The sequence below is a fragment of the Camelus ferus genome, chromosome 21 (genome assembly GCF_009834535.1).
Source record: "Camelus ferus isolate YT-003-E chromosome 21, BCGSAC_Cfer_1.0, whole genome shotgun sequence".
Taxonomy (NCBI): Eukaryota; Metazoa; Chordata; class Mammalia; order Artiodactyla; family Camelidae; genus Camelus; species Camelus ferus.
In genome coordinates, this window is record NC_045716.1 from 19,882,030 (window position 1) to 20,007,553 (window position 125,524).

General features: G+C 41.1%; 7 protein-coding genes, 1 long non-coding RNA gene and 1 other non-coding gene across 9 annotated transcripts; 3 read left to right on the forward strand and 6 right to left on the reverse strand.

Annotated features, from left to right (window-relative positions):
• Window positions 1-3,772: 3,772 nt before the first annotated feature.
• On the reverse strand, window positions 3,773-5,018 carry LOC102515961 (olfactory receptor 10K1). Its single transcript, XM_006172464.2, has one exon. It carries the CDS (start codon window positions 4,712-4,714, stop codon window positions 3,773-3,775), a length of 942 nt encoding a protein of 313 aa, XP_006172526.1. The 5' UTR covers window positions 4,715-5,018.
• Window positions 5,019-16,103: 11,085 nt separating this feature from the next.
• On the forward strand, window positions 16,104-17,082 carry LOC102516219 (olfactory receptor 10T2). The gene has a single exon (XM_006172465.2). It carries the CDS (start codon window positions 16,138-16,140, stop codon window positions 17,080-17,082), a length of 945 nt encoding a protein of 314 aa, XP_006172527.2. The 5' UTR covers window positions 16,104-16,137.
• Window positions 17,083-28,320: 11,238 nt separating this feature from the next.
• LOC102516472 (olfactory receptor 10T2) lies at window positions 28,321-29,268 on the forward strand. The gene has a single exon (XM_006172466.1). It carries the CDS (start codon window positions 28,321-28,323, stop codon window positions 29,266-29,268), a length of 948 nt encoding a protein of 315 aa, XP_006172528.1.
• Window positions 29,269-37,581: 8,313 nt separating this feature from the next.
• CD1E (CD1e molecule) lies at window positions 37,582-41,185 on the reverse strand. Its single transcript, XM_006172467.3, is given in 7 exon segments — window positions 37,582-38,321; window positions 38,457-38,565; window positions 38,955-39,027; window positions 39,029-39,234; window positions 39,477-39,755; window positions 40,365-40,661; window positions 40,950-41,185. Coding segments are annotated over 7 exon segments (1,194 nt in total). The 5' UTR covers window positions 41,011-41,185; the 3' UTR covers window positions 37,582-38,152.
• An 11,966-nt stretch (window positions 41,186-53,151) lies between these two features.
• LOC102516974 (T-cell surface glycoprotein CD1b-1) lies at window positions 53,152-57,649 on the reverse strand. The gene is given in 7 exon segments (XM_006172468.3): window positions 53,152-54,020; window positions 54,661-54,754; window positions 55,150-55,390; window positions 55,392-55,429; window positions 56,031-56,309; window positions 56,987-57,253; window positions 57,497-57,649. Coding segments are annotated over 7 exon segments (1,104 nt in total). The 5' UTR covers window positions 57,558-57,649; the 3' UTR covers window positions 53,152-53,896.
• Window positions 57,650-70,811: 13,162 nt separating this feature from the next.
• On the reverse strand, window positions 70,812-78,678 carry LOC102517723 (T-cell surface glycoprotein CD1a). The gene is given in 8 exon segments (XM_014551954.2): window positions 70,812-71,379; window positions 71,552-71,642; window positions 71,964-72,242; window positions 72,448-72,511; window positions 72,513-72,727; window positions 73,359-73,625; window positions 73,937-74,013; window positions 78,550-78,678. Coding segments are annotated over 7 exon segments (1,020 nt in total). The 5' UTR covers window positions 73,998-74,013; window positions 78,550-78,678; the 3' UTR covers window positions 70,812-71,336.
• A 15,339-nt stretch (window positions 78,679-94,017) lies between these two features.
• LOC102517964 (antigen-presenting glycoprotein CD1d) lies at window positions 94,018-99,696 on the reverse strand. The gene is given in 7 exon segments (XM_032463961.1): window positions 94,018-96,206; window positions 96,303-96,402; window positions 97,149-97,427; window positions 97,950-98,046; window positions 98,048-98,229; window positions 98,724-98,990; window positions 99,307-99,696. Coding segments are annotated over 7 exon segments (1,008 nt in total). The 5' UTR covers window positions 99,368-99,696; the 3' UTR covers window positions 94,018-96,184.
• Window positions 99,697-118,033: 18,337 nt separating this feature from the next.
• LOC116658695 lies at window positions 118,034-122,673 on the reverse strand. The gene is made up of 2 exons (XR_004313960.1): window positions 121,958-122,673; window positions 118,034-121,629 (listed from the first exon to the last, which is right to left on the reverse strand). It is a non-coding gene; the product is annotated as an uncharacterized LOC116658695 (long non-coding RNA).
• A 2,286-nt stretch (window positions 122,674-124,959) lies between these two features.
• TRNAG-ACC lies at window positions 124,960-125,031 on the forward strand. The gene has a single exon. It is a non-coding gene; the product is annotated as a tRNA-Gly (tRNA).
• Window positions 125,032-125,524: the final 493 nt, after the last annotated feature.

The following is a 125,524-nucleotide window of genomic DNA, read 5'->3' on the forward strand; positions in this document are numbered from 1 at the left end:
ACCATAATGATGCTATGCCTTAAAAAACTAGCAGCCTTCACTTCCTGAATTTTAGAATATTTATTCTAAAGTTACCATACTGTGATAATTTCCGCACAAATATTACTACATTTTCATGTGTACTTTCAGGTGTTCTATTTAGCCAGGTAGAGCAGTCCTTTATTCAAAGACAGCTAAGAAACATTTATCAGTGATCTACCACATGCTGCATACTGTACCAAGAAAAACAAGTACCACATGATTCTACTTACATGTGGAATCTAAAACAAAACAAAACAAGCAAACAAAACAAAGAAGAAAGAGGCTCATTGATACAGAGAACAAACTGGTGGTTTCCAAAAGGAAAGGGAGGTGGAAGGGCAGACAAAAAAAGGGATTAAGTAAGGTACACATTTTTCAGCTATAAAATAAATGTCGCAGGAGTGACGCGCACACATAAGGAATATACTCACTAACAGTGTAACAACTTTATATGGTGATGGGTGGTAAATGGACTTTTATTATGATGATAACTCCTAATATATTAATTTTAATCACATTAGAAAATTTGAGTATATCAAACCTTGGAATTAAATGATAGCAATGCAAAGAATTAACTAGTATATATGTTTAAAAGGAAGTCAATTTGAACAAAAATATTAGATGAATAAAAATTAATTTAAAATGTTTATAAAAGATAAGACAACATAGTTATGTAAGTTATTATAACAAATATGACAGGTGAGGTTCAGACAGGGTATACTACTCGCCCCGGGACAGACAGCTTTCAGGACAACAATAAATAAATTTTCAAACTTTCAGTTTTATAGTGTCTGAAATAGAAACATGCCAGTCTCTTACTTTACAGGAATCTAAATGCAAAGTTTATTGAGTGAAGAGTTAGTATTAAGAATGAATTTATGCAGATTCCTGCATGCTACCTCACTCCCTCCCTTGATGAACAAAGCATTATTTGGTTATATGACTGGACAGATTTGGTTAAGGAAAACACATCTATCTAACAGAAGCTGTTACTGTGAGGCAAATAAAATAGTTAGGCATGTTTCTGGGTTTGATTCCCCTTGGGCCTGAGGGAAAAATTTCTTTAGATCTCAGAGCAGTTGCAATGAAACAGTAGAGGAGAAAACCAAAGTCCACTCCACAGAGAAGAGTTCCAGGACTGACATTCTGGCCGTTGCAATGAAGCCTCCAAGCCAGCATTAGTCCCTACAAGTGGCCCTACGTTCGTCTTGTAAAATGGTGTCTGGAAAGCCTCTTGTAGCTCTGACCTTCCACCATGTTCAGAGAACTACATTTCAACTAGCTCGAGAAGAAGGGGGTCACGGCCTCACAAGGTGGGAGGAGAGCCAGACTGAGAAGAATAAGAGACCTGGGCTAATTCCTGCTGTTCTGCTACTGCTGTTCTGAAGTTCTCACAATGATTCAAAGGAGACAGGATGAGACTGCAGAAATGGAGAAGGAGTAAATACGATGGAAAAACTCATAACCCACGGAATTTGTAGGACTCAGTAACTGAGTCACTGTGTGGTGTAGGGAAGAAAAAAGTAAGAGAGAGGCGACGCCACCTTCAGGTGCTTGGCCACCGCAGCGGACAGAGTCGCCCTTCACCAAGACGGGACACGAAGGTAGCTAAGCGAGCTTGGCAGCAGAAAATGGCAGAATAGGCAACGCTATTCTTAACACAATCATCTCTGTTGTTCCAAGCACTTTACAAGAAACAGGATCCAGAAGGCTATGTTTAATAAAAAATTTAGGAAATTTAAATTCATTGTAGGGAGAGACAAAAAACTGTATGCTGGCCTTCTTTGCTTAACTCCAACTCACCTAGCTTTCTTGCTTCAGGGCTTTTGTACGTGCTGCTCCTTCTGTCTAAAAGAATCTCACCAAACAATCCCCTTTACCTAATGACTCCTACTTACTCTTCAGTTTATGGGTTCTACATCAATTTCCTAGGGATGTCAGCTCCACACTATTCAATCTGAATTAGATTTCTCCCCTTGTATTTCCTCCCCTAGTACCTACATATGCTTTTCCTTTAAAAACCTCTGGTAAATTATTTTTCCCTGAGTTTACCTCTTTACTGAAACTGTCCTCAAAGCAGACATAGTTCTAGAGGGCAAAGACCACACATGTTTTTTACCATTGATACCTATAGTAGTATCTGGTACATATTAAGCAATGAATGAACATTTGTTGAAATAATAAAACATATAATAAAAATAGATCATGATGGCTATAAGAACACAAAAAGCGCAGAGCCTACTAGCATGGGCAGGTTCTAATAAGGAGACAAAAGAGGTTTTAGAGGGAAAGTGAGAGAGTAGCTTAGGAAATCTTGAAACATGCAATTTAAATAGAGGACAAGAGCTATTCCGCAGAGAAGAGGGAGAACATGACAAACAGCAGAATATAGAGGGAGTACCACTTTGAGTACCAGCAAACAGTCGATTAGCTTCAGAGTGCACAACTAGGCACAGATGAGAAATGGGTAATAATAATCTTAGAAATAATAACGTCAGAGAGGTAGGCAGAGACTAGATGATAAATTCTTGCTAACAGAAGATCCTTAGCTCTATTTTGTAGGGCAAGGGAAGTCATTCAGGGTTTAATCGTGGATTTTCTGGTCATTAGGGAATTCTTGCTCTCTCTGTCATTAATATTGACTCAATACTTTGGTTTAGATTACCTGAGTTACTTCAGCAATTGTGCAATTAGTAGCTTCTGGAAGAGAATCAATAAGTATGACGTGCAGGGAACGGATGTGGGGCTAAGACAGGAGACCATGGGGAAGACACGAATATATATATGAAGGAGACTCCATAATGAGGTTCCAATCTCAGACAAAGGAAGGACAAAATAATCCCAAAGAAAGGAAAAGATATTCCAATATGTAGGTTGAGGATGGTGGATCAGGGACAAACAACAGCCTCTAAGCTTAGCTGCAGAATGGAGGGTACCAAGGTTGCCTGTTGTCGTCATGAAAGGAAGAACTGCTAGAAGGAGGGGTAAGAACAGATAGTCAGATTACCCTCTACTATTCCATGGAACTAGACAGTGATGTTCTAAAACATGAAACAGCCAGTTCTTTTACCAGCATAATGGGTTTACTTGACAATAGCAGAAAACTGCAATCTGGGACAAGCGTGCCACAGCAAACACTATAGGCAAGTTTCTAACAAGCCAATAAGAGAAACAGTACTTTGTAGAGAAAAGAGTGAAAGTTGGGAGGGGTTATTTTGAACAAAATTCCATTAGCGGGAAGCGGGAGTTTAGATTGGGGCAGTACTTCCCATTGGCTGGGCTTGTTGCTGGGCAAGGAGAATTCCTCCTCTTGAGGTTTGTAATTGATTTCTTTCTTTATACAGGTCTGTAATTGATGTCGAGGTGTATCGTGTGAAGGCCCTTCTGGCCTTCTGAACTCCATTTTAAATGAGATTTCCTTTATTCTGTTTCACAACACCTTAGATATGCATTTGCACTCATCTGTTGACACATTTGTTTTTGAATAATCAACCTTTACAGCAGTGAAACACGATAAAATTTGTTCTAGAAATGAGTAATTCTTTCCGACATCTATATAGATTTCTTAGAGTTTCTCTGATGGTATAAAGCCAAAATATCTTAACTTCTTTGAGTCTCATTCTCCTCATATGTTAAAGATCCTTATGTTACAGTGTGTGTTCGACATGTAAATGAGAAAACGTGTGAAAGCACACATGCTCCCTGGCACATAACAGGCATACAGTTAACTGAATAGTTAAAAATTGGCTCTTTAATTAACAGGATGTGAAGTCTGGATGATTGCTCTTCGAAGGGCTGATTTGAATTCCTTATTTCTTAGACTGTAAATCATCGGATTGAACAGAGGAGTGAGGATGGTGTAGGACACTGATATTAGAGTGTCTTGACTTGAAGAGTAATTAGATTTGGGCCTTAAGTAAATGAAAGAGGCACAACCATAATGAACAGTTACCACAATGAGATGGGAGGCACAGGTAGAGAAGGCTTTGTATCTTCCAACGGTAGAAGGAATTTTTAGAATGGCAGAGATGATGCGGACATAGGAGACCATGATAAGTAACAGTGGAATAACCAAGACAAACACACCGAGCATGAATATGACCAACTGACTGAGGCGAGAACGATGAGATGCCAGCTTGAGGACAGGAGAGATGTCACAGAAGAAGTGATGGAGCTGGTTGGAGGAGTGGAAGGGCAGGCGAAATACCAGCGAGGTGGTGACCAACGAGACAGTGAAGCCACAGAAACAGGCAGCAGCCACTAGTCCCACACACACCCCATGCCCCATGAGCACCGTGTAGCGCAGAGGGTTACAGATGGCCACGTAGCGATCATAACCCATGGCTGCCAGCAGGAAGGAGTGGGAGCAGCCTAGGAAGAGGAAGGTGAACATCTGGATGGCACAGCCCAGGAAGGAGATGGTCTTCTTCTGGGCCAGCAGGTCCACCAGCATCTTGGGTACAATGACGAAGGTGTAGCAAGTCTCAGAGCAGGAGAGTACAGCAAGGAAGAAGTACATGGGGGTGTGCAGGGCTCTGTCCAGCACAATGGTGGAAATGATGACGGCGTTGGTGCCCAGAGTGAACAGGTAGACGAGCAGGAAGACAACAAAGAGCAGCCGCTGCAGCCCGGCTAGAGAGGAGAAGCCGAGGAAGACAAACTCTCTCACCAGCGTCTCATTGACCCACTCCATGGTCACTGCTGCACAGGAGAGCCAGAGCCAGAGCCAGAGGCCCGGCTCCAGGGAGGGAGAAATGCACGGGAAACTCAGCACAAAGTCTGCAGCTGGCAGGCATTTCTAAACGTTTGGTGGAACTCATTCATTCCCTCCAAGAAACATCTGCTGAAATAAGAATTAAGGCTAAACACAGAATAGGATAACTGGCGACCAGTTAGGAGGCTTTGTCTGAGCCTCAGAAAATGTTCTCTCTCTAGCAGAGGATTAAGCACTTGGCTATTAGGTTTCCCTTGTATCTTACTTATGAATTATCTAATGAATTATTGTGTTTTTCTTGCTCACTACAAGCCCAAGGCAACTAGCTCTCCAAAACTGAGAATAATGGTTAACTTCAGCTATCTGAACTTGATCAGAGCGTGGAATAAAAGAAATGAGTAGTGCTCAGACACAGCATGTGAACTTCAGATTATCAACCAGAAAATGAGAAGGGAGAGGAAGAATTAGATAAACTCTAAGCAAAAGTGTAAGAGGATTTGTGTTTATTGGCAGCTTATTATATGCTAAGATATGTGGTGAGAATATCACATACATCATGTCAATTGTTCATTACAACAATTTTAAGTCAATACCCAAAACAATAAGAAAAAAGGAAAAAACCTTTACTGTTATTTCTAACAAAACGACAACAACAGACTAATCAGAAACACTTCTGGAGGGTCCACAAAGTAGAGCACTAAGCCAAGGATAGAACAGAAGATAACATTAGTTTAAACAAATATTCTCCTCTTTCAGGAACTAAGAGTCACTAAGGTAGATTTAAAAAAAAAAAAAGACATTAACTTTAGGTCATTTTGTACCACCCTTCACTTTTCCCATTTTAGCTGCCTCAGAGAAACTTGGAAAAATAGTTTTCACAAAAATGGCCAAGTTTGTCACAGAAAGTGAGAGAGAATGGGACAATTGGGCAGTTTTCCAGATTCCAACTCCTAATATAAATCATAGGCTTTATATATTTTATATCTTGCTGTATCAGTAAGATTCCTTTTGGAGATTCTGCTACTAAACACAGTTTGCAAACTGCTAGAAAGGAGTATTTCTAAAGTCATTTTTAGGCCTTATATGAGACAATTTTTTCATGTGTGTGTTTCCCAACTGACCAAGCCTAAGAAGGAAAAACTCTCTGGATGAAAAATCACCTAACACGTATTGGTCACATCCAATTATTGTTTATACACTTCTTAATATATTTGTATACTTTTATATCACTCTGTGTTGAAGAATCATTTGCACCTGCTACCAGAATTTTTTTTTTTTCATTTTTCTAGTCAATAGCCAACCTTAGCTTTCTAGACCTTAAGGTAAATGACTGGAAGTTTCTGAAACTCATTTTATCTATTCCTATAATTTAGAGGTGGTAATTTTTCGCTTTTTCTTAATTACTAGAAACTAGTCCTAAACTTAGTAGGTATAATTATTCATTTATTTGAAGTTAGTGTTAGGAAACTCACATACACTGGTTTTAAAGCTCTTTAAACGAACAGTAGAAATTTTTCATTCTGTAACTATAAAGATATGTCTGTTACATATAAATACACAGAATGTATATACTGTGTGTATCCCCATTATATATATATACACAGACACATATATACATACATATATATACATACACATGTATATTAGTTATATATTTTCTATATCAAGAATGGTGAACTGATGAGACACTTTCTTTATAAGACCTCCACCTAGACAAATGAATTTCCATCTATTTCAAGACATCGAGGGAAACCTAAATTCATGGTCATTGCTTAACACTGTCTTATCACTTTCCCAAGCCTTTTCCAGCTCTCCTTTCAACTAACCCATGTCTAATCCCCACTATATCCTCACTCCACTGAGTATGATTTGTAGTCTAGACCACAGAAGCCAGGATTACCTGATTCTGAAGGAGTACCTGTATCTCCCCAATGCCATAACAAACAAACAAAAACTATTTGGATTACTTGTCACTCAGACCCATGAGAGCAGATGATTTCAGTTAAGTGGATTTTTTTTATATACTATTAATATAACTCCACAGTCTAAATGAGATGTGATTGATATATTTGCCCTTTTCATGGTGTATGGAAACCCAGCGGCACAATTTATCTGAGAAGGCAGCCCCCATCAGCTCAAGAACATATCAAAGACCACCACAATGTGTTATGTCAGTACTACAGATAGAAAGATGTAAGAGCAGAAGGATAAAATCTTCCAGCCAAATACCCACAGGCTATGAAACTAAGGGAAACGCTCACTCAGTTTGGAATGAGAATATCTATATTTTAGGTTGAGCTCCGTGCAACTTCAGGTAAGGTACTTAATGTGGATATTCAGACTCCTTATTTTAAAATTAAAGAGGACAGGACAATAACTAATAAACGGTAAGGATGCATGGAAGGCACTTAAGCAGAGGCTCCTTGCACAGTTTCATGCAGAAGGAGACTTGACTTAGAGCATTAGCTGAGGGCTGCCCCTAAGAGCCTCCTCAATTCATGGAGTCCAAGGTTCTCTAGTTAGATGTCCCCTGAAGTCCCCTTATGATATTTTAGAGCCCGTGGATGGAATTCAGGTTATGATCCTTAGAGATGACACTCTCTAACTTTTTTTTCTAACTTCTTAGATACTCCACAGGGATTTTATGTAATTTAGATTTATATAGTGACTAAACACTTGAGGGTACAGTGTATCTTAAAAGGGGGGCAAATCTATATGTTTTTCAGGTATAAAACTTGAGATATTCAAATATTCATCTTAGGAACAGTATCAATCAAATAGCTGGGAGAAATTATGCAGGCAGCCTCAGATATAAAGAAGTGGAATTTTTATATTCTTAGGTATACATGAACACTCTGAATCTGCTTTATTAAAATGGAGTGTAAGTGTCAGTTTTCAATTATGGCTTAAATCATACATCCTTGAGTAGACAGCAGAAAGAGAAGCAGAGATTTGATAAATACTTGTTTCATTTAATCATGAGTTAAATCTTGAAGAAAAAGAAAGAAGGAAGGAGTGAAGGGAGGGAGGAAGAGAGGGAGAGAGAGAGACTAAGGAAGGAAGGAAGGGAGGAAGGAAGGAAGGAGGGAAGGAAGGAAGGAGGGAAGAAAGGAAGGAAGGGTCTAGATGGGAGGGAAATGATCCAGTATAATTATCAAGAAAAATTCAGAGAAGTATACGGACCACAACAAATCACTTTTAGTGCTTGGAGTTAAAAGCAGCCCCTGGTTCTCCTTCTTAACCCTGCCACTATCCAGAATTGCACTAGGTGGAGGTGTCCATAAGCACTACCCCTCACTGAGGTCTAGACCCCACAAAGCCCCAGACTAGATCAATATTCCCCCTGCTCAGTAAGTACCTACATTGCTCTTCTCCTTGCAATTAAGACAGAAGCAGCTATTCAGTATCTGCAACTCCTTAGGAAAGTAGATTTAAGCCAAAAAACAGAAACTGAGGAAGTAACAGAAGAGAGTGAATCTGCCTTGAGACAGGGGCTCTCATCTGCATCAATAAAAACAGCCTCCCCTATTCATCAGGAAGCTCAGCTTGTCCAGCCAAAATCACTGTCTTGAGAAGCTGCAGTTCATGCAGTTCTTAGAATCACACGGGAAGTGGTTACTAGATGCACATACTGTGATCACTGGACTCCTGAGGCTTCATCTGCTGCCCTGAACACTTTGTCTTGACGTTAATTAGAAGTCAAGTTTATTTTGGAAAAACAATGTCGCCAGTTTCTCAAAGGTAGTCTTAGTTGAGGAACCTGGGGAGCAGGAGCCATGAGCATAATTAGCCTATGTCTGAACTGGAAATGGAGTCCCTCTGTGATGGATTCTGAAAAACAAATCACCACGGTTTACGCTGTAATGCAGGAAACCAAGTGGAAATTTTTCATTGAATTTTAGGTCAGGAAATTGGGGTATTTATCCAGTAATTCTCAACTTTAGCGATTAGAAGAATCAAAAGGGATCTTAATTACAAATTCATCTTCCCAGATTCTTGTCCATAGAAATTCTAATCAGGAATATCTGGTGGTCTGCAAAAAAGCCTAAATTTTTAACAAGTAATTTTAAGTCTAGCTGAGCATTTTCATTAAATTGCTTATTTTACAAATAAAGTTTAAAATTTAAAATAAATGAGGTAATTAATTAAATGAGATTGTAAATCAAAAAATAATTGTTTTAAACTTTTGGAGGCTTAAATTAAATACTATAAAATGTTCCTAATTTTTTTGTATATATATATATATATTTTTTATTGAAGTATGATCAGTTTACAATGTTATGTCAGTTTCTGGTGTACAGCACAATACTTCAGTCATACATGAACAATACATATATTTGCTTTCATATTCTTCTTCTCCATAAGTACTACAAGACACTGAATATAGTTCCCTGTGCTATATGGTATAAACTTGTTTATCTATTCTATATGTATCAGTTAGTATCCTCAAATCTCTAACTCCCAATTTATCCCCTCCCACCACCCTCCCCCACCAGTAACCACAAGTTTGTTCTCTATGTCTGAGAGTCTATTTCTGTTTTGCAAATAAGTTCATTTGTCTTTTTTTTTTTTAGATTCCACATATAAGTGGTATCATATGGTATTTTTCTTTTTCTGGCTTATTTCACTTAGAATGACAATCTCCAGGTCCATCCATGTTGCTGCAAATGGCATTATTAATTTTTATGGCTCAGTAGTATTCCATTATATAAATATACCACAACTTCTTTAAAATGTTCTTCACTTAAATGTACAGTTTGAAATGTGACAATGAATATATGTATGTTCATGTATAACTGAAAAATTGTGCTCTACACTGGAATTTGACACAACATTGTAAAATGACTATAACTCAATAAAAAAATGTTAAATAAATAAATAAATGTACAGTTTGGTGAGTTTTGACAAATACATACATCCAAGCAATAATCACCCAATCAAGTTATGGAACATTTCTACAACCCTAAAAGTTTCCTTCTGTCCTTTGTGGTCAGTCCTACCCAGCCCTGGCCCAAAAGAAATACTAATCTTGCTTTCTGTTGATATGGTTTGCCCTTTTCCAGAATTTAATATAAATAGAATCAAACAGTATATAAATTTTTGTGTCATTTCTTTCACTTATCATAATGTTTTTGAGACTCATTCATATTGTTGAATTTATTAGTTAATTTTTTACTGCTTAAGGGTATCCCATTTACTAATCATCACAATTTATTCATCTCATGAACTACTGAGGACATTTAGATTATTTCCAGCTTAAAGCTAGTAAGAATAAAATTCTTAACGAATATTAGTTTCTAAGTCATTATGTAGACATATATGTTCATTTATCTTTGTGGTTTATCATTTATCTTTGTGAGTACCTAGGAGTAGAATGGCTGTTTGATTATTTATAAACTGCCAAACCATTTTTCAAAGAGGCTGTATCACAATTAATCCCCATCAGCAATGTATGAATGTACCAGTGCTTTCACATCCTAGCCAACTCTTGGTGTGCTCATTATTTTAAATTTCTTAAATGTATAGGGACACTTTGCTGGACTTTCATGAGGTATTCTCTTGAAAATTAATCATGTTGATCATTTTTCATGTGCTCTTGGCGATTGGTACATCTTGTTTTGTGATGTTTTAATTAGTTTGTCTTTTTTTTCCTTTGTAAAAGTTATTTTTGTAATCTGAATACAACTCATTTATCAGATATATATTTTTCAAATATGTACTCCTACTATGTGGTTTATTTTTCCATTTTATTAATCATGCTTTTTAATAATAGTTTTAATAAAATAGAATTTTCATACCATAGAATATACACTTTTGAAGTGTACAGTTCAGTAAGTAATATACTCACAGAACTGTGCAACCATCAACATTATCTAATTGTACATTAGCAGAAGTTTTTAATTTCATATAGTTCAATTTACTATCTTTTTCTCTTTAATATTTATGTTTTCCTTTTACTATCTAATAAATACATATCTATTCCAAGCTGCATATTTTCTCTTATGTTTTATTTTGAAATGTGTACAGTTTTGACTTTTTTTAGTTAAATTGTTCATATGAGAATAGGTAAGAGTCAAGGTTTATACTGTTTAATATGTATATCCAATATTTCCATCAGAATATGCTGAAACGACGATTCTTTCTTCATTGAAATACCTAGGCAACTTTGTTGAAAATCTATTGACCTTACATGCATGGTAGTACTTCTATATTGTGCATTCTGTTATGTTGATTCATGTACCTACTCTTTTTTTAATTTTTAATATCTACTTTCTAATTATAAGCAATACATGTTCATTACAGACAACTAGAAATACATAAAAGCATAAATTAAAAATGAACAATCACCCATGATCCCCACCTCCCCGGAGATAACCATTATTAGCATTTGGATGCATTTATTCCCAGTGTCTACATATTTTTAATTGAAGTATAAATGAACTACTGTTAGTTCCAGATGCACAACATAGTGAGTTGATATTTCTTTCCATTACAAAACAATCACCACATTATGTCTAGTTACCATCTGTCACTGTACAAAGGTATTACAACGTAACTGACTACATTCGCACATTCCCCATTCTGTACATTTCTTCCCCGTGACTCACTTATTTCGTTACTGGAAGTTGGTACCTCTCCATCTCTCATTTATTTATGCCTATTCTTATGCCAATGCCACCTGGTCAATGTTGTGCTATATAGTATGTCTTGAAATCAGGATCATCTTGCCAACTTGTGCTCCTCTATTTTAAATGTTTTCATCTATTTCTTAATTGTTTTGGTTATTCTGTGTGCTTTGCATATCCATATAAATTTCAGAATCAATCTTTCAATTTTTAGAGAAGACTATGCTTTGTATCTGTATTGTACTTGTGCTTGACAATAAATCAGATTAAGGATAATTGCCATGTTAACTATTTTGAGTTTCTCAATCTATTGGCATGCTATAACTTTGTATTTTTTTTAGGTCTTCTTTGGTTTTTCTTTTCTTTTCTTTTTTTCTTTTTAGCTTTCAGTATATAAAACTATTTTATAGTTTTGACAGCATTTTACATTGCTTTTGTGTATCAGTTTCACATTTTTGTTGGTATTGTAAAGAAATACAGTTCTGTTTTTTACATCAACTTATGACCTTTTATTCTTTGTACGTCATACTACTTTGCTAAATTCACTTACCAGACTTTTTTTATTAAAAAAGTTTTATCAGCTTTTTACTTTGCAGGAATTTCTATATAAATAATCACATTTTCTGTGAGTATAGTTTCAGTTATTTTCCACTACAGTTACCTTTTATTTCCTTGCCTTGCCTCATGGCATGGGCTAGTACTTTCAGTACAACATTGACTTAAAGCAGTCAAAATAGATAGCTTCCACTGATTCTGAGTCTAGAAATCACCTAACACATCTTTAATGGCCCAGGATGTGGTCTACCTTTTCAAATTGGCTAAGTGCATTTGATGAAAAATAATTTTCTGCTATCGTTGAGTGTGGTATTTTTTTAAATATTAATTATGTCAAGATTGGCATTATTTTTAAGGAATGGACATATAATTTTTTATTAACTTATTTTCTACTTGTTTTATCAATTACAGAAAGAGAATATTGAAATCTTCACCGACATTTTGGAATTGCCTGCTTTTGTTTTATCTTGTCACTTTTTCCTTCCCAGTTTTTGAACTTATAAAATGAATATTCATTTTTGATCATCAGATTTTTTACTCAATTTTTTTCATCTTTAAAAATGTTCACCTTTACTTTTGTTAATATTCTTTATGCTGAAGTCCATTTTGTCTGATGTTAAAATAGTCACTCTGGCTTTCTAATGATAAAAAGGTTGTGCTTTTTTATCCTAAATTCTTACTGTTATCTGAAAATTCATATTTAAAAAATTAGCTTCTTGTAGAAAACATATAATTGGAGTCTTACTTTTTATCAAAGTCTGACCAGCTCTGTCTTTTAATTGATGTGTTTAGACAGCAATTAAAATTTATAGTTGAAGTGTTTCCTTTCATTGGTGGGTTTAAGTCTATGATCTTGCATTCTGATATCTGCTCCATCAGATCTTTGTTCCTGTTTCCCCATTTTTTTGACTTCCATTGGTTATAATCCATTCCTCCTTCATTCTCAGTTTATAGGTAATCATTGATCTGCTTTCTCTTACTACAATTTAGTTTGAAATTTTCTAGAATTGTATATAAACTGAATAATACAGTATTCAAAGTTGTCTAGTTTCTTTTATTCAGCACAATAATTTTGGATTTTATCCATATTTTATTGTGTATCGGTAGTTGTTCATTTTTATTTCTCAATGAATTTGTCTGGAAATACCATGTTTTGTTTTTCTTTACTTTTACTGTTCTAGAAATTTGTGCCACTATATGTAAAACTTCTATAAATATTTGTGTATAAGTATCTATGTGGACATGAGTTTAAAGTACCTTGGGTGTGGAAGTGCCTGGTCACTTGGTAGGTGAATGTTTAACTTTTTAAGAAACTATCAAAATGGTCTGCAAAATGTTGCAATTTTACATCCTCATGAGTAGTTTAAGAAGATTCCAGTTGTCCCACATTCTTGTATAGTATATGGTATTTCTGTACTTTAAGTTCAAAGGAGTCCCTCCATTCAAGGCCTCAATCTCCTGGAGTACACTAACTCTATAAGACCCAGGGTTTGCTGTAGCATCTGCCTTCAGGGACACAGAGCTGCTAAGGTTGCATCTGTCCACTTAGATCCAGCCCAGCCAGTGAACAGAGCTTTCTCTCATCTGGAAGGGCTAATCTTACCTCCTAGATTTTCCCCAATCAATTCTGGAAAAAAAAATACTGCCTGATGTTCTTCCAAATTTGCCCATTTCTCTCTTTCTTTATACTTTGATGGGACACAGGATAAAGAAACCTGGGATTGTGCCAGAACGCTGCTCATAAAGTAAGTGCTTCCTTTGTGTTATATTTCACCAACTCTTTTCTCTTAGCAACACCACCTGTCAGTCCACCCTACAAATATGTTGGGTACTAAAGAAAGATTCAAAAGCAGAACTGGTGGAAACCATACACAGGTGAAGTGGGTCATAGCACCAGGGTTCAGGGGGGCAACACATAGACAGAGACAATATGGTGAAGGCAGAGATCCAGCTGGACAAAGTCCAACCATCTGAATACAGAGGGAGATTAGAGTTAAAGAAGGACTAAGAGAGTGTAAAACAGAAAAATATTCCTAAAATGACTTAAAGTAGGAAAAATAATAGGAACCACCTGGACAGCAGGACAGATGTGTACTTTAGCAGAAGAAAAAAATGTACCTAATGTATTGCAGATGGAAGAATAAGTTAGGAGCAGCTAGAAGTGTGAAGTATACTGTCTGTGTGAAAATCAGAAGACCCTGATCTATTTCCTAAGCCACTGGTTTATAAGCACACAGTACAAAGGAAATATTAAAAATAAAACCCTGGTTAATTAGAATACATAGTCCTGCAGTGAGCAGTTCAGGATATTTGGGGTATAGTCTCACCTCTGCTTTAAGTAGCTACACAACCTAGATCTTTACCTTTTACTTTTTTGGGCCTCAGTTTCTTTGTCTATAACATGAAGGGGTTGAACTAAGAGCTAACACTTACTGAAAACTTACTATGACTTAGGAACATAATTGTGAGCACTTGGTACTCACTAAAATGGTTTCTTTCTATTATCATTATTATTATTATTGCCATTTCAGATGAAAACTAGATGCACATGGAAGTGATTTCTATAGGATCATAAAGCTAGTCAGTGGCAGACATGGTCCCAGCCTAGCCAGCCTAGCTCTAGAGCCCACATCCTTCTGGCCACACTATGCTTTCATGCCAACAAATGATCCCAGAACAAACTGACAGAGAAGTAAATGCACACAGTAGTCAAAGTCTCAGAACTACACAGGGAATCCTTTTAGGAGATAAATATTAATCTGGGGTTTTGAAGGATGGATACATATTAATTGTGAATAGTAAAGAATAGTAGGAAAAGAAATGTAATGTTACTGGTAAAGATAGAGAGACAGAAATTAATGATGTGCGATGGCAGTGGACCAGACAGTTTGTCTTACAATTGAGGAGTGAAAGTATGATTTAATGGCCTGAGATAGTGATTAGAACAGAGAATTCCAGATAATCATGGAGAAATAATTGAGAGAACTAAGAACACTAGGAGGAAAATAAGGCCCATAAATACACATGATCATTTTATTCCAATTAACTAAAAGGCTGTCATTTATAGAAAAGAATTAATATTCTCATGAGTATTTGCAGAGAATAAATCAAGAACGAAGAGTGGATGTTTCAAGGAGGCATGGTTCCTCTCAGAATAAGAAGGTTTAGCCAGTTAAGCCACCCAGGAAGACAGCAGTCTGTTTTGTGAGATAATGGGTTCCTTACAACTGGAACCTGACTACAGTGATTGGACAATACTTTCCAAATTTATATTAAAAGGCTCACAGAATTAGGTGCAGATTAAGTTAGAAGATTCCTGAGCTTTGTTCTAATATGAAGATTGTATGATTTTCTAAGGTTAGTGTAAAGGTTTTAGAATTACGTCATCTCTGAATCAAACTCCAGGTCTTCCCACAGATAATGGTGAGAGCTGCTCTGAGAACTTTATGGAAGCAACAGAGGTTAAGGCAGAGGTAGAGGCCAAAAGGGATGAAGGTGTCAGCCCAAGCCTTGTCATGCTCTGAGCATTATTTGACCTTTAGTTAGATTCTTAATCCCAAATTCCCTGCACTCATGACAAGGGAAACCCCAATATGTGGGGTCATTCTAAGCCCATCTCCAAGGCTTCACAATTGATCATGGGTAAATAAACCTAAACACCTTTAAATAAATGAAAATACTTCATTACACATAAACAAGTAGGATTTGTGTCAAGTGTATGAGGGATTGGATAGATGACTTTTCAATTCCTTTTTTTTTTTCTAATTTATATTTTCATAAAATGGCTTTGAAGATAGGTGATTTCTCAGGACTCTCATGCTCATGTGGGTTAAACAAATGATTTAACCTTTTGAGCCTCAGTTTCAATAAAATGGCAGGATTAGATGGGAAGAGCTCTAAATCACCTCTCGATTTAGCGCACTATGTATGGACCTTCTGTGCAAAAAGGAATACAAAGAAATGGAAGCAACTCATAAACATATAAATAAATTTCTTCAGATATCGTTGAATTGGGAATTTACTTACGTCACTGCTCCTCATGCCTCCTGCTTTCCCCTCACTCCCCGGTCATGTGCTTAACCTGTTTGTTACTCACTTTGTCAGACCAGTATCATCAACTTTGTACAGAAACACAAACGTGGTTTCTTTGGGGGCATTCGCTTTTATCAAATCCTTTTTGTTGTCAGTTTCAGGACGTCTGAATCTGATTCCTGGTGATCGATGAAGAGACAGAACCAGAGCATGATCACCGAGTTCATACTTATAGGCTTCTCAAACCTGGGGGATCTGCAGATCCTTCTCTTCTTTGTCTTCCTACTGGTCTACCTGACCACACTGATGGCCAATACCACCATCATGACTGTCATTTGTCTGGATCGGACTTTGCACACCCCTATGTACTTCTTTCTCTTTGTCCTCTCCTGCTCTGAAACCTGCTACACCTTGGTCATCGTACCAAACATGCTGACCAACCTGCTGTCCACAAGTCCGACTATTTCTGTCCCCGCTTGTGCTGCCCAGCTCTATTTCTTTGTGGGCTTGGCTTGTACCAACTGTTTTCTAATTGCTGTGATGGGCTATGACCGCTACGCTGCCATCTGTAACCCTCTCAACTACACACTCATTGTCAACAGAGCCACCTGCACACAGCTGGTTTTAGCCTCAAGCTTCTGTGGTTTCCTGGTCTCTGTGGTTGTCAACATCCTGGTGTTTAGTGTACCTTTCTGTGCCTCCAATCGGATCAACAACTTTTTCTGTGACATTTCCCCTGTCATAAAACTGGGCTGCACAGACACCAACTTGAAGGAGATGGTTATCTTTTTCCTCAGCATCCTGGTGTTGCTGGTTCCCTTTGTGTTGATCTTCACCTCCTATGTCTTCATTGTCTCCACCATCCTTAAGATCTCCTCAGTGGAGGGACAGCGTAAGGCCTTCGCCACCTGTGCCTCCCACCTCACAGTGGTCATTGTCCACTATGGTTGCGCTTCCTTTATCTACTTGAGGCCCACATCCCTTTACTCCTCAGACAAGGACCGGCTTGTGGCAGTGACCTATATGGTGATCACCCCACTACTCAACCCCCTTGTCTACACACTGAGAAATAAAGAAGTGAAGACAGCTCTGAGAAGGGTTCTCAGTAGGTACTCACCTCCCAAAACTGTGTGAGTGAGTTGATAGGTCATGAAAGTTATATTCATGAAAATGTCCTGGATGGAACTTTAATAAACATACCTATCCTTTTTTTGCCAAAAAGAAAAAGAAAAAAGAGAGAAGGACCTTCCTGTTTTCAACTTTTTTATTGGAAAGTCCTTCTTTGTGTTTAGCCTGTATTCACTGTAAAGGCTGTGCCATTTGGTCTCCATAAAGCTGAATGAATGTGGCAACTTTCAAGGCTCAAGCCATGTTATTTTTGTACATTCTGTACATTTTCTCAGGTCAACACTACAAATGCTGCATTAATTCTGAGAATGCCCAGCCTGTTCATACTCTTCCTACACTGAAGGAAACAGTGGAGAATGTTATTTAAGTCTCCAAGTGCTTCTATATATTTTTGAGGTTAAGAAGTAATATTTATAATAAATAACTTATTTATAGACAGAAAGAATATTCACTTACAAGATAGATGAGGGGAGAACTGAAGTTCTATGAGGCTGATAGTAGAGTAGAAAATACAGACTTTGAAATCATAAAAACCTAAGTCTGAATACTGATTTGGATCATTTTTGATTTGGATCATTTTCCAGCCAAATGGCATGGGCCAAACTTAACCTCTCTTGTAGTCAGTTGTTGCCTATGTAACATGAGACCTTCAATACCTTCTCAGCGGGGCACTGTAAGAACTAAAGGAATTAATAGATGTAGAGGAATTTGGTCCTCTTCTGAGAGAAGGCATTAAAAAAATTTTAGTTCTCGTCCACCTCCCTTCATTTTCCTATCTTCACTCCATAAACTAGGATTGCACTTAATGTCAGATACAATGTGAAAGTAGGTTGACCATGCAAGAGTTCTGTTTATGCATCTGCTACTATGTGCAAGGCATTAAATTAGGTATTATAGGCAAAGAGTAATGAAGTACTGTTTCCTCTTTCCTTCATGTCTCACTGTAAGAAATAACCAAATTTCAGTCACCTATATAGGTGGATTATATTTCTTTGGCTGAGTTTTGTTTTTATTCTGGGTTTTGTTAAAGGCGTATTTCAATAAAACAGAATTTTATATGAAACTGGTTTCATAAATGTTCATTCTCAGCCTTCCACTTGAGCAGCATGTAGTTTAGGAGCTCCCGCTTGGGGGGCTGGTGCTGGGGGCAGAGACTGGGGGTCACATAACATAGATTTTAAAATAAGCTTCCTCAGATACTTCCTGTGCGAGTGGGTAACAATAATTACAATTCTACAAAACGGGAATAATTAAACCATGGTTGTTATAAAGATTAAATGAGGAAATGCCTAACAGTATATCTAGCTTGTCTTTTTATGACTGGTTTATTTCACTTAGGAAAAGGGGAGTTGTTATTCAATGGTTATGGAGTTTCAGATTTGCCAGGTGAAAAAGTTCTGGAGATCTGTTTTACAGCAATGTGAATATACTTACTACTACTGAACTGCACACTTAAAAATGGCTAAGACAGTAAATTTTATGTTTTTTGCCACAATAAAAAATGTCTTGCTACGTGTCGGCAGGTTGCATTAGTGTTGGCTGATCTCAGCTGAGCTCAGTGTGATGACTCTGCCTCAAGTTTCATGCCTCCTGGGTCTGATCCCTTTGGCTAGGCTGGGACCAGATCTGCACCAGCTATTTTCATTCTAGAGCCCAGGTTTAAAGGGACATGGTGGGAGGAGAAAACCTGCAGTGCTTCTTTTGGCCAAAGCTTGAAACTGGCAAACTGTACCTTCTGCCCATATTTCATTGGCCATTGTAAATCCCAGTATCAAGCCCAAATTTCTGTGGTGGAGAATTATACTCTGCATCTAATAGGATGAACTGCAAAGTGACAGGGCAGAGGACATAGAAAAGGATAAAGAGCTACAGCTGCAAATTCAACAAACAATAGTAAGCTATGACCCAGCAATTCCACTGCTGGTATAGACTAGATCAAAAAGAGTCATATGTTACCAAACCTTCTGGGGATTCTTATATACTGTCTATAAAATTATGCAGATTCCAAGAGACCCAAAATGCCACCAAGATCTACAGGCCAGAGTGGGGACCTACAGAGGTTAGATATTAGAGTCTTGGCACAGGTCTGCCAGGGTTTGAGGCTATTTCAAACTAGGCTCCAGCTCCTGGGAAGGCTGGCTAGTCAATTTCTTATTTAGTCCTCCTCCTATTATTTTCCATTTTGGGATCTCACCCCAAAGCCTGGGAAGTTCACCAGTCCATTCTTTGATGGTTCACAAACTGTAATTTTTGTCTTTTAGTACCATGCCTCTCAATCTCTCTACTTTTTGGTAGTCTCTTCCAGAATTGACAGATTCTCCTTAGGAGGTAAATGCCTCTCAAATATCAGAACACTTTCTCCAAGTGTCTTGCTTTTAATCCAAACTTTAATCCTTTGTTAGAGTCCTGACATCTTCAAACCAATCTTTTCCCAAAATTTTTGTACCATTTCTAGTTGTTCCTAGTGGCTGAGTTGATCTGAAATATTCTGGTCCATTCCCCAAAGAGGGAAATCCTATTCTGCATATTTTAATTCTAGTAAATATATTACTTAAAGTAAAATATACAAACTGAAAAGTATGCAAATCCTAAGTGTATAACTTGATTGATTTTTACAAATTAAACTTAGCAAGTAAATAAATTTTTGAGAACTCCAAAAGGCTCCACTGTGCCTCTTCCCAGGTATTGTTGCCCCGAACATAATCTCTACCCCAACTTCTCTCACCTCATTTCTCCACGTATAATGTCAGTGAGAATTTGATGTTTTTCTTTTTTTCTCTAGAAAAATTGCAGAAAACTGCACAGAAAATACCAAGAGTACCACACAGACACAGTACCTCCTATTAAGACCATCTTAGATTACTGTGCTACATTTGTTAGATTTATTGAACCAATATTGATATATTGATGTTATCAAAGTCCATCGTTTACCTTGGAGCTCACTCTTTGTATTGTACAGTTCCACAGATTTTCACAAATGCATAATGTTATATATTCACCATTATAGTATCATACAGAATGGATTTACCACTCTAAACATGCCCTAAGTTCCTCCTTCTCCTCCTCCCCTAATCCCCTGGCAGCCAGTGATCTTTTCCTGTCTCAATAGTTTTTTTTTTTCCAAAACGTCATATAGTTGGACTCATACAACATATACACCCTTTTCAGACTGGCCTTCTTTCATTTAGCAACATGCAGTGAAGGTTACTCAGTGCCTTTCCATGGCAGGACAGCTCATTTCTCTTTCTATTCTCTATTATTTCAGCAAAGCCATACTCTCTTGAATTACCATAGCTTTACAGTAAATCTTGAAGTCAGGTAGTATCAGTTTTCTAATTTTATTCCTCTCTCAATATGTTTTAAAATGTAGATTTAACTGTTTTTCAGATATGGTAAGGCTGACTTATCAGGAAACAATTCCCATTGAAAAGAAAGTTTATTACACACAGTTCCTAAGAGGAGGTGGGGATACCATGCCTAGGACAGGAGGATACTGTAGGAACATGAAAAACTAGACAAGCAGGGGCTATGGGCTCTGGACTGATTAGTTTGCGTATGAAAGACATTCTCTAAGGAAAGTCCTCTGTTATCTCCAGGAATTGGAAAACTCTAACCCTAGTTAGAAGGAGCAGTCCCTCCCTGGTTATCAAGGTCCCAAAGGGTCATCTAGGCCCATCAAAGGGATCAAAGCACCTACAAAATGTGGTTAATATGCAATATTGTGTTAATAATACTCTAGGTCTTTTACCTTTGCATATAAGCTTTACAATCAGTTTCTTGCTACCCCACAAAATAACTTGCTGGAATTGTGGTTGAGACTGCATTGAATCTATAAGAAGAACCGACATCTTAACAAAATTGAGTCTTCCTATCCACAGACATAGAATATTTCTCCATTTATTGAGATCTTCAATATCTTTCATCAGTATTTTATAATTTTCCTCATATAGATCTTGTACATATTTTGTTAGACTTATACCTATTTCTTTTTTCTTTTCTTTTTCTTTTTTGTTTTGGTTTTTTTTTTTTTTTTTTTGCTGCTAATGTAAATGATATGTGCTTTTCATTTCAAATTCCAATTGTCCATTGCTGGTATATAGGGGAAAAAAACAGGCTTTTGTGTATTAATTATATGTCTTACAATCTCGCTATAATCACTTTTTAGTTTCAGAAGGATTTTGTTGTTTTGTTTTTGCCTACTCTTTGGAATTTTCTACATAGGCAATCATATTATCTATGAAGAGAGACAGCTTTATTTCTTCCTTCTTTTGATGTTTTTCTTCTTGTTTTTATTTTTATAATTTGTATTTTGTTCATTTCCAGAAGCTGAATAAAGTTTTCTTCACCAGATAAAATCTGCATTTGTGTCTGGCAGATCCTCAGAGGCACCAGTTTAGACTGACTGTAAATTAAATCCAGAGCTTGAGGTTTCTTGAGCCAAGTGGTGATGCAAATTTGTGATGCAAATCAGAATGAGGGCCTACCGATTACAACCTCTCACGAATGGACCTATTTTCCCCACCGCTGACCCACGTCTCTGGTCAGCCTCCAAGCGAATTTTCCCACCTGGACCCCCCAACAGTGGGCTGAAAGATGGGCTTAGTTCTGCTTCATGTTTATCTCAAGGTGTCCTCCTTCAGACTCCAGCTCAAACAGATCTATTTTTTGACTCCTGTTTTGGTGGGCCCTGGATTTTAATTTCTGTCAGCCTCATCCCGTGATTCCCACATATCAGTAGCTGGGGTTGTAATTCTAACCAGATAAGCCAATGTCTTCGTGAATTCTTGCTTTCTCTCACATTTTGACCTGGAAATCCCTGCTCTACTTTCAGCTGGTAAATATATACTAAGAAAAATTTTAAATATTCCCCAGCAACTTCAGTTGTTTTCAAAGAGCATTTGTTCAAATAGCCAGAGCAGCCACTAGCAAAAACAGAAATTCTCAGTCATCCTCTTCACTCTTTCTCCTTTGAATATCCTAGGCACAAACATTCAGTAGTTTCTACTTAGTTTTCTTATCCCCAGTGTTTTAGTTCATAAAGTCATTGGCCAAATCTCAGCCCTGACTGTGTTCAAGAGGGTCTTCACTGTGAGGCACTCGTCTTTCTAGCCGTCCCGTTCTCTCCACTGGCACATGCCTCCGTGTGTCTCTTATTACACGTGGTTATGACTCCCTGCCAGATCAGGTGGATTCATGGAACTTACTTATCTATGTGTCACTGTAGTACCCAATACAGTGCTTTCCAAGGCACAGCACTCGATGAACGGTTGCTGAATAAAAGTCGTTCCCTTAAAGGAACTAATAAATCCAGTTGTTTGACATTTTATTCAGGCTTCGTGTATAGAAGCAGAACAGAGACTACCAGGGTAATCCCCCAAAGTGCCAAGCACACCTACATTCAACAACCCCTGCTTTCATCTCTTATGCTTTATCAAATCAGTCTTCATGTAAGTCTCCACGTTCGAGAACTTGGTTTCTCTTGGTATCTCAGTGTTTTGTAATCTTTTGGCTAAAAGCAACTAAACTCCCTCATGCTAAAAGAATTCTTATTTACTATTTTTAGTGCTTTACAGAGGTAGGAAGTTTTCTTTTCTTTTCTTTTTTTTTTTTTTTTTGCAATATGAATTATTCTCTTCTGGTATTAAATAAGATGTCCTTGACCAAGTTTAGTCATTTATTTTATCTTTTGCTTTAACTCTCCTTGTCTCAGAGGGCCCTAGTCCTTAGAATCCCAGAAGGCTATAAATACTCTCCAGCCTAATTATAGAATCTGAATAATTGACGTATGATTATAGATTGGGCTAATTTCAGCCTCTTATTTAAGACTTAAAAAGGTTTAGACATCTAATTGTCCAAATAAACCCTTTATGAAATGTTTCAGGGCATTTTTTTTTTCAATCATTTTATCTTTCAGGACAGATGTCATTGCTTTTACAAGTAACCTTCTACTACTGTCTCTTTCCACATTCAAAAAACCAACAAGACTATGAGTCCTCAAACTCAAAGTCATGTCAACTTCTTTGATCATTTGAATATAAGTAGGTAAGTGTATTCTCTTTGTCAGTTACTACCTGGAGAAAGAAACATTTTCTACCAAGGATTTCAGGTTTAAAAGCATTTGCATAATAGTTTTTAGTATTATGAAAAAGATTCTATATCAAAGTAAATTTGATTGTGCTATTTTTCTTGAAATAAAAGAAACTTTTACTCCTATTGAATGTGCATACCCACACAAATGGAAACATTTATACACATATACCACACCTTATATGAAATTGAAATGCTGAGAAATCAAGTACTAAAAGTAACTGGAGGGGAGGGCAGGAAAGCTCATCAGCATAGATTTCTTTTTGTAAAAAAGATGATTTTGAGAATTATTTTAAAATTATGTATGATATGAATTATAGTCAAAGAGTAGAGAGCACATTCTAGGGGGAAAAAATCATAGTATATGAAAAAACTAAAGGAGAATTAAAGGAGAAACTAAAGGAGAATTAAACCATGCCATCATTTATTATTAAGTTTTGTTTAGAGTCCATTATGTGTCCCATACTGTGGTGGGGGCAGCAGGTCATTTAGAATACCCTGTTATGGTCCCTATCCCAAAGAAATAATCTACAGAGGGATATGATTAGATAGATAGATAGATAGATAAAAGATACAAATTAATTATAAAGTAATATGAGATAGTATCTAACCTATTTACCACACCAGTATGATTTTAAGATCTCTAAGTGTTATGAAGAGGAAGAGCATCTTGTGGGCTCCAGTAGTCAGAGAAGGTGTACTGAAGAACATGGGCCGTGAAGGGGACTTTGACACAGAAAACAGTAGGCTATATAAATACATGAAACAGCACGAGAAAAAGATATAAAAGCAGTACTATGCCTGTGGGCAAGAACAGAGGCTATCTTAGGTATAACTAAATTCTTTTTTGAATCACTGGAAAAGAAGCCAATGATTTAGCAGGAAGTTAAAAACAGTTTGATTCACAAAACTGATGATAAAACTGGTGATAAAATTAAGCAACATTTTCTTGACCCTCCTAATTTTTTTTCGTTAATATTAGTCTTTTTTGATTAAAGTATAGTCAGTTTACAATGTTGTGTCAATTTCTGGTGTACAGCATAATGTTTCAGTTATACATATACATACATATATTCATTTTCATATTCTTTACATTATAGGTTCCTAACCTAAGGCTTAGAGAGAACATATCTCAATTATAAAACCTGATAATTCAAGAACATTGGTGAGGGAGAGTATAGGTCAATGGTAAAGTGCATGCTTAGCATGCACAAGGTCCTGGGTTCAATGCCCAGTACCTCCATTAAACAATAAATAAAAACCTAAATACCTCTTTCCCCAAAAAACAAAACAAAACAAAAAGAGCACTGGATCATTAAAATTGGATTATTCCAGAAAAATCAGAAATGGTAACGTGAGTTTTACTGGAACAAGCAGCATGGACCCATGCTTTGGTCCCTTGGAAAAAGTGTAGGGCAGATACTCTTCTGGAAGGGTAGAAAGTAAGTGGCATAAAATGTGATGGGCAGAAAGTGGGTTAGAAGTTAGAAGGCTTGTACAGTGATACCTGTCAATGATTTCTCAATAAAACTGGAAAAACGGAATTTCGAAAATACATAAGTGTATTAGTGCCCTTGCATTACCTGTAAGGGGACAAAAACATTTGTCCTGTCAACTGGGTTGTGAGGGTCAAAACGAGGTGGCTTACATGAAAGCATCTTGTTTTCTGCAAGAACTGATGCAGAGGAAAAGGGTTATGACAGCAGGGATGTGGAACTACCTAAGTAAAGGAACCACGCAGAGATGATGAAAAGGGAATGTACACCGTGTATCACGCCAAGCAACTCCTTACATTTTATAGCCATTAAAGTAGCCAGCAGATTAGCAGATGCTGAGTGGTGCAGGTTTATACCTGACTTCTCCTGCATTTCTGAACCTGATTCTGAAAGTGGAACTATTAAGGCCCTGGGTGCCTAGACTATAAGATACTGTGAAGTTCCTGAGATAGTCTCTTTTCCTTCACTACAATGCTTTTTAGCTATTAGAGATTAAAGATTAAAGATGCATTCTTCTTGCTCCCTTTCTTTCCTCCATTATTCCAGCTGCAGCCGTCCTTCTCCACTCCTATCCCAAGGGATCATCAATCTATTTTACTCACAGGCAGGAATGTCATAGCCTTGTGGTCCAGATTTTACGCCTGTGTTCCACAACTCCATAGGCATACAGAACAACTGTAGTAGAATTTAAAGATAGAACCCAAAGATTAATGACTTTTTAGATGATAAAGGGTAGATTCATTAAAGAACTGCAAAGATGAGAGCATAGGAGTCAAATGCAAGGGAACTCTGCTGTGATTCAGAGGTCAAGATTCTTCCTCCTGCTCAGTTATCAAAGCTGGGATATATGCCTCTCAGCTCCATGGGTTGTACAACACAGACAAAAACAGGTAACACATGGATTGCAATTGCTGTGTGTTAGGTGCTGTTTAAAGCACTTTACTTATATTACCCAAGTTAATTCTTATAACAATCCTATATAACATGCTCTAGGGTAATTGATGTTTTATGAATGAGGAAACTGAATCACACTGAAGTTCACAGCTCTAAATGGCAGGGGAAGGATTCAAACCTAGCATTTTGGCTCCTGAGTCCATGTTCTAATGCACAGGCTTTAACAACTTTATACTGTAATTATAATTAGCTAATTAAATGAATTGCAATATTAAGGAAAGAAACTGACATATTAAGACAGCATACACATACTTGAATACAAAAAGACATACAGTACAGGGAAAATAATTTAGACATTCTTTTCCTTTGATAAAGATAATGTTTGTTCTTTAAAATTACATTTATGTAAATCATATGGTAAACACCATGAAATAATAATACATGGCAAATGTCATTATAACGATCATTCACTTTATTTCATTCATTTCATTCATCAACAAATAAATATCATTTCAATTGTTCACATCTCACAGGTATGTTTCATCCTTACATTTTGATCTTCATGAAGTAGAATGCTTTGCTCAAATATTCTAAACAAAATATTGGAAGAAACAACAGTTAGAGAAATTTATCCCACTGGGGATCCTAAAGAAATGTGAAGAAGATGAGAGGCACTGATTTCAAAAGTGAAAGAGGACATATTCAAAAAGGGAAAGAAGGGTCTTTGGCAGAAGAAAAACCAATTTACTTTGTGGAATCTGAGAATCAGGAGCCCTTGGAGAATTAGGTAGAAGAGATGGAAGAAACAAGATGAAATGGAAAGACCTAGGAGGGAAGGTTAGAAGTTAAGATTTTCAAATGTGGCATCTAGAATCAGAAACATTTTTATACGCTGTGTACTCAGATAGGTACCATAACATCTCTGCTTCTCAATTTTTTATTTTGTAAGACAAGGACAGTCATACCTACTTCACAGTGTATTAAGTGACTCCACATATTGTCTGTGCTGGCTTGATCATAATGGATATTGAGCCACCAAAGTGGACTAGAAGATAAAAAAAAAATGAGATTCTGGAATATGGAAACTTAGAAAAAGAAACATTTTTTGAAATTATGAGGATAGTAAAGTATCAAGAATAGAAGATGCAGAGGGGAGGGTATAGTTCTGTGGTAGAGTGCATGCCTAGCATGCATGAGGTCCTGGGTTCAATTCTTAGTACCTCCACCTCCATTAAATAAATAAATACATAAGAAGAGGAGATGCAGAAACGAAAAGATACATGTAAAAAGAGCAAATGACATAGGCCTATGGATGAGGGTATCCAGCAAAGTTGCCTAAGAATCTTCTCCGTTATCTCAAAAGCCCAGAGTACCATAATGTCTGACCAGTTTTTTTTTAAAGACAAAATTAAAATAGATTTTGTTATTTTATTATGAAATAGATGATGTATGTTATTTCGTTAACATGTATAGCAATAAAATTGTTTAGACATAATAATCTCTAACTGAAAGCACATATTATCAAATAGCACTGTATAAAATTAAGGGAAGGAAATGTTTAAATTTAGTTCCGGAAATTTTCTGCTTTCAAGAGACAGTTTCAACTGCTCCCTCTCATGTTTTAACTGAGCTATAAACTGGTAGAAAATGTTTCAACGGTGTGATGTGGAGAGAACACTGGGGAGATGGTCCATTTCCAGAGGCAAATCAGGACCCGCGAAGTGGCTGTTCTGTTCTGTCTCTAAAAACAAGTGTCATAAACAGCCCCACTCAAAAAAGAATAATGGAATTGGGTTAACTAATCACAGCATGAGAAATCCTCCTTTTCCCTCAAATCACCACTCCCATCTGGACTTCTCTAAGATGCCTCCTGATGTATGTCAAATGATGAGTTGGACTCTCTTGACTGTTCTCAGCCAGGAATTGTTGTTGAACTTAAAATTAATAATAATAATAATAATAATAGTAGTAGTAGTAGTAGTAGTAGTAGTAGTAGTAGTAGTATAGTAGTAGTAGTAATAGTCGTAATGTTTGCTTTTATTATTGCTGCTGTCCACTGGTTGTTATTTGTTTGCTGATTGACATGTGCTTCCCTTACTTGCCCCCACCCCAGCAGGCCATTCACTGTGACTGCCAGTGGTCAGAGGACAAGTGTGTCAAGCTACCAATAATCATCTGGGCAAACAGATGTTATAAATGGCACACTTAATTTACATATGTGAATATTTTAAAAGCAATTTTTTAAAATAATAGCATTATTTGTAGAAGTAGCAAATTATTCTTGTTTGTGTTTGGATAGCAGCCAAAAAGAGATGGAAATATTCTGACCTATATAAAAATGAAGTATATTTAGGATCATCAAATTTAAAAAGCTTACTGTTAAATATTCAGAAAATACATCAGAAAGCAAACTAAAACCTGCTCTAATCTTATTATAATTATGGCTTTGTGTCTTGCTTTTTCTCTTACAAACTAGGAGAACTTTCTCATGTTTTTACATAATCTTTGAAAATATCAAATGGTTGTCTCTTTTAATCTTTTTGTATTTCTATAATATAGTGAATCATTCTCCTATTACTGGAGATTAATATTTTTTAATTATCAAAAGGAAAATCTATATCCAGATAGACTGAGAGCAAGTGAGAGAGAGAGAGATCAATACTCTGGATCTGAAAATATGACACTTAAAGTGAAGGCATGGGGGAAGTGTTTGTACAAGTATAATCCTCATTTTATCTCTCCAAAGTTATTCACAGAAGTTATCCAGATGCAAGTTTTCAACAGAACCACTGTGGTTACACAGTTCATCCTGGTGGGCTTCTCTAGCCTGCAGGAGCTCCAACTGCTACTTTTTGTCATCTTTCTTTTCCTGTACTTGACAATCCTGATGGCCAATGCAACCATAATGGCTGTTATACGTTACAGCAGGACTCTGCACACTCCCATGTATGGTTTCCTATTCATCCTTTCCCTTTCTGAGTCCTGCTACACTTTTGTCATCATCCCTCAGCTGCTGGTCCACCTGCTCTCAGCCACCAAGACTATTTCCTTCATGGCCTGTGCCACCCAGCTCTTCTTCTTCCTTGGCTTTGCCTGCACCAACTGCTTTCTCATTGCTGTGATGGGATATGATCGCTATGTGGCAATCTGCCACCCCCTGAGATACACACTCATCATGAACAAAAGGCTAGGGTTGGGGCTGGTGTCTCTGTCGGGAGTCACGGGCTTCCTTATTGCTTTGGTGGCCACTAACCTCATCCGCGACATGCCTTTCTGTGGCCCCAACAGGGTCAACCACTATTTCTGTGACATGGCACCTGTTATTAAGTTGGCCTGCACAGACACCCATGTAAAAGAATTGGCTCTATTCAGCCTCAGCATCCTGGTAATCATGGTGCCTTTCCTGTCAATTCTCATATCCTATGGCTTCATCGTTAACACCATCCTGAAGATCCCCTCAGCTGAGGGCAAAAGGAAGGCCTTTGCCACCTGTGCCTCACACCTCACTGTGGTCTTTGTCCACTATGGCTGTGCCTCCATCATCTACCTTCGACCCAAATCCAAGTCTGCCTCAGACAAAGACCAGTTGGTGGCAGTGACCTACACTGTGGTTACCCCCCTACTTAATCCTCTAGTCTACAGTCTCAGGAACCAGGAGGTGAAGACTGCACTGAAAAGAGTTCTGGGAATGCCTATGGCAACCAAGGTGGCCTAACAAATTCTAAAATTAAGTAGGGAAGTCACAGAAGAAGTCAAAGGTTTGACGCTTTCTTTGTCCTTTCATCAGTTCGGTCATGACTTGGACAGTATTTCCAAGGACTAGGACCCTTGTTGCCTTTTTCTTTTCTCCTATTCCAGAAAAAGTGCAAGTCAATCTACATGCTATATTGTCCAATGCCTGGTTAAAAAAAAAAACACTTGGGAAAAAAAAAGAAAGCATAATAGTTGTCTTTAAAGGGAAGACAGAGCACTTAAAATGAAAGGTGGCCAAGGATTGCTTTTCTGGTTGGACAGAGAGGATAAGATCTAAAGTCCTTAGAAGCATCTTATCTAGGACCTGGGCATTCACCTAGTAGTAAACACACTATGTACCAGATTCCATGCAAAGCACAAAAGTTAAGAAGGAATAAATGGATAATTTATGAAGGTGGAAGACTGGGTAGGTAGAAAGACAAACAATGAAAAAAACTATAATAATGCCAGATAATGAGATCTGTTTAAAGGATATGAACAAAGTTATGAGAACCAAAAGAACAAGTATTTATTTCTTCTGAAAAAAAAACTGGAATAAGTGAACTAAGAATAAAGGAAACTTGAACCAGGCCTTAAATGGGGAACAATATTTCAATACTAGGAACTGGGTTTTCTAGTGACAAGAGCATTGGCCAATACTACCAGAGTTGTAGGTTTTCTTCAGAATTTAATACTTGATTTTTATTATGTTAATTATAAATTAAACACATTCCATTTTTTGTTTGTAGGTTTGCTTTGTTTTCATAGTGATTTGTTTAAATTTTTTCTCATATGTTAATAATCATTTGATACATTTAGGTGTGTTGATGTTCAGTAATATTTACAATTGTTATAGTCTTTTGATGAATTGCCCCCTTTATCATTGAATAAAGACCTTCTTTGTCTCTTGTTCCTGTTTTTGACTTAAAGTTAGTTGTTGGTGGGTGAAAACATGTTATTTCAACTTTAGACAAAGCTGTATATCTATTGTTTGTTTCATTTTTTTTCCTCCTTGATTCTGACCTAATGTCTGCACACCTGGCATCTCAGATCATCCTTTCACAGATGTCCTATGTGAAAAAGGACTTGACCGTGATGCTTTTATGAAACTGTGAAATGAAATTATAATCACTCTTACTTCATAAATAATTCTGTTTCACAAATTTATCACTCCTCCAATTCCAAACCATCCCTGAAACCTGCACTTTTTTATTAGTCCATCACCTTGCTGATTTATCTGAGAGAACACTAGAAATTTTTTTTATTTTTTATTTTAATTCTTATTTTTTATTGAAGCATAGTCAATTAACACTAGCGAATTTTGTCATGCGCTTGAAATAAATTTTTCTAAAAATTAAAAAAAAATTTTTAACACACAGCCTTGGATTTCTTCTAGATCACATTTAGATACTGCAGCATGCCATGCAAAGGCCTGTATGTCCAACTCCTTATTTCCAGCCTTTCATATGACCATGCACACCTCTTCATAATTATGCCTGTGAGCTGAAAAACCAATTTTCCTCAAAATGTATTATGCACCAACGATTTTGGAAAAAAAGAAAATGAACTATCTCAAAAACAAAATTTTAAAAAAATACAAGAACTTTTCTTGTATTACAGTTAGATTAACATACATAAAATTACTTGGCTGAATTGCTGTAAAAGCTGCTAAACATTTATTTTCCATTTCCATTCTTGTGACAGACAAGTAACAAATGTTCCCTGGTCTCATCCTGTTCTTTGGCAATGCTTTATGATTCAGGTATTTCCAAATACTTAGAATCCCCACAAAATTCAAAACTAAATATTGTCTATCTCTGTGCCTTCACTCACTGAAGACCTCCCAGAGCAGGCCTGGTGTCCGATCACCTTTGGAACTCCACCTTCAGTGGGATGTCTGAAGCCTTTCTTGCAATCCTCAGGAAGAACTGGCCACTCCTTCCCTTATGCCCTCAGCCTTACCAACAACACAAAACACTGGATTCCAACTATCTATATATATGACTGTCTCCACTACTGTGGAGTTCTCACACTTTTTGTTATTGTTCTCAAATAAGTGTCTTCAGCATGGATACATCTCAATTCTAGACCTAAACTTAGTGGCCTGTTTGACCTCTCGGTTCTGAATCTTAACAGGTATTTTAAATTAACATCCAAAATTAAATCCTCCATTTGCCCTCCAGACCTGTTCCTTCCATAATTTTATCCATCTTAGCTTATTATAATTCCAAATGGAATTCAGCTTCGAACAAAAACCTGGAGTCATTCCTGACTTATTTTTTTTTAAACAACAGAATCTATCAACAAGTCCTGTTGGCTTAATTTTCACAGCACACACAGTTTCAAGTCTCTTTTCACCACCCCCACTTCTAGCACTGAGATTTCATACTATCGTCTTCTTGAATTACTCCAGTAGGCCTGTCGTTGGTCCTGCTGCTTCCACCCTGTCCCTGTCCCCAAGTCTATTATCAACAGTCAGAATGATCCTTTGAAAAGCAAGTCAGATCATGTATCTGCTCAGACCAAAACCTCCAAATGGTTCCCACCCTATTCAGAGAAAAGGAGTGAGTCTCAAGAGTGACCTACAAGACCAGACGCTACCTGAAGGCTCACTTCTCTAAGACCTCATTTCTGATCATTTCTCCAGGCAGATGTTTGCAGGGAGAAGAGGACAGTGAAAAGATGGCTTTGCATTTGTTTCTTGCCTACTTCCTTGGACTGAATTTGAATTTAAAATTTGAATATATTTTTATTGTCCATTTAGGCTTTTGTTAGTGGATGGGAAAACTCAATAAAATTTGGACTGCCGTAAAGCCATTTCAGTAACAAGTTGAATATATCAAACTGTATTCCTTCAAACATTAAACACTCACAATTCCTCTATATATTTATGCATTAAATACACAACTAATCATAAAGCCTAGAATATATGAAATTGGTAAAAATTAATGAAACACAAGGCAGGCAAATCCTAAAGGAAACTATACTAGGAATTTATGTAAATTATGTGTGCATGTATTTCTATGAAATAAAATGGTAGCATTTTAATTTTTATGTATATTTTCTACTATAATAAAAAGAAGTAGAAAATGACTAAGAATAAAAATATGAGTAAGGATATGAATTAAAGTAATGAAGATTCAGCTGAGTGTATTTGAAAATGTAAGCAGATAAGGTAGAAGGTCCCCAGAGAAAGAAAACCAGGCATGGCTTTCTTGACGTAAGGGAGGCCACTTTTGGCCTAAGCCAGCCTAAGCCATTTTGTGATCTAAACTTGGCCACAATGCTTGCCCTTGAACAGGTCTCAGTAATAATGATCTTAAGGGAACAAAAAACAAATTGTTCTCAGGCAAGAGAAGTAATAATAGCAAAGATAACAAATCAATCATAAAGACTCCCTGTTTACTTGTTCCACTCATACTTTGTTGTATTCCTCGTCTCTGTAAAAGGGCCACTGAGACTCTTCTAAAACCCCTTAAGACTTGGCATGATCATGCTTGCTCCTTCTATCGGAAGAATCCCCAGACAATGTCCCGATTCAGTAGGAAGCAGAAAGAGGAGATGGGTGCCCGTTTCCCTTTTTCCACAGAAACGGAAGGAATGAACTGACAGCGGGGATTCGAAAGAGAAGAAAACTGACAAGATGGCTACTGAGTGGTTCAGGCCTGTACTTCCAGCTAAACTGACCTCATGACTAACACGCTCCCCTCCCTGTGAGCTCTTTTCTTAGAATAACTTACCCTTTTACACTAGGGGTCTTGAAAGAAGGTCATGGACTGAACCTCAAGAAAACAGGCAGACCCTCCTAAATTCCTCCATAACAGCAGCGAGTTCTTATCAAGACGAAAGGAATGTAGCCCCTGCTCACACCCTGATTGCTATCACCCTCCTGTTCCCATTTTTCTATAAAACCCCAGGACCCTGCCCCCAAGGCAGGCTCACAGTCTTTAGGGCATCAGCCTGCAGTGACTCCCTTTGCCTGGCAAAGCAATAAAGCCGTTCTTATCTAATGCCCCCAAAACTCTGCCTCTGACTCCCAATTTGGCTATCGGGGTACAGAGGCCGGTTTTTTAGAAACACTTACTATATAGATGATTATTGCTGGTAAAAATCTTTCCTATATTTGATTCAGTGTATTTTTTCTGTGATTACTTAGCTTATTATCTCCTCTGTCTAGTCTTGCCCGCTTACACAAACAGCCACGCATGCATGAAAGTATAATTAATAGAATGTGTGTATGTAACACTCCTACTTATTAAAAATCAATAAAAAATTAAACACATACTGTAACATTCACATATCTTTTGCTTTGTAACTAAATACTTGTAGACTGAAATAAATGCGCAGCCTAAAAGTTGAGTTATGTTTTATTTGGCGGGAGGACTCCAGCCAGGATGACCACCTCTCAGATGGCTCTGAGGGATTCCTCCGAAGAGGTAGGGAGGAGCTAGGATATATAGGAGCTTTACAACCAAGACCAGGTAGCTGGAACATTAAAAGATTACTTGTTATCTAAAGAAAACCAGGCATCTCAGGTTAAAGAATTTAGTGCCTTTCTATTTATGGGAGGAAGCAAACATTTGGGCTCATTGAATTCATTCCTTTGACAAGCACCTAGCTATCTAGGGCCAGTATCCTGTCCTTTCTTATTCTGAGTCCCCTCAGGGTGCACCACTGTGAGTGGCTGCAGAGGCTGGGCTGCAGGCTTGTCTTCACTGGGGGGTGGCGCCAGCCGCTGATGGCTTGATGGTTTCAGCGTTCTTTGTTTACTGATACAGTTTGCAGTATTTTTCGTTCACATAGTTTATTTCACATTTTAAGAACCACTATTGTTCTTCATTTGAAGACTATTGGTAGCCTAGATTTTTCTTGACACAAAATGGAAGCAACTACCTCCCCTAGAGGAATTTATACACTGACAGCTACATTTAAAGGAATTTGTATAAATGTAAACTCTCAGTTCTGCGGCACATATAAAACTTAGGGGTAAGCACATGTGCTTCTAGTGTTTTGGGGACACTTTAAATAATGACAGAGATTGAAAATACTTTTTAGATCTTTTAACATGTTCGGTTCAAACTGAGTCTATGTGAATCCTTTACAACCTATATGATTTCATTTGCTGCTATGACTTAACTAGATAATTTGGCCAGCCAACTGAAACTGAAGGAAAAGTTGTTAAGAGATCCTTTACTGAATCCCAAGAGATGGGTAAGAGTCAGAGCTGACGTTAGCATACACAAGAGGCTTTAGGAGATTAGACACACACACAGCAGCTCCTGGAACTGGGCATCAAATGAGACAGAGAACTGAGGGGTAAGCCATACCTTGTGCCTCTGTATGGAGCATCCCTTCGAAAGGCACCAGAGGATTGGTCAGATGCTTTGGGAAAGGACACATTGTCACCATGGCAGCAGCGGAAGCTATAAAGCTGCTCTTAGAAATCTTGTGAGCAGCAGACAGTTGGCAAATGGAAGTATAAACTAGAGAGAAAAAACAAAAAGCAAACAAGTCAGATGCCACTTGGCAACCAATGCTGAAAATCTGGTTTGTGAGCATAGGAGAGACATGCTTTTAGCAGGACTAAGTTCATATGCAATAAGCAGATCAGGGTCACTGCAATTTGGGTATAGATGCAATTGTGTCCAATTTTGTAGTCATCCAATGATGAGACCAGGTAAAATTTGTGGTTAAGAATTCATCTCCTTTTACCTAACAACTGCTACACATTCATTCAAAACTCTCCAGTGACTTTCAGTCACTGTGCCACAGCCTGTAAGGCTCCTTTATGATCTGACTCCAACTCTATGGCCTCATCTCCTACCATTCCTCGTCACTTACTCCAATGCAGCTGTGCTGGAGTTCTTACAGATTTCAGAACACACCCAGTCTAATGCTGTTCTTATGTGTAGTTGCTTTGTTTGCGATGCTCTTCCCCTAAATATGGCATGGCTTGTTTCTCGTTCTTGCTTTAGGTCTCTTCTCAAAAGCCATCTTCTTAGAGGGGCCCATTCTGTCCACCATTTTAAAAATAGTGGCCCATTTTTCTCTTTGATCTCCTTTCCCTAATTCATTTCTTAATTACAGCATACATCATCACCTTATGTATAATATTTTTATATACTTTTATATACTTCTAACCAGCCATCCACCATCCTGTAAGTTCTCTGTGTAAGGATACTTTACTCTTGTGCCTCTGTTGTATTTCATTACCTACCATAGCACCTATCCATGGTGGACGTCTAATAATTATTTGTTGTCTGTGTGGTGTCGTGTTTAAAGCATAGATTTTGAAGCAAAACTGCCTACAATACTTAGTTATGTGACTATAATGTCTCCTCATCTGTAAAATGAGAATAATGGTATCCGCCTCAGGATGGTAACCAGAGCTACATGAGTTAATATGTAGGCAAGTTCCAATTAAGTTTTTGTTTTTGTTTTTGTTTTTTTAAGTATCCAATCAGCTTTAACCATAAAATATGTACTTCTCTTACAGGCTATAATAACCGAGCTGATGCTCAATATGAGGTCATTGCATTACAGATACTGGGATCATTGATTTTCATTACATTTTCACCAGTGGTGTTCCCACCTGGATCAGGATGATGGAAAAGAGAATGGAGTGTAAGAGAACTTATAAAGACGGCTTTGGTGACTGGCTACTCAGGAAGAATGATGAAGCAAAGAGAAGAAAATTTCGATCTTGAGGAACTAGGAAAATGATGGGTCTATTTACAGAGGAAAGTATGAATGAGAAAATGGCCAGTGAAGAAAAACTGTAAACTGGTTTTAATTTTTAAGGGTAAAGTCTAAGTCCCAAAGATGGATGGTTACCTTCTGTGGGTAGCCTGAAGAAGCCTTTAACAGTAGCACCTCTCCCCCGCACTCACCGGCCCCAGAGCAGGTGCTGCATAAGTATCTTTCTTCATCTGCAGGTGGTGCGCTTGGAAGCCTGGGTCCCCGTTTCAGTTTATGTCGTTCCACTTAACTCAAGTCTTTCGCATCCTCAGCTTATTTCGTTCATTAGATGGAAGATTTCAGATAAGCATGTTCTAAGTCCAGGGCACATATGGCCGCTGTGCTTTTCTGACTCTGGACTCCAGTATATTCCGATTCCATCAGTTTTCCAACAGTTAAAGCTTTTCCTAGAGAAATTTACCAACAACCAAGAACATCCCCTCCATCTCTTTTGCCAAAGCCCTCACCGACGGCTCTCTCACTCCGCCGCCTCTTTCTGGCGCCGAGTTCCCCGGAGGCCCCCGGGACGCAGCCACAAGGACCCCTCGAGCGGCTGCCCGACGTGCGCCTGATGAGAAACGCCTGCTCGCGGGGAACCAGGCGCGTCGTGGACAGGCTGCCCTCCGAGGCGGCCGCAGCGCCGTCGGCATCTCTTACTGTTTCAACTGCATTTGTGTACACATCAAGATACAGTAAGCTCCATGATTGTCCTGCTAGCAAAGCTGGTTACTTTGTTGGTTTTATAGGTGTCAGGAACGGAAGGTGTTATCCCTGTTTTGTTTTTTAATTGAAGGGTAGTTGGTTTACAATTGTGTCCCTTTCTGGTGTACAGCATCATGTTTCAGTCATACATATACATGCATATGTAAATGATCGTGGAACCCCATCTGTTAACTTGAGAAGGTCCCGTATGACGTATTAAATTCCCACTAAGAAGTCTACACAATCTGCCCAGTTATCTCATCCCAGGGAAGATGTTGCCTGGACATCAATATGAACACTGCACCTTAACAGCTTCCTCCTCTCCAACAGGCTTGATCAAAAGTATCTCAATTAAAGCAATTAGATAATTTTTAAATCCATATTTAAAAGGAGAAAATAAGTTATAATTAACCGTTATAATGATAAATCAAAATAACAAAGAAAGGTAAACACACAACTAAACTGGCATCTGATCAATCTTTTCCTTCTTTGCCTTGGCTTTGCCCATAAAAATTATCCTCATTCTCCATGTTTTCTTCCTAACTTCCCAAAATATGAATTTATCTGCTGAATATGTGCATCCACAAAGACACACATGGTGACACACGATCTCAGAGAAGTTGGGATGTCAGTCTAACCCCACCCTGACTTTGACAGAGACATCTCATGTGTTACTATTTTCTTTAAGTATTTCTGAAGATGCACAAATACCACAATGGCTATGAGTCTGAAGCACTCACTTGCCTCCTTCACCTCTAGTGAGAGACAAAGGGAGAGAGGAAAAGTTTTAATAAGAGCACAGCCAAATGGGGCAAAGATGCCAAAGAGGAAAGGGATTAAGACAACATCACTTTATTTAACAATACATTTATTTCAGTCAGCATTTATTCAGAAGCATCTAATTCCTGCCAAACCAGCTATGTAATTTGTAGGGTCAGTATAAAATGAAAATGCACTATCTCTCCTGCAAAAATGAGTAAGATTTCGAGATGGCAACAGCTGCACAGGTCACATGCCCATGAAGTTAGCCCTGAATCCAGGGAAGACTTTTTGTCATGGGCACAAATATAAACACCTAAATCTTACTTTCAAGCAAATGAGAGAAAAGCTCAGCAACGTAAAAAAGTCACCGTTCAGGGTAGGAAGAGATGAGTGTATTTAGGAAGAACAGTCCAGTGTGGGACATACAGCTTTTAAGTGAGCAATTCAGGGAAGCTCTGAAGAAAAAGGCATTTGAATTAGAGTTTGAAGGATCAGGGATGAACATGTGGCCAAAGCAGAAAAGATATTGCTGGAAGATGGAATTTCCAAAAAAGTCAGAATCTCTACCAGAACAAGCTGTTTTAATAAATCATGCTTTGTTTATAGGTATGAACCATGTTTTTAAACAAGGAGAAAAGGATTTTATATGGAAGGTAAAACTAGCGTCACCAGAGTTGCTTTAAGCTGGCTTTCAGTTTCTTTAAGAGTCTGTTTTTGATCCACGGTTCCCATGCCAAAGAGAGCTGATGTCCCGAACTCTTGGGGTCTTGGGTGTCAGTTCTTGTGGGAAAGGCAGGGTGGGAGACACGGGCAGAGAGGACATTCTGATTTGAGCTGTGGGAGAAGAAGAAGACAATCTTGATCTCAAAAAAAGGGGAAATCAGAGAGAAAGGGGGAAGAAAAAAGAAAACAGAGGAAAGAAGAACGAGTTCATAAGAAGTTGAAGAAACACTGGAAGAAAAGACTCACCTCTGCTTTTTAGAGGATAAGTCAGCGATAACCAAGATGACCAGGGTGACTATCACTGCCAAACAGATCACTGTCAAACAGGCCACTGTCAGGAGGATGGAGTATCCACCTAGTTGGGGATCAAATAAGGAAGTTGGTCTATAAAGTTCTCTCTATTCTGCCGCAGTTAATGCTTCTCATTTCACAGGGGCGGGACTTCCCCAGAGTTTTCATCTGTATTTTCTAGAGCTCTCATTTCACTTCCTCCTGATTCTATGTCCCTGGTCTCCCCCATCCCTCTCTCTTTCACCAAATCCATAGATCCTTCTTCCTTTTCTGTCTAGTATCTCTAACTCCTACTAGCATTTTCCTGAAATTCAACTGCGGTCATCCTCCACCCTTCTCCCACTTTGATCCTCTCAGTGCATGGCATTTCTAGCCATTTCCCGAGCTCTACTCACTAGCCCTTGGATTCTAGGCAGCCTGCTGTCTCCCAGCTGGGCCCCCGTTCTTTCTCACCCCAGTGGATGATGATGTCGTGGCCACCTAGACTGCTGTGTCTCACCCGGCAGCTCAGGCCGGCCGCCTCCCCAGGCCGCCACATCCAGGGTCACTCGGAGGTACCACGTCCCGTCAGCCTGGGGCAGGACGTCACCTCGCCGAGTGCCTGGCTGCTCCTGCTCACCCCGCATCCACATCGCCCACACGGGTTTTGGATGAAAGCCAGAGATGTGGCACACCAGCAGCAGACGGCCGGGCCCAGGGGCGGGGCCGCTGGACACCCAGGCCTCTGGCTTCACTAGAGGGGAGACGATGACAGGAAATGGACTTTAGAAGGGCACCCGAGGCCACAGTGCAGTGACTCAGGTCCTTTAGCAATTTTAGGAATCACTTCTTTTCCTTTTCTAGGAAATAATTCTAAACCCACACATCTCACTTGTTAGCTTCTTACTATGTATTTCAAAAGGATAGTACAGAGTAGAAAACTAAATACAAGAGTTAAAACACTAGGAATAGGAGAGGAGAGAGAGTTGGGCTCACCTTGTCGTTCTAGGTCTGACTTCCCTGCTTTAAGGAGGCCTGCCAGAAACCGAGGGCAGATGTCATCGAGAAGGCTCTGCACGACCTCTTTAATAACTCGGTAGCGGCTGAGCACCCTACAGACGTTCTGAGCTCGACTCCCTGCTCCCGGAGATGGTTTCCAAGAGTTTCCTTGGAAACTCAGGAAATCTGATCCTTGATACGCTGCATATAAGAAGGCTTCCAAGGGCTTTCCAGGATGTATTAAACAGCCAGCTGATACCTGGGCCTCAAAGGGGTCTGGGGGTGAAAAAGGAAGAGAGAATCAACATGGAAAGGATTACAGAAAAGGAGCGTAAGCAACCTAAGAAGTGAAGAGATGCAAGAGAAGGAAAACGTTCTGGGGAATTTCATGGAGGGACTAACAATGGGGCAGGAAAAAAGGAGGGAATTTGTGGGAAGATGTTTTGGAGATGATAAAGGTATTTTCAAATAATTAATGGGGAAGGGCTAGATAGGAGAGTTGTTAGAAAAACAGAAGACGATCTGGAAGAAGTCACTGGGGAGTGGTTAGGCACCAGTGGAACTCTGTGAACACTCAGACCAGGAAGAAAGGAGGGGCAGAATCTCGGTGAAGAAAGGCTGAACCTGAGGCCAGGAGTGGTGGGTAGAAGTTCAAGAGGAGACAGCTGTTCAAGGTTTAGAACATGAGGGAATTTTCAGGGATGGAGAGCTGTATTCATTAAGGCCCGGCTGTGTCTATGGTGGGGCGAGGGGTAGAGTGGGGAAGGTGGTGAAGGGTGAAGCCAAGGAGGGAGGGCGACCAAAAGGGGACAAGGAATAAGATCAGGAAGTTTGGATGAGGGTCAGGACCCGTACACCATCTACCCTTCAGAACAAGAAACTCACATTCGAACTGAAACTGCCTGCTAAAGCTCTGCACCACCCTAGGGAAATCGTGGAAGTACAGCTGCAGTACTGCCTGGATGCTCTTCAGCTCCTCCTTGCTGAAGTTGCCCCGAGACCAGGGCCGCAGAAAGAGGAAGGTATGCGAGACACTGTCCCAGACATGAGTCTGCAGCTCGCCCAGCCAGCCTGAGCCATCGGTGTGCGTCCAGCTGCTGTTGGCAAAGGAAACAGTCTGGAGTACGCGGAAGGAGGGGGGCTCTTCTGCAGCTGGATGATGGGGTCCTAGAACCTGGGGAGCTGAGGGAGGATATAAAAGGATGGAGACAAGGTGGAGAGGAAGGATGGAGATGGTTACACAGTTTGCACACATACCCATCCCCCCTTCCCCATGGTCCAGCTTCTTCTCCCCAAAATCAGAGAGATTAACTGAATTGGGGGCAAGAACACTTCGCCTGGACACTCGCTTGGCACGCAGACTCCAAAGGCATCCTGTAGGAGCCTTATTCCCTTCCCCAGGTCCTCCCCAGAACATCCTCTCCACCCTGCAGTGCCCAACCACAGGCATCTCTCCACCTGGGATCATACCCTCTGCGCTTTCCCCATGGCAGAGAAGTCCCTTGAAAAACAAGGGCAGCAGGAGCAGCATCGAAGCTCTGTCAGGCAAAGGATGCTTCAGCAGGCAAGTGCCCTCAGAACGCAGATATCGGCTCTGCTCTAAGCCCTCTCTCACTCTCCTCTGACTTCCCTTGGCACACAGACAAACCTCTGCCTCTGCCCACTTCCCTGCCAAGAAACCCTTCAGTTTCCCCCAGCCACAGGCCTCCCACACAGTCTTTCATTTCCCCTCCAGTTCTCCCACTGTCTGGCCTCCAGATTTCTTCCTGCTCCTGCCAGCATCCTCCTGATCTCCTCTGTCACCCCAGTTCCTGGTTAATGACGAAGTCTGTAGTCTTGGTGTGGCTGGAAATTTTCATGTCTTTTGGCTTTGGAGAAATCGAGTCCACACTTGGATTCTCAATGTCCTGTTCTGTGAGAAGAAGTGACAGAAGGTGAACGGTCATGCCCCGTGGCCTTTCCAGCAGCGTCCCCATCCCTTTTCTCTCTGTGATGTCCTCTGCTTGTCTGCTGCCTGGCCGCCCTTTCCCTAAATTCTTGGTCTTCCTTGTCTTTCTCTACTTACCCAGTATTTTTTCCTTTAGCGTCTACGTTCACTCTTCTCACTGGTCCTGCCAGTTCTCCCTGTCCCCTCAGTCTCCCCTCTGTCTCTTCACTCTGCTCTTCTCAAAATCATTATCTGAAGGCACTAGGCATTTTGAGGGCAGCTGTATAACCCACAGGAAAATCTGCACAATCCACAGTGGAAAAGGGGCAGCGGTGGTAATACAGGTTATCAGTTAATCTAGGAAAAATACCCTTTTCTCAGTTCCCCCAGTCAGACCAGTTATTGCTGTTGAAGGGGTCTATGACTGGCTTTGACCTGGAAGTGGTGAGCTAGCGGGCAGGTAGAGTTTCAGTCTTGTTGTATGAATGGGGACTATACAGGGATCTTGGATCCCCGCCCTACCACAAATGAGTTGAGTGTGTCTACAGGTGGATGAACAAGCTTGACTCTGGGTGTGATGGGTGGGCAGGCAGCCTTCCCTTCAGAGTTCATGGCCTGGGAGCACTGGTGTCTCCTTGGTGGTGGCCGACTAGAAAAAAGTTGGATTGGAGGCAGGGAGGTTACTCTCTATGGGACTGGAGTGTTCACAGGAGAATCAATTATTGAGTTGAGTCTTTATTTTCTTTCCTTTCACTGACGTTTGCTGTGGCAGCCTGAAGGCAGGTGAAACATCATTTTATGATTGGTTGTCATTTATTCATTCAACTGACATTTGGTTACCACCTACCTGATGCTAAGATATCTGCTAGACACTAAGATTTCAGAGAGAATTTTTTTTGGAGAAAACAATACAAAATCCAACTAAAACCTCTATTTATTTTTTATAGAGAAAGCTTGCAGGATAGTGATCAGAATTGTTGAAAAAGTCCACATTCAGTCTCATCCTGATACTGTTTCTGAATTCCAAGAATTAAAAAACAAAACAAAACAAAAAAACCAGAAGTCAGCTGCTTACAAAGGAGAGACTAGCCCTGGGCTCAGAGACCTTATGTACCATGCTGTGGGGAAATATTTCAGAACTCTGAGGTAATGAGATAATCCTAAATGTTTTTATTCAAGCAAATTATCATTCTCTGATGACAGCAAAATTAATCCATATTGGAACATTAAAAAGTCAAAGAATATGCCACGTAACTCCTTTCACGGAACAAATTATTCAAGTAAAACCAAAAATTAACCTGAATACAGAACTCAAGAAATGATGCAAGAATATATAATTATTTTAAAAATATATAGCTAACTCTAAATAATTGTTTAAAATGAACTTATAAAATTTAACACATTTGTTTAGTATTTCAGAAAAAAGAATCATCATCAAAAAACTAAATTCCATATCAATTCACCAAAACCTGTGAAGGGAGATGAAAAGAAAGGAGAGAAATAAGATTTCTTTCAAATCACATTTTATTGATCATAAGAGCATAATATAAAATAGAATCAATTAGAAAAATTGTTTAAATTATGATGTTTACAGAAAACGAGATTAAATCAAGGTGGCAAAAAACACATTTAGCTCATATCTCTAAAACAATTAAGATGTTTAAAAATGTGTGTTTAAAAAAGATGAATAAATCCATTATCAAGTCAGAAAACAATGAAAGGATCCAACCTCTGTAGAGAAATTCTAAAGTCCTTCAAAAAAGAAAGCAAATAAAATGGCTTCAAAATCCACACCCCAGTACATATGCAAAAGAAAAATGATGCTAATATAAGAGGGTGCCTGCAAATACCATAAACATAAGTGAAAACATATAAAACATGATGGTAATTAAGTAGATAATCATTTATTACCACTGGTTTTACCAAGTTTCTGGCAGCAAGACATTTTGTCATATGACAGTAACCCAAGAACTTCTCCCTTAGCAGAGCCATGTTGGCCTGGGGAGATATTCCAGCCTGAAAACATTGTATTTGCAAGAGAAGCAGATCAGGGACTGAGGTAAATAGACCCCCAACAGCACCTCCTTTGTTCTTGCTACAAACTGAAGAATCAGTTGCATCACCTGCACAGGAAGGCAGAGGGGGGGTGGGGATGTATTTTGAGAAGCAGCCTCTTAGTTCTACAGAAGGTTCAGGTTGATTTGACATATTTATTTTAAACTTTATCTGGAAAAATTAAAGCATAAGGTCCTACATCTTTTAGCTAAAGAGTAATAAAGGGAGCGTTTGCCTTACTACAAAGTAAAGCGTACTAGAAAGTTAGTGTTAAAACAGGCAGAAGATGCATAGAAACTTATCCTAGGAGAGACGTGGGTATTGGAGCTTAGAGATGAGAGAAAAGAAAAGAGACAAAACAGGAGGTGTTGGTAAGCCCTGATTACGTGTGCCATACTGAAGAATTGTCTCATTTTTCAAGCTAATGAAGGAATTTAAACATGAGAGTGATGTGGTTAAGATGGCATTTGGGAAAATCCCCTAAACCCCAGTGAGATTAACTGGAGAATGAATCAGAGAGTAATGAGACCAAGGTGACAGGTGACTTGAGTAACCTGAGCAAAGGTGGTATCGGTGAAGATGGAGTAGGGTGGAGATAACAAAATAGCATGGAGGTCCTCAGGGTTAATCCAACAGAAGTGTGACCCAGAGGAGACAAAGTGATGCTATTCACGAAGGTGGACAGCGTAGGCTTGGGAAGGATGGTAGGCAGACGCACAGTGCAGATTGGGTCAGGTTGAGATGAAGGCTCCAGTCAGAAGTAGTCAGGTGTTTCCCGGCATAAAGGTCATTACAAAGGGGTGTTGATGACACAGAACCTGCCAAACACATGGTACCATGGGAATAAGCGTAGGCATCTGTAAATCTGTCCTTCTTTTTCAAATTATATTTTTAAGTTAAATTTAATAAAGGATATTACTTGTGTCATAGAATATGTTCAAGTCTCTTGAATTTGTTCATTTATTCATTCTTTCCTTCATTCATGACATATTTATTGGGAACTTACTATATGGCAGGCTTTTTACTAAGAGCTGAGAATACAGTGGGAGAGCCAGTGAAGAATAGGGAAGGCGGGATATAGTCTTTGTCCTGGTGAAGTTGAGTGTGAACAAAACCACCCATACAGATGACTGTACAAACACAGGTGTCATAAACACTGAATTTAGAAGTACGCAGTGCTATGATAACCAGTAACAAGAGGAACGGACAAAGTCAGGGGATCAAGGAAGGAGTCCCAGAAAGTGATGAGAGACCTGCGTTCTGAAGGAAGATTAGGAGTTAACCTGGAAAAGAAAACACAATGCATGCAAAGACCAAGTAAATAGAGGAAGTCTATCCCATCTGAGAAACTAAAAAAGTCCACAATTCTCATGTATTTCATAACACGGCATTTCTCAACTATCATTAAAATCTGCTTCTCTGTTTTAAGTATATCGTTTCTTGAAAACCAAACCAAAAAATATGGACGTGATTATGCACCGAACCCCATAGTGTACACTAGTGAAAGCTGTACCATGTTTACATCAAGGTAACACAGTCAGGAGGCTGATCGTCTAATAATGGCGTGCTTCACTCATGACAGCCTGCAGCGTCTGCAAATCTCAAACTCAATAATAAATGTGTCAGAGCCCAGCGCTCCATCAGTTCATTGAAGCAGGGGGTTCCTATGTGCTGGTCGGCCAACGTTTTCAGAACGACAGCATTTTGTGCAACATCTGGGTACCACAGGGTCTTCCTCCCCCATCCCCATTGTGTTAGGCAGACGTGAGCTGAAGCTTGACTACTTCACTTATGCTACACCCACCACCGCTCTGTAGACCTCGAAGGCCCTTTTAAACATTGAATCAGGCCTCTGTTGAAGTTTTTGTTTCTGTGCGTGACACCGAGCCCTTAGGTACGTGAGACTATTCAGAGCGCATCCTAACACCATGCAGACTAAGAGATGCTGCTGCAATTCCGACCCCCTCATTTCTCTAGGATGGGGAACTTCCAGAATGGTGGAGTGTGGAGCATAGCTAATCCTCTCCCCCAAAACAATGACAAAATTGGACGGTATTTTCAAAAACAATCATATCAAGATTCTGGAAATGGATCAAAGGTATACAACAAGTTGAGAAGTGTTTATTCTACAAAAACTGCTGAACCTGGGCTAAGCACAGCCGTGGCTCTAACCCAGGCTGCTCCATCTTTTTCCCATGCCCCGGCTCTTCAGTGCAGTCCTACCAGGGCAGGGAAAGCCATGAAAATCAGAAGCTTCCCTGCTGAAGGTGGCTCACGTGACTTAGAGAGAGGGGAAAACAGCCAAACCCAAGGGCATCTTTGAAAACAATAGCAAATTCAAAGGCAAACAAATGGAAAAGGTTAATTTCTCAGTTAGCATGAGGATTTAACACTGGGTGGAGCAACATACCTGCAAACTAGTCAGAAAATTTAGAGAGAGATCCTGTGACTATGATGGCTGTGGGGATATGGATAATCTATCACTTATTCCTGGAAGTCTGGAAAGATGCACACAAGAGCAGGGCTGCATACACGTTCAAAAGATACCAGAAACAACCCACCTCAGCTTTCTGCAGGTCCCTGGGTGAATATGAGGCTTGCGCACACGCTGTGAGGAGAGGCACAAGATAGTGGAGGGGAAAATAAAAATCATGGCTGACTTGCAAACTTCCTGATCTTTGAACGCTCTTTCCAACTCAAACAAAGATCCATTGGCAAAGGGTAGGAGACTTGTCAGCTCAAAGTGCTTGAGCACAACCTTCTAAAGCCATGAGGTTTGCTTTCCTCTACACTTTTTGATTCATTTTATTTTTTTTTTCACTTGCGTCCTGAGTAAATGTCTGAATTATTTATTTTTGATATTTCTTCTTCTCCACAAATACATTTAAAGCTATAAATTACTCTGTAAATCTACCTTGGTTTCATACCATTATGGACTGTAGAGAAGGGTAGATACTGAACAGAATACATACCACCCTATAAAAAACATAATATACAGTCATGAGATTCAAATGGCATAGGACGTACTACAAGCAACTGTACTAATTTGAAGAATTTTAGAATCATTCATAAAATAAAAATAAAGCAAAAATAAGTTAGGGAAGAAAATAATTTCAGTATTCCACAAGAAATTGTGCTGTTAGAAGGGTGAAATAACTACACACCACTTTGCAGTTTTGAGGTTACTGAAAGCCACGAGTCACCACAATGAGCTGAGCAAAGCAGAATGAAATTTCTGATGACAACCTCACAACAGTTAACAAAGTCGCTCATGAGACTACTTCTGAATTAAAATCAAGCAGAAGATGAATTCCGAAGAAAAAACTATTTCATTAACCTTAATTTAGGGGTGCATGATATGGTTTAATTGTTTCCTTCTTGCTTGCTTGCTTGCTGTTTGTGGCCAGGTCTCTTTTAAGAAGAAAGTCCCCCCGATATGCTTTGCTCTGGGGCTGTCCCACAGTCACACTAACAGATCCCCTCTTGTTAACCTGCTTGAAACTGAAAAGTTCGCTGGAGACATACTACAAGATGTGGCTTTATACAAAGAAATCTCCCTAAGTAAGAAAATGATGGGGGGAAATCACCTAGAGTAGTATTTTTGAAAATACATTTGTATAAATGTAAGGAAGTGTTCAATTTGCTGCTGTTGAAAACTGTAATCAGCTGCTGGCCTTCCAGAATTTCCTTCAAAGAAGTCTGATTTACAAAATTTAATGTTAGAATAAACAATGCCAACTTAATAAAATGTTAACAGAGGTATAAAATAACACAAACTCCTATTACATCTATAAGCATTTAATAGCCAACCAACCAACCACTGTACAATAAAATCTCATCTTTCAGTTTGAACGTGTTGCTCTATCTTCACAGGTGCAGGAAAAAGGAGAGAAGTGCCCAGACTGCTCAGTGTGATCGCACAATTGGGCCATTTCTACGCTTCATTTATCTGCTCAGTAACTGCTCAGTCTTCCAACTCTGCCCACACAGCCATCTCCGTCCTATGATTAATTTCCAGGAGGTTTATATATTTCAGGCATTTTCCTCCCAAATCTAATTCTGAAGCCCAGTGGCTTTTTCTTTCTGAGGTCCATTCTTTTTCGAAGAGATTTTCCTTTAGATAAAAATTCCATTCATGTGAATTTATGAAGCCACTCTTGTCCCTGACAACCACAGAGTTGTAACAGAGATCAAAAAGCTCTCTGCGGCAGTACTAACCCGCATCACTCTGATCATTGCCTTTACCTCTTATTGGATTACCTTCAGATTCCCCAAAGTCTTAAATAATTATTTCTTAGAGCACCTTTGTGAGTCTTCCATGAACGTACCAATAGTCCATTTAACCTCCACTTTTTGAAAGCCTGTGTGTAAGTTTCTCAGCCATCTTCCACACCCTCAGCCACTGCATGTCACGGGCCATTATAGTCATGACTATTGACGTGAACTGGGCCCACATGCTCCAGTGTAGTACAGCATATTCTGAAGCCCCCAAAATGCTGGGGAAATCAATGCCTTTCTCCCCACTTTGAGTCATACTTTTATTATGTATCTTAAGGTGTTTTGAGTTATGCTACCCACATCTTGGAGGAGTGCTATCTAACAGAACTGTCTGTGTGATGGATGGGTTCTATTCTGTTGCTATAATGGTATGGTGTTTAATTTAATTTGATTTAATTTTGGAAAGAGCAATCTTAGTGTTTAAACTGAAAACAGTACCTTTCCATTTTTATCCACATCCTTAAGGCTGGATTCCAGTGCGTCCAGCCCACAAATCAGCCAGACCTTCCCTCATGTCTGAATCCTGAAGAAAGACACCACTCAGCCCAGGCGAGGACCCCTGATGCACTTGAGTGGTGATCTCAGTGCTTCATTTAGGGAGGCTGGATGACCCTACTCTTCCCCACCCACACCACCCAGTCCATGGTGTCTTATAGTCTATGGCTAAAGGTAACAGTTTCTTAATTCTTTGTACTGACTAGTGAAGTACAGCAGAAGATGGGAGTCGTCATTGCATAAGGCTGGTTTCTCATTACCCTGAGTGCCTTTTCTCTGATCATCTTCAGCTAGGATAGTTGACACTTCTTAACAGGTTCATGAAGGTTTTTAGTGAAAAGTATTTGAATAAAAGATTTAATACTGAATTTCAACTTTTACATTTTTCATTCTTATTAAATTGACGTGGTGTTCATGCATTTCTAATTTAAATTTTTCTTTCACTGCTCGTTCTCCCAGAAATTTCTTTTTAGTTGTTCGTAGTTTATATCCTAGAGTAAGCACAATTACATGTGACATACTCTTGTGTAGGTCATCTTATCAATTCATAGACTGTATAAACTCTGGCCTACTTTCTAGGGTTGTTTGTTTTTAGACTTTACTAGGACTTTTAAAATTATTTTTTTATTTTGGGAGTAATTTTAGATTTATGGAAAAAAATGCAAGATAATATAGAATGATCTACCCAGTTGGCCCTAAAGTTAACATCTTACATAACTGAGGTAAATTTGCTAGAACTAAGAAATTAACATTGGTACATCATCATTAAAGCCTGGATTTGTTCAGATTTCACTGGTTCTCCCACTAACTTCTGTTTTCTGTCCAAAGTTTCCTTCCAGGGCATCACCCTGCATTTAGTCATCACGTCTCCTTCGTCTTCTCTGATCTGTGACAGCTTCTCCGTCTCCTTGTTTCCATGACCTGAACAGTTCTGAAGAACACTGGCCACAATTTTGTCTAATTTCCCTCACTTCGAGTTTGTCGAATTTTTTTCTCAGGATTAGCTCGGGGTTGTGGGTTTGAGGGAAGAATACCACAGACGTGACATGCCCTTCTCATCAGGGCACATCAGGGCACACGGTGTCAGCATGATTTGCGACTGGGAATGATAATCTGGACCACTTGGCTGAGGTTGCATCTGCCAGGTATTCCCTCTCTGAAGTTACTCTTTTCCTCTCCGTGCTCTGATCACTGGAAGGGAGACGCTAAGTCCAGCCCGCATTTGAGGGCAGAGAATCAAGCTCCACATTCTGGAAGGGAAGCTGCTTCCTCGATAATCTGGAATTCTTCTGTAAGAAAGATTTACTTCTTTTCTCCATTTTTAAGTGTATTCATTTATTATGTTTATTTCATTTATACTTTGGGCTTTACTAGGTTTTTTGAGAACTGCTGTTACTCTTCTCCTAATGTTGTAGTTTTCAGTGGCCTGTAAGTGGGCAGTAAAAGAATTTGCCACAGACAAAGGATGAAGGTAGTAAAGGTGCTTATCAGATACACTGTCACGGCAGCAGTGGGCCAGAGACGAGAGGCATCTGTGTGCCCCGAGGGTCGGTTGCTGAGGTCTTTTATAAGGGAAGGTGATCTTTTACTGCTTGTGCTGGTGTGACATGAGGCACAAAGGGGTCATGGGGTCCGTGGTTGGCTCGTGCACAATTCTCTGATTGTTTGATACTGAGGTAACAGGGAAGAGATGGGGTCCCGAGAGGGTAGGGCTGGGGATTTGGGTAGCGGGTTGTGACCGGTCCTGGTGGCCAGGCTTTCAGTCACTGTAAGGTTGATCATTGTCTAGAGTAGTTAGTTCAGCTAAAGCAGGTGGGTATTAAGAAAGGAATGTTCTTTGTTATCTTTAAAGGGCAGCAACTGGACGCTTGAGGACCCCTGAGACAGGAATCTGCCAGATGTCTGTGGACCCCACACAAACCATGTCGGTGACACCCCTGTCCCTGCCATCCACTTCCCTAACTTTTCCTTATTAATCAGCTAAGTTTAAGCCCACTTTCAAGTTCTAAAGTCACCTGATCCCTGTTCTAATACTATATGAAAAACGTTCTTCTAAATTCTTCTTTTCTCAGAGTCACACAAAAAAAGGAGTTGAAACAAGAGTGTTATTAGGCCGTCTTGCTTTATGTGGCTATAACTTGAAAAAAATCGCACAATTCTGTGTGTTGTGCCAGCCACGTGTGTGAAATGAGGACAACTATATTACCTCCTTCATGGGGTTATTGTGAGGATTAAATGAGGAATGTGTAAGAAAGCATTTAAGAAACATATAAAAAACACTAGCCCATAGTATCTTTAGAACCACCACCACCACCACCATCGCTATCATTATCAACACGAATGATCTCTGTAACTTGAGAAAATAGTAAAGTCTTCCTTCCTTTTTAGCCTTAAAAGCATATATTAGAAAATAATGGCTGAATATAAATTGCTTAAACATCTACATCAAAAAATTAGTAATACAATGTGATTTGTGATTTATGTGATTTATAATTTTAGATTTTTATATATATATATGTTTGGTGTTGGTCCCCATTTCTGGAACAGAGTTCCTAAAATCTTAGAATTTCCCAACTGTTGAAAGCAATCAAAGTGTCTTTTGTTAGTTAATGAAGTGACTTTTGGAAAGCCCAGTAGGTAACCTAAGGATGGGGGCTGATTGCCATTGGAGCCAGTGTGATTGGAGGGTTGGAACTTTCAGTCCCACCCCCTGACATCTCAAGAGGAAAGAGGGACTAGAGGTTGAATTGAACCCTATAGCTAATGATTTAATCAATTTTGCCTATTTTATCAGTGATATAATAAGTAAATGTGTCTCTGAGTTCTGTGAGCCACCCTAGAAAATTAATCAAACATAAGAAACAGATAATGGAAACCTCCAATCTTTCCATGATTAGCAAGTCTGACTGCCCCCCACAGTCTTGTAGGTCTGAACCCCTAACCTGTAGAATCTGATGCCATCTCCAGATAGATAGTATCAGAAATGAGTTGAATTATGGGACACCCAAGCTAGTCTGAAGTGTTGCTTGTTGGATGCATGGGGAAACCCTCTCCCTCACACATTGGAACTGGTGAGCAGAATCCTTATATAACAATAAATTAAATGCAAAGAGAATAAAAGGAAGGAAATAATAAAGAAAATATGATTGTAGAAAAAACCAGCAAAACCAAATCTTAGTTTTTGAAAAATTTATAAAATTGATTATCTCCCTATCAAGATCAGAGAGAGAAAGAACAAAGAAGAGAGAGAACAAATTTCTAAGATCTGGTAAAACATAATTATGAACCCCATAGACATTAACATAATAAAAAGAGGATATTATGCACAAGCCAACAGTAAATTAGAAATTTGAACACCTTTGATAAATCCTTTAAAACCATAACTTACCAAAGCTGACACAAAGAGAAATAGACAATTTGAAAAGAGTTCTTTTAATTTTTTTAATTAGCTGTGAAATTTTAAACTCCCCCCTCAAAAAGAAAAAGATTTCCCAACACAGCGTCTTCACTGCTGAATTTTACCAAGTATTTATGAAAAAATAAATAACAGAAATCTTCCCTGAGAACAGAAACATAGGAAAGATTTCTTGACTCATTCTATGAGACAAAAAAAGCCCCTCAATACCAATACCAGACAAGGAAATTATAAGAATTTAAAAAACATTAAAAACAAAATATTAGCAAACTGAATCCACATAATACATTGCGAACAAGACAGACAAGCTTCAGAAACACAATTTTGTTTTACCACTTGAGAATCAGTAAGTGTGGCTGACAATATTAAAAGGAAAAAAAGATATAAAACATTTTGTCATCTCAAGAAATGCGGAATACGAGGCTAATAAAATTCAACAGCTATCCACTGTAATAATGATAACAACAAGAAACATTTAGCAACTTTGAAAGTGTTCTCAATCTGATAAAAAGTATCTATGACACACTTACAGCAATTATTGTAAGTAGTATAAACTCTTGAATAATTCTTGTCCAATACAGGTAAAAAGATGAGGATGCCAGTTGTCAATTCTATTCGTCAGTGTACGAGTGTTCATAGCCAGTGCAATTGGGCAAGAAAATGCAATAAAAGACAACATGAGACTTGAAAAGAAACAATTCAAATTTCCTAATTTAGAGCTGTCATGAGAGTGTGCATAGAAAATCCAAAAGGATTTACAGATAAAACATTAAACTTAATAAGTTAACTTAACATGGATACTGGAAACAAGGACAAAATATTTTAACCATATTTCTATGTGTTAGCAAAAATCACATGAACACACACACGTGCACACATACTGTCATACAAAAAGTGTTGAAGGGCCCTTGTATTTTAAGACTGAAAGCCTGTTTCTGAAAGTCATTCATCCAGAGGTCACAGTTAAACTCATTAGCTGTGCTGATGGAGAAGGAAGAAAATGATGTTTTCCTGTCATTTCCTACCCTGCTCAAATCCTAAAGTCCGTATTGGCCTAAAATTTCCAGGTGGGAGAAGTACTTCTAATATCCGTGGCTTGTGTGCTCTGCCTTCTCTTCCTAAGTCCTATAAAAAAATATATTCAAATCTCCTCTCCTCCTGCTTCCTGCTGCTTCAATTAAAATGAGTTTGGATTTTTTTTTAGAATGAGGTTTCTAGAAAACTATGGAATAAGTAAAAGAATAAATTAATGTAAACATAAATCAAAAAATATAACTGAATTGATACAGCACAGATATCAAAGTCCAAGAGCAAGAAAAGCCCTCTGGAGTCTTTTGCTTAAACACTTACCAACCCACCTGCACTAGTGCCCCTTACCCATCCCGCCTCTCACTCATTCTCACTGAAAAATGAGGAACAGCTTCCTCATGATGAATCTTTATACATGAACTATCGTTATAGGATGGGCACAAGTGGTTTTCTCCAGAGAAGTTCAGGGCAGAGGCAAGGAAAGCATGGTAATTTTTGCTGTGTGAGAATATTTTAGTAAGAGGAAAATGCAGAATATCAACTAAAGAAACAGAAGGAAGGTGATTTGGGGAGAAAAAAAAGACCATTAATACGGCAGTTATATTAACTCAGATTATTTTTACTAAGTAAATACATGTGCAAGTAAAGAGATCTTGCCAGGGATCCACCTACAGCAAGCCCTCCCTTCTCTCAAGGAATTAATAGTAGAAGGAAAAGGAAAACAAAAATGACTGCAACGTTGCAGGTACCCTGTAAAATGGATCTCAGCACGACACCAGCCAAGGGATGATTTCTTCCACTGTAGCACTAAGGAGGGCTTCCTGGAGGAAGAAGCATGTCAGCTGGGTCTCATGGTTAGAAAAGCATCCAGGTAGAGGCAGAGAAACTAGGTTTAAAATGCTCAGCATCTCTGCAAATACAATTATCTCAGCATAACTATAGTTAGCTGACTTTGACAAATGATATTTCAGCAGAAGGCAAAAAAAAAAAAAAAGTTCTAAAATAAGAAGCCAAAGGGAAATCACCATTAAGCTGTGTACATCATTTCATTTATTCCAAGGTATATTCTTTTTCACATCTCACATCTATGAAATCTGAGTGGATCCTATCTATATAGTCTCATAATAAATGTACAATTTTAAATTATTTTTCTGGCAGTATATGAATTATGATTTATCTTGCAACCTATAGGAGCTCTGATTTGATCAAATCTGATGATTATTTGATGAAACATGATGAGACTGACTTCTGGGCTGACAACTTGAGCCTCTGGGCTTCTGGGTACTTATTCCAAACGGAAAAGGAGACACGGTGAGGGCTCATGAGATATTCTGATACTGGCCTGTTAAGAACACAAGCAAAAAATTGCTCTACATAAGAGATATTTGTACACTCATATTCATAGCAGCATTATTCACAGTAGCCAAAAGGCGGAATCAATACAAGTGTTCATTAACCAATGAATGGTTGAAAAAAAATGTGTTATGCAGCCTCAAAAGTAAAGAAATTTAATGCATGCTATGACATGGGTGAATTATGAGGACTTACGTGCTAAGTGAAAAAGTGAGTCTCAAAAAATGATGACTCCACTTGTACAAGGTACCTAGGGTAGTCAAATTCATAGAGACAGAAAGTAGAATGGGGGGTGCCAGGGCCTGTGGGGCTAGGAATGGGGAGGTGTGGTTTAGTGGGTATCAAGTTTTAGTTTTTCAAAATGGAAAGAGATCTAGAGATCGGTTGTACAAAAATGTGGATGTACTCAATCCTACCAAACAGCACATTTAAAAATGGCAAATGCGGTCAGTTTTATGTCATGGATACTTTACCACAATTAAAAGAAATAGATTTACATAAAGACGGGAGTTGGGAAGGAAGGGGAAAAGGTCTGGTGGAAATATTGAGGCTAAACTGGTGTACAAAATAAAATGGAGGAAAAGAGTGAGACGATGGACAGAAAAGACACATTAAAGATGAAAACTTACCAGCGCCTAAAATGCCATAATGCGAGACAGATCAAAAGGATCAAGGACGGCACCGCTATCGCCAAAATTATCAGGACGATGGAGGTGGGACGTCCTGGCAATTGGGAGAGGACACAGGCATGTCACTTCAAGATGCATTCTCTAATTCTCCTGGCCTTCCTTTGCCCACCTGAGTGTCAGCAACACATTCACCTGCTTCTGATGTGTGGCCATCTCCAGTTCCCTCTTTCAGATGCCCAGACATCATATATTCACAGCCATCCTTTGTCTCTCCCCCTTGCCCTGCTCCCCCAGTCCACAGGTCCTTCACACCTACCTCTTCTGTACCTTAGATCATCTATTTTTATCTCTCTTGGGACTGAAGTCCCAGAAATAAATCTCAATTTCTCTCCTTCTCTCATCCATCAACTCCCTCCCCTTCCCCAGTCCTCCCTCTATACTGGAGGACCAGCTCCTCCCATCCCCAGCTGGGCCCCTGTTCTTTCTCACCCCAGTACAGGACGATGTCCTGGTCTCCAAGACTGCTGTGTCTCACCCGGCAGCTCAGGCCGGCCGCCTCCCCAGCCGCCACATCCAGGGTCACTCGGAGGTACCACGTCCCGTCAGCCTGGGGCAGGACGTCACCTCGCCGAGTGCCTGGCTGCTCCTGCTCACCCCGCATCCACATCGCCCACACGGGTTTTGGATGAAAGCCAGAGATGTGGCACACCAGCAGCAGACGGCCGGGCCCCTGGGGTGGGGCCGCTGGACAGCCAGGCCTCTGGCTTCACTGGGGCAGGAAGGGGCAGGGAGAGTGTAAGGACTCGGAAACCCATGAAGTTTGGACAGCAACCTCTTCTACTTCTTTGGGAACCAAATAATCTGTTGATTAAGCCCCTCTCTTCTTAGTTACCTCCTACTTTTTTTTTTTTCCAGAAGAAAATTTTAATATTTGGAACCTTTGGTATCAGGAAGCTGAAAAACCAAAAAAAAAAAAAAAAAAAAAAAAAACCCAAGAATTTTTTTAAATTACACAAGAATAAAAGTCTGTAGGGACATGTAATGGAAATATAGTTTTAAGGAGAAAAAGAAATGACATAAAATATCTGGTAGTTCTTTTCTCCTATGTGTACCATACAATCTGGTTTCTTTGTATGTCTCATAAATGTTTTTTGTTGTTGTTGAAAACTGCACATTGAAAACAAAATAATGTGGCAAACCTGGAAAAAAATATCTGATAGTTAAAAAGGAACTTGTTCATGTATATTTAGAAATAGATGATGAAGTATCAAATTAGAGCATCAAGATTGTATAGTTACCTCCTACTCTTGAATTTAAAGAAGGCTGTGCAAAGTGAGAGAGAAAAGTGTTGAGGAGAGGACAGGACTAACCTTGCCTCTGCAGTTCCGCCTTCCCCGCATCGAGGACACCCAAGAGATACTGAGGGCAGGTTTCCAAAAGAAGCTTCGCAATAGTGTCGCAGATACCTTGGTACCGAGAGATGAGTGCGCAGAACTGCTGTGCCCGGCTGCCGCCCTCTGGGGCAGGTGCACAGGAGTCAATCTTGATGCTCAGGAAATCCAGTCCTCCTAAAGCTCCCCTCAAGAAGCTAACTGTGGTCTTCCCGGGATGCAGCTCACAGCCTGCTATGCCCTGGATCAGAAAGGGATCTGAATAGAAGGAGAACAAAGAAAAAGTTATTTTAAAGCAAACAAGAAAGAAAGGGATCCGGAAAGGACCTAGGACCTTGGATTTGGGTCAGCAGAAAGGTCTGAGGTGTGAAATGATTACCCCCAAACCAGTTACAGTATTCAGCGACTTCTCAGAAAGAAGAGGCCTGAGGAAAGGTATGTGTGTCAAACGTGGTAGAGATGGGCTGTTGTAAGGATGGAGGGCCGGCAGGAGGGGAGAAGCACACGTGCGATGGAGTCAGTACAGCATCCCAGGGTGACAGGGAGAGTTACACTGAGAGAAGGGATCAGGCAGGAGGTGCTTGAGGAGATGGACTGGAGGAGGCAGAAGTCATACTTCAGTTTACTCAGGCACAGGGTAGGAGAGAAGTGAGGGCTTCTTCCTTGGAGTCTGAGAGAAGCAAGTTAGGCACAAACAAGCCAGAAGATGTTTATAAACGAGGACTGTCATCTATCGGACAAGAGTCCAAGAAACAGGAGGAACCTGGGACACTTTGTGGAGGTAGGGAGTCAGAATTGGTGACCATGCTAGAGAAGTGTGTGCCCACGGCTGGGTAGAGTGGGAAGGAGGGGATCAAGATCAGAGGGAGTAAGAGCCTGAACCGAGAGAGAGAAAAGTCATTGTGAATCTGCCCAGATCAGAAGGCTGTACTCACATTCCATGTGGAATTCACTGGCATGGTCCTGTACTTCCCAAATGAATCCGACAAGGTAGACTCGGAATAGTTCCTCCAGTTCTATCACCTCTTCCTCACTGAAGTTGCCCTTGGACCAGGGCTTCAGGAAGATGGCAGTGCCCGACTCACTGTCCCAGCCATGAATCTGCAAATCATCCAACCAGCCTGAGCCTTGATTTTGCGCCCAGGTGCTGTTGGCAAACTGCGAGATCTGGATGACATGGTAAGAGGTCGGCCCCTGGAAGGCTGTGGGTAGTGACATGATCAGAATTAGGAAAAAGAAGACACAGGATGGAGTGGAAAATAACCCAGAGTCTGAAGAACATAGAGCCTGAGACATTTGCCTGCCCCAAGTCATCTCTGTCCCCAACCTCCCGAATGGGGGAAGAGGGCTGGAGACAGGAGGGCCCAGACCCTTAGCGGCAGGTGCAGCGTGCTTTGATCCAGACCCCCTGCACGTGTGCTGGGAGCTGCCGGAGTAACACTCACCGTCCTCATTGTCACCACCTGGGAAGATAACTGCTAGCAGTAGAAGTGACAGAAGCAGCATTTCACCGGGAAGCAGAACTTCTGACTCTCAAAGCTGGTGTTTGAACTCTAATTTCAGCAAAACTTTTTCTCAGTACTCTATAGTGACTTCCTCTCTCTTCCAACGGACAAATCTCTTCCTCACCCACGTTGCGCATCAAAGGCAAACTGAGCCTCCCACATTCTGGGCTCCCACTCTGCCTCTCATTTCCACACCAGCCTTTGCCTCTGAGATTTTTTTTAAATCTCTTTGACTTCCAGCTGTTCTCCTTGACTTCAGCTTCCTTCATTCTTACTATTTGGAAAGCCCCCAGGTGATGCTGAAAGTTAACTTGACCTCCCTGATCCTTTATTTCCACATCTGTTTAATAAGAGGGTAATATTAAACAATTGCTAAGTGTGTAGTCTGTTTTAATCTAGAAGGATTCCTTTGGTTTATCCACCCAGCTGGACCTTCCTCCCCACTGCCCTCTCTTCCCTGGCAAGCTGTCATTACCTCTGCTCAGCGGTCTCAGTGACCCCTCTTTTTTATCTCATCCCTCTTGTCTATCTTTCTAACCCTACGTTGTCATCTCTGGCTGTTTGTGTGTGTGGGTGTGTGTGTCTTTTGACAATCATTTACATGCAGGAGAAGCATTTAAAACATTGATTTATCATATTTGATTCTGGGACCCAAATCCCAGAATCAAATACAATAAATACTGCAGTTTATAATCTGAGCAAAACTATCATATACCATAGCAGCTGTTGAGGTTGAAAATTACATTTGCTACTGGTATATGACCTTCTTCTTCTTAGTGGCTCTTGATCTTTGGAGCTTTCAGTAACAAATCTTCATGAGACAAGAAGAACTTTAGGGGTCGTTCTATGTGTGGCTTTAGCCCAAGTCAAAGATAATTTTTGTAGAAGGTTCATTGGCAATAGAACCTCCCTGTCCTTTTGTACTATCTCATGACCTTGATCTACATTTTGGTCTTTCTTATCACCAAATAAAGCATTGCCAGGTGAGCAAGGAGCTTGTCATTTTTTCACCTAAAGTTCAGAGATGTTGGTCCTAAGATGCCATCTCTTACCTTCTCTTTGTATGCCCTTGGCAAGTTTTAGCAATATATTTAGCATCCACTGAGCAAAATATCTGGACTCTAATCAACATGTTAGCTTTAAGGATAACTCTTGGATTTTTCTCCACTCAGGAAAAAAATAAACAGATATTTGGCAGAATATCTGGCAGAAATGTGGTAGTAAAACATTTCCAGTGTAAGAGGTTTTCACTAAATGATCCTAATTAAATAGATGAGAAAACGCAAAATAATAATGTAGGCTGTCTTAATTCCTGGAAATAAATCATTCACAATATGAAGACTAGACTTCATCCAAGATTATCACTACCTAATTGTAAAATCCAGAATAACTCTTCAAACTCCAGAGCACATAAATTTGAACAATATCCCCAGAATCCAATACATGATATAATCTAATCCACTTTCTGTGACAAATAACAACAGAGATATAACATTAACTGCCTTTATATCATTACATTCCATCTTTTTTTCTTTTTTGTAAGCCTTGAGTTTAAGGTAGGACACCTGAGATTCAGTTGATACGATGCACCATTGATTCACTGGCAAGAACACATTTTAAGAACTTGACAGGTGTGCAAACAGAATGAGTAGATTAATTCTCCCACACAGCAAATGTACCACTGATAGTGACGTGGGCAGTTAGCCTCAGAAAGAATACCTAACAGATCCAGGTGAGTGCTCACAATACCCTGGTGTACATTCAGAGAGAGGCATGCTCTGAGAATCAAAAAGAAAGGGAGGCTCTGAAAACTCCAGCCCCCATTTCAGGGAGTCAGACAACGGAAAAGTGCACTTGAGCTCCTCGCAACATTGTTGCTATCACTGTCATTGTCCCCTGCTTGTCTGAAACTTGACTAAAGGCACTAAAACATTCACCAGAACGTAAAGATGATGGCCAGAAAGAGGGGCACTCAGAACAATTTTTACACAAGCCACTCCTACGCTAATACCGTAAAGGCTCTTCCCTCAATAGAGGGGAACTTCCAGAACAAAAGCCTGAGTGGAAACAAATATCTTAAAGTCAAGATTACGCCCATCAAGAGGCTCAGAAGACAAGGTCCTGCCTTTATTGGTGAAAAGTGGATGGAGAGAGTAGGAATTAAAGGGTGAAAATTTACCTCTGATTTCCCCAAGTTCCTAACAACAGTAAATACAACAAGGATCCTAAAATCTATCCCAAAAGCAAAGAAGACACACATCTTGGATCCAAAGGTAAGATTTCTGCAGACCTGAGGACAACAGAGGACCTTCCACTGAAGTATATAAGGCAGCTGCCCAAGGGAGTTGGTATCTAGTGACTGCCTGAGGACTGCTCCTGTGTGCAATCCTAGAGGGTCTGAGTCCTGGCCACAGTGCCTAAAGATTATTGAAATTAAATACAAATGGAGACCGGATGTGAGAATTCCCTGAGCAAACAAAAACATTTATAAGCCATGTAAGAATAACTAAATCTAGCATATTTCATGAATGTAAGTGAAACTCAAACTAGGTTATTTTTTGTAAATGGCTCTGACAATTAGGAAAGAAACTTAAGCCATCTTCCCAAAAATGGTAAGAGATAATCACTTTTAACCAATCCCCTGCCATCTGGAAACCCCCTACTGTGACAACCAATCATTGTAAAGATTAATCACTTCCTCATTTTTACTTTGTAAGTCATCCTATAACATCATGCCCCTGAGCTTTGTATCAGCCTTTGACTTTGGGAGCTCCCAGTTTGTGAGCTGTTTTTATATGCACAATAAACTCTAAGTATTCATTTGTTGATGTGGTGGTTTTAATTTTGCTATTTCTGGATTTTTGACAAGATACTAAACCAAACATAGGAGAGTAAAACGCATAAGTAGCCTATGGTATTACTTTATTTTTAATTTTGTGATTTTAATCAAGTAATAAAAGTTAAGGATAAATCCAAAAATGACAAGTATACTTTTGATCTACTTATTTATTTATGCACTCATTCATTTTTTTTCAACAGGTATTTATTGACTGCCCATTGTTTGCACCTATAATAGCTCTACTCTACCTTCTCACCATCCAAATTGTCATCAACCCTCCCACCTTATCCCAAACTTGGAAGTGAGTTCACAGACTCCCTTTTAGCTCAGGAACCTCACTGGGCTTAATCTAGTCCAGGATCCATAGATTCTAAAGTGTTCACGTAAACCTCAAAATTGATCTGTAAGAGACAGCTTTTCAGTGAAAATGTACCTGCTTCCCCAGTTACTTGGACACAGAGAGGTTTAAACTTCTGAGACAGACTGACCAGCAAACCCAATGCATTTTTGCCTTATTGACCCTTCAATTCAAATTGGATGTTTTTGGATTTTGTTTTGTTTGGTTTTGTTTTGTTTTTTACATGATACTGCTCCTGTACGTTTACTTTTCTTTTTGTTGTTGTCTATCTCTTAAGTGAGGTCCATATGATCCTTATAGCTAAGTAACAGATACCCGTGCAGGTAGATCTGGAATTCAAATTCTAGTATCAAATTCTATTTTATTGTTTGCTTGCATCTGCGATTGTTGAGGAAGCTTCTGTCAATTTGTTATTACTTTCTGGGCAATGTTTTCTTTGTAAAGACTTTCCGTTTTTTCCTCCATTCTTCCCTAATGGAACATCTCAGACTCTGGAGTTTCATATTACAGTGTGAGTATCTCATAATTGCTTATTCACTTTTTGCTGAGGTGAAATATAACATAACATTAACCATTTTAATGTGTACGATTCGGTAGCACTTAATACATTGCTACGTTGTGCAACCACCAGCTCCAACAACTTTCAAAACACTTTTTTTCACCCCAAAAGAATATCCCGTACCCATTAAGCTGCCATCCCCTCCCATTTCTCCTCCACCTCAGACTCTTACTTACCAACAATCTTCTTTCTGTCTCTATGGATGTACCTATTCGGAATCCCTCATACAAAGGGAATCATGCACTATGTGCCCTTTTGGGTCTGGCTTCTTTCACTTATTAGCATAATGTTTCTGAGGTGCATCCAGCTTGTATCACACACATTCCTTTCCTTGGCTGAGTCACAATCCATTGTGCGTATATACCACATTCTGCTTATTAATGGGTCGATTAATGGAAGGACGTTTGGCTGTTTCTTTCCATTCACTACTCACTATTCACTATTGTGAATGCTTCTATGTACATCCCTGTACAAATATTTGTTTCAACATATATTTTTAACTGTTATGGATATTACGCCTAGCGTTTGAATTGCTGGGTGAAATGGTTAAATCAGTGTTTAACTCTGAGTAGCTCCCAGTTTTCCATCGCAGCTCTACAACCTTACATTCCTACCAGCACTGTGTGAAGGATGGAATTTTAGCTAGATGATAGTTAGATAGAGAGGTAGAGAGATAGATAGATAGATAGGTAGGTAGATAGATAGATAGACAGTCAGACAGATAGATAGATAGACAATCAGATAGATAGATAGATAGATAGATAGATAGATAGATAGATAGATAGATAGATAGATAGAGAGAAAGATAGATAGATAGACAATCAGATAGATAGATAGATAGATAGATAGATAGATAGATAGATAGATAGATAGATAGATAGATAGATAGTCAAATAGATAGTCAAATAGATAGTCAAATAGATAGATAGGCAGATAGATAGATAGACACTATATTAGAGGTAAAAACTAATATTTTAAATAGTATTATTAACTACTTAAGATAAAAATATACTAATAGTACTAGAGAATGTTTAAAATATTTTTGCAATCCTTTTTAACATCTGACTTATAGAAGACAGCTATATTTTCATACCTGCTTCCAAATACAATGTGATGCAACATTACATGCCATAAATTCTCTGGGAAACAATGTACACTAAAATAACATCGTAGTACTCTGACAAGAATAGTTTTGAACTCATGGACCCTCTGAAAGGGCAGTCAGGAAACCCCCAGGCACCCTGAACACACCCTGAGGACAACTGACCTAGATCCGGCATTTCTCTAGGGGATATGTAAAGGCATCACATCTTCTTTCTAACTTACAATATTTCTTAAAAAAAAAGATATATTCTCCTAAATACCTATCTCATTACCCTGAGATAACCAAAACAGATTAAATAGTTGATTCTTTTCATTTATGTACAAGTTTTCAAGAGAATGAATTGTTTGTATAGCCTCCTAGGTGACCAATGAGTTAGTTTTTGCGTGACTGCATGACTCATGAGATTTCAACACTTTTGAAATGCTTGACTCTTTCCTGGCCATTGTTTTTCTTCAGGCTCACATTGTCCTGTCTGTGACATGGGATTCTTTTCAAGTCAAGCCACTTCTGACCTTTCAACTCGTCTTTATTCCTTAGTTCTCCAGGATTTCCTGGTGTGGCATAGTTGTTCCAGAATCCTGTAGAAATTCTCTTCCCCAAACTTGAAATTAGCCATTTCTCCAAAGTGTTTTAGTTCCTTTTAGTGGGAAAATATGTTGTGGAAGCCATAATCTAAAATCCCAGACTTGGTTTCTGGGCTTTTTCAGTGGCTGGGACCTTTTCTTATTTTTAGGGATAAATACTGTGGTTTCATATTTACACTTTCAATTCAAGTTTAAAACTACAGAGCTTTACTCATCTATCTCACATCAGCTTCTCTTCTCCCACACAGAAAGTCCTGGTTCCCAGTGAGTCAACACAATGATGCTCTCACCCAGCCCCACTGTACACTGTACTCTGGACAGTTCCCCTGTCCTGCTGTGCACTGTATCCCACTAGACTGTACGCTTATGCTGGTCTTAGAATAGCAACAGCTTGACCACCAACAATATAATTTTTCATAATTTACAATTTGTTTTCTGATCCTACAGCTTATCCCCTGGATGTAAGTAAATTGCTGTGTTTTAAAATCACTTGAAATAGTCCCTGATTTGTGTTCTGTCACCAACTTGATAAGTGATTACATGTCTTGTGGCATTTTGCTGCCCATTTTTCGGAACTGAAACTCTTGTTTGTTGTGAAATGTCTGCATGGAGTAGGACATCCTGAATGTCAGGGTAAGGAGCTCAGCAAATCCTTTCTCCAAGTAGCAGTGATAATATGGGACAAAATTTTCAAAATAAGCCATTTCAGAATTCTAGAAATTGACCAAAGCCATACAACAGATTGAGAAGGGCTTATTCAAGAAGAACTACCAGGACCTCAGCAACAGCATTGGGGTCCACTTAACACGGGGCTGCTCCATCCCTTCCCTTGGCTTGGTGATGCTGTAAGCTGAGGACCAGCAGTCTTGCTGCCACCAGAAGGGAACCCCCAACTCGGTGCCCCACAATGGAGCCCCATGCCCTGGGAGATTGTAGAAAACAATAGCAATTGTGGCAAAATTCAAAGGTCAACAGTACAGCTCCTGAGGTTGCAACGCTGGTGAAGGCAAAAAAGAGACCAGCAAAAAGTTAACAAAGACATCTGGGAAATGGCACAGTCATCGTGGACTTTGATATGCTCCCACTTACTCCTGGAGGCTTGAAAGCTGCACACAAACTAAGGAGAGATGGAAAGAGGACCACAGTTACCTACTTCTCCCTGGCCAGACATGACACCTGGCACAGAGAAAAAGTAAAAGCCAGGGCAGATTTGTAAAGTGCTTTAATGGTAAGTGTGTGCTCCAGCCCACACACATCCCCTTAGCAAAAGGTAGACGCCTGACCAGTTTAAAGGGTCAAGGCATTACCTCTGACTAATCGTTGGCTACCACTAAGCTGTGCTGACTTAGGGATGATTCCCAGGAGGCCGGGAAAAAGAAAGAAAGGGAGAGAAAGATTAACAGGAGAGAGGGAGACAAGGAGAAGGAGGAAGAGGAAGAAAGAAGGAAGAAAGAAAAGAGATCTATATTTTTTAAAAATGAGCAGAGACATCAGTGGCTACAAACTGCAAGGCAGCCAGAACCGAAAGAATTTGTCCAGGCAGGTAGCTTAAAAACACACACACACACACACACACACACACACACACACACACAAAAGATAAAACAAACAAAACAATGATGGCTTGATCTGAAGAGCCTCAAACTGGAAATAAACCAAATGACCATCGAAGAGTGGATGGATAAAAAACAAAATACAGTGTATTCATGCATGGAATTCTATCGAATAATTAAAAGGAATAGACTGCTCATAACACTGAGAAGCAACACGGATGACATATAACCATATGCTAGGCAGGAAATAAAAAGCCAAATACAAATAGTACATAGAGGGGAGGAGATGAAGACAGCAGAGAAGGAAGGATGCTGAACTCACCTCCCTGCAAAACCGCATCAAAACTACATCTACATGTGGAGCCAATTTTCATTGAAAACAAATTGGAGGCGACTGGCAGAAAGACTCTTCTCCAACCAAGGCTGTGAAAAGAGATCCACACAGAGTCAGGCAGGAAGAGAAGAGAAGCCATCAGGTCAGGACTTAAGCCCGCAGGAGGAGACACAGAAAAAGAGGGCAATTACATAAGCTCCGAGATCCTCCCTGGGGAGGGAGAGGTTCGAACCACATACTGGGCACCCTGGAGTCCGGCACCAGGAACACGAATCCTCTTAGATGGTATGAAAACCAGTGGATGACTTAGACGATGGCCGTAAGAAACCGAGACTCCCCTCATGAAGAAGAACCCAAATATGCTTGCTTACTCCCAGGAACGGGAGGGAGGAAGCAGACTGACAATTCCCAGGACTCTGGCCAGTTTCCCCTCAACCACCCCACTGCCCACCCCAGCCCCTCAAGACCCAACACAGCTCCCCACTAGGGTGAAAAGCTGTCGTTGCCATTGCTGAGGGGAGAATGCAGTTGGGAGAACAGAGGCGACTCGGACCCAGCACTGCGTCTGCAGGGGCGAGGGCAGCCGTGGCGGGTGCTCACAGATGTGGCGGAACAAGAGCTGTCTCGAGCTCTGGCTGGTGTGCCAGGACCGGCCCAGTGCACGCCCCCGCCCACACCGGTGCACACTCTGGCCCCTCTTGCTCCGGCACCACTCCCCTCGGGGGCAAAGTTGCTGTTGCTGGGAGAGGGGAAAGTGCACACTTAGAGGGAACAGAAGCAGCTCAGACTCTAACCTCAGAACTTCTGCTCCAGCACCTTGGGACCTGATCCCACCCCCAATAGGGAGGTACCAGCCACTGAACATAAGAGAAGCACCCCCCAAATAAAAAACAAAGTAAATTAAATAATAAATAATAATAATAAAAAGAGAAACCCCAGCTCACACCAGGTTCTGGCTCCAGCCGCTCCATCTCCAGCCCAACCTCCCCACAAGGTGAGAGCTGCCAGCATCGCCTGCAGGAAGGTGTGCCCCGTGCTCATTTGACATCCAGCTCTCCCAGCAAAGCCACTGGGCACACACACAGCACAGGGATGCTCCCACACAAGCGTTCTCTTCTGAATTAAACTTACCATCCTAAACTACAGACGTCAACCTTCCATCTTATTTGAAATGAGTGAAAATGTATCATGCTAAAGATTTACTCCAACTTACTCTATTCTAAATTGTAGATTTTTCCTTGCTTTCGCTTTAAGTTACAGCTCTCCTCTAGATTCAATATCGATAGTTTCCCTTTCCTCCTTTGAATTTATCAGAGTGAGATGAATTACAAAATATTTCACTCTACCCTTTCCCCAGAAGTCCACCCTGATTTCTAACATGTTTCTTTTCATAAATACGTTTCAGAATGGCTGGTTGCATTTTCTCACTTGCCTTGGAAAATATACGGATAAAAATGAAATTAAAGACAGATAACATGGGTGTCATTGTCAAAAATTTGATTTAACCTTAGCAAAAAATACATAATCCATATATGTTATTACAGTAAGAAAAGTAAAGAGCTGCAGGTGAACATTTCATAAACCAAAGCTATTAACCTTGGTTGCCAGAGCTCCTTCCATCAGACCCACCTATTAGCTGACAGTAAGGGGAAAGGAAGAAGCTGAGCTCACCCCCGCCCCCACCACGGCTTCACACCCACTTTGCAGAAGCTGTACATTGCACTGGTTAGACCGCAGTCGCAGAACCACAACCAGCTAAACAGAGGCCTAAAAGATGTAGCTTTCACTCTGCCCAGCTAATGACTGAGTGTTGATTTATCCTTGAGGAAGCGCAAAAAAGACTCCAGGAGACAATCAGGGGGCTTTGCTATATAACACCATTTGGCAACCCATCTATCTACTAAGGTACATTAATGTGCAGTTGGTAACTCAAAGAGATCACCTGGAAATACCATGGTTCACAGACCAGGGATGTTTGTCTCAGGACCCTTTCTACCCAAATTAGGGCTCATGCTCATATTAAATATTTCCCTTTCTAAAGTCATATCTGGCATTTTCTCTGCAGTACAACTGGGTGTGCACTGAGGATGGACGGAGTTGTAGGTAGGCCAAGAAGTGCCTCTTTATTATTAAAACAAAACCAAATTATATATCGAGAAGAATCTTGGCCCTCGCTACAGAAACCATCAGCCTCCTGGGAGCAAACCTGAGATTCAGACAGTAAGTCTTTGAGTAGACCTCCAACAGCCACAAAAAATTTTCAAATTGCCTATTCCACCAACAGCTCCACTGATCATTGAAGTTGCTGCTCTGCATTTAAAGATAATACAAAACTGTCGTACGTAAGGTGTATGTTAGAGTACATAACTAGAAGTCTCTGCTGCTAAAAAAAATAATTCAAATTAGTGCAGCATAAACAATATTTATGGGAGACTTAGAGTCTACCCATTCCTGCAGAGTATGTAAGATCTGCCACTGAGTTTGCCAGAACACCAGGAGGCAGCACACGTAGACCAGATCCTGCGTGTTGTGTAGACTTACTTTCTCCATTTTTGATTTTAGGCTGACATGCTCACCTTCCTTTAAGAGACTTTAAACAAACAGGCCTGTGAACCTCGTAACATTTACAGAAAGAATGTTCCTGAGAACACTGTTCACTTCACCAAATAGTTACTTCTCTATGAGAACTGATGGGAGAAATTTCCATGTGGCCCCAGGACCAGGAAGAGTGGTACTTTTCCTTATTTGTCAGTTTCTTCTAGGCACTGTGGATATGTAATTGATCCTGCCTTGGCCATTTTACTGTCCTCTAGTAATTTGTGGCCCACATATACCCTGTGTACAGGGTATCATGACACTTTATTTCTTAATTATGCCATTGTTGGCTTCATCTTACTTACTGTCCTTGGATGCAATTTCTATATTTTTATGATACGTTTTTAATTATATTTTTAATATTATATGCATGTTTTTGTAAGTAACTTTCAATTATTTTTAGAAATAACAATTTACCGTGCTTTTAAGCATGAGTCTGCAAGCTGTTTGATGATTTGCGGGCTTTCGCACTTCCAAGTTGTGAGTAACAAGCATGCTGGAACTGTTTTGAGCTCTACTGCCACCCAGTGGTAAAATAAAGAAGTTTGTCCCAATCTATAGCCTTTGATGATTACAAACACCCTGACATTTTCAATCAGAAGGTTTTAAGGTTGCAGATATCTTGATTCTGTTCTTAGACATCCAAATATTTTATACAATATTATATATTTTTATATTTTTCCCTCAATAGAAACTACTCATGGTGCAACCCATCATCCCAATTCAGTAATCAAACATTTCTCAATTTTTATTTTCTTGTGTATGTTTTGTCTTTGGAGTCTTAAGTGTAGATTGTTGAGTTAATCATCCTCCATTTATAGCTCTGAGGACAATTCCTCTGTAAAACATTTGATTTTTTAATCCCCATAGCTTTTTCTTCCCCACATTCTAATGTATTAATATGTTATCCTCTGTGCATTCTTATAAAATGTGATATTGTTTGATGTACACAGCTTTAATTTTCACAACTGCTACTATCCTGCATATGCATCACTTATTAATATATCTCATTCAGCACTCTTTCAGAGGCCTCCTATATTACTCTGCCTAGTCTGTTGTTTCTACCTGCCGCATAAAATCCCCTAGTGTGTATCTACCTCGTTTTACTTCTGTGTTCCCATTGAGATGAGCATCTGGCATGATTCCAACACCTCACTGCCATAAAAGCTCTATGACAAGCATCCTTGTATGTGGTCCCTCCTGGATCTCGGTCAACATTTTCCATTACACACATTCAGAAGTGGCATTGCAGGGTCAACATGTATATCGTTAGACCAGTTACTACCACAAACTCTCCAGAATTACCTCAAAACCATCAACGTGTGGGGATGTCCATGTGTTTCACATCCCTGCAAACACTGGGCTTCTTCCTTTTTTTTTTAAGCCTAATAGTTTATTTCTTTTTTGATTGAAATACAGTTAGTTTGCAACATTGTGTCAGTTTCTGGTGTACTTTTGCAGCTTTTTAATGTTGGCAGTTTGGTGGTATAAAATGACAACATGCCTTAATTTGTATTTCTTGAATTACCAATGAGTTTGAGGGCAACTTTAATTTCAACAAAAGGTATTCTATGTGTTCTTCATTTATTAATGTACTTCATTCAGAGCTCTTTTCAAGACCTTCCCATATTTCTCTGTGTATATATGTATGAAATATATTTTATATATATGTATGAAATTTATTTTTAAAATTTCAAATACTTCCCTCAAATTTCTACCTGCTAATTTTGTTCAGTTGAAACTTTATTGAAGAGAAAGCCTTAATTTTATGAAGTAAAATACAATTTTCACTTCTAATAATTTTTTTATGCAAAAATCCCAACAATTTTATACAGTTTGTGGTACAGAAGCAACAACAGGGAAAACAATGGAACATCTCACCCGCCCCCAGCCCTCCTGGACATGCCCATTCCTGTCCCCAAGGGGCAGGGAACTCAGGACTTAAGTCTGGCAGGACCTCACTTAGTTACAGGTCCTGGGAGGGACCAAGCCCAAGGGGTCGAGGCTGGGAGAGAGGAACACCAGCACGTTTGGCCCCTCCAGGGCCCACTGGTTAACTGGGACTGTGTAAGTATCTATGGTGGGTGGGGGGTGACTGCGTTTCTCTGCTCTCTGTTGGTATTTGGCTGTTTAGGGAGGCCCTGAAGCAGAGTGCTGAGGTGCTGTCCAGGGTTCCCCACGCTCAGGAAGAATGGGATGTGCCTTACGGAGAAAACACACTTGTAGATGCGCTTTGTTCAGGGGTGAGTCATAGGGTTGCGGACCGTGAGTTCACTGTTAATGAATCAACGGGGCAGGAAACCCAGCAAAAGGAGAGGAAATTCACTGATCTGTGTGTGGAGCCATCCAGAAAGTGATAAGGTCACATCCATAATGCTCTGCTGAAGCTCTGGAAGAGGTGGCAAAGGAGCCAGACTGGTGGCTTCATGAGATGATGACTGGTTTTTGTTCGTTTGTTTTTAAAAGCACAGAGGACAGTGCAGCTGTGGGGCTGAAAGCCAAACACATTTACGATCCTGTTGCCCAGGGTCGGGAACAGGGTGAACACTTCCTGGCAGGTGTTTTATTATTAAAAAATACTGTAAGTAATAAAGTAAACATTTTCAAATACATATAAACAGAAACACACATAAAACAAGGCTATGTGTTCATTAATTGACAAAAATCTGGTGACCAGAAGCTCACTGGAACCTAACCCTGTATGTTCCCTAGGAACAATGACAAGGGTTTCACTAAGTCGGTGTCTCCTGTGGCTTTAGCACCACATCTGTGAGTAGTGAGCATGTGCTGTATGTCATCTCTTGGCCTTGATCTCACTTCAGTGCTGAGCATCAGCACTCTTGTTCTCTTTTATCGCTCATCTTCTTTCAGGGACACACTCACACTACTGCCTCTCAGGCGTCACCCCATCACTGCTTCTCAGATGTTACTGCCTCTATGAAACCCCTGCTGATTTCATAAAATGCAGATTATGGTTTGGTAAGTCTAAGGTGAGGTCCAAGATTCTATATTTCTGAAAAGCTCCCAGGTGATAACTCTGCTCCTTGTCCCTGAGCCACCCTGAATAATAAAGGACTGCATTCTGTCTTCCTCTTTTTCTTTACAATACTTGGAAAAATATTGTCACCTCAATAGTTCTCAAGAGTAAAATAATAAGAACAATCAGAGTCACAACTGTGTTTCTCCTTAGAGAAATCAGTAAGGAACTAGGAAAGTGCCAAGTCTCTTGGCTGAGTGACAACACATTTAACCAGAAGAGGAACAAATGTCTTAACTACTACAAAGATGACAGGAAGGAAAAGAATTTTAAAAGAAAATAAATTCGGCATAAGTGCAGCACAGATTTTAATTGAGAACGTATTAAGTGCAGGGAAGACACATTGCCAAGAATACAAATGGTAAAAAGACTATGCGCTATGCTGTCAAGAAGCTTAAAAATTAGAAGGGGAAAAACAGAACTAAATAGCCACAAAAAAGGGTCTGAAGTGAGGAGATTTAGCAAGGTCCAGTTAAACTGTGATGGGAGTTCAACAAGGTAGAGACTGCCTCCACCTGTGAATCAGGGAAGGCTCTCTGGAGGAAGCGACATCTGAAATATGCCTGATAATCCATTCATGTTTGAATATGTGAGTGTCCGTAGGGTCTCCTGCATTTGGAATTTAAATTTTGAATTTTAAAGCCCATAACCCAAGCTAGAACCACAAAGGCGCAAAATTACACTTCACTCACAGTGACAACTGATCATTAAGCAGAAATAAACAACAACAACAAGAAAAGCTGTTCACGGAGAGTTTAAGGCCAGCATCACCGGGCTGTGTTTAGCTACATCCTGAGCTCCTGAGCTGCTGGGATCTCATTCCAAAGGGAGACGAGAGCTTGCGGGTTGACAGAGTGTCCTGGGAAGAACAGAGATGGAAGTCACTCGACATGGGGTGGAGGGGAGACCTGAGGGGGAAGAGGGAAGGGCGCTGGGGGGAGGAGCACTGAGGAAAGAGAGAGAAAACAAAGATGGGCAGACAAGTGGGGAAGTGGGGCAAAGAGCAGGAAGGATGGACACGAAGAACTCACCAGCGCTTCCGAGCCCAAAACGCAAGACCTGCCAGGAGCAGCAGGGGCACCGTCACTGCCAAGAAGATCCAGCCCACGGAGCTGCGATGCCCTGTGGATCAGGGTGCACACAACGGTGTCATTTCAAACCCACTCTCGGTTTCACTGCATGTCCCTGCTCTTCCTTTGTTCATTCCAGGGTCTGTCTCCCCAGTCTCCTTTCTCCCTATTTCTTCTCTCCTTCTCCCTCAGAGATGATTCCTTCATTAAGTGCAACATCTTCCTATGTCTGTGGGGCTCTCATATTCCTACCTTTCATTTGTATTCCTCTGGGGTCTGGAGTTCCTAAAATTTCAATTTTTCATCTGGCTTTCCTGCTCAGCTCAAGGACCACCTACCCCCATTCCCAGCCGGCGCCCCAGTCCTTGCTCACCCCAGTAGAGGACGATGTCCTGGTCCCCCAGACTGCTGTGTCTCACCCGGCAGCTCAGGCCAGGTGCCTCTCTGGTTTCCACTTCCAAGGACACCCGAAGATACCACGTCCCGTCGGCATGAGGCACGACGTCGCTTCTCTGAGTGCCCTGTTGCTCCCGTTCACCCCGCATCCACGTCACCCAAATAGGCTTTGGGTAGAAGCCAGAGGCGTGACAAACCAGCACCAGGCGGCCAGGACCAGGACTGGGGCCAGGGGACAGCCAGGCCTCTGGTCTTACTGCCGAGGACACGAGAGACACAGATGAGGACTCTGAGGCAGACTCTATGGTCACTTTAGACAGACACCCCTTTCCCACCTCTAGGAACCTGCCACCCATTATCCCCTCTCCCCCTTGCCTCCTTCTTGTCCTAAATTGGAAGGGCATGGTGGGAAGAGGTGGTTTTAGAACAGAAAGTTCTTGGAGGGCAGGTGCAGGACTGACCTTGTCGCTGGAGATGTGCCTTCCCTGCATCAAGAAGACCCAGGTGGAAACGTGGGCAGGTGTCAGGTGAGCAGCCTGTGTACTATTTCTAGGAAGCCTTTGTTCAAATTGAATAGACTGCTGACAAGCTTAGCCCTACCTCCACCCTTTGGAGAGGGCAACCATGAATTGTTCTGGAAGCTCAGGAACTCTGATCCTTGATAAGCAACCTGCATAAAGCCTGCTGAGGCTTCCCCAGAGTGCAGCTCACAGCCTCCTGCTACCTGTATATCAAAAGGATCTGGGGAAGAGGGGCTGTAAATTAGAGGAAAAGAGTGAAAAGATAAAATAAAATTTTAACATCAAAAAATTAAAGAAGCAGAAGGGAGGAGTTTAGAAAATTTGAACAAAAAGCAAAAATGTGTTTGATCAGAGGTTCAGAAAGGAGAACTTGCTGGTAATTAGGGATACAGGAGATGAATGACAAAAAGGATGGCGCAAAGTGTTTGAAGAAGACAATGTAAACGGTGTGAGTGAGAGAATAAGGAAGGGCTCAGTGTGAGAGGGATGGGATTACAATAATCTAGGCTGTTTGGAATGCTCTAGGTTACACTGAATGCATAGACAGAGATTGTTGAAGAGATTAAATGGGGGAGGAAATCACACCTTAAGGCATCAGTCATAGAGTGAGGAAGCTGAGAGTATGTGCTTGGAGACCAGGGAGAGGGGCGGTCACAGGTGAGCACTCAGGGAAGGTGATAAAGCACAAGCCTGCGGTCAATGAGGGAGGTACGCTAGGGAGAGAGAAGGTTCAGAAATGAGTGGAGGCTGTTTCTCAGAGGAATAAGAAACTCATTGAGACACACACACACACACACACACACACACACACACCCCATATCCCCAATCCCCACTGAAGAACCTGAACTTACATTTAAGCTGCCATTGAATGATACGGTTGTGAAATGTCAGTGCAAAGTTAATGAAGAACGTACGAAACAGCGTTTCCAGCTCTGTCAACTCCTCGTTGCTGAAGTTGCCCCTGGACCAAGGCCACAGGTAAATGATAGTGCCAGAGCTGCTATTCCAGCCCTGAGTCTGCAACTCACCCAACCAACCCGAGCCCACATTTTGTTCCCAGGAACGGTTGTAAAAGGATAAGATCCCCATTATGTGGAAGGAGACTGGCTCCTGGAAGCCTGTGGGAAAAGAACAGAGAGATCAAAAAGAGCACTGAGAAGGAGAAAATGGAGAAAGAAAGGTGCCACAAAGGGGAAACTTCGTATCTAAAGAAGAGTGAAACCATAGACATTTGCCTGCCTCAGGGTCCCATCTGGTGTATACAACCTTCAAAAGAGCACAGGGACCTCGAGTCAGGGATGCTGGAGTGAGCACTTACCTGATCCTCTCAATCTCCAGGTTAGGGAAACCATCCCTCACACACATGAGCGGGCACACACACACACACACCCCTTCTTGCACCCAACTGGGCAGTTGCCAGAGCTCTTACCGTCCTCGCTGTCAGCACCTGGGAGGAGAGCCAGCAGCAATGGAAGCTGCAGAAACAGCATTTCATGTGCAGATGTTCTTTCTTTTGCTCAGGAAAATTGGTCTTTGGTTTCTGTTCTGAACAAACCTACCCCACAATACCTCTGTTCTGACTTCCTTCTGCTACCAACAGACAAACCTTCCCTTTAGTCAACGTCTGAAAAAAAAAAAAAAAGAAAGCCTGCTCCTTCCCTAAACCCTGCACCACCTACTCAGATGCTCATTTCTGCTCCTGTCCTGAATCTCCTTTATGGCTTTAAGCTTCTCTTATTGTCATCAGCTTCCATCCTGTTCACCGTCCTCTAATTTAACTGCTATGGACCAAGTCTTAGGTGGTACTGAAAAGTCAATGTACCTTTAAGGCCTCTTTTCTCATTCATACAATACAGGCATGAAACTAAATGTCTCCCCAGCAGCCTGACTAAGGTTCTGAATCCCCTGCTCCTTTCTGTCCCTCTGTCTTTCTCTCTGCCTTTTTGATTATTTCCTCAGATATTCTCTTCCCTTTTCTCACCCCCTCCTCCTCTCATTCATATCTCTTACTCTCTTTTGTTTGCTTTATTAGCTTTTTCAGAATCCCTTATGATCGCCCTGAGAAACAGAATAATCCGTCACATATTCTCCATTAATTTTAGAGAAGGACCAGTAGCCATCACAGAGACCACAGGAACATTGGCACATACACAGGAAAACGCCCTGTCTTTGACTTGCATCGACAGATACTCACTCACCAAACAGCCACTTAGCCTGGACTCAAGCATCTTGTTACACTTGTGAACGTAAAGTGGTTGACAATGCAATCACTTTATTCAAAGAGCTTTTAGTCTACTTGGGAATAAAAACACGTAAAACAAGAAATATAAATCTTAGTGTGCTGAGACTTTTTATAATGTTTAGACTCTAGACGAAAAATAAATAAATAAAAGCTTGCTCGAAACAATATTTTCTGAAGAGGTGACCCTTAACAGTTTTGTTTGCCCACTCAGGATCTTGACTTCAGATGTTGCCTTGGGGTGTTAGATCTATATCCTGTTAACAACAAAAAAAATCAACTGAGAAAACTAGGTGATCTAATTGGCTTTATTCGGGGATTCATGAATTGGGCATCCTATCCACCACACAGAGAAACAGTACAAAATGGAACGTTTTTATGGGACAAAGGAAGTGGAAAAGAAAAGAAAGGATAATTTTTTGGCCAGGACATCTTTTGAGGAGGAAGGGAGCTGGCAAGGACTTTATCATGCAGATTGCTTCTTCTTCCCCTGGGACAGGAGAGGGCCTCCCTGACAGATGACCTCCTTGGTGCTGACCAGAACATCCAAGCTGGTTGATTAAGTTTACATTTCTGGGGAAGGTTGAAACTGCAGTTAAGTCATGTATTGAATCTAGGTTTGGTATCCTGGGCTTTAGCTCAAGTGATGCCATTTTGAGCTTGTGGCTTTCTCATTATTAACAGCCCTTGTTTTACTGGACCCCCAACACCTAACAGAGTACCTAGCAAGTGATATGTGCTCCATGAATATTTTTGAGTAATTGCATAATTCAGTAAAGGCATCCAATATTTTTTAAAATTAGGATGATCTCCAACATAAAAACATTTTAAAGACATCAGAAAGCATTATTTGTAACCTACTTGATAAAATGAGAAACTTATACACTTTTACTCAGGAGAAAGTATATGCTAGTAAGCATGAAGTTTACCCAAAGGGTCCTGCTGTAAATCACCTATTACTGATGTGAAAAATGAATAAACAAAAATCTCAATTAAGTAGAGTTGAGAAACCTGAAGGGAGAGCTCTCGAGCTTTCACGTGGCTCCCCGTGGTTGCAGACCCCAAAATGCAACTCTCTGCTGGTTCTGAATAAACCTGTCTTTGCTGGAGAAATATTTGTCAGTCCATTTGTTTTGGGTCAACGTCTATAGTGAAAAAACACTGATAATTGTAGGAAGTGAAGTTAATAGAATATTTGGAAACCATTTATCCAATATTCTCTTCTTACTGGTCTTGCTTGAAAGTTCCATGTTTGCCTTACCCCAAGCTGGTCTCTCCTGGACATGCTGGCCTTCCTCTTTCATGGTGTTTATAACTATTTAAAGGCTCTTAAATAATCGTTTGTGCTTTTTATCATCTGGATAAATGTATTTTGGCTATTTATTTTGTTATTTCTTGGTTTATAAGTAAAAGGAAATTATCTCATGCTTACTCAAGGAAGAAAACATTTTGGAAAGTTAACATTACAACATAGAAAGCTACAAAGAGCTTCACTTGAATATTTGCAAATTTTACAAGCTGGGTTACCAAAATCACAACTTTCCTCGAACCCATCACAACAACTGAAGTATCAGGGAAACCTAAATAACCCAAAATCTAGGGAAAGACAGACTCCTCCAAGGAAACGGAGGTTACAAACCCTTGCTTACTTGGGACAGATGCTCAATGTTATATAGGCCAGTAAGAATAATTCAGCTAAAACTGTTAACAAATTACTAAAGGAAACATGAGTATATAGAACCCCTGAGAGTCATAGACGCGAGAAACTCACTTGTATCTCTAGGTTTTTTTCCCATGGACCTCACCAGGGGCTCCTGTACAAGACAGAGAAATTCTCACGGCACAAGCGGGAGGTTTGAAAGCAGCTACTGCATGAGACAGGCAGGAAGCACCTACCAGATCTTTCTTCCCATCTCCTACATGGGGAAGACTTAACTTGGAGAGGGAGAGGGCGGGGAGGGGTGCAAGGGTTAAAAGCTCTATTTATTGCCTTCAGGACACAGGTGAAGACACACAGCAGCTGGAGGAAGAAGGTAAAACAGCCTCTCCTCAACTATTAGAGGCTGCACCTCAACTATTAAGGAACACTTAGATGGTCCAAACACCAAAACTCAAAGCCAATGCATCCGCCTAAATGAGACTGACCCAGAATACAGATAATGCTCCTACTCCTTCTCCCGAGCAGGTAGCAGGCATGGAGGAAGTGACCAAAAATTATTAAACACATACACAAAAAAAACAAAGGGAGTGGAGCCACCAGGTGTCCTAAAAGGGTCAACACTTGCCCTATGAGACTCCCTTTGCCCGAGAGAGTGACATTAGCAAAATTAGAACAAATAAACATCTCTGACTAAGACATTGTGCTGTACACCAAAAATTGACACATCGTAACTGACTATACTTCAATTTAAAAAGAAACAAATAAACCAGAAAATTCCACCAGACAGATTGAGAAGAGAGAGGGAGACAGAGAAAGAGAGAGAGGCTAAACTCAAAAAAGAAAAAAAAAAAAAAAAAAGAAAGGTTTCTATTTTAGGTTTGTATTTTAGAATCATTAAAAGCACTTTTTCCTCCTTCATAAGTATGAGGCCCAACATTTATATTTTGCACTGGGTCCCCTAAAATTCTGTAATCACCAGGGCTTATGCCCTTCAGTGTGGACTGGGAAAAGCGAGGAGGAGGCAGTTTGAGTTTGAGTAGGGGGGAGAGGAGAGAGTTAAATGAGGAATGTAGGTCTGGGATCAATGGGTTGGGAGCTGGTCAGAGACACCAAGGGACATAACAGACGGAGGAGGGAGCAGAAGGGGAAGCAAAGAGGAGGAGGAGGGGAAGAGGAACAGGAAGAGGAGGGAGGCAGAGGCGGGAGGGGAGGAGGAAGAGATTGGAAAGAGAAGTAGAGCAGAGCCACAAGCCTCGTGAGCGCAGCGCCTGTGGGCAGAGTTGCTCCCCATCGGGGAGGAGGAAGCAGCTGGTACTCGGGTTGTGGTCCCACTGCGGACCTTCGCTTTCCCAGCCAGCTCCACTCCTGACTGTGCACTCAGCTGTGGTGGATGAGGGCCAGATTCAAAGGAGGAGAAAGGAGAGGGGCTTCCCAGGAACTGGCTGAGGGACACTGAGAACTGGGGTTGCTGAGAAAGGGCAGAACTGGAGGCTAACACTGAGAGATAAAATGGGGGCAGGGGGATGGGGGAGAAAAGTAAAGAATTGAGAGAGATGGAGATGGCTACACAGGTCACTGCTGATGTGTGCTCCCTGGACCAGAAAACCCCAGAGGAGAAGACTGGGATGGGTGGGACACACCCTGATTAGAACTCAGGCAGGCAGGCCATCTCAGCTATTCCCAGGAGTCCAGCTTTCCTCCCTGTGTTGCCAGACCTCCCTGGGGTCTTTCTTCTCCATTCACTGGTGCTCAGGCCACCAGCATGCTCTTGTTCTCTCTCACAGCTCTTACTTGATACTCCTCCAAACACCCTCACAGCTCTTGAATTCCTCCCTCCCCTGGAAAGCCCTTCTCAGGACCCAGATGTGAGCGCCCCTCCCCACAGGGTCTGACACACTCACCAGACATCCCCCTTCCCCACCCACAGAAACCTCACCTCCCCTGCTGGAGAAATCCACTCTCTTCTACCGTCTGCCTTGCACAGACCTCGTTTCCCTACCACTCTGTGTCGAGCGTGTCTCTCACCTCTCAGGCCTCCAGCAGCAATTCCTGCATCTAGTCTGTGCTTCTCTCACTCCCAGCAAATCTTTTCCACTAAAAAGAGCTCCTGACTGGGAGTTAAGGTGAACCCCCGGATGGATACAATGAATTGGAGAAATCACATCAGCATTCTGGCTTCAGTTTCCTTATCTGGAAAACGGCTGGGTTGAAGAACTGAATATTTTCCAATATGACTTTTGGCTCCAGCATTCTTGTGTCTCACTGTCCTGCGGCTCCTTCCCCCCCCGTGTGCTCTCCTCTTCCCCCACCCTGCTTCTCCCTCCTTCTTTCTCACTCCTCCATGTCTTCCCAGTCATCTCCACTTAGCCTCTATCTCAGCCCTCGGGACCTCCTCTCCGTCTTCTCATGGTCCCTACCCACTCAATCTAATCTCAGTCCTTCCTTTCTGACTCACTTGCGAACCTAAAGCATGGTCTTCTCATGCGATGCTTGAATTTCCGTGTGCAAATATATAAAACACAGTTACAGATGCTATTTCTGGCTAGATGGCACACTGCGTAACTTGAAAAGACATGTAATACGAAGACCCCAAAATGCAAGATTTAAGATGCCTTTCAACTCTTTTTTGAATACAGAGCTGCACTCATGATGAAATAAGGGGAACCCCCTAGGGAACCAAAGACGAAACAGGAAGCCAGAGAGGGAGACAGAAACTGACACTTGGGCACACACAGCGTTGTGTGGGTTTCCTAGGGGTCTGGTTATTGTGGTCACTTAGATCAAGAGATAAGGCCTTGAGACCAGGCAAACAAAGGGAAATTTGCAGCCAAGGTTTTTGTTATACTCTCATCTCAGTGACAAGATGGACTAGAAAAAAATCCACCTAATTGTACATGGAAAGAAGTGCGCCTGTCTCTGTATTCGCTGAATATTGGCTTGTTTGTTTGTTTGTTTCTCATTCGAAGAATTACTCACAATTAATCACAAGTCTGAGATTGGAGCTCAAAAATATTCTACTTGTGTGATCCTGGAATACACAATCCAATAAGTTAAAGTAAAAGGTGATTCCAAGTTTGTGATATCTCTGTGACACTTGGTGAAGTTTAAAGCAAAGAGAACCACCTCCAACACAAGCTGCAAAGGATTCCCACACAGAAAGTCTTTCCTAATATGAGGCCACAGTCCAAAATTAGAGAACACAGAAATGATTCATCATGAACGGAAGGAGGCAGGCAAACAAACGATAGCTTAGCTCTCTCAAGAAATCACACATAGAGGAAACGATATCTTAAAAGCTTAAAGATACAAAAAGAAGTAACACCAGAAGAGAAAGAGACATTATCAAAACTACCAGGCAGATGAAGCCTCTAGAAATAAATATTCTACATACTGTAATTAAAAACTCAATGCGTGGATTAAGCAACCAAACGAGATAGCAATTTTAAAATATATCTAAATTGGGAGATCTGAAGAATTTCCTATAGTGCAATTCAGAGCTACAGAGCTGTTGGATATGAAAAAAAGAAGTTGAGAAATGTGACGGCTAAAATGAAATCCAAAAGAAGCCTAATAAGAATTTCATTAGAAGACAAAATACATAGTGAGACGAGGAAGTATTTGAAGAAGTAATGGCTGAGAATTTTCCAGAATTAATGAAAGCCATTAATCTTTAGGTTCAGGAAAGACAAAATCTCCAAAGAAAATTAATGAATTTGAGAAATAATCGTCATTCTTCACAGCAAAGAAAGCAGCTCAAAGATGCAGGTAACTTAGAATATAAATCAATTCTCTTAGATTTCAGTTCTCTCTTAATCATTCAATCAGTATTGAATAAATACCGAGGGGCATGCTAAATACTAAGATGAGAAAGAGTAGAAGACAAAAGCTCACACTCTAGAGAAAGAAACTTGTAAATCAACTGTAAATGTAGAGCATGATAATTCTCTTGGGAGAGAAACTACAGGGGCTCTGTGCCTCCTTAAATCTATTTTACCTGTATTCGCGCTGCTCACATGGCCCTGCTCACTTGGAGCTCCAAAATGTAGGCTGCAGTTCATGCAGGACTGAGGCAGTGAGACTGTGTACATCCAGGAGAAGACCTCATGTGGTTTTTAATTCGGAAATTTGTAAAGGTATCAAGAAGGTTTGAAATGGAACCTACGTGATGAGCCCCACACAGAACACGTTGTGTGTTAGATATCAGCTTCTAGCTCCTCTGTGAGATGCTGATGAGACTCCTGGGCAATCAGAGACCGTTTTCTTGGCCGTACTGCTTCATGGTTCTCACCTGTTTCAGGAATCACTAGGCAATAAGGATAATAGTTTACACATCAGTTAGGTGCCTCTTCTTTTACCAATTGCATTTAATACCCTTTTAACCTCAGTTTATTTTGTGAGGACCCTTATAATCAGGTAAAAAGTAGGCAAAGACATTCTTTGCTCTATGTTTACTCAAGGTTCTCCTTAAAAGCATCCCTTACGAAAACCATTTTAAGAGGACTTTGATTTTTCCCTATTATGTTCTGAAATGCTGCCTCAAAGTTTAATTACTATCCTGCACTGCTTTTGCCCTTGTTTACTTTGTTACCTTTGCCATCTAAAAATTGGCACTATTGCCATCTGCCTCTACAAGGGTTGAAGGACTGAATCACGTTGGCAATTGCCGTCTACCTCCGCTTGGATTAAATCACGAGCCACAGCAGCCGCTGACCTCCATCCCTCCCTGCAAGGCGCTCAGGGTGGAGATCAGGAATGAGGCGCTCTGTGCTCTGGCAAAACTGGCAGAACAGGCCCTCAGATAGTTAGATATTTTCAGGGGAAGATTTTATGAGCCCTAATTCTTGCACCTCTTCATATCTAAAAAAGCACTAAAATCATTAATAGTGACATCTGTTCCTCGTGACTAGCAGCAAGCCTCTGCCTCAATGTGTGCTTGACTGCACGTATCTCCTTCACTAAAATCGTATATAATACTGAGTTCCCACCTGCCTCTGGAAGCAGTTCCTCAGAGCTATCTGAGATGCTGTCTCCCGGCTCTAGTCTTCATTCTGTCCCAAGTAAAACTTAACTCACAGCTCTCACGGTGTGTGATTTTATTTCAGTCGACATCTTGCTTATTGATGAATCTTTCAGAAGAAAACTTTGCCAACACCAGATGTATTAGTTTGCTAGTGTTGCTGTAACAAGTACCACAGATGGAGAGACTCAAGCGACAAAAATTTACACAGTTCTAGAGGCCAGAAGTCCAAGATCCTTATAAGGATATCATTCAGATTAGATTAGGAGCCAGTCTAACAGCTTCATTTTAATTTAATTACCTTTTTAAAGGCCCTATCTCTAAATTCAGTTGCGTTCTGAGACACTGGGCATTAGGGCTTCAACATATGAATTTCATGGAGACACAATTCATCCCATAACACTGGAAATACTCCCTTTTCAAAATCTTCTTCATTTTACCTCTTTTACTTTTCAAAGTCTTACTGACTTTCAAATGTGTGTTCTTAACAGAGGACTTATAAATATCTAGACTTCAGAGACTCTTGCTATGGCTTATCAAAGTAACCTTTAACTTCCCAAAAGTCTATAATTCTGTACTGTTTTCTTATTAATGATCGTTGCCCCAGCGTATACATTTCAATAGACATCTCTGTTTTCTAAAATGTATAAATAATTCTGACCTTTCTTTATGAAGCCCAAAGATAAACATGTTTTTCCTCTTCTTTCACAGGATGCACTTAAAGAAGAAGAAGAAAGTGGTAAGAGTCACTTTAGTGGGTATCAAGATTTATTACAAACCTACAATAATTCAGATTACTTTGGTACATCGATTAGGCACAAAGATAGACTTACAGAAGAAAGGGTCAGGATAAGTACTCCAGAAACAGATCCATCCATATATATATATATACATGGACACTTAAATTACAACATAATTAGTACTGCATATCAGTGTTATTAATCGATTAATTAACATTGGAAAGATAAAATTTTACCCCTTTTTCACACCATGCACAAAAATCAAGTCCAGGTAGATATAAATTTTGCAAGTAAAATAGTTAAGCTTCTCAAAGGAAAAACAGGACAACGGTTTATAAACTGTGATCCCCAGATTAGCAGCATCAGCACCATCTGGAAGTTGTAAGAAATGCAAATTCTTGGGCTTCTTCCCTGACCTAAATAATTAGAAAGCCTGGAGGTTTGTGTACCAACAGCAAGTGCTTTAAAAAGCCTTCCAGATGATTCTAATGCCCGCTCAAGTTTGAGAATCAAGGAATAAGGAGAAAATCTCATGACTTTGGGGCAGGGGTAAATAATTTACAAGAGTATATAATAGTAGTCATAATGAGAAAATAATCAATAAACTGTATCCCATTAACAACAAATTCTTTGCATCAAAATGCCACTTTACGAGAGTGAAAAGTAAACCAAATACTGGTAGGAAATGTCCACAACGCATATCCAACAAGGGACTAGTGTATAGAAATTACAAAGGACTTCAGTTCAGTAAGAAAAAGACTGATCTCCCCTCCCTACCACAAACATACACCCACAAATAGCTAAAATCTTAAACTGGTACTACACAAAAGAGTGTATGTAAACGGCTAATAAGCACACAAAAGTATGTTAAGTATCATTAGTCAACAGAGAAACCCAAACCAAAATAACACTTGGATACACCACACCTCCGCCAGAATGGTTAAAATTAAAAGGGTTATAATATCAAACATGAGTAAGGATGTGGAGAAGATGTAAGGTAAACTGGTACAAATACTATGATAACTTATTTGACAGCATCTATTAAATGTAAAAAATATGTATAACCTGTGACCTGACAATTTCACTTATATGTATATTCCCAAGAGAAATGAGGGTTTATGTTCACAAAAGACATGCACAAAAAAATGTTCTAAACAGCATTATTAGGGGAGAAGGTATAGCTCAAGTGGTAAAGTATATGCTTAGCATGCACAAGGACCTGGGTTCAATCCCCAGGGCTTCCTCTAAAAATAAATAAACCTAATTACCTCCCCCACAAACAAACAAACAAACAAAAACTAAACAGCATTATTCAACATAGGTAAAACCTGGAAATAATTCCAATGTCCATCCACCATAGAATGGATAAGCTGTGATATATTCATACAGTGGAATGCTACATGGCAATGAAAAATAATAAATTACTGCTACATGCCATAACATGAATAACACTCACAGAAATAATGTTGAGTGAAAGAAGGCAGACACAAAATTAGGTCTTATTGTATGATTCTAGTTACATAAAATTCAAAAACAGAATCAAAACTAAACTGATATATAAACAGTTCATACAACTTAATAACAACAAAAAAAATAACCCAATCCAAAAATAGGCAGAAGACCTAATCAAGCACTTTCCCAATGAAGACGTACAAATGGCCAACAGGCACATGAAAAATGCTCAGTATCACTAATTATCAGAGAAATGCAAATCAAAACTACAGTGAAGTATCACCTCACACCAGTCAGAATGGCCATCATTTAAAAGTCCACAAACAAACAAACAACCAAAAAGTCCACAAACAATACATGCTGCAGAGGGTGTGGAGAAAAGGGAACCCTCTTACACTGCTGGTTGGAATGTAATTTGGTTCAGCCAGTATGGAAAACAGTATGGAGAGTCACCAAAAAACTAAAAATAGACTTACCCTATGATTCAGCAATCCCAGTCCTGGGCATCTATCCAGAGGGCAACTCTGATTCAAAAAGATACATGCACCTCAATGTTCATAGCAGCACTATTTACAACAGCCAAGACATGGAAGCAACCTAAATGTCCACTAACAGATGACTGGATAAAGAAGTTATGGTATATATATAAAACTGAATACTAGTCAGCAATAAAAAAGAATATAATAATGCCATTTGCATCAATGTGAATGGACCTGGAGATCATCATTCTAAGGGAAGTAAGCCAGAAAGAAAGAAAAATACTCATATGATATTACTCATATGTGGAACCTAAAAAAAAAAAAGACACATGAACTTATTTACAAAACAGAAACAAACTCACAGACACAGAAAACAAACTTATGGTTACAACAGGGGAAGATGGGTGGGAAGGAATAAATTGGGGTTTCGAGATTTGCAGGTACTAACTATTCTATATAAAATAGATAAACAAGTGTCTACCATATAGCACAGGGAACTATATTCAATATCTTGTAGTAACCTTTAGTGAAAAATTATATGCAAAGGAATATATGTATGTATATGCATGACTGAAACATTATGCTGTACACCAGGAATTCACACAACACTGTAAACTGACTGTAATTTAAAAAAAAAAAAAACCTGAACTCTGGTCACAGAGATCAGAATATTTGTTGTCTTTAAAAGGACAGACTGAGAAGTGGAGCTGTGAAGGAGACTTCTGGGTGCTGGAAATATTCTTTATCAGGGTTGTGGGTTATTCTTAGCTTCCTTCCAGAAAGCAGATCTAAAATAGGAAAGGAGAGAAAGTCAAAGCAAACTCTGACAAGGGGAGATTTATAGGTACGAGTTTATTCTGGGACACGATACCAGGTATTAGGAGTGGGACACTGGGTACAACAGGAAAGTAGAGAAAGCCAGCACAATGGTGTGTTATCAGAGGGACCTCCACTATGGAAAGCTAACATCTGATGCAATTAGAACCCTCGGACCAGTCACGCGGACTCAGTCCCCGTGTTGTCAGCCTGAGAGATATGAGGGGAGCCCATAGCCATGACCCCTGTCCCCTAACAATCAAGGATTGCCCCATGGTGTGTTAATTACCCTACACTTGCAGTTTTGAGCATCCAAATGTGATAAGCAGCTTCTCACAGGTGGCCCAACCACATCAGGAGAAAAGCCTTAGTGCAAAAATGCAAAAGATACGCAGCGCAGCTGAAGTTAGGTTCTATAACCAGCTGCCTTAGTAATGGCTAGAGGGAAAATAGTGGGCTGAGAAGATGTGAGGCAGGACACAAGAGGTGTCTGAAACCATCAGGTTATATGAGCAATATGGAAATCTTCCAATATGCCACGGTCTGCTCAGTAATTGTTTAACTCCCAGTGACATCTAGTGGTGAAATATAGACATTGGCAGGCATCAAGTTACAGCCTTTTAAGGGTGTCTAAAAAGAAATTGCTCTGAAAACTCTACGTGGCTCAGCTTCACTCCATTCTGAATCAAAAACTCGGGGCATATACAGTCACCTGCAGTAACAGCTGTTCATCTGCTGGGCCCTTATCTTAACCTGTCACTTTAAGAAGAGCAGGCAAACTCACTTTGGTACCTTGTAAGTTAAACTACATTGATGTGGGCAGCTTTGTAATGAGACTTTGCTGTAAGTGGAGGATTTTATCTGACTCTGGGCTAATTCCCCCATATTTTTTCCCATAGTCACAGTCAGCCTTAAATAAGCTCCCTATGATGTCTTGGGAGTCTAAAAATCCTATTTATGCCAGCTTTTGGGAGTTCCTCTACTTAAATCTTCAAATTAAAATATCTGTGAGAAAATATACCAAGTAAATTCCATTAAACCAATTTAATTCCATTATTCTAAAAATACTATAAAGAAATTCTATTTTTCCCAATTTTATGTATATTTTATTAAAATCTTGTTCATTGGAATCAATTATTTTTCATGTGAAAAAATTATACATGTTAAATAAACTAATTGGGAGATCAAATGTTGAATTTTACCTCCAAATGTTCTACTTTTGTGAGTTTTCCTGTGTAGCCATTATTTCCACCAAAATGCAATTTTCTCAGATTGAATTGTACAAATCTAAATGTTACTATATGCAGTTTTCTCCACTATAAATTTTATTTTGTGTTGGTTTTGCTGCCTTTTGTATCTATTTTAAAATTTAGGCAAAGCAAAAATAGTTTAGTTCATTGATATAATTTAAATGAGATAGCTGATGATATTCCTTTGTTCCAGATTGGTTTATTTATATTTCTAGTTTGTTTCTCCCGCAAACTTTGCAAACTGTATACTAACTATTCAGACTTTGGACTCAGAAGTATATGTTCTCTATTACATAGGCTATCATATCACCTACAAAAAAAGCCGTCTTGTTTTACAGACTTTACAGCTTTAACTTCTTTCTTTTGCCTTACGAATTCTTTTATAAAGACACCTTTATTGTGGTATGGCTCCTGTACAGTAAACTACACATATTTCAGATGTACAATTTGATGAATTTTGATAGATGTATACACCCATGAAATCACCACCACAATCAAGATAGCTAACATTTCCATCACTCCCCAAGAGATGCAATTTTCAAAACTAATTTTTAATTAATAAGGCTGGAACATCCAGTACAATGTTGAATACAAATGGTGAGGACAGACATCCTTGCCTTGATCTCAATCTTTAGAAGAAAAGCATATAATGTCACCATTTAGTGTAATCTTAGTTGTAGGTTTTTGTTGATGTCCTTTATCAAATCGGGAAAGTTTCTTTTTATCCTTGGTTTTTAGGGGGGAAAAAAACGGGGAGTTTTTGTCATAAAGAGGTATCGAATATTTCCAATTTTTCATTTGTATCTGTTGATTATTTTCCTATATTGTTAAACATGGTGAGGGGAATTATGTTTGATTTTCAAATATTAAGCCAATCTTCCTTACCTAGGATAAAACCCACATGGTGAACACATAATAACCTTTTTATAATACTGCTAGATTTTGTTAAATTTTGTTAAAGATTTTTGTGTCAAAGTTCTTAAGAAATATTGGTGTGTAATTTTCTTTTCTTGTAATTTCTTCCTAAGGTTTTCATGTAGAGAGATGCTGGCCTCAGAGTAAATTGGGAAATTTTGTGTTCTCTGTTTTTCTGAAAGATTTTATGTAAGATTGGTAGGTCTTCTTTGAATGTTTAATTGAAGTCACCAAGGCTTGTTAGCCAGTTTTCCTGTGGCATGGTTTTTAATAACAAATTATTTTAATGTTTATTATATATTTTATAACTGTATTTTATTTTTAATATTTAACATTTATTATAATAAGTTACTAACACTGAGCTATTCACATGTTCTTTTTCTTCTTATCGCAAGAACAGATGAAGGATATCCTATCTCTTTATCTTCTTATCTCTTATCTCTTCTTAAAGCAAACTGTTTCTAAAGTTTTTGCTTTCAATCTACATTTTTAAATGTATTGGCATAAAATTTTTCATAGCAATCCCACTTTATCCCATTAATAATAGGATCTGTGACAATATCCTTTCTTTATTCTTTTTTTTCCAAGTACTTCATTTATTTTTTTATTTTGGTGGCATTCCTTTATAAAAGATCCCAAAGTCACATCACTAATTTGCATAACACGTAGAGAAACTACAGTTTAATTTTATTTTCCAAAGTGTGACTATTTTCTTATAATTGAGAGTAGTAAAAATTCCAAAAGGAATTTTTTTTTATTTGTCTCAAAGCTGGAATATTATTTAAATATATTTTGTTTGGTGAATAGATATAAACTGACTGAACTCCTTCGCTCTGGGACCTCGAGCTGCTTCCCCAATCAGAACCTGTCAAGGTGACTTCTCCTCCTGTTTCAGTTACTCAGCTTTGCCATCTTTTACCTATTACAGTCATCTGTGACCACCTGCAGACCTTAATGACCACGGAGGGGGAGTCATTACTGGAGCCCGGGAATGAGAAGGAGTCCAGCAGAGTCAGCCTCTCTAAGAGGGACAGTGATCTTTACCTGAGGGACAGAGCCATCCCAAGGTAGTGCCACAAGCCAAATACATTTATAATCTCGTTTTAAGCTTCTTTTCTGCTAATTCTAGTATCTGGGTTTCTGTAGATTTGTTTCTTTTGATTTTTTTTTTTATTAGTAGACTTTATTTTTCAGAGCAGTCTTTTGATTTGTTTTTATGGGTTTCACTTTCTTCACATATCTCCCAATGTTTTATGATATATTGAATTGTATTGTATATAGATAACAGTGGAGATTTAATGATACAACTATTTTCTTTGTTTTTATTTACGAGAGTGTGCAATCTCTGTCCAATGAGTGGCTACTAAAGCGAGGAAGTGATTATACAGATGTCACCATGTTGCAAGTTAATCTGGGCTGAAGGCAGCAATTTTTAATATGGACCTTTTTCTGGTTAGCCTTCCTCCCAGCACCACAGTGGCTCCTGCCCAAGACTAATTTCTGTGATCCTGTCAAGGTTTAATCCCGGATCCTGGTGGGGGCTGGACTTCAGTTCCATCTTTTGAATCCATAGTAGAAAGGCCCCTTTTTTCTAGGCAACCGTGAGAATGCATGGGACTAGTCTTTTATATATATTTTATATATGTTCTCTAGGTCCACCATCACTGCCCTTTCCTCTGCCAAACAGGAGCAGGAAGCCACCAAGAATTATTAGTTTACATAAATCATTGCTGCCTTTAAGAGTCTCCTAGATGCCCATCTCTCCTGCCTGTCCCCACGTTGCCAGTCTTTCCTCCGTCTCGGTCTTGGCAGGCTTTCTTCTCCAACATCGCCTTCGGAAACTGCCACTGCTTGACAGTCATGTGTAAAAGGCTCCTCTCTCTGAAAAGCAGTCCATCTGGGATTTTCTCACATCCACCTCTCTTCAACGGTTTCATAGATAAGTACGAGTAATACCTAAATTTTGGGGCATTACCACGGAAACAAAGATTTTTCTACATCCTTTTATATCCCAGCCAGAAAATCGCTTATTGTCTTTAAATTGTTGCCAAATTGCAAAGAAAATTATAGTTTGTTTTGTCTATAACTGATCTGGTTTCTCCCCTCCTCCTGCTCTCCATCTCCGCACAAGGTATTGGCACGCTGTCCCTCTGGTGGGTGGGTCCCCCATGGGGGGCTTCCAGTTTCTGATTGTTGGTCACATGGAGCTCTTACATTTAGTTTATCTGAATAATGAGTTGTTCTTGGGGGAGACAGCCTGTCTTCCCTTCCCCAAGACTATGCTTTGCTGTGGTGGCAGCCGAGGGTAGCTCGTGTGGGTGGGAGGGATGGGGCATCCCCACCTCCTCCCCCGGGTGGAAACAGGTCGCTGCTCTTCCAATGCCAAAGCGATTCATTTCCATGGCCATGCAACAAGAGAAGAGTAAATTAATTCCTATCTTGTAAGTGACCTGTGAAACATTTAGCCCACCTTGAGGCGGTCCACTCCAGATCTGTCAGTGATGGGGGCTCATTTGTGCTGCTGGTTTCACGCTCCAATTCCTAGTCTCTGCTGAATTGGGGGATGCTTGGCTATGCCCCTTGTCTTTAATCTCTTTTAATTTAATGCTCAGTATATTTGTGAGAAAATGGAGACCTAAAGATTATTACTTTTTTAAGGAGCTTTTATATGTTCTTGTCTGTAAAGGAACAAGTATGAGGATCTTCACTGTGGGGTATCAGTGGTAACTTGGTCCCTCAGCAGGAAAAGTGACAGATGCCATGTGGTGGACAGACACCTTCTTATGCAGCAGTTAGAAACAACAGATTAGATAAAACTACAGCAATAGAGATAAATCTTTAATACATCTGGAATTTATTTATATTTATGCTATAAGGTGGAGTTCCAATATGATTTTTTTCTAGATGGACAGTCAGCCTACTCAGTAACAATTTTTTGGCAGTGATAAGAACAACATCTCAGATATTCCCATATATTGAGCTCTATTCCTTGCTTTTCTATTCTAATCCTCTATTCAACTCTTTGTCAAGTTTATTACCATAGTGTTTTCATGATAGTGACTCTGAATTTTAATATCTACAAGGGCAGATCCCTTACCCCCACCATTGTCTTTTTTTCAATTTAACCATTTTAATACTACTTAAAATTTCATTTAATTTATACATCTGGGGAGTTAATTGGTATTTAATTAAGTTAAATCTTCTAAAACAAGAATAGAGTGTATCTTTTCATTAACTCAGAACATGTCTTTTGTCACTCAGAGGACCCTACGTATAGGGTTTTCTTCAGATGGGGGTCTACACCATGCCTGTGAGATTCATTACTGAGTATCTTCTATTTTTGTCACTTTTGGGGATGAATTCTGTATTTCTATTTCTAGCTGCTCATAGAAAGAATACCTTTGATCTTCATATATGTATCTTTTCTACATGACAAAATTTCCTTATAAATTCAAGTTCTTTGTTTTTTCAAATAGGGCTGCTTGAGTTTTCTGGGTGTATGTTGTATCATCTGTGAAAAGATACAAGTTTATCTCTTCTTTTCACATGTGTAGGGGCCCTGAGGGTCCCTTTGCCTTCTCAGCTGCCTTTCAGGCCCAACAGAAGGATGCTTTTGCTCAGCTTTCCAAGGGCTGCAAGGTCAGTAGGACACTCAACCGCCACAGCCCTGCCTCACTCACCCTGCCTGGGCTCATGCCGCTGGTCACGTTATCTGCGTTGGACTCCCCTTGATCATGGCGGTGAGACTCACCTCCACTTCCTGTCTCTCTTTTACCATCTTCAGTACTTGGAAAGTCAAAAAATGCTAACGGCACACGCAATTTTGCAGCTACCAGAAACTGTTCACCGTAAGTCACCTTCACAGTTTTGAGTTGCAGGTCAGTATCCTTCTCTCACAAAAAGATTGTCAGGCGGATGTTGCGGTGAGGACATTGATGCTGTTGAAATTTAGAATCTGAAATCCAGCCCATATTTGCAACTTTCCACTTTCTTCCATTTCTATCTATTCTGTTTGGAACTACGGTCATTAATCTAAGATTTTTTTTTTTTTTTTTTTTTTTTTTTTGCTCTGTGTCTCTTCACTCTGCCAACAACTGTATGTTCACTTATGGATTTTGAACCATTTTCTAGTTATCTTTCCAGCTGAACTCATTATAGTCCATGGGATATCGGAGGTCAGTGTTAAATGTTAAATCCATTTCAAGATTTTAAATACATTTTCCAATATGGTCACAGCAAGTGCCTCAAAATGCATTGGCCCCTGTGCTAGGGCTTGCAGTTTATACAGGATGCAGGCATGGAGTGCAAGGCGATTCTCAGCCATCCCACACAAACATCACAGACTTCCTGCCTCATGCTTTCATTTGCAAATTGGATTGTTTTCTCCTCGGCAGAAGAGCTTGCTGGTCCTGTTACCTGGCCCTTTTTCAGTTTTGGTTGACTGGCCTTGTCTAATGGCCCCTTACGACTGCTCTACATGTACTGGCAACAAACAGCAAGTTGTGTATTTGAATTGTTGCTCACCTCTGTTCTACTCCACCACAGCCCACAGCCCTTCAACTTCTAAAATAGCTTTTCACAAAGCCTCTAGTTGATGTTCATCTGCCAAGCAGATCAAGGAAGCTGTAAATGTGTCCCTCAATTTCTGAAAACAAGCCACTAAAGATAAAAGGCACGGCCTCTCTCACATTCTGTGTCCATCAGCAGATACCCTTCTGTAGCGAATGCCCTGGCTCACTGTTAACAATGGGGGACAATTTCACTTAATATAATCAGGAGAACTTTCTCTAGCTTATGGGAAAGTTGCACAACTTCCAGCTGGTTCTGCAACACAATAATGAGGGGGTCAGATGGCAAGTCCCCAAGTCTCCTGCTCTCTCTCTGGTCCAGTGTCCAGCCTAGAAGGTGGAGGTGTGTGGTGGTCCTGGCAGCAAGTCTCTGCTCTTTGGGCTTCAAGTGCTTGTGGGGCCACATTCCACCCAGCAGTAGCAGCTTCTCTGTTACCCGTTTGGGCCCAGAAGTGTTCATCTGCAAATGTGACTTATTATTCAATTAAACCTACGACTGTCCCCTTTCTTTCTGCTTAGAAGCAAATTTCAAATCACATCACAGGGAGGGAAAGCCCTAGCAGAGCATGGAAATCTCACTGAGTTGAGAACAGAGGTTGAAGTTCAAAGGGTCTTGGGGACCCCATGTAAAAAGGTCAAATGATCAAACACCTACAACTGGAGTCCCAAGTTCACGAAGTTCAACGAATCTTCAGTGTCTCTCTCTCGTGTCTCCCCCCACAACACACACACGCACACCCCAGGGCACATTAAATTCAAATTTCTAAACAAGACAGAGAAAGAAAAGAATTTAAAGCAAACAAGGGGAAAGCTCGTCTTACATACGGGCTGAGAAATCAGAGTCACAATGCAAACCAGAAGGCAGCGGAACAGCATCTTCATGGTGCTTAAAAAACTCATCAAATCAGAATTCTACATCCTGCCAATATCTTACAAAAATGAAAGCAAGGTAAAAGCTATTTCAGAAAATAGTAGCTGAGGAATCTGTCACCAAAAGATCGCATTATGAGAAATATGAAAGGAACTTCTTCTGGCTGAAGAAAATAAACAATAGAAAAAGCTTGGATCAATGGAAAAGAAAGAAGAGTGCTAGAAATGGTAAACACACCAGGAAATGTTCAATCATGTTTCTTCTTTTTAGGATTTTGAAAAATTTTCCGAGGCAGAAGAGAGAGGTAATTAGGCTTTATTTATTTACTTACAGAGGAGGTACTGGGGATTGAACCCAGGACCTTGTGCACGCTAAGCACGCGCTCTACCACTTGAGCTATACCCTCCCCCTGTTTCTTCTTTTTAAAATCATTTTAAAGATAACTTTCAAACAAAAACAATGAACTGTAGAGTTAAACACATGTATAAAGTAAAATTTATGACAACAATACACAGAGAGGAAGAGCGGAGAAATGGAACTACATTGGGCGTGGTTCTTATGATATGTGTAAAATAACACAGCAGAGTGGGTCAACTTCATGCCACAGACTTGGGAATAAAATAAATTCAAGTAATAGCCTTGGAAAATTCACACAGATTCCTGTCAATGGTCAAAAGTAGGCACATGTATCCTCCTGGATCCAATCAGGAAATAGAAACCTCACAGAGAGCTAAACAGAGGAAGTTTGATAGAATTATTCAACTGTAATGGGGAAAGAACTATAAGGTATAAGAAAACTCTACTATGGACCCCTAGGGCCTGAAGGAGACTACCTGAGACAGAATAAAGTCGGAAGGGTCACCCCTCTCCAAGACTGGAGCACAGACCTCCTTGGAGAAGGTGTGCTTTAGCCCTTTGGGTAGCAGAGAAGTTCGTTGGTGTGTCCAGGTCAGAGCAGATCTTCAGTCACTGAGCAAGCTGGAAGCAACCCTCCAGACCTCAGGGAGGGGCTGTAGAGAGACTGAGACTCAGTGGAAACCTCCGGGTAGCAGATGGTCTAAGCATGGGGGGGTCTGCAGAGGGGATGGGGCACTGGGAGGGGCAGGAAGCCTCCGGTCTCCATGGGAAGGTTACTGCTGGGCTGAGGCTGCAAGGTTACCCAGTGCCCAGGAGCCTTGGGCACATGGCTGGGGCAGCATCCCACAGGAGGCCTTCCCGCCCACTCTGCTGACCCACCCTGCAGTAGCCAGAAGCTGTAGGAGAGCACCTTCCTTTGTCTTCTGTGCGCCTGCTTTAAGGAAGAAAAGGTTAGAAGAATTCCATCCATTATCACTGAGCACACAATGAAGGATGAATTTGGAGCTGAGTGGCAATAAGTTGACACTCAGAGAGCACTCAGTAAGGAACACGATATCCATAAAGAGACTATCAACACATTCTAAAATGAAATCTTAGGATTTTCTGAGATATCTTGAGCTGAGTATTTGAAGGAAGAAGACACAGTTTCCTGGAGAAATAGGCATTTATTTCCAAAATAAATAAAAGTTGTTTAAAATGCACCAGAGCTACTGTCAATTCATGCTGTAGCATTTCCCAAAAGATTTCAGGAAGGACTTGCCCTAAGAATGTGGGAGGCCAGTGGGACTGGTTCACAAGCTTGATACAGCTTGAGGAAGCTAAGCTGAAGAGCATCACCTGAGGGCAGTGTGGTACCCAGAACTGTAACAGGCCCCACACTTCTGAAGGCACTGGAGATTGCCACACATTTGTACACACTTGTTCCCCACAAGTTCATGACATAATCTTAATCCATTGAGGCTGTTATAACAAAATACCATCAATTGGGTGGCTTAAAAAACAATAGAAATCTATTTCTCACAGTTCTGGAGGCTGGGAAGTCCAAGATCAAGGTGCCAGTAGATTCAGTGTTTGGTGAGGGTCCACTTTCTGTGAGGAAGCCTTCTTGCCATGTCTTCACTTGGTGGTGGAGGGGATAAGGGCCTCTTTTCATAAGGACACGAATCCCATTCATGAGCTCAGACCTCATGACTTAATCACCTCCCAAAGACCTCACCTTGTAGTATCATCAGCTAATGCCCAATTAGGTTTTCAACATATGAATTTGGAGGGGGGACACAGGACACAGACATTCCACCTGTAGCATAATCAAGACAGACATTATTATCTCCATTTGGCACAGGAAGAAAATGAGTCAGAGGAGACTCTGGTCCAGTGCACTTGCTGCTTCATCTCACTCCCTAATTCCTGCTTCAAATTGCCCTTCCTTCAGGAAGCCTTCCTGATTAACCCTAGGCCAAGATTTTCATTTAGCATTCTGAGGAATCTGTTGCATAGCATTGTACATGCCTATAAACAGTGGTTCTCTAACTTTAGCTCAATTTCAGAAGCCCCCGAGGGCTTCTTAAAACACAGATTACTGGGCTCCCCTCACAAGATTTCTCATTCAGTAGGTTGAGGGGGGTGGGTAAAATAGTTTGCAAGTTCCCAGGTGATGATGAGGCTACTGGTCAGGAAACCACAGTTTGAGAAGCACGGATTTGGAAACTAGCAGGCCCCACATCCTGAGTTCTACTTACAAGCCCAACATAGAAGATGCCAAATCTTAATTTTCTCAAGCAAAGACTTCGAAAGTTTAGATTCACTTTTTTGGGATTTTTGAGGGCCTTGAGTGCCAAGAGACTACTTCCCTGATAGCTAACAGGTGCTTTTAACTTTGCTTTCTCGTTTCTTGGTCGGCTGCTGTCTTTTCTCTAGGCTAAGAAAGACAGCTGGATGATGCAGACATCACCAGTACAGCTCCCGCCTGCCCAGAGGGGTCTAGCCCACTCCATACACTGCTTCACTTAACAGCTATTAAGAGGAGGGCCTATTCTGGGGGGATCCGGTCTCCTTCAAGACTGAAAAAAATGACTGGCCATTTGAGAGAAATATTCCTACCAAAAGTAGCTTTTTCTCCATAATACACATACACTGTCATTTTCCTCTTTTAATCAAGTTACTTCAAGTAAACAGCTTAAGATGCCTCTGTTTCTTACATCCTCATTTTCTTTTAATGAGAAAATATCCCTCTTTATAAATCCAAACTTACAATAGAATCTAGGTCCTGGAACTGCCAATACATCATTCAGGATAAACTTTTTATATCAGAGACACAAACTGGGAAACGCTGTGGTTGTCATCAGGCAGCAGCGGCATATTTCATAAAACTTTCAGTCGACCCATTAATATCAGGCATGTTCACATTTAAACCTAGACTTCCACTTTTCTTGAAAAAAAAATGTGGGTTACAGTCAAGCGAGGGTCTTACTTTGTACTTGACAACGAACAACTGGACCTGCTTCCTTTGCACGGGAGAAGTGCTTTCCAGGGCACTGCAGAGGCCATCATTCAGACAAGGACCACACACACACTTCCACCGCAGTCCTTATCTGCTTGTGCCTGAGAGGTATCTGAGTTTGCTCTTCTCTTTTTACAGGACCACTTGGGCTTACAAACTTGTAGTATACTGAAAAAGAACTTCAATCCTCTTAGATAAAGTGTTCAAAGAGTGTGACCAGAGCTGCCTTATGACCGTTCTCTGCTTCTTCAAAATAACTCTCTTTCACCCTCAATTTCGGAGCACTGAAGTCCTGAGAGCCTGAGTTCCAGGTCACATGATGCCATGATAGCGGCTGTGAGAGAATACAGAGATCATTAAGGAAAGGGGGAGAGGAGAAGTGATGGGGAAAGAGGTTGAGGGAAGGAAGAGATGGAAAGAAGAGACTTACCGGCGCCGCTGACAGCAGAAGGCTAAGCCGACACAAGTCAGAATCAGGAGGAACGCCACCACCAGCCCAGCGATCAAGCCCGGGGAGGCCTGGCCCCGCCCTGCTTGGGGGGAAAACAGGGCATCTCTCAACCCAGGACCCCGCCCCATCTCACGTGCCCTGGCATGAGCACATGTGAGGGTGCCGGGGACTTCTTACTTCCTCCCTGGCTTACACTGGCCACTCCTATTCCTCTGAAGTCTGCCCGCCCCACCTTTTCTGGGGTCTGGGCATTCGCAATTCAGTTCACCTCAGCAGAGGCTAGCACAGCCTACGGGGGAAGGCAGCCGTTTTCTAGGGAAGCAGACCTGAGTCTAAATCCAGCTCTTCCACTTTCTAATGAGGAGACCCTGGCCAACTTGTTGCTTAGCCTCAATCTCTCATCTCTAAAGCAAAAACAATAGCACCCGCTTCGAGGGAGATTGGGGTGATTAGTGGAAACGCTGCATGCAGAGTGCTGGCTGGCACAGAAGAAGCGCTCTGCAAACCACAGCTGTCTTTGTTATCCTGCCTTTTGCAAGTCCCCAGTTCCCTCTTCTGGGGAATGAATCCTCCTGGGATTCTGTACTCGTCCATTTCTGGATCTGTGGGGTTCCCCCAAGTCTTCTTTTTCTTTTTATATGGAATATCTTATCTCACTCCTTTTTGAGTTCAAATCTTTATTCCTCTCCTTCCTATATCCAGAATCCCCTCCGTCTATACTCCTGGTGTGGGGCCTCAGCTCCAAAACTCCTCCATCCTGGGTGTGTCACCTCCCTCCCCTTCCCCAGCCCTCCCATCCCCAGCTGGGCCCCCGTTCTTTCTCACCCCAGTACAGGATGATGTCCTGGTCTCCGAGACTGCTGTGTCTCACCCGGCAACTCAGGCCGGCCGCCTCCCCGGCTGCCACATCCAGGGTCACTCGGAGGTACCACGTCCCGTCAGCCTGGGGCAGGACGTCACCTCGCCGAGTGCCTGGCTGCTCCTGCTCACCCCGCATCCACATCGCCCACACGGGGTTCGGGTAGAATCCTGACACGTGGCACCCCAGCAGCAGACGGCCGGGCCCGGGGGCGGGGCCGCTGGACAGCCAGGCCTCGGGCTGCACTGCATCCGACAAGGGATGAGAGATCTTTAGGTGAAGACTCTGCACTGGAGGCTCCAGGCCTGACAGCAGGCTCCTGGGTCCTTCACGTGCCCCTCTGGAGATGAAGTCTCTCACAACTTCCATCCCTTTGTGTTAGCTTCTCCGAGAAAGCCTTCCCTGACCCTCATTCCCTGACCCAGCCCCATGGAAGTGTTCCTGCTCTGTGCTCCTATAGCACCCTGTGTTCAGCTGGAACATAGGGCCGTGTTTCAAACGCTGCTTTAATTGTTCATCTGACTTCTCAGCCTCCTCCTGAAGCAGAGATCCTGTTTGACCCTCAGTTTTTATTTCATTCAGCTCACGGCCCCCCAAGGGCACTCAGTTAAGGTCTGTGGAGTGAAGAAATACCCTCACACCTTATCCATCCCCACCTGAGTCTTTCTCTTGCCCTGATGCTCAGAGGGAGGGGCACCCTGGGATAGAAAAGCCTGGATGGAGCCTGAGAGTGGAGTGGAGGGCGGGCGGTGGAGGGGCAGGCTGACCTGGCTTCTCCAGCTCCGACTTCCCTGTCTCCAGGAGGCCTCTGACAAGACCAGGGCAGATGGAGTCCAGGAGCCACTGTACTGTTTCCCTGGTGCCCTCGGTCCTGGTTGGCCACTTTGCAGGCCTTCTGCACCCAGGGTGGGGAATCTGGATCTGGCACCCAAAAAGTTCCTTGGAAACTCACGACAGCTTTTCCTTGAAATGCAATGTCCAAGAAGCTTTTTGAGGTGTTCCCCAGGAGCACCTCGCATCCACCAGATATCTGGATGTCAAAGGGATCTGAGGAGAGGAATGGACAGAGATCAACGAAGAGCTCAAAAGACTGGAAGGGGGCGAGGAGAAGACGTTGGTGTGAGGGTTACACTGCACCCAGAGTCCAGGTAATTGAGAGCAGGCGACAGGCAGCAGGAGGAACTGAGGGGTGTTTTGAGGCATCGAGCTGAGACCTCTCAGGCAGAAGAGGAAATCAGAAGAGTGTGGAGTTTGGAAGGGTAGAGCTCAAGTGGTAGAGCGCATGCTTAGCATGCGCCACGTCCTGAGTTCAATCCCTGGTATCGCCATTAAACAAATAAATAAACCTAATTGTCTCCCTCCCCACCCAAAATAACAATAAAATAAATAAATTAAAAAATAAAAATGAAAAGCAGCCTTCTCTTTAAAATACTGCCCCCAAAAAGTGTGAAGAGATGGAAGAATTTTATCAGCGGTGGGGCGGGGGTTGGGGATTGGGGGTGGGGGTGCGGCGGCGGCCAGAATCCCATCCCTCAGCTCACAGTCTACGTGCAGCATTGTGACGAATTCCTGGATGTCCCTGGTGAAGCTGATTCGATAAACCAGAAATATATGCTGCAGGTTCTCCCACTGCTGATCACTGAATCTGCCCTGCGACCAGGGCTTCAGGAAGCGGATGGTGTCCGAGTCATTGCGCCAAGTGTAGGCCTGCAGCTCCCCCAGCCAGGCCAGGCCGTCCGTGCGCGACCAGCTGCTATTGGCAAAGGACGAGATCTGCAGGCACCGGAGGGGGAAATGTCTTTGCGGGCCTAGAGAGATCGCAGACAGGAGGGGCGCAGCGAGGGGGTGGGGGGCAAAGAATGGGAGGAAAAGGAAGGAAGAAAGAAACAAATAAACAGATGGGCTTGGGAAGGAGGGGTGAGGTCTACCACCCCTGAGCCGATCTCCCCCTTCTGGGGGCCCGGGAGCCGGAGCGGAGAGCAGCAGTTTCTCTGGCTGGTGGATCGAGCCTCCTCCCGACTTTCCGAGGTGCATCGGTCTCCGCCGCCCGCAGCCGGCCTTGGACCCTTTCCCAGCCCGTCTCCCTCCCGCCGCCCTCCACCCGGGCGCCCAGGTTCCACTCACCTTCAGAACTTCCCCTAATCTGGGGGAGCCCCCAGAGCAACAGAAACAGCAAGCAGCCCATGCCGCTGGGGGTGGGATCCTCACGGAGCTACCGGCGCTGCGCTGGAACTTGAGATGTCCTCTCCCCGGCCCGTGCCTCCACCCCGCGCCACGCCCACCCATCCAACCCACCCGAAGCTACGCCCTGGACTCCGTGGCTGCCAATTTCCAAGCCTGAACGCAGGCAGAACTCCCGTCTGGCTTGCTTCCAGTCCAGTTCAGTCGAGTCCAGGGATTCCCTTTTTCGTCTGCCAGATGGTCTGCCTCCCCGTTAGGTGTTTGCGCTGCGAAGAGCCCAGGTCGGTGTCCCGGGAATCCTGACTCAGCCACGCACGTGGGTTTGTCTCACCGCCCGCTTGCCGAACTCCCCTGTTTCATCGAAGCGTTAGGGATAAGGTGTGGGACACTTTACAACTGCTATTTAAGGTTTTAAAACAGGACATAAAGTTGCATCTATGGTGTAACTCCCACCGTTTTAAAACTGCAAAACGAAACCAAAAATGTTTAAAGTGGGAGGAAATTCAATGTCTTAGCAGTGGATTCTCTAGGAAGAGAGACAATGGGTGATTTTACTTTGCTTACCTTTTTTGTGGGTTCCAAAAGTTCTACAAGTGCAGACATCACAAGAATAATAAACTTATAACATTAAAACTAATTTTCTCTGTTCTACACTGAGAGGATTGGACGGGGTTTGCTAAGATAATTTGCAGGTTTACTAGGCCGAGATTCTTCCATCTAAGTGTCTCCAGCCCCTCTTTCCTCCTATCAGCATGCCACCTCTCCTGCCCGACCCCCCACCCCCACCCCCCCCAAACCTGCCCCCAGCCACCCTCCACTCCTCCCTGGCTGTCCTCCTACTCTCCTTCTGCTGGAGTATCCCCAGACTCCCCTCTTCCTCCTCTCACCGCTGCTGCCTGGGGTCTCCCTGCTCACTTTCTCCTCTGACTCCTCTCTCATTCACTCTTCAAATAGGAGCTTCTGTTTTACAGAACAGAGACAAGATTGTGGTGCGTACCTGGACTGCCACCTTCCCACTTCTCACACTGAAAATAAGAGCAATGGACAGAGGGGTTCAGCACTTCAGATCGCGGTGCGGAAGGCCCCCTCTTTGGCAAGTCAGAGCCTGGGAAGCACCCTGGCACCTCCCCCCACCCTCACTTCTTTCATCCTGTCCATCAGCAACTCTCCTCTTTTGAAATGTCTCCTGGGTGTGTCCCTCTATGGACGTTTCCCCTGCACCATCACCCTGTGCTTCTGCCCCGTCTCCTGAAATAGCTTTCTTAGGATATGGCCTCCAGGACTGTGTGTGCTCTGCCCTGGGTCTGCTCTCTAAGAGCATCTCTCTCCCTAACCTCACTTGCTCAGCTGATAGCTTTCAGTCCCTCTAATAGGAAAGCTTCTTTGCACAAGCAGTCCCCTCTGTTTGGAAAGCTCTGGGCCCTCTCCTCCCCTCATCCCCTTTCCATGCCTGGTTATTTCCCACTCAGACCTCAGCTCAAAAGTCATTTTCTCAGGAGCATCTTCCCAGACCTCCCAGACTGTGTGAACAAAGGCAGAAGAATTAGGTCAGCCCCACTGTCTGCTCCTTGTACGCCAGCTGGCGAGGTAAACCTTTCCTCGTTCCACGTATTAGAGCTTGTAATGATGGAAACGTTTCTGCGTCTGTCTCTTTGTGTCCTTCTTCAATGTGCTGGAGAGTGACCAGAATTCAAGGATCCTGTTTTCTTCCCATTCTGCCAACTCTGCTGTAGAGGGCACCCCAGAGAGAGCAGCCTTCTGCTCCTGCTTCTGCTTCTAGGCTGGCCTCTTGGAGATAGCCCTTACCCAGCCTATCTTACGGTGGTTAGTATGGCCCCAGAATTGTTTGAGATAACATAGAAAAATTATTTTTGCTACAAATAAGGTGTTGAGTGATTAAATCAGGATACAAATTGCCCAAATACTAGATAGACACCTGGAGAGGAAGGAAGCTGTGAGGATGTACTTAAAAAAAAAAAAAAAAAAAAGTGGTTATCTGAATCATGAAACAGTATCTAACTTTGCACTCTTCAAATTTCCCTTTAAAACTTGAACAGTTCTGTTTAGTTTATCTGTATCTTAAAATCTGCAAATGCTATCATGCTTTCAGACATAAAGATAAGAACAGTTTTTTAACAGTTTTTTTGTAATAGAAATTACTTTTTCTTTTTTTTTACTTTTTTTTTTTAATGTAGTACTGGGGATTGAACCCAGGACTTTGTGCATGCTAAGCACGTGCTCTGCCACTGAGCTACACCCACTCACACCCCAAAACTGTTTTTTATCAAAGGCAAGAAACCCCAGAAAGTATAGCTTTCCAAAGTTAGGATTACCTGAAGATAAATATATTTTTCCCAAGATCAGTTGAGCCAGATGCTTTTTAGCTATTCCAACTTTCACTGCTCTCTTACGGGAAGAGATTCACTGAATCATGGAAGAAACTTTTGGGGAGAGACTACCTCCCACATACTGGGGGGTCACAAAACCAAAGCACAGAGAGGTGCTCATTGGCCCGAGGCCTCAAAATCAGCCCATGGTGGGGAGAAGTCAGGCACAGTACTTTCCAGTTTGCCCAGGAACGGGCTGTGATCCACGCCCCTAGATTGATCATGTCCTTGGCTTCTAGAGTATTTCTGGTTTCCAAAGAGCTTTCACATATGCCATTTTGTTTTAATCCCCATTACAGCTGTGAGAGACAAGGACCATTATTCTTACTTTGTCAATGAGAAAACCAAATCAGAGCACATGGGGCTCTCCAGTGCAACACACAGTGATGATGATTCAGAGCCCTGACTGAATCTGATCTTCTAGCTCCTGGTCCAGACAACTTCCTTTTCTCTCATGGCTGCATTCTGAGATTGTACTTCCTACTCTAAGGAGGTGGTCGAGTGATAGGATTAGGGTGGTCTATAATCCTAGGTCATCACAGCTAGAAAATCCCAGTAGGAACTGCTTGAATGGGAGTGAGGTTGTCCTGGAGCCCAAGAATCACAGTTGATTTGACTACACATAGCCACAAATACAGTTGGCTATGGAATCCTTATCGGAAGCCCACTTATCATGAAAGCTTCGTGAGTATTCCCGCCTCCCAACCTCTCACCCCTCTTCCCAGTGGGACAGACAATGGGCACTTCCTGCTTATTGTTGGTTTTCCCAAGCTGGCTTCAGAGTCACCTGTCTCTCTCTGCTGTTCTCTCATTGGTTCTGATCACATGCGTTGATTTGCTCAATTTTCTTTTTACTCCTGGCAATACTTCTTGATTCTCTTTTCACTCCTAACATGACTGTTCAGTTGGCCGCCTTGGTTTAATTTTCTGAAATAAAATGTTCCCATTGATCTCCATAGTACTTTGGTTCACTCTTCCTGATTTACGTGAATCATACACACCACTATCTGAAACCAAATGACTCATTTGTCCTGCCTGTTTCTTTTCTGATCTGCTTCCCTGGTCTTTTTCAATACTATATCCCGACTGGGTACAACATTGATTAGAATATTGTAGGTACTAAGTAAATATCTGTTGAGCAAAAAAAAATTACCAAGCACATTCTCTAGGTCTTCAGCTATTTTAAGCGCTTTACAGCCATTGTCTTGTTTAATCCTGGTAAATACCCACAAGATAGCTTACTGATTTTGTTGACTGCTGTCTGCAGTACCTAGGATGGTCCCTGGGACAGTTTAGTCACTGAAATATTTTTTTCCAAAAAACTGAAGATAGGTAGTATTAATCCACATTTTATTTCTGGGGAAAATACTGTGTAAAGAGATTTTACATAACTTTTCACCAGCTTGTGAATATTGACTGTAGGAGAATGTAGGCATTCTTCTCAGATGCCACGTTCTTTGCACTGCACTTTGCATCTTCCCTCATACTGCCCTCAGGGAACACCTGCATATGCTGAAGGGTGCAGGGGGGTGGTGAGGCTCAGAACTGAAGATGCCTGGGAAACCTCCTCTCGAGAGAGAGTCAAACCTAAACCATGTAAAGACAGACTATTGTTGACTGAAGGAAAATGCACAACCTAAAAGTTGCACGTTTTATTCAGGGACCTTATTGAAGGCAATAGCCTAGGAGACAGCATTTCAAGTAGCTTTGAGGAATTGCTTCAAAGGGGTAAGAAGGCAGGCTATATAGGAGTTTTTGCTCAAAACAAACAAACAAACAAACACAACCATGTGGTCAAACATCAAAAGATTACAGCTAATCCCAAAAAACAGACATCTCCGCTTAATGACTTTCGTGCTTTTCTGTGGATGGGAAGATGCAAGAGTTTGGGCGCTAAGAGCTGCCACTCTGTCACCTCACTCTTACTATGATGGATTGAACGCTTCTCTTTGTTACAGGCAGGCTTGAGCTTGACTGTGTTGTTTAGAATCTTTAGGTTACATTTCACTCAGCATTTACAAATCTTTGAAGTGTGTGTTTAGAGGAGTGGGCAGTCTCCACTGCCTTGCTCTGCCTTGTTACCAGAAATTGTGCACTATGATGTTTAATTAATTGATCTGAGCACCATGGTGGGAGAGGAACATTTACAATCGCATCTTGTCCAGAAGAGGTCATTCAAAATGGGGAAGGGCCTGAAATCATCAAATGAAGAACAATTTAAGAGACTGTGGATGTCCAGCCAGTGTTTAAAGATCTTTCTTAAAGAAATGGGAACTCACTCACTTCTCATTTGCTTTGGCTGGTGGCATTAGGTCTAGTGTGTGAAAGTTACCAAAAGACAAAATGGAGCTCAGCACAAGAGTGAACAAAATTTACAGCTGTTAAAGTTATCCAATAAGGATGGTCTGATTTTTTTTTAAATAGCTCTGCCAATAAAGATGCCCCTACTGGACCTGGATGGCCATCTGCCAAATATACCGACTATGTTGAAGGGATTACTGCAAGGAGCGGGGTCTTGTAATTCAAAGATTCTTTGCTTTTGTGACAAAATTCTAATCCTGTGGGCTCACCTTTCATTGTCTGTGATTCAAGTAGCCTGGTTATCTAAGCTTATAGCTTAGATGTATCAGGGAGACATTAACCACCAGTGAAATGGAGCAAGGTTCATAGAGTAACCAAAAGATGGAGGACAAGACATCTTCATGGCTGCTGTCTCCCAATCCCCAACTTGACTTCAAAGAGAGAAAAGGACACCAACCCTTTTGTGATGGTCCCTCTGTGACTCACAATTTTCAAAGCCGATGCCTTTGAAGAGTAAACATGTAACAGACACATAGCTACATCTGCCAGAGTTTATTTCTTATACCTTATGTTGCCACATCTCTTGAATCTTTCATTACTCTTGTTTCCTTCTTCCCCTATCTCTCTCCCTTCTCCTCCCCCTCTCCCTCTACCACTCTCATCCTTCACCCTCTTTCTCTTCCTGGATGCCCAACATCTATACCCACATCCAGCCAAATCATTTCCTTCCTCCTTGCCTTTCCTGCTTTCTCCTCCCCTCCTCTTCCTCACTCCGTTATCCCAGCCTTCCCTTCTGCTTCAGGCCTGTGGGGAACTCGCCCACACTGCAAATCTAAATGTGTCTGTAGTATCCTAGGGATTCAAAGCACCATCCAGGGCATAAAAATTGGGTTTCCACCATGACTGCCCTGGCCTGTGACCCTCTTTGGTTAGTTTCTGTTTCACCCACGGGCTTTAGGGAAGGTGACATGTCAACCAAGGTTCAAAGCGATGAGTGAAACTTGAGTTTAGGGAAGTGAACTTGCCTCTCCTTAGCATAATGCTCCAAGTGCAAACTTTCTTGAGCAATTTCTACATGCCAGCCCTACACTACTTTTCTCTTTGGAATCGCACAGCAGCCTGATAAATCAGGTACCCTGATTAACAAGATGGTACAGATGAGAAAACCAAGAGTTAAAAATGCAAAGTAACTTGTTGAAGGTTATGCAGTTTGAGGGGGGCAGAGATGAGATTTGAGCCCAGAGCCGGGTTCTTAACTACTCAAGAGTTCAGTCTCCCCCCAGAGCAGGGAAAGGGAGGGAAGGCTCCAGCTCCTTTGTCCCTGTCCAGTGCTATGCTTGAAGCAGAATGGTTTGGAGTGTTCAGAGGACGGCCAGCTTTCCCTGCATGCAATAATGTACTTTTTAGCCCAGAGTTTCATTTTTTCATAATGACACTAAGAGAAATTGGGCAGGAAGATCTGATTAGCTTTCCCTACATCACTTTTAAATGTAGAGTCACAGAGGATTAAGAGAGTCTAAAAAGAGAAGTTCAAATCCAGCTTCCTCACTTTAGGGCAAGTCATTTAACCTCTCTGAGTCCCACGAGTTTATTTAGGAAATGAGAATCCTCTATGAGGCTTCTGTAGGCGATTAGATAATGTGTTTAAATTGTGTGGCACATAGTAGATAGTTGTTATCTTTTAGTTGAATTTAATCCAACTTCTTTTAGTAACACTTTCCCTTCCCCAACCTACCCAGTCCCGTCTCCAGGCAAATTCCAACTCATCCATCAATTCTGATGCCGTTTCACCCAGAAATGCCTCTCACCAGCACCCCTCACCACCCAATCTCAGCTAATGGCGGTTCTGCTTTCCCTGCAGACCCTTGTGCATACCTTTATTATAGTTCTTATCACAGAACCACTGTCTACCTAGCAGTCTCCCCACCTAGGCTGTGAGTTCCTGGAGGAAGGGGATTTTCCATTTATCTCAGTATTCCCAAAGCCAACCACAGGGTCAGACACATCACAGGTGCTCAGTAAATGTTTTTTGATCAAGTTTCTATTTTTAACATATGCCGACTGTGAATTTAACTGAACATACTTTGTTTTGGTTTTGTGTTTTAATACTTTATTCTTTTAGAGTATTTTTATATTTTAATCTTTTTTTTTTTTACTGGGGATTGAAACCAGGACCTCGTGTGCTAAGCAGGTTCTCTACTACTGAGCTATATGCTCCACCTCCAGAGTAGTTTTACGTTCACAGTCAAATCGAGAGACAGTTACAGAGATTTCCCGTACACCCTCTCCCCCCACATATATATATAGCCATTATCAACTTCCCTCATCAGATTGGTACATTTCTTACAATTGCGGAACCTACTTTGACAAGTTATTATCATTCAGAGTCTATAGTTTACCTTAGGGTTCACTCTTGGTGGTGTACAGTCTCTGGGTTTGGACAAATATATAATGACATGCATCCATCATTATGTTATCATAGAGTATTTTCACTGCCCTAAACATCTTCTGTGCTCTGCCTATGCACTACTTTCTCCATCTCCAGCCCCTGGTAACCACTGATCTTTTTAATATCTCCACAGTTTTGCCTTTTCCAGAATGTCATATAGTTGGAATCACATCGTATGTAACCTCTTCAGGTTGGCTTCTTTCACTTAGTAACATGCACTTAAGGTTCCTCCATGTCTTTTCATGACTTGGTAGGTCATTTTGGTGCTGTATAATATTCCACTGTCTGGATGAACCACAGTTTATGTATCCATTCACCACCTAGGGACATCTTAATTGCTTTAAAGTTTTGACAATTACAAATAAAACTGCCATAATGATCCATGTGAAGAGTTTTGTATGACAATCAATTTTAAGCTCCTTTGGGTAAATTCCAGGGGGCACAACTGCTGGGTCATATGGTACGAGTATGTTTAATCTTGAAAGAAACCTACACACTGTCCTCCAAAGCAGCTGTACCATTTTTCATTCCCATCAGTAATGAGTGAGCAAATCTGCTGATCCACATTCTCACCAGCATTTGGCCTTCCCAGTGTTCCACATTTTGGCCATTCTACTCGGTACGTACATCTATTTTGTTTTCAGTGGTAACGTGAAAGGAGTTGCTCAGGTGACTCAGTTGCTTTTGTGGGCTAGAGATCTAGTCACATGGTTCTCACTCATCCTGAAAGTCTTCAGGATGCAAATATTTGTTCTGCCCAGATTTCCTCCAAAACAGTATTTTGCAGCTAGAATGACAGGCTCATGAAAAGCTGTCACATTAATTTCATTACATCACTACAAGTATTTCTGTTTGAATGAAACAGAATAGACTGGGATACGCAGGACGGAAACCATCAGAGTGACTCACAAATAAAAAGGGTAAATATTGTTTTGTGAAACAATTGTATGTATGAGGTCAAGACGGAAAACGTGTTGTTTAGCGTGAATCCCAGGCAAAAGTTTGAAAGGCACCTGCAGTAAAAGCCTGGCTGTTGAGAGAAGGGGCCATAAGGAAGTAATAGTCCTGTCACTAAGGGTCTGTTTTGGGGTGGGAAACTGGCCAAAACAAGTGAGCTGGATGATTTGGGGAAGTAAACTGGTCTCTCTTTACTCTATTAACTGTAATTGTTAATAGTTCCTGGGCAGTTTTCACATGCCAGGATTGTATTAAGCCTTTCACATGCATTTTTCATGTGGATTCTTACAACAGTCCTACAAAATTAGGTAAATTAGGTATCATCCCCATTGCCTGTACCAGTTTGCCCTACACCTATACCTTGCCGTAAGAGAATAAAATACCACAGCATAGAAGCCATGACTGCACGATCTTTGTAAGATTCTGGCTTCTTTGGAACTTTCCCATATATCCACGCAGTGATTAGGAGTAAATTCTTGGGACTAGAAAAATAGAGGGTTCACTGTTCTTGTCTTTGGGAGTGGAAAGGAAACAAGAAATTGCATTAATCTCACCCATATGGGTAGCCAGGCTTCCTGGGAGGGAAGGTCAAAGGATACAGCAATCAGAGGCAACTCCTAAGCACAAAAAAGTAGGCTGGGGGGCTGCACCCTGGGGCCATGAAAGGAAAGGGGACATCAGCCTGTCCCGTCATCCTGAGAAAAAAGCCCAGGTTTTGTACAAAGCCTCCTATGGCTCTCTATTCCCTATATTGACTCTTCTCAATTGAAAGTAGCAATGCCTCCTTTTGTCTCCTTTTCCTTTCTCAATTTCCTTTAAAAGTATTTCAGACTTGGCCCATATTTTTCTTGGTTTTATACATTAATAGCTTGAATCCCAATCTTGAATCCCAATAATATTCTTCTTCAGAGGCTAGGGATTTAGAAAGTTTTTCATCTATTCTCATGAGGTCAGTTTCCTTTATTTAGTTCCCCAAATGAATATAACTAGTTTGCTTCCCCTCTCTTGGGATTACCCACTCTCCCACCCAGATCCTGCTGCCCCTCTCTCCCTGGCTCTCCCACCCCCTGATCTGGCTAAGCGTGAGACTGCCCAAGAATAGACCTCCGTTTACTGTTTCGCTTCCAAGGCGTGGTATTCCTAATGGTTCCTGGCATTGTTTCAGCTGCAGCAGCAGAAAATTAAGTATCTTCAGAAAATCAGCTCTGATGAATCCGAGATCTATTGCTTTCCCTGCCATGTGGCTGGTCATTTTGAAAAAGGTAACCCGTGAACCTCTGCATCGCTCCCAACCCTGAACCTGTATATGGCTATTGCATAGCTGTCAGCTTGTCTGTGTGTCACTAGCTTGGGAAGTTTCTTTTTTTAATGTAGAGTTTTCTATTTAAATTTTCTTAGTAAATCTTCAAGTGTCATTTTTGAGATGTCTGGTGTTCACAATGCTTTGCATTATTTTCTTCCTAAGTGTGCCACCTTTATGTTTCTCCACTTAATGGAGAACTTCATTTCCACTTCATTTCCCACTGTGTAACCTATAAACTTTTTGCAAGGTTTTCCTTCTGTTTGGAAGCCCTTACTTTGCCAGCTGAACACTGGACAGTTTGTGTAATCTATGAACTCAGGAACCCGACAAGATATTGATGAAGAGCTGACATGACACCAATGCCTCCCGTGTCATGGCTTCCTCACCACATCTTTTGCAACCTCCATCAGAGGAAGAAGGTCATAGTCTGAAAATCTTGTGTTCTTCTGCCACTAGGAGAACTCGAAGTCCATTCTTCTCCGTCCAAAAAAGTGTGCATCTATCCACACCCTATATTTGCTGTCTCTAAACACCTCCCCCCCATGCCATATCTAGCTCTCAATACTTCTGATTCAATGTTTCAGCAGCCTTTGATAGACAATTCTATTTAGGTCTTTAACAAAATAAAATCTGCATAAAATAAGTTATCTGGATATAGAGAATCAGATAATTTTTTTCAGTTCAACAAATACTCAAAGATCACTGAGCAGACCTTAAGTTCTATTTCCCACTAGACAAAGATTTTACACTATGTTCTTCCTCTCCCCACTCCTAGAGGCTGGCTCCCCTCCAACTTGACATCCTGTCTCACCCCCAGAACTCTCATTTTAACTCCCTCCCTGTCTTTCACCATGTCTTTAAACTCTCCACCATGGAATCCCAACAACAGTCAGACAAGCCTCACTCTTGACTCTAAACCTTTTCACTGAACACATCTCTCCTCATTAGAAATTAAGTTCCACGAAGGCAGAGGTTTTTTTTTTTTTTTATCAGTTTTGCTCCCTTCTATACATCCCAGCACTCAAAACAATGTCTGGCATTACTGGTTTAAAAAAAAATAGTTGAATGCAATTACTATTTGGTATTTAAAAACACATGGACCTCACTGACCAAAAAAGTATATTCCCAGACAGCTTAGTGAAAAGTAAATTAATGAATATTAAGTGTTAGTTTCACTTTGTCTGATGTTGCTATTTCAAGATGGTGGGACTTTCAGATTGACCTTGAGTTGAAAAGTTTCATTTTCTCTTTAGGTTATAATGCCTTATATAGTTTCTCTACTGAGTTGCTAATGATCTGGAAGCAAACACTTATATTTAGAGGAAAAAATTGTATAAAAGAGGAGGACAGGGATAAGTTAGGAGTTTGAGATTAACAGATACGCACTACTATATATAAAAGAGATAAACAACAAGGACCTACTGTACAGCACAGGGGACTATATTCAACTTCTTATAATAAGCTATAATGGAAAAGAATCTGAAAATAAAATTGTATGTGTGTATATATATACATATATATATAATGTATATATATATGAAATGCTTTGCTGTATACCTGAAACTAACATTGTAAATCAACTGCACGTCAATAAAAAATAAAATAAAAATTGTATAAAGGAACCTAGTGATTCATCCACTTTGGAAAAGTAGAGAATGATCACCTAATATAATTGTTTGGTAACTGCCTGAAATTTTAAGCTTCCTAATGTCTGGTTAAATTTAGGGGAAGTTAAAATGATCACAACAAAGTTAACATTCCCATCCAAAGCACAAACCCAGCAAAATGGATCTAGGATAAAACATGTATAAAAGTTAACCTTTTATTTTTGCTTTTTCCAAAGCTACCTATAAATATTTTAAAACCCAGAGTTGCGTTATACATGCAAATTGTGAAAATGGAGACATGTATTCCATATTAAAAAGGGTATTAAGTTTGTGTTTTAAGATTTCCAGTTACCAATCAAAAAGCTACAGTGGATTAAGAAGGAACACAGTCTATAAGAAGCTATGATGAGGTAAAAAATTATTATCTGAAAAGTGCTGCCTAGAATCAAGTCAGCGGGGAAGAAGGGACGAAACACAAGGTGAGAAAGAGAGGAGACTCGAGAGCAAATTGGGACGTGTGGGAGGGGCTAAAGTCTGGGATTCAGGTCACGAGCACCAGGACTGTCTGTCGTGTGGCTGTTTTGCTTTATTGTTGTGTTGCAAAGTGTGAGAAGCTCAGGCAAACATGACAGCTTAAGAGAACATATGAGACCACACAGGAAATGCTCGTCTCAACACCAGATCTAACTTGTAACAGCTGTGTCACCTTGGACAAGACTTAGCTTCCCTGAATCCCAGTTTCCTGATCTGGAAAGCAGGGGCAATGAAAGCCCCCGCACAGAGTTGCGATGTTGGGATTGATCATGATGGTGCACGTACTTGGTACATTATCATCAGCCAGACAAAAATACCTAACCTGCCCGAGGCAAGGTCCTGATTCTTGCCCTCTCCCCAGAACTAACCTATACCAGTTTTCTCATCTTTGTACAGTGGCAATTTGGTTCATAAAGTTGTGCAGGCAAAACAAAAAACAAAACAAAAAAACCCTTAGAATTATCCTTTTACTCCTTTCTTTTTTCCAGCCCATCAGGAAATCCATCAACTCCACCTTTAAAATATATTTAACACCCTGCCACTTCTCACCACCTCCGTTACAACTACCCTGGTGCATATCACCATTTTTTTTTTCCCCTAGGACTGTTGCAATAGCCTCTTCACTGGTCTCTCTGCCCCACCTTTGCATCCTAAAGTTCTAAACTTAGCCAGAGAGAGCCTTTTAAAGTATGTCAGATCACATTACTCATCTGCTCAGCACGCTCCAATGGCTGTAATTTCACTCAGAGTAAAATAGAAAGCCTGGATCATGGCTTGTAAGGGCCTGAAGGATCTGGTTCCCTATCATACCTCTCTGGTTCCATTTCCTGCCCCTTTTCTCCCCCCTCACTTGGCAATAGCCACACATGGGCCTCTTGACTGTTCCCGAAAAACCATCAATCGAATTCTCACCCCAGGACCTTTGCACTGTGTTGCCCTCTGCCTGTAAGACTCATCCCCCTGATAAAAAAATATAGATAGATAGATAGATAGATAGATAGATAGATAGATAGATAGATAGAGATATATCCATATATATATATATGAGTAAATTTGAAGATCTAATTACTTTATTCAACGGTTCGTGAATCACGCAGCATCCCACCAGTAAATAGAAAGGCATTCCAAGGAGTTGTGCTGCAAAAATGGAAGGTTTCTATAGGCAGAAAAAATAGGGGCAAGAAAGTTATTGGCAAAAGAAAAGAAAGTCGTCCTCTTCAGGAGGTTAGGGAAGGTCAGGGGTCTTATTATGCAGATCACCTCATGCTGACTTAAAGAAATATGCGTAACATGACAGTTGTGAGTTTCAGTTTTATTCAGGGTCTTACCAGAATAAAATATCACCTGGGAGATAGCTCAGTAGCTCTGAGGAAACTGCTCCAAAGAGGTAGGGGAGGAGATAAATACATATTATTTCTGACTAGTGAATATGTCTAGTCAAAAATACATCTTGGTAACAGATTATGACTAGTCACAAAGATCAGATATCTCAAATTAATGATTTTAGAGCTTTCCTGTGTATGTATCAAAGAAAATTCAATTAACAATCAAGAAGAAAGAAGGGAATTTTACTTGAGCCAAACTGAGGATTACAACCTGGGAGACAGACTCTGAGAAGCTCTGAGAACTGTCTCACCTGTTAGAAGTTGAAGGCACAGTCAGATACACTTTTGAGGCAAAGGATTGTACATCAGAATGACACAGTGATATTTTACATACAGTTCAGCATATATATAAAGTCCAGGTAAGTGCAGACAAGGCAAGCAGCAAGTCACTATGACCCCCTGCAGAGTTGGGAAAGAATGCCATTCTTTGAAGAACTTACATTGTTAGCATCAGAAGAAAGGAAAAAAAATGGATCCTTACAGTCGAGCACGCTCTCTCATCTTTGAAGAGGTCCAGCTAACGTGTAATGCAGACACACACTGCACATTAGGGAGGGAGGGAGGTGACCCAAAAGGACACAGAGGATTTTCCATTTAAATGTTCTTGCCCTGCCTGAAAATACAAATTGTATTTCATCATATGGGAGGTGCAAGCATCTGGATTCATTCAAATTCATCCTGAGCTTTACATCTAACTATCTAAGAAGCCTGCTTGTCCAAAGTACACATCCTGTATCATCTTAATTTCCTCTCAAAGTGCACTGTTGGTCAGCGACGGCAGCAGGTTATGACTTAATTCTTTAGAGCTAGTGGTGGGCAACAAAACTCTTGGCTCCTCTTTGTTCATATTCACTCATGCTGATTAGGAAATTTCAGATTGTCCGTTTAAAGATAACATTCCTGAGAGAGGCAGTTAAATCTTGCTTCGCTGTTGCGGGGACAAATGACTTCACTTGGGGTCTATGGTTTCTTTTTTTTAACACCCAAATATCAGCAATTATTAACACCACATTACAGGGAGCACCCCTCCTCCCTGCCACTGTCTGTCTCCCAACACTGCTTCATTTTCTTCCGAATATCTTTAACTACCTGATGTCATAGTCCATATTTACTTTTCTGTCACTCTGCATGAGAATGTCCACAACTTGAGGTTAGGAATTCTGCTGCGTTCACTCTTGTCCATTTAACACGCAGAACATTACAAAGCATGTCTTGAGCAGTCAATAAGCTATCTGTCAAATAAACTTACTGAATGAAATGTGAGATTTTTTTTCCCTTGATTAACTGTAAATAATAGTTAAAATGCTGAAAATAAAAGCTGTCACTTTGTGAAATGTGAAATAAGATGGAGCCACATATGTCAAAAGATTTTAAACAGAAGCCAGGAGGCCATTAAGGAGGGGGACCTTAAGCACATTCTCACCAGCAGGAAGGAACCATGAACTTTTGAACTGGGCCGAACCATGAACTTTTGAACTGGGCCAAACCACAAATATTCAAAGGACTCTGCAAGAACCCCTGCAACCTGCCACAAAAATGAACTTTTACCTCCTGCCTGTGACAGTCTTAGCAATCCATCATGTTTAGCCAAGACTAGCTTCTGCCTCCAACTCCAATTAAAATTCTTTGTAATGCACACTTCCCTTCTTTGCTTTTAAAAACCTCTGACTTACTCCCTTGCAGGACAGTTTGGGTTGCTGCCCGAATCTCTGCACCCTGAATTGCAATTCTTTGTTCCTAAATAAATGTGCTGTCCTTGATTATTGCTTCCTAGGCTTATTTAGGTTCACAGCATTAAGTAAATGTGAAAAATTAACAAACAGAAACTTTAATTAAATAGAGACAAGAGATCTGGATGGGGAGGTCTCAAGTCCTGCAAGGACAGCAGAGCCCAACAGGAAGAGGAAAGATCCATCTTCTTTCCTGACAAAAGGACTCGGCCAATGAAAAGCCATGGACTCTTTGTTTACTTTAGCCTCCCCCCAACTTCCTTTTCCCCTCTATAAAAGCATTCTCTTTCTCTGCCATGGGGCATTTGCACATGGGTTGCAGACCCCAAACTGCAATTCTCGGCTGATCCTGAATAAACCCATCTTTACTGGAGAAACATCTGGCGATCTATGGTTTTAGGTCAAGATAATTAAACACATGGTTAAAATGGATATGACAACCCGTATGATGTGTGTTTGCAATAGCATGTCACGCCAGTCATAGTTTACTGCCTGACAGCAACATAATGAATAAGAGTACGGGTGAGGGTGAGGACCTGGCTAGTGATCAGGACACAAAATGTCCAGTTGAATTATGCAAACGTTTTCAGTTTGGTGACTTTTGAGTTCCTAAAAGATCAATTTTTAAAATTTGGCTTTACAAAGATAAACAGATCAACCTCCTATTTAAATTGGTCATTAACTTTCATTAACTTTGTTTTTCTGCCAGAAACATAAACAGAACTAGATAATCGAGAAAGCTTAGTTAATTTTATTGGGTCTCAGTTTCCCCACCTGTAAAGTGGAAAGATTTTTTTTTTTTTGCATTGGAAAATAGTTGGGTCTTTTGTTTGTTTGTTTTTGTTGTTGTTATTTTGGGTTTTTAAAATTTTTTTTTGAAGTATAGTCAGTTTATAACGTTGTATCAATTTCTGGTGTACAGCACAATACTTCAGTCATAAAGGAACATACATATATTTGTTTTCATATTCTTTTTAGCCGTAAGTTACTACAAGATAGTGAATATAGTTCCCTGTGCTATACAGTAGAAACTTGTTCATCTATTTTATACATAGTAGTTAGTTTCTGCAAATCTCAACCTCCCAATTTATCCCTTCCCACCCTCTGCCTCCCCTGGTAACCATAAATTTGTTTTCTATGTCTGTGAGTCTGTTTCTTTTTTGCAGATGTCTTTTTTTTTTTTTATTAAAGTGGAAGGATTTTTGTGAATATTTTAAAATGTGAATATATATAAAGTGCTTAACACAAAGTCTGGTACAAATTAAACACCAACAATAGCTATTTTATTATTATATCCCTTGGCATAAGAGAGACATTTGGTTTTTGTCCCCAGCTCCTGGCACTGAGTTCCTAAACCCTTGGTATTTCCTGAGTGACAGAGTGATGGGAGACTCTTGTTCTAATGAGGCGACGCCTGACAAGTTCCTAGATAGCTTTAAGATGGGAGGCTGGCTGCCAGAAAGGCCAAGCCTTGATAAGAAGCTTAGAACTTCCAGCCCCACTCCCAACCTCTGGGGAAGTTCCAACCTCTGCGAGGGGAAAGGGACTGGAAACTGAGCCAACCGCCAATGGCCAATAATTTTATCAATCCTGCCTGTTATGAAACCTCCATAAAAACCCCTAAATGGCTGCGTTCAGGGAACTTTCGAGTTTGCAAGCACACCCACACGCAGGGAGGGTGGCACACCCCAAATCTATGGGGACAGAAGCTCCTGCCCTTGGGACCCTTCCAAGTCTTGCTTTATGTATCTTCTAATTGTTCATTTGTAAGCTTTATAATAAACGGTAATTATAAGCATAGCATTTCCTGAGTTCTGTAAATTATTCTGGCAAACTATCAAATCTGAAAGGGGGAGAGGGTGTGGGAACCCCTGACTTTGTATCCAAGTAGGACAGAAGTGGGAAGTAACCAGAGGACCTGATACTTGCAACTGATATCTGAAGTGAGGACGTTTTGGGAGACTGAGTCCTTAAACTCCAGGTAATTAGTGTCAAAACTGAATTGAATTGTGGGACACCTTGTTGGTATCAGAGTTGGAGATGTGGTGTTGGAAAAACACCATGTAGTTGGTTGGTATGAGAAAAAAATCCAGACATAAGCATTGTATTATCGTATGCATGAAACTTGTGGTCATGGGGAGTTTATAGAAATCTGAGAAACTTAGGTTTAGTTTCCAGAGCCAGCCAATGGCCCTCCAAAGACATCTATGTCCTAGTCCCAAGAATCTGTGATTATGTTAGGTTTTATGGCTAAGAGGAATTAAAGTTGCAGATAAAATTAAGGTTCCTAATCACCTGGCCTTAAAATAAAGAGATTATCCTGGATTATCCAGATAGGCCCAAGGTAATCACAAGAATGCTTAAAAGTAATTGGGAGGCAGAGAAAACATCAGAGAAAACAGATAAACAACAAGTTCCTATGGTATAGCACACAAAACTATATTCCTTATCTTGAAATAGCCCATAATAAGGACATAAAAAGGAATATATATATGTGTACAAATGAATCACTATGCTGTACACCAGAAATTAACACAACATTGTAAATCGACTATACTTCAAATTTCAAAAAAAGAAAAAAGTCAAGAGAGGTGGCAGCACGAGGATTCAGCCCACCATTGCTGGCTTTGGAGCTGGAGTGAGCGGTCATGAGCCAAGGCTTGTAGACAACCTTAGATACTGAAAAGGGCAAATCTCTCCTAGAGCCTCCAGAAGGCACACAGCCCTGCTGACACCTGGACTTCAGCCCAGCGAGACTCATTTCAGACTTAAGACCTCCTGGAATTGTAAGCTGATAAATGTGGTTGTTTTGAGCCACTCAGTTTGAGCCTACCTTCAGCATTGCCTCATGTTGTCCATCCCTGTAACTTACAGCCCTTTTAAAGTCATGAACCCAACTCATGCCTCATAGCTCAACAGCACATTAAAACAGACCTTCAATACCTTCACATTATGTCTGACGTTAGTCCCAAACCACTTACACTACCCCCTTCCCACTACAAAACTCCAACATCCTCTAGCTTTACCAAATCCAATATGGTGGCCATTACCTCCACGTGGCTACTGAGCATGTGAAACAGACCAGTTGCATTGAGATGTGTTGTCAGTGCAAAATGCAAACTAGATTTCAAAAACTTGAACGTACAAAATAATGTAAGAATCTCACTGTCAATTTTTTAAATATTGATTGCTTGCTGAAATGTTCATATTTTAGATACATTGGGGTAAATATGTAAAAATTAACTGTACTTTGTTCTTTTTACCTTTTTAACATGACTACTAGAAAATGTTCAGTGATGTACATGGCTTCCATTACATTTTTATTAGACAATGCTGTTCTGGACCCATTCTAACTTGTACATTTGTGGTTAGTCATACTGTGTATGGCCTCACTCAATCCTCAGGCCTGAAGCAATAATGTGCTTCTTCTTCCCTTGACTGCTGTTGTCCACCCTGTGTCTGATTTTTAGACATTCTTGGCCCTCCCATAAACTAGGCGACGATGGGCACAGAACACCTAACCATGGGCAGCAACACTGCTTCAAGGTAACTGTGCTCCTTACTCAAGCCTTCTTATTCTATCTATAACACAGTCTCACAATTTTGGCAATTCTGCTCTGTTTTACCAGTTGTGTCTGGTATTATTCTCTAAGAATTCATAAAAGAAAAAAAGCACTAAACAAAAATTTTGCTCACTTGCCAACTAAAGTATTACAAACACTTTGATTCCTCCTCCATAGCCTTGTTTATAAACTTTTAAGTTTACAATCAAAAAACATTTTAATTAAAAATAGGTGTGCATATTATTTTTAAGTTTTTATACATGTGCAGATAAAACTATTGGAAATCTCTAAAACGTTAAGTGTTTTCTCTGAGTACATAGATAAACAGGTGATGCTCGTTTTATTTTTCAATTTCATGATTTTTCTGAAATATATACAATATACATATGTTACTTTTATAATCAAAGGGAGGGAAAAAAAACTTCAATTTATAATCAAACAGCCAAGCCTGATAAAGCACAGAAAGCAATGTTTATTTCCTGTATTTATGAAGAGAAGAGTGGACTTCCTGTGGGTTTTGCTAAACGAAGAACCAAATGAAATGAGCCAAGCTGTTGGCTGATTCTCTTTAAGCATCTTTAGGAGACCCACCTGCAAAGGCTCCTAGTGGGAAGAGAAGGAGATAGCTTAGGACTCTTGAAGATGGAAATACAGATTCAATAAACAGAGAAGGCAGGAGAGGATTTCCTGGGTAGGTCTGCCTGCACTGAGTAGCAGATAAAGTCACTAGATCCCAGAACACCATATCCCTTCCTCTATAGGCACCAGTCACTCCATCCCTGACACACACGACCAGATCAAAAAAAAAAAAGGGGGGGGGTGGTATTTGCGAAAGAGTAACAAGAGTCCTCAAAAACACCTAAGGACCAAGATAGGTCCTACTCTGCCCCAAATGTGCCTCCCTTGCCTTGGTGTCTCTCCCTTTGGTCAAGGCGCTGCAGTGAGTCTATCACCACTGGGGTGGGGGGGGCGGTCAGAGTGATCACAAGTCACAGCATAAGGGGAGGACAGGAGACAGCAGCACATGGTGTCCTCACTGAGCAGGTATGTCCCCCATGTCCATGTTCACTTCTGCATCCCAACAGCCCTTCCCTATGGAGTTCAGGGAACACACCAGAAATGCCAAGGACTCTACTCCAGGGTCACCCCCACTACCAAACAGTCATGCAGACCTCGGTTCTTTACTCTGCTCTTCACTTACAAGGGTGAGATTTTAGACACGTTATTTGTTTCAGAATCTGTAAAGCTGCAGTCAAGGTGCATCAAGGGGGAGGGAGACCAGTCAGGACCCCTTCCCTAAGAGGCAGCTTTGTACTTTCCAGGAATGCTTCCTAGGTAGGGAAGGGCATATTCTAGGTGAGGCGGGTCTCCCAGGGGTCCCTCTGATCTCTCCCTCACTTCCCTCGTCCCTGTTCTCTCTGGAGTCCCCTAATGGACTAAAATTCCCCCTAATATTCATTTGGTCAGGAAAAAGAGGGGGGGCCTACATTTATGGTAGTTACTCTCCTGACCTTCTACATCTCTCTCCACACACACACACACACACACACACACACACACACACACACACTGCCTCTGCCGAGCCTTGCTCGTGACACTCCCTAATCATATCATTGTGTCTTATTATAGTTCTTTGCATGGACTTATGTTTGAAACACACAGGTCACCCAGGGAAAACTTTCAAGGGGCCTAAAAAGAATCCTGGGGTCTAAAAGAAGAGAGGATAAAATGATTCCATTTGCAACAGGAAAAAATTACATTAGACTCCATAAGAACTCTTTTAAAATAAAACTAACTCAAGAAGTACCACCTCCTCTTTTGAGTAAAATTGTCTCCCTTTCTTGCTTTCCCTTCCACTATACAGTGTCTTTCCCCAACAATCCTTCCCTCAATAGGTTTATGAGTCACCTGGGGAGACAGTGTAACCCCAGGGAACTGCCAGTATGAGGCAGGAAGCAAGACTTAAGCCCAGTTAAGAGATGAGTAAGATTAGATCATTTTACTGAAGAGGACGGAGGCCCAGTGAGTTCTGTGATGTACAGCCAGCAAGTGTCAGAGCTGGAATTCAAACCTGGGTCTGACTGACTCCAAGGCCCGTACTCTCAAACGCCAGGCAGACAGCCCTTTCCATAACCAGCTTCAAAGGACCTACGGTCTGGTAGGTAGAGATTCATACATACAAAAATACGTTTTGTTTTGATAGAAGGAGTGGGCATAGGAGAAGAAACCCATCTACCCTGGGCAGAAGAGAGCTGTTAGAGCTTCTTGGAAGACATGTTCCTCTGGCCGAGTTGTGAAAGATCAGCAAATGTAGAAAGGCAAGGATTAAGGGAAAGAGCATTCTGGACAAAGAAAACAACAGAGAGAAAAATAAAATAGTAATATAGTCAGGGGATTGCAAATTTCATATTTCTGAATCATTAAGTCAGGAAGAGTATAGAGAAGATAAAGATGTTGAGATAAAGTGGAATGAAAGTCGGGAGCGGAGAAGGGGTGCCTGGAATGCCAACTAGGGAGCTGCCAACTGAACGGCTTTACGTGGGAGACACGCTCAGCTTTGTGGTTGGTGACAGTCCCTCTGTGGCAGTAAAGTGGATGCCCTGGAAGGGGAGTGAGACTGGCAGCCAGGAGACCAGGATAGAGGCAAAAGCAATAGGTCAGTCTCATCCTTCCGCACAAGAAGGTGGGAAGTGGTCCCAGAGATAACAGAGCAGTACTGAAGCCAGTTCAAAAGTGGGGAAAATGGTTCTATGTCCCCGAAACACCACAGTGGACCCTGGTTCTTCAGACTTAGGGAATTTGCTTAGCCACAACTTACTGAGATAACCCTTGATTATTCTAGTTTTTCTATATTGCAGATTGCTCACAGTTAAGGACTGTATCTTATTTGTCTCTGTAGATCCCACACTATTCACTATACACAGTGTCTTGCACACAGAAAGCGCTCTGTAAATGCTTTTTAAAAAATCCTTTCATTCTGCAAATGAGTGCTTTCCATACACCACGTCCTAGGGACTGAGGAAACAGATTAAGACCATACTCTCATGAGGCTCATTTTCTAGTTTGGGAAACAAGACAATAAGCAAGTCAACAAATGTATATTTTCAAGAAGTCATACTACTTGACATGGCTGGAGTGATAAAAGCTCTATTTTAAATAAGGTGGTCAGAGAGGCCTCTTTGATGGATGAGTATTTGCGTGAGGCCCTGAAAAAGGGTACCTGAAGAAGGGTATTCCAGGCAGAGGGAGTGTACATGGCATGTTCACAAAACAGCAATAAAGCCAGGTAGCCAGAGCAGAGTGACCACAAGGAAGAGGGTAGGAGGTGAGATTAGAGAGGTAAGAAGGGATCAAATCATGTAGGGGTTTGGAGACGATCCATTTAAGCACCGAAGATGAAATTTCACCTCTTTAATGGTAGGCCCCATTCTCAAGGGATGCAAATGAAGTAGTATTAGTCATAAACAACCTCAGAGGTAAATCTACTGCCCAAAGGCATTGCAAAGCATTCTTAAACTAAATAAGCATGGTTATTAGATTATTTATTATTTGGAAACCTATCAACCCCCACCCACCTACTGCACTTGCCTCCAATAAGACAATGTAGAATAGACTAGGGGAAGAAAAAGATCTGATTTAACAGTTCAAAAATATCTTTTGAAAAGGTAATATTCCCACTCTAGCCTAGCCAATCCATTAAGGCACTCTTGAGAAAAAAAAAAAAAAAAAACAGATGCTAAGGCTTATCTTCCCCAGTTACACAAGGTTCTATGTCACATCACACATCAGTGGGTCCCTCCTGTCTACTGTTTTCATGAAATTATTATTTTTTTAATGGAAGTACTGGGGATTGAACCCAGGACCTCATACATGCACTCTACCATTGAGCCAACCATGAGATTAACTTCTCAAATCTCAGATTCCTCCCATCACTCAATAGGCAGCAGAATAATTAAGACAGTTGGAGCTGCATGGCGCGTCACGATCCTGAAGCACTGCAAGTGACTGCGGCACAAGCAGTGGGTAAAAGCGCTGAGAGACCGCGGAGCCCTGCAACAAGACGACAATTAACAGGCATTTCTTCACACAAGGATGAAGGCCAGGCATGGGGCATTCTGTGTCACTAAATCCCCTGCGAACGTGGCTTTCCCCGCAACACTATCCGGTGGCCAAGTAACAAAACAGCAAGATACAAAGGAAACAGCTTGGGTCAGAACAAGGGGAGAAGGGAGCCTGGGAATGGTAAGAAGAGTACGGAACAGAAGGAGAGGTGAAGAGGCAAAGTACTCTGGAATGAGCTGAAGGAGGGATGAGAATAAGCAGAGGAACACAGAGGAAGGTGGGAGAGAGGCTGACGTCATCCTGCCCTGTTGCTTACCTGTACATCTGTGTCATCCCAGACTGGCTCCCCCAGCATCTAGATGGTTTTTGGCTAGGGCATCCCCAGCACGGAGCCCACAGAGCCCTGCTCACAGCCAGCACCAAACTGTTTGCTGAGGTACACAAAGAAAAGGATTGCTCTCTCTTCCCCCTCTTTCACCATATAGCCTCCTGACTTCTATAAAACCTAGTTCTGCACTTTCTTCTTTTTTTTCTATCCAGTTTCTTTCATTCCCCCTCTCTGGCCTACAAGTCAACCCAGGTGTGCACCCACTGTTGTATTATCAAAATGTGGAGGACAGAGACAAACTGTCAGGACCAAAAGGGGGCCGTCTGTGACCAAGGCTGCCCACCAGGCTTAAGCAGAGACTACGGAGAGGTGGAACCAGAAAAGAGGCAATGACTAGAAGAGAAACAAAAAGAAGTGAGCTGCAAGTCTACGTAACTGGAAGGCTCAGATCTGCTTATGCCTACAAACATGCTGTGAGAGCCTTTTCTTGGGGCCCTTGGCATGCCTCCTGGGCTAAAGGCAAAGTGTTAAGAAGAGTTCTGTCTGTCTAGGACAGAGACAAGAAAGGGTACTCGCGAGAGAAAGAAGGATGGAGGTGGATTCCAGGGACCGAGTGTGAAGATCACAGAGAGACGAGGAACTTAAGGCCAGTCGGAGCCAGCTTAGAAGCATAAAGGGGATTTGTAGGTAACTGGGGCTTATAAAGAGGGAAGCCTCAAGTCTGGGACGAACTGAAGGCCCCTGAAGGAGAGACAGAAAGAGCAAGGTCTCACCCGAAAGAGAACTAGCAGAGCAAAACCACACCCACGCAGCTCCTCCACCCCCGATTCTCCCGTGCAAGCAGCTTCTCCGCACCAGCTCGGACCCACTGGCCTCCAAGACTTCTCTCCGAAAGACGGGACCACGGTCCCCTGAACTACAACGCCCACACTGCCCCACGGGCAGGCCGAGTGACCCAGCCTCTTCTGATGCCCACTAGCCAATGGGCTTCGCCAATTTCCTCCGTCCCCCGAAAAGTCACGGGAGGAGTGGGAGCTTCCGGCCCCCTGACTTGTCCTCTTGCCCCTCGGGGACTCCAAAGGTGCAGCGCTTACGACAAGACGGTAAGCCAGCGTTTCCAGGCGTAAGGAAGGGAACGTCCACTGCTCGGGTTCTGCTTGTTAAGCGTGGGCTGCTTCCGCTGATAGTTAGTCCCAACCCACTCCTTTTAGGCTCCTTCCCCACCTCTTCCGGGGCGGGGCCTCGGGCCTGCGGCGCATGCGCACTGTCTCCCCCGTTCCGGGGCGGGCCTCGGATCTCCAGCACATGCGCACTTCCCCACCACTTGGGGCGGGCTACGGCTTGGGACGCATGCGCATCTCGAAAAAGACGCAACAGCGCGTCCCGGGTCTGCGGTTGTTTCCGTTGCTATGCTCAGGGCAATGCATTTTGGGGAAACTGCCCTTTTTTCCTTCATTTTCTTTCTCTTGTTTAACATCGGGAAGCAGCAGTGAAGCGTTCTTAAAAGACCCCTAAAGCTGGAGTTGAAATTTAGACTCTAACAAACCAGCTGTGGCGTGTTGGGCAAGGCAGGACCTCTGCCTCCTGGTGTGTGAAAGCCGACGACAGTAGAGGCGCAGCCGGCGTCCTCGCGCTGCTGGGACGGCTGTGTGCAAGGGGTACTCGTGGTGCCCACGGCCCTCCAGGCCCCCGTGGGGCAGCAGTTTCCAGGCCAAGCGGCCTTCTGAGCGCCGTGCCCCAGGTAGAACTAGGCATTGGTCCAGCATTGAATGCAGAGAAAGAAAGGAATTGGATAGGGGAGAGCATTTTGGGCACTTAGTCCCCTGGCTGGTGATAGACACGTGACTCCATCAATCTTTCTCTTTTCACCTCCAGACCATCTCCTATTTATTTCCTGCGGAAGTGGAGGATGGGGTACTGGGGTATGGTTTGGGATAGCAGAACTGACTTGCCACCTCGTGATGGTACCTCTCAATTTGACATCGTAACTTGACAATTCTAAAGTGCCAAAGGGGTCCTACCTAACATCCTGCAACACAAACGCCATCTCCTTTACCGAGAACACTTGTTACACACCTTCTCTTTCTTCCTCTTGTTTCTGTGACTAGCTCCTTCTCATCTTTTATGTATCAGCGTAGATAGACATCATCACTGCCAGGGAGAAATGCCAAAACTGCCCAGCCTAGGCAGGGGACTGACCTATCACTTCCCAAGTTCCCCATGCCTCCCTCATAGCGGTTACCACGCTATGTTCTAAATGACTCTTTTATATATATAGATATATAAAATGTCTGTATCTCCCTCTCTACATCTGTTGTCACATTGCCTTTCTGTCTGACTCCTAAAAGGTGACTTGTGATTACATCTGGCCCACCCAGGTAATCACGGATAACTTCCCCATTTCGAAATTCTTCACTTAATCGAATCTTCATAGTCCCCTTTACCATGTAAGACAATATGTCCACATGTTCTTGGGGATTAGGGTGGGACATCTTTGGGGAGACATTACACAACCTGCCACTTAGGGTATCTGCCTGGCACATAGTAAGTGCTCAAAATACTGTTACTAATAATAATATTTATACTTATATGCTGAGGGGAAAGAGCCATCAGAAAGACATTACAAACATAGGAAAGAGAGACTCTGAGAGAGAGAAAGCAAGAACCCTTAAGCCAAAAGGAATGTGTCCAGAACACAGCTGGAGGGAGGAACATTGTGGTCCTGCACAGTGAGGTAATATACACACACCTGGCAAAAGTGTTTTAATATGTCATTCAATGCATTTTTGTTTTTTTCCTTTATTCCTTCAAGTGTGCCTACACTAGTGAAGGAACATGGTATTGTCACTATCTCAGCCTGACAACCTCACCACATGTGATCACAGAAGCTCCCCGAAATTTCACCTCTGATTTATCGCTGTTTCTCCCAGAGCTTCTGGCTCGGTCTCTTTCACAAAATAGATGCTCAATAAATGTGTTTTTTTGGTGGGGAGGGTATAGCTTAGTGGTAGAGCACATGCTTACCATGCACGAGGTCCTGGGTTCAATCTCCAGTACCTCCATCAAAATAATACATAAATAAACCAACGTAATTACCTCCCCACAAAAAAACAAAACCCAAAAGAATTATCTAGGAGTCTGAAAGATGTAGTAACAGCACTACAATAGGAAGAACATTGGGATTTAAAAAAGCACTAGGTTGGACTTTTTTTTTTTTTTTTTTAATCTAAAGGTAAATGCCTGGTTCTAGAACCAATTTCTGCATGGCTTTGAGCAAATTACTCAATCTCTCTGAGCCTCGGTTCCCTGAGAGGATTAAGCCAGCTGCTGCAGCCGCTGAGCCCAGTAGCTGGTGTAAAGAAACAAATAATGCAATAAATGCAAAGATTACTGTGTCTCAGAATTATGGTTTTCAATAAAATAATGTGTCAGAGCACCAAGGACAGTGTCTTAACAGAGACAGTGAACTTTAATTTCCTCTCTTCCATGTTAGAAATTTAAAATAGATCTGCATAAAAAATTTAAACTTAACACTCTCCGTAAAGAGGGCATGAG

Excerpts from the sequence above, each read along its gene's own strand:
- LOC102516219 (XM_006172465.2), top strand. The coding sequence starts at position 16,138 with ATGAAGAGACAGAACCAGAGCATGATCACCGAGTTCATACTTATAGGC.
- LOC102515961 (XM_006172464.2), bottom strand. The coding sequence starts at position 4,714 with ATGGAGTGGGTCAATGAGACGCTGGTGAGAGAGTTTGTCTTCCTCGGC.
- LOC102516472 (XM_006172466.1), top strand. The coding sequence starts at position 28,321 with ATGCAAGTTTTCAACAGAACCACTGTGGTTACACAGTTCATCCTGGTG.